General features: G+C 43.3%; 1 protein-coding gene across 1 annotated transcript; it reads right to left on the minus strand.

Moving 5' to 3' along the window:
• Positions 1-17,646: 17,646 nt before the first annotated feature.
• On the minus strand, positions 17,647-110,136 carry LOC115134337 (zinc finger protein ZFPM1-like). The gene is made up of 9 exons (XM_029668177.2): positions 109,727-110,136; positions 66,691-66,828; positions 60,215-60,340; positions 43,833-43,966; positions 32,340-32,442; positions 31,849-32,073; positions 30,595-30,825; positions 27,885-28,127; positions 17,647-24,620 (listed from the first exon to the last, which is right to left on the minus strand). The coding sequence occupies exons 1-9, from the start codon at positions 109,764-109,766 to the stop codon at positions 22,231-22,233; spliced, it is 3,630 nt and encodes a 1,209-aa protein (XP_029524037.2). The 5' UTR covers positions 109,767-110,136; the 3' UTR covers positions 17,647-22,230.
• Between the last annotated feature and the right edge of the window lie 34,043 nt (positions 110,137-144,179).

The following is a 144,179-nucleotide window of genomic DNA, read 5'->3' on the forward strand; positions in this document are numbered from 1 at the left end:
TGTGTAACTCTGTGTTGTTGTTTTTGTCGCACTGCTATGCCTTCTTGGCCAGGTCGCAGTTGTAAATGAGAACTTGTTCTCAACTGGCCTACCTGGTTAAATAAAGGTTAAATAAATCAATACAAATAAATTCAACTTGGCTGCTTAAAAGCTGCTTGTTGAACGGTTAAACTGTCCCATTTTCCTTCCACCACTTAAAAAATACCACCATGGCCACACCCGTGTCCCCACTCCCCATGCGCCAACTGTAGCGTGCAAAACATGTCTCTGTATCAGAACAGTGGGCTTTATGGCAACTATACCACCATATGTTCAAGCAAACCACCAAACTACCATTTCTTTTACAGCAGTGTTAGTCAGTGCTGAGTTAGACAGAAACTGGCCGTTTGACTTTTAGATTACCTCTTCTCTTACAAACTGTCCAGCCTCAGCACCACTTGTCAGTTTCCAAGAAATTGGCAGTATTTCTTTAACTGCTGGGGTAAATTGAATGGAAGAGTGCATTCAGCTGCCAATATGACAGTGATTCAGAACAACGAGCTAGCTTGGTCCTCATACAGTATGTATCCACTCTTCTGGGATGTGCTTTATACTGCACATCTTGTCTCGAAATGACTCCTCTCATTGACTCACAGATTCAACATGTAGGCCACCCACTTCATTTTCTTAACTGTTTCATTCAATTTATATATCATTTTCTGAACAAACACAGGAGAGACATTTATTACACCTACATAAGAAATCTATAGTCAATACAGAAATGAGAAAAAAAATATCAAGGAAATGGGGTGTTACGAGATGTCACCAAGCCAATGGATGGCGCTGCTGTTATGTGTATCTGAGTGTGATACTATATAATACTAGCGAGCCAATTTAGGCATTACTTACCATGCTGTATGCATGCTACCGAGTGATGCTTAAGTAATGACTTTCTAATCAACATTATCTTGGTCTTGTATAGAACAAACAGCACACAAAACATGGGGGAACATCTCTCCATCTCCACTTAGAGAAGGATCAGTAGGCTACAGGTAGTTTCGGGTAGCCTCCCACAATAAGTTGGGTGGATTTTGTCCCATTCCTCCTGACAGAGCTGGTGTAACTGAGTCAGGTTTGTAGGCCTCCTTGCTCGCACACGCTTTTCAGCTCTACCCACACATTTTCTATAGGGTTGAGGTCAGGGCTTTGTGATGGCCACTCCAAAACCTTGACTTTGTTGTCCTTTTTGCCACAACTTTGAAAGTATACTTGGGGTCAATGTCCATTTGGAAGACCCATTTGCGACCAAGCTTTAACTTCCTGACTGATGTTGCTTCAATCTAACTGTCACGTTCTGACCTTTATTTTCTTTGTTTTGTCATTATTTAGTATGGTCAGGGCGTGAGTTGGGGTGGGCAGTCTGTTTGTTTTTCTATGATTTGGCTATTTCTATGTTTCGGCCTAGTATGGTTCTCAATCAGAGGCAGGTGTCATTAGTTGTCTCTGATTGAGAATCATACTTACAGTGCCTTGCGAAAGTATTCGGCCCCCTTGAACTTTGCGACCTTTTGCCACATTTCAGGCTTCAAACATAAAGATATAAAACTGTATTTTTTTGTGAAGAATCAACAACAAGTGGGACACAATCATGAAGTGGAACGACATTTATTGGATATTTCAAACGTTTTTAACAAATCAAAAACTGAAAAATTGGGCGTGCAAAATTATTCAGCCCCCTTAAGTTAATACTTTGTAGCGCCACCTTTTGCTGCGATTACAGCTGTAAGTCGCTTGGGGTATGTCTCTATCAGTTTTGCACATCGAGAGACTGACATTTTTTCCCATTCCTCCTTGCAAAACAGCTCGAGCTCAGTGAGGTTGGCTGGAGAGCATTTGTGAACAGCAGTTTTCAGTTCTTTCCACAGATTCTCGATTGGATTCAGGTCTGGACTTTGACTTGGCCATTCTAACACCTGGATATGTTTATTTTTGAACCATTCCATTGTAGATTTTGCTTTATGAATTGGATCATTTTCTTGTTGGAAGACAAATCTCCGTCCCAGTCTCAGGTCTTTTGCAGACTCCATCAGGTTTTCTTCCAGAATGGTCCTGTATTTGGCTCCATCCAGCTTCCCATCAATTTTAACCATCTTCCCTGTCCCTGCTGAAGAAAAGCAGGCCCAAACCATGATGCTGCCACCACCATGTTTGACAGTGGGGATGATGTATTCAGGGTGATGAGCTGTGTTGCTTTTACGCCAAACATAACGTTTTGCATTGTTGCCAAAAAGTTCAATTTTGGTTTCATCTGACCAGAGCACCTTCTTCCACATGTTTGGTGTGTCTCCCAGGTGGCTTGTGGCAAACTTTAAACGACACTTTTTATGGATATCTTTAAGAAATGGCTTTCTTCTTGCCACTCTTCCATAAAGGCCAGATTTGTGCAATACACGACTGATTGTTGTCCTATGGACAGAGTCTCCCACCTCATCTGTAGATCTCTGCAGTTCATCCAGAGTGATCATGGGCCTCTTGGCTGCATCTCTGATCAGTCTTCTCCTTGTATTAGCTGAAAGTTTAGAGGGATGGCCAGGTCTTGGTAGATTTGCAGTGGTCTGATACTCCTTCCATTTCAATATTATCGCTTGCACAGTGCTCCTTGGGATGTTTAAAGCTTGGGAAATCTTTTTGTATCCAAATCCGGCTTTAAACTTCTTCACAACAGTATCTCGGACCTGCCTGGTGTGTTCCTTGTTCTTCATGATGCTCTCTGCGCTTTTAACGGACCTCTGAGACTATCACAGTGCAGGTGCATTTATACGGAGACTTGATTACACACAGGTGGATTGTATTTATCATCATTAGTCATTTAGGTCAACATTGGATCATTCAGAGATCCTCACTGAACTTCTGGAGAGAGTTTGCTGCACTGAAAGTAAAGGGGCTGAATAATTTTGCACGCCCAATTTTTCAGTTTTTGATTTGTTAAAAAAGTTTGAAATATCCAATAAATGTCGTTCCACTTCATGATTGTGTCCCACTTGTTGTTGATTCTTGTTGTTGAAACTTTATGTTTGAAGCCTGAAATGTGGCAAAAGGTCGCAAAGTTCAAGGGGGCCGAATACTTTCGCAAGGCACTGTAGGTAGCCTGTGTTTCACTGTGTGTTTGTGGGTGATTGTTCCTGTCTCTGTGTTTTGCACCAGATAGGGCTGTTTTGGGTTTTCACGTTTCTTGTTTTTGTTAGTTTGTTCATGTGAAGTGATTTATTAAAACATGAATCAAAACAACCACGCTGCGCTTTGGTCCGCCTCTCCGTCAATGGAAGAAATCCCTTACACTAACCACATAATATTCCTATCTTATGATACCATCTATTTTGTGAAGTGCACCAGTCCCTCCTGCAGCAAAGCCCCCACAACATGATGCTGCCAACCTCCGTGTTTCAGGGTTGGGATGGTGTTCTTCGGCTTGCAAGCCTCCCCCTTTTTCCTACAAACATAACGATGGTCATTATGGCCAAACAGTTCTATTTTTGTTTCATCAGACCAGAGGACATTTCTCCAAAAAGTAAGATCCCCATGTGCAGTTGCTAACCGTAGTCTGGCTTTTTTTATGGCGGTTTTGGAGCAGTGGCTTCTTCCTTGCTGAGTGGCCTTTCAGGTTATGTCAATATAGGACTCATTTTACTGTGGATATAGATACTTTTGTACCTGTTTCCTCCAGCATTTTCACAAGGTCCTTTGCTGTTGTTCTGGGATTGATTTGCACTTTTCCCACCAAAGTATGTTCATCTCTAGGAGACAGAACGTGTCTCCTTCCTGAGCGATATGACGTCCTCATGGTCCCGTGGTGTTTATACTTGCGTACTATTGTTTGTACAGATGAACATGGTACCTTCAGGAGTTTGGAAATTGCTCCCAAGGATGAACCAGACTTGTCGAGGTCTACAATTATTCTTCTGAGGTCTTGGCTGATTTCTTTTGATTCTCCCAGTATGTCAAGCAAAGAGGCACTGAGTTTGAAGGTAGGCCTTGTAATACATCCACAGGTACACCTCCAATTGACTCAAATGATGTCAATTAGCCAATCAGAAGCTTTTCCAAACTGTTTAAGCTGTTTATTTTCCAAGCTGTTTAAAGGCACAGTCAACTTAGTGTATGTTAACTTCTGACCCACTGGAATTGTGATACAGTGAATTATAATCTGCCTGTAAACAATTGTTGGGAACATTAATTGTGTCATGCACAAAGTAGATGCCCTAACCGACTTGCCAAAACTATAGTTTGTTAACAAGAAATGTGTGGAGTGGTTGAAAAACTAGTTTTAATGACTCCAACCTAAGTGGATGTAAATTTCTGACCCACTGGGAATGTGATGTGAAAAAAGTGCTGAAATAAATCACTACGATTATTCTGACATTTCACATTCATAAAAAAAAGTGTTAGTCCTAACTGATTTAAAACAGGGAATTTTTACTGGGACTAAATGTCAGGAATAGTGAACTGACTTTAAACGTATTTTGCTAAGGTGTGTGTAAACTTCCGACTTCAACTGTACATATGAGATGAGTAATGACAGCTATGTAAACATTATTAAAGTGACTAGTGTTCCATTCCTTAAAGTGGCCAGTGATTTTTACTGTATGCCTATAGGCAGCAGCCTCTAATGTGCCACTGATGGCCTTGATATAGAAGCTGTTTTTCAGTCTCTCGGTCCCAGCTTTGATGCATCTGTACTGACCTTGCCTTCTGGGTGATAGCAGGGTGAACAGGCAGTGGCTCGGGTGCTTGATGTCCTTGATGATCTTTTTGTCCTTCCTGTGAAATCAGGTGCTGTAGGTATCCTGGAGGGCGGGTAGTTTGACCCCGGTAATGCGTTGGGCAGACAGCACCACCCTCTGGAGAGCCTTGTGGTTGTGGGCAACTTGATTGCGGGCGGTACAGTTGCCGTACCAGGCGATGATACAGCCCGACAGGATGCACCACCCTCTGGAGAGCCTTGCGGCTGTGGGCGGTACAGTTTCCGTACCAGGCGATGATACAGCTCAACAGGATGCACCACCCTCTGGAGAGCCTTGTGGTTGTGGGCAACTTGATTGCGGGCGGTACAGTTGCCGTACCAGGCGATGATACAGCCCGACAGGATGCACCACCCTCTGGAGAGCCTTGTGGTTGTGGGCAACTTGATTGCGGGCGGTACAGTTGCCGTACCAGGCGATGATACAGCTCAACAGGATGCACCACCCTCTGGAGAGCCTTGTGGTTGTGGGCAACTTGATTGCGGGCGGTACAGTTGCCGTACCAGGCGATGATACAGCCCGACAGGATGCACCACCCTCTGGAGAGCCTTGTGGTTGTGGGCAACTTGATTGCGGGCGGTACAGTTGCCGTACCAGGCGATGATACAGCTCAACAGGATGCACCACCCTCTGGAGAGCCTTGTGGTTGTGGGCAACTTGATTGCGGGCGGTACAGTTGCCGTACCAGGCGATGATACAGCCCGACAGGATGCACCACCCTCTGGAGAGCCTTGCGGCTGTGGGCGGTACAGTTGCTATACCAGGCGATGATACAGCCCGACAGGATGCACCACACTCTGGAGAGCCTTGCGGTTGGAGGCGGTACAGTTGCCGTACCAGGCGATGATACAGCCCGACAGGATGCACCACACTCTGGAGAGCCTTGCGGTTGTGGGCGGTACAGTTGCCGTACCAGGCGATGATACAGCCCGACAGGATGCACCACCCTCTGGAGAGCCTTGTGGTTGTGGGCAACTTGATTGCGGGCGGTACAGTTGCTGTACCAGGCGATGATACAGCCCGTCAGGATGCTTTCAATTGTGATTCTATAAAAGTTTGTAAAGGTTATAGGTGACAAGCCAAATTTCTTTGGCCTCCTGAGGTTGAAGAGGCTCTGTTGAGGTTGAAGAGGCTCTGTTGAGCCTTCTTCACCACACTGTCTGTGTGGGCGGTTCATTTCAGTTTGTCAGTGATGTGTACACCAAGTAACTTGAAGCTTTCCACCTTCTCCACTGTAGTCCCGTCGATGGAGATAGGGAGGTGGACCCTCTGCTGTTTCCTGAAGTCCACAATTAGTTAGCCATTCTCTGGCGACGACCCATTTTTAATTACCCCATCATTTGAGAGGCGCATCCATGGAGCATAGTGAGGTCTTGCTTAACGAGGCCTTGCCAAATGAGCCATTGACTTTATTCCCCCGCCCTGTGATTGTTGTCTGATCTCTGGGTGGGTAGGGTAGGTACACTGTTTCACTGATTCCCTGAGCTCACCTCCCTTCTCTGCTCCAGACTCAGCAATCCACAGGATTCACTGCTATTACTCTGCTTACTTCACAACTATACTCTGCTGTGAATGCCAATTGCTAACACAAACCCGCGATAAGAATACGCCTTGTTTTCAATGTGCCACTCAAATATGCATGCTCACTCCCTCCCACAAACACAGGCACACACAGATGAAAAGACAGACTCCTATTCCCTAGTTGGGTGTATTTTATTCTAAGGAGCTACATACTCCCTAAAGAGCTTTCATAATACACACACACACTCCACTACCAACACATTTTACCTTCATAAAAGCTCACAAGACACAATGTAAGTACTCGGTCATCCCCTCCCCTGTTGGTCTGGGCTAGAGCTATATCAGTCTGCAATTCTGTTTCATTATGCATGCATGTTCCCTCAGCATTCCACCAGCACTCTTTCATTACATGTGTGGAGAACCTCTCGGATACCATGCTATTAGGAGTGTGTCACATGTCACATGGGCCAAGAGGGCCATAGCATGTCCAGACATGCCCCTCCTCTCTGTCTGCCTGGAGGGGGGGTCAAAGATCAGTGAACACAGGTAGAAGAGCACATTATTTTTTCAGGAGACACTCTTTATTCCTCTTCCCTGTGATCTTGCTGATTTCTCTCACTCCTCATCTCTCTCTCATTCGCTAGCTCTAATGACTTTCTGTTCAGGGCCAAAAGTACAGTATGACGATGCGCAGGGCTACACAAACAAGGAAGACCATGAATCACAGCTGCCTGGAGGGGTAGTCAAAGGTCAGTGAACACAGGTAGAAGAGCACATTTATTTGGCAGAAAACCCTCTCGCTCCTCATCACTCTCTCTCTCTCGTGCTGATTTCTCTCTCCTCATCTCTCTCTCACTCACTAGCTCTAGTGACTTTCTGTTCAGGGCCAAAACGACAGAATGACACAAACAAGGAAGACTATGAATCACAGCTGTACACACATGCAAATGGACAAACTCCACCTGCACAAAGTAAAATGTTTTTACAATATATAGAAATCTATCTTATTCTTGTCCTTGGAGACTATTGAAGATGTCTAGCACTGTCGAGACAGTGAAAATTATTCAAACCGTAAATGCGTCACAGTGGATTACTCACACAAGGGGGCGATGAGTTCTGTGAAGGTTACAGATATATGTAAATGTATTCTATGTGCATTTCATTATTTACATTTACATTTAAGTCATTTAGCAGACGCTCTTATCCAGAGCGACTTACAAATTATGTTATCCAACTCTTATTGTTTCAGGGCTGAAACTACTGAATTAACCTAAACTCAGCAAAAAAAGAAACATCCCTTTTTCTGGACCCTGTCTTTCAAAGATAATTAATAAAAATCCAAATAACTTCACAGAACTTCATTGTAAAGGGTTTTAACACTGTTTGCCATGCTTGTTCAATGAACCATAAACAATTAATGAACATGGACCTGTGGAACACTAACAGCTTACAGGCAATTACGGTCACAGTTATGAAAACTTAGGACACGAAAGAGGCTTTTCTACTGACTCTGAAAAACACCAAAATAAAGATGCCCAGGGCCCCTGCTCATCTGTGTGAATGCTGCAAGGAGGCTCGAGGACTGCAAATGTGGCCATACTGTGAGACGCCTAAGACAGCGCTACAAGGAGACAGGACGGACAGCTGATCGTCCTCACAGTGGCAGACCACGTGTAACAACACCTGCACAGTATCAGTACATCTGAACATCACACCAGGGGGACAGGTACAGGATGGCAACAACAACTACCAGAGTTACACCAGGAATGCACAATCCCTCCATCAGTGCTCAGACTGTCCGTAATAGGCTGAGAGAGGTTGGACAGAGGGCTTGTAGGTCTGTTGTAAGGCAGGTCCTCACCAGATATCACCGGCAACATTGTTGCCTATGGGCACAAACCCACCGTCGCTGGACCAGACCGGACTGGCAAAAACTGTTCTTCACTGACGAGTCACGGTTTTGTCTCACCTCGGGTGATGGTCAGATTCACGTTTATCGTCGAAGGAATGAGCGTTACACCAAGGCATGTGCTCTGGAGCGGGATCGATTTTGAGGTGGAGGGTCCGTCATGGCCTGGGGCGTTGTGTCACAGCATCATCGGACTAAGCTTGTTGTCATTGCAGGCAATCTCAACGCTGTGCGTTACAGGGAAGACATCCTCCTCCCTCATGTGGTACCCTTCCTGCAGGCTCACTCTGACATGACCCTGCAGCAGGATAATGCCACCAGCCATACTGCTCGTTCTGTGCGTGATTTCCTGCAAGACAGGGATGTCAGTGTTATGCCATGGACAGCGAAGAGTCCAGATCTCAATCCCATTGAGTACGCCTGGGACCTGTTGGATCAGAGGTTGAGGGCTAGGGTTATTCCCGCCAGAAATGTCCGGGAACTTGCAGCTGCCTTGGTGGAAGAGTGGGGTAGCATCTCACAGCAAGAACTGGCAATTCCGGTGCAGTCCATGAGGAGGAGATGCACTGCAGTACTTGATGCAGCTGGTGGCCACATCAGATACTGATTGTTACTTTAGATTTTGACCCCCCTCCCATTGTTCAGGGACATATTATTCAATGTATGTTAGTCACATGCCTGTGGAACGTGTTCAGTTTATGTCTCAATTGTTGAATGTTCTTATGTTCCTACAAATATTTACACATGTTAAGTTTGCTGAAAATAAACGCAGTTGACAGTGAGAGGACATTTCTTTTTTTGCTAAGTATAGTTACTATTCACTTCAGTTCTAAAAAGGGCTCTACCCATCAGCTTCACTAAGCCACACAGGAGGAGCACTTACAGGAGTGCAAAGCATCATCATTATAAATAACATCGGTCCGATTCTGACGCAAGCTTGTGTAAATGAATTGCAATTCCCCTTTACTGATCTTTTCTTTCTATGTATCTGACCTTGAACTTAGGCATGAGAATAGCATGCTATTCACCCACTATTTGTTTGAGATGGAGCTCGGGGAAAAAATGAAGGTGTGGCAGGTGTGTGTCTACAGATACGCCGTATTATGACCTTGACTTCATTTTCTCACACTTCCTTCACCAGCGAGGAAACCATGAATAAGGTCAAGCAAACCTTCCCGTTCCAAGTGGAAACAGCATCTACTTCATTTTTTCCTGATAGACAGCAGCATTCTAATTGCACTGTAATTTTATAAATTGATAAGATCTATTGAGCTAGGTAAATGAGTAATCCATTTGGAGAAGGGGATTGTAAATACAGATAGCAAATGTTTAAAATTATTTTCCCTTTTGACCCCTGGAGAGGAACGTGAAACCAACCATATGGAAGCAAACTGAAATCATATCAACATTACAGATATTGTGGCCCCTTATCCACAGTGAAATGGGATATAAATAGCTGTGCCATTATTCAGAATGCCAATTGTGTGCCATCACAATTTGCATGAACGAAATTTGGAGACCCAAGCTATAGGCTTCTGTCGGGCTGAACCTGCCGAGTTGATGTATACGTTTTAAAATGTTTTGATTATATGCCCAGGCTTTTTTTCTGTTTTATTTTACAATTTGTATCGTATTAAATATGAACAACTATCAGGAGTAGTGGAGGCTCCTCACAGGAGGAAGGGGAGGACCATCCTCCTCAGTGAATTTCTTTTATAATAATAATTGCGAAACATTAAAAAAGTTATACTTTTTAGATAAAACTATACTAAATATATTGTCACCCAAAAACGTATTGAAACACACTGTTTTGCAATGAAGGTCTACAGTAGCCTCAATAGCACTCGGTAGGGTAGAAACATTGTGCAGCTGGAGGACAGCTAGTTCCCTTCCTCCTCTGGGTACATTGACTTCAATCCAAAACCTAGGAGGCTCATAGTAATTATGACAACTTCCGCAGGACATCCTCCAACCTATCAGAACTCTTGCAGCATGAACTGACATTTTGTCCACCTAAGCTACAGCTAGCTAGCACTGCAGTGCATAAAATGTGGTGAGTAGTTGACTCAAATAGAGAGAAAGATCAGTTGAACAGTTTGTAACAAATACATTTCTTCAAAAATGAAAGAGGAGAGAGAGAGGTAGCTATATTTCATATTTTTTCCACTTTCACCTACTTAGCTAGGGAATGCAGCTAGCTAGTTTAGCCTACTCAAACACCCAGCTCAAATAGAGGGGTACTATGTTACCTAGCTGGCTATTCAACACTGGAACACTTCAACACTGGAACTCTTCCAAGTCAAGGTAAGCTTTTGTTTTTATTAATTTATTACCACTCGGGCCGGCGGGTGTGTCTGCTAAACTGCCTTCTAACTGTACACTGTACTGCTAAGTTTACTAATGCGTTAGTTCTTGTAGATTGTAACGGCTTTCCTCCTCCTCTTCTGAGTAGCAAGGATCGGACCAACCGTTTTTTCACCTGGTCACAGACAGCTAATGTGTTGTGCACTGAAGTCCAGAAGCAAAAGGAAAAAGTGAGAGGAGTGTGTGTAGATGCGAGAAGGAATTATACAGTGGTCAAAGCGATCATGCTGTTCGTTTGTGGCTGCTATGAAAGTGAACTGTGTTTATTTGTGATTAGGGGTGTATTCATTCTGCTGATTCTATTGAAAAAGTTTCTTAAACAGAAGAAAAAATTACGAAACGGGGATAAACATACCTGAATTTGTAGAATAGAAACAATTTTTTGCAACTGTTGGACTAATGATTAATCCCTAGATCAGCTAGATGCAGATAAGATTGTGCAAGGCGGTATTAAAATGTGTCAATGTCTGTCACCTTGATTACTCAAATTTCTCTCGACCTATTACCTGTTTACATTGTAAACTTTCAATCACAGGCTAGGTTGTAGCAACCTCATGATGGGTATGGGGGACATTTTTATCATGTAGTAGCCTAAACCTATTGATGTTACACTGAGCTGGGTGAATGAAATATGAATAACAGTCGTCCAATATGATGTAATAGAAATAAGGCCATGCTCATAATAAAAATAATCAACCTCCATCTTAAATGGCATAGATCGCCAATGATCAGGAGCCACCGTCAGTAATACCCACATACATTTATTTTTGCATCATTCCATTCCGTTTACCTTTCTTTCCTCTGTCACGTTCATGTAAGTTGTTCCTGAGGGTATCTACCATTATTGGATCATATTAGGCACATTTTGTGCAAAAGTTTGGGACAAATACCCAATTTGAATCATTATGGAACTCGGACCACGCATAGCAGCTTAAACCTGGAGCCAGACGCATGGTTCACGACCACTAGAAGGTTGTCATACAGTTCCATGATTAGTGAGAATTAGGGTAGATTTATAGCATTATCGTTCAACCCCTATTGTAAACTTTTTTCCACCTTCCAATATTTTATCGATATAACTTGAATATGACAACTTTCAGGATGAATCAAAGCACTATTTTCTATTCATGAATAGATTTTCTGCATAAAGGCTGTCCAAACCGTTCTTTATATTTCATACATACTTTACAAGATCATAGTAAATCTACCAGTTGGTGCTGAAACAGAGACAAAGATGAATAGATACTGAAGCATTCTTTAATTGGTTCATATAATCTGAACCCATTCCCTTGATGTGTTCTGTTGAGTCTGTCAACAAAATTATAAGTAGACCGTATTTAAAGTGAAGGCTGAAGATAAATGTACTGAAAACTATATTGGCCGGCAGGTAGAATGGTTTTCAACTGTTGACTGACATTTATTCAGTGCGTGCAAGGTAGCCACACCTGCAGAGCGAATTACGTGATTGAAAAGGGTAAGTCTAAATACCAAATACTGAGAAGTGGATAGGAAAGGCTTGTGTAACAATAGCATACATTCCAAAATCAAGACCGGGCCCATAGTGAGAAGGCATATTGAATAATGCAAGTTTCAACCCCTTCAGCCTCCTCCTCTCCTCTGCATCCCCACCTCTTCACCCTAACAGCAGCAGTCATGATTTTAAATTATTAGAGTTTTCTTCTCAGTGAACCTTACGACTCCATATGTGAACCAAATGATCTCTCCATGGCTTTTAATGTAACGCCCCACTGCTCTCATGTCTCCGTCTCTCATTCTCTCCCCACTGGGCACACACTGGTTGAAACAACGTTGTCTCCATGTCATTTTGATGAAATTACATTGAACCAACGTGGAACAGATGTTGAATTGACGTCTGTTACCAGTGGGCACGCGCTGCCCCCTCCAGCAGCGAGGAACACGCTGTAATCTAGTCTGGTCATTACTGGGAATGCTCAGAGGTGGCACCAGAGGGTTGCTGAGTTTTTACTTTCACTCAGATTGGATTGCAAGACGCTCAGTTATATAACGAGTTGTTCAATGGCCATTACAACCTTGACCTCAGAAAGGTTTTCTTTACATCCTGACTTCAGAAATATATACACAGAACATTGTGTCCACTGTTTGTCACATGGGAGAGAACAGGAGCCAAACATATCAACGAGAGAAAGGACTTTGTACAGGCAATGTGAAAATCCTCCCATCAGACACAGGTTCATCATTTTCCTCTAGAGCTCAGTCTTTCCACTGGGCTTTCATTCGCCCTCCATTATTTCCTGGGACTGAAAGCACAGTGGGAACATCCTTAGGAAATGATAGAGTCCAGATACAGCCCATCTCTACATGTTTAATGATGAACTATAGCTTCAGGCTGAATGATGAAAAACCTCAGTTACAGCAAGAGCCAAAAGCAGAGGTAGCTAGTAGGTACATTCCTCACGAGTCATGACACCATTTCTCCACATTAACACAACATTCTGTCATGAAATGTCAAACAGATTTAGCATGATTGAGCTTGTGGGTCTATCAAACATGCAAAAGCAGATATTGACCAAATCATTTCACCTGGACTCCACTTTGACGCCTACATAACTTTGTCCCTGGGCTCAATTGCTACTGCGTATAGACAGAGAGAGGGGTCCGACAGAGAGAAAGCTGGCTAGAGACGAGAACTATCCATCGACAGAAACCTCCACAATGGGTGTCTAATAACTGTCATCTATCCCCAGAAGGGGGCAGTATAGAACTTATGAGTCACATACCAGACCCAACCAAGCAGTTCTTCTTTTATGTGTCCTATCTTGATGTGGAGCTAGTCAGACAGTGAGGTGAGGATGTAGAACAGGGCTGTGGGGAGGTGACATGTAAACACTGGTTGAAACACTGGCTGAGGGGCATTGAGGTGTGTACTGTGGGGTGATCTGGGAAATAGAGGTCAGTAACCCCATCACCAAACCACTCACCCAGGATGATAAAAGCCATAGGGGGAGGAAAAGAGGGCAACTGTTCTCCATTGAGTTCCAAAACACAGACACACACACAATCACCTTCCACAAACAACAACAGGCACACAGTAACGGACAGGTATTCCACACAAACACATGCATAGACACACAAAACATTTGTTCCTGATAATGAACAATGTCATCTATCACCCAAAAAAGGGGGTAGCCATTTTTTAAAATGTATAACACACAGTGCATTCGAAAAGTATTCAGAGCCCTACACTTTTCCCACATTCTGTTACGTTACAGCTTTATTCTAAAATTGATTCAATTTAAACATTTCCTCATCAATGTACACACAATTTCCTATAATGACAAAGCAAAAACAGGTTTTCAGAAATGCTTGCTAATTTATAAAAAACAGAAATACCTTATGCAAGTATTCAGACCCTTTGCTATGAAACTCGAAATTGAGCTCAAGTGCATCCTGTTTCCATTGATCATCCTTGAGATGTTTCTACAACTTGGAGTCCACCAGTGGTAAATTCAATTGATTGGACATGATTTAGAAATGCACACACCTGTCTGTATAAAGGTACCACATTTGACAGTGCATGTCAGAGCAAGAACCAAGTCAAGAGGTTGAGGGAATTGTCTGTAGACCCCCTGAGAAAGGATTGCGTCACGCCACAGATCTGAGGAAGGGTAATAAAACATGTCTGCAGCATTGAAGGTCCCCAAGAACATAGTGGCCTCAATCATTCTTAAATGGAAGAAGTTTGGAACCACCAAGACTCTTCCTAGAGCTGGCCGCCCGGCCAAACTCAGCATTTGGGGGAGAAGGGCCTTGGTCAGGGAGGTGACCAAGAACCCAATGGTCACTCAGACAGAGCTCCAGAGTTCCTATGTGGAGATGGGGAAACCTTCCAGAAGGACAACCATCTCTGCAGTGCTCCACCAATCAGGCATTTAAGGTTCAGGGGCCAGACAGAAGCCAAAAAAGGCACATGACGGTCCGCTTGGAGTTTGCCAAAAGGCACCTAAAGGACTCTCAGACCATAAGAAACAAGATTCTCTGGTTTGATGAAATCAAGATTGAACTCTTTGGCCTGAATGCCAAGCGCCACGTCTGGAGGAAACCTGGCACCATCCCTACGGTGAAGCGTGGTGGTGGTAGCATCATGCTGTGGGGATGTTTTTCAGCGGCAGGGACTGGGAGACTGGTCAGGATAGAGGGAAAGAGGGAAAGATGAAAGAGCAAAGTACAGAGAGATCCTTGATGAGAACCTTCACCTTCCAACAGGACAACGACACTAAGCACACAGCCAAGACAACGCAGGAGTGGCTTCGGGACAAGTCTCTGAATGTCCTTGAGAGGCCCAGCCAGAGCTGGACTTGAACACAATCGAACATGTCTGGAGAGACCTGAAAATAGCTGTGCAGCGACGCTCCCCATCCAACCTGACAGAGCTCGAGAGGATCTGCAGTGCAGAATGGGAGAAACTCCCCAAATACAGGTGTGTCAAACTTGTTGCGTCATACCCAAGAAGAGTCGAGGCTGTAATTGCTGCCAAAGGTGCTTCAACAAATTATAATAAAGGGTCTGAATACTTATGTAAATCTGATATACATATTTTATTTATTTATTTGCACAAAAAAATCTATAAACCTGTTTTTGCTTTGTCATTATTGCTTTGTCTAAGAGCTTGATTATAGACCAGGGCCGATATTGTGTGTAGATGGATTAAATTATATATTTTTTTCATCAATTGTAGAATAAGGCTGTAACGTAATTACTTTCCAAAGGCACTGTATACACACACACACACACACACACACACACACACAATATTTAGAACAATGTAGAATAATAGTGATGACATCAAAACTATGAAATAACACATTTGGAATCATGTAGTAAACAAATTAACAGGTGTGCCTTGTTAAAAATGAATTTGTGGAATTCTTCCCTTCTTAATGCTTTTGAGCCAATCAATTGTGTTGTGACAAGGTAGGGGTGGTATACAGAAGATAGCCCTATTTGGTAAAAGACCAAATCCATATTATGGCAAAAGCAGCTCAAATAAGCAAAGAGAAAAGACAGTCCATCATTACTTTAAGACATGAAGATCAGTCAATACAGAAAATGTCAAGAACTTTTAAAGTTTCTTCAAGCGCAGTCGCAAAAACCATCAAGCGCTATGATGAAACTGTCTCTCATGAGGACCGCCACAGGAAAGTAAGACCCAGAGTTACCTCTGCTGCAGAGGATAAATTCATTAGAGTTAACTGCACCTCAGATTACAGCCCAAATAAATGCTTCAAAGAGTTTAGGTAACAGACACATCTCAACATCAACTTTTCAGAAGAAACTGTATGAATCAGGCCTTCATGGTCAAATTGCTGCAAAGAAACCACTACTAAAGGACACCAATAATAAGAAGAGACTTGCTTGAGCCAAGAAATACAAGCAATGGACATTAGACCGGTGGAAATCTGTCCTTTGGTCTAATGAGTCCAAACTTGAGATTTTTGGTTCCAACGACTGTGTCTTTGTGAGACGCAGAGTAGGTGAACGGATCATCTCTGCATGTGTGGTTCCCACCATGATGCATGGAGGAGGAGGCGTGATGGTGTCGGGGTGCTTTGCTGGTGACACTGTTAGTGATTTATTTAATATTCAAGGCACACTTAACCAGCATGGCCACTACATTATTCTTCAGCGATATGCATTCCCATCTGGTTTGCATCTGGTTGGACTATCATGTTTTTCAACAGAACAATGACCCAACACACCCCCAGGCTGTGTAAGGGCTATTTGACCAAGAAGGAGAGTGATGGAGTGCTGCATTAGATGACCTGGCCTCCAAAATCACCCGACCTCAACCCAATTGAGATGGTTTGGGATGAGATGGACTGCAAAGTGAAGGAGAAGCAGCCAACAAGTGCTCAGCATATGTGGGAACTGCTTCAAGACTGTTGGAAAAGCATTCCAGGTGAAGCTGGTTGAGAGAACGCCAAGAGTGAGCAAAGCTGTCATCAAGGCAAAGGGTGGCTACTTTGAAGTATCTAAAATCTTATTCTACAATGTAGAAAATAGTTTTAAAAAATAAAGAAAAACCCTGTAATAAGCAGTTGTGTCCAAACTTTTGACTGGTACTACTGTATATGTTCCGGCCCCCGACCATCCGCTCAAGAACAAAATCAGCCGCAAGCTGAATCTAGTTGGGGACCCTAGTTATAGACCATTTCAGAGAAATAGAACCACTTGATGCTCTGCTTGATAGCAATACAATTGCTTAGAATCAGTCAACAATATGATGTGCTGTGATAAAAGTACTTTTCTTCACTCCATGCTATTGGGAACCGTCAAACAAGAGTTTTCCATGATAATACAGGCACTGAATGTAGAATTTGGCTTTAAAAAGTCATTAAGACAGCATTGAATTTACACAAAGAGTACCACTCATCTAATAACAATGGTTAACTCATGCTGCTAACAATTGAATTGCATAATCTATACATCTGATTTGACTATGTTTAGAAAAAAATAGTCCATCTTGATGCTTTGGAGCTTGTTGATTGGCTATAAACACTGACTGTAATACTCCCGAGTCCTGACCAATCGACAAGCTGGGTCTCTGAAAAATTATGCCGCTCAGGATGTTAATATAATTCTTTCCCTAATTAGCTATGCTAAGCAGTGGTCAACACAATTCAAACTTGCTGTATAATGGAATATGATGAGGTAACTAAAATGAAAGAATTCAGTATGTTCACAACATCCATCATATTGGTTATAAAATAAGAAGTGTAGGACTGACTGTACTGTTAGTACTAAATCAGCATAGGCTTGAGACTTGGGTGTTAATGCTTTTCTTTAACAGGAAATATTTTTTAAAGCATGTCGGCACTGTGGAGATGACTCTTTCAGTTCTCTTACGTATGGAGGCTCACACATTCACCGAAATAAGTTATATGAAAAGAGAAATGATGTGTGGCCTGAAATCTATTGAAGCAGGAATCATAAAAGCCATGAGAGATACAATTAGGAGAAGAGGTAAAACGGCAGGTCTAGTGTGTGGGTGGACCAGTTCAATCAAATGTGAAAGAAGACAGACGTTTGACACTCTTTAATGTCTCTCAGGACGTTTATTTCCCATGCATAGTTTGGACAAGTGTGTAGTGGAATTTGAGATTGAAATTTAAAAAAGAAAAGATCTGACATTCATTATTACTTTTCCATTAGGAATCATTCACAAAATGTTTTCAATTAATGTGAAAAGGTTGAAATTGATCAGCAACTCTTTCAAGGGATGAGTTTGGACGAGGAAAAGTGCTGTAAAAACATAAATACATGACAAAAAGCCTCTAAAACTAAAACATTCAGCACATTGGTACAACACAGTGCAATATAAAGGGGAAATTCGAAATGGTTCTCAGCACTGAGCTCCTCGATTTGTCACTTGTTGAAATTGCTAATCTCTTTTAGAAATGAGAACGCAATGCAATTGTAAACATTATTGAGTAAGATATGACTGATACAGCACTGTTCAAAACCACAACTGAGCAAAAATTCTCAACTTTTCACTGCCATTTTGTTTTCCAGTTTTTAGTGCAGAGAAACATCTGCCTGTGTAACACAGAAAAGAGAACAGCACAAGTAACAAACCGATCCATGTAGATCATCGTGAGAGGTAAGGATAGTGGAGCACAGGACCAGCTAACTCAACTCTACGGTAAGGCTGTGCCAGTATAGCCAGTTCTGACTGAGGAAAGATTGCATTTCGCAGGTCTATTCAACAACACTCCAGGGATGTACAGTTGAAGTGGGAAGTTTACATACACCTTTGCCAAATACATTTAAACTCCCTGTCATAGGTCAGTCAGGATCACCACTTTATTTTAAGAATGTGAAATGTCAGAATAATAGTAAAGAGAATTATTTATTTCAGCTTTTATTTCTTTCATCACATTCACAGTGGGTCAGAAGTTTACATACACTCAATTAGTATTTGGTATCATTGCCTTTAAATTGTTTAAGTTGGGTCAAACGTTTTGGGGAGCCTTCCACAAGCTTCCCACAATAAGTTGGGTGAATTCTGGCCCATTCCTCCTGACAGAGCTGCTGTAACTGAGTCAGGTTTCTAGGCCTCCTTGCTCGCACACACTTTTTCAGTTCTGCCCACAAATGTTCGATAGGATTGAGGTCAGGGCTTTGTGATGGCCACTCCAATACCTTGACTTTGTTGTCCTTTTTTCCACAACTTTGGAAGTATGCTTGGAGTCATTGTCCATTTGGAAGACCCATTTGCGACCAAGCCTTAACTTCCTGACTGATGTTTTGAGATGTTGCTTCAATATATATCTACCGTAATTGCTGGACTATTAAGCGAACCTGAATATAAACCGCACACACTGAATTATTAAAAAATATGTATTTTGTACATAAATAAGCCGCACATGTCTATAAGCCGCAGGTGCCTACCGGTACATTGAAACAAATGAACTTTACACAGCCTTTAAACGAAACACCGCTTGTAACAAAAATTAAACAGTGGCCTATCAAGAAAGTCATTGGTCACTATCTTCCTCCTCCTGTGCACTGAAACCACTGAAGCCATCTCCTTCCGTGTCGGAGTTGAATAGCCTCAGAATTGCTTCATCCGATGTTGGATCGTTTTCATTGTCGCTGTCGTCACTTTCATCCGGAGGCAAATACCCCGCTCAGCTCATGCTGCCCCTTCAACACGCAGCAGTCCAGCCTTTCGAAACCCGTTGATGATAGTGGATTTTTTGACAATGCTCCACGCTGTCAGGACCCACTGGCAGACTTGACCATAAGTTGCTCTTCGCATGCGGCCCGTTTTAGTGAAGGATTTCTCCCCACTTGTCATCCAAGCCTCCCATTGAACAAGGAGCGCCACCTTAAATGCACGATTTACACTGATGTCGAGTGGCTGCAAATACTTTGGGCCATCTGCTTTTCTTCCCTCTGAAAGCTGTTGTTGTCTTTTTGCACTGAGTCAGTTCCTCACGCTGCTTTCCAACGTCTTATCATCGACTCATTAAGGCCAAGCTCCCGTGCAGCAGCTCTATTTCCTTTTCCAACAGCCAGATCGATCGCCTTCAACTTGAAAGTGTCTTTGCCATGATGAGGGTGACAAAATTACTACCGTAATCAGAATGATGGGAAGTTTGAGCACGCTTTACGTCACATTATGTGACGGTGCTCAGTTTTTGGCGGCATGAATCTTGTGAAAGCGGGAAAAATCCATAAATTAGCCGCGTCATTGTATAAACCGCAAGGTTCAAAGCGTGGGAATAAAGTAGCGGCTTATAGTCCGGAAATTATGGTACATAGTTTTCCTGCCTCATGATGCCATCTATATTGTGAAGTGCACAAGTCCTTCCTGCAGCAAAGCACCCCCACAAGATGATGCTGCCACCCCCGTGCTTCACGGTTGGGATGGTGTTCTTCAGTTACTGCTCCAAAATGTAGGATATTTGTCCCCATGTGCAGTTGCAAACCGTAGTGCGGCGGTTTTGGAGCAGCGGCTTCTTCCTTGCTGAGACGCCTTTCAGGTTATGTCGATATAGGACTCGTTTTACTGTGGATATAGATACTTTTGTACCTGTTTCCTCCAGCATCTTCACAAGGTCCTTTGCTGTTGTTCTGGGATTGATTTGCACTTCTCGCAGCAAAGTACGTTCATCTCTAGGAGACAGAACGCATCTTCTTCCTGAGCAGTATGATGGCTGCGGGGTCCCATGGTGTTTATACTTGCGTATTATTGTTTGTACAAATGAACGTGGTACCGTTCATCAGGCATTTGGAAATTGCTCCCAAGGATGAACCAGACATGTGGAGGTCCGAGGTCTTGACTGATTTCTTTTGATTTTCCCAGTATGTCAAGCAAAGACGCACTGAGTTTGAAGTTAGGCTTTGAAATACATCCACAGGTACACCTTCAATTGACTCAAATTATGTCAATTAGCCTATCAGAAGCTTCTAAAGCCATGACATCATTTTCTGGAATTTTCCAAGCTGTTTAAAGGCACAGTCAACTTAGTGTATGCTAACTTCTGACCCACTGGAATTGTGATACATTGAATTATACATTAAATAATCTGTCTGTAAACAATTGTTGGAAAAATTACTTGTGTCATGCACAAATTAGATGTCCTAACCGACTTGCCAAAACTATAGTATGTTAACAAGAAATTTGTGGAGTGGTTGAAAAACAAGTTTTAATGACTCCAACCTAAGTGGATGTAAACGTACAACTTCAACTGTATGTGTGTTTGTGTTTTAGACATGACAGTTTTAGGAGCTACAGTATCTACCGTGTGTCTCTCTACAATCTCTGAAATACATCTGCTGTCCTTGCCTGTCTCTTACACCTTCTCACATTTTTTCTTCTATTTTACTTCATTACCGGAAAAACACAATAGAACAAGCACACACTAACAGGTGTCAATTAATCAACATAGATTTAAATGGATCCCATGTCTAATTCAAGCATCACATAGCAAGATGGTGGTGTATCAGCAGCTGCAGATTGGCGGGTGTAATATGTTGGTACAGTAGGAGGTTTGTGGGTTAAAGGTCAGGTTTAATTTGGGAGATGGGCGGTGTTGTGAAGGGCATTATAGGAACAGGAAGTGAAGTGTCTTCATCCTGATACTCAGGTCCAGTCATCTTCGTTCTACCCAAATTTAAAACACCAGCATTAAAGAAAAATGCTGACAATAATGAAAATAAGATTCAGTGTCATCCCAGTGATTACTGTGAAAGATATTATATATCTACACTTACAAAAACACCTTTACACACCAAGATTGAAACAGTTCCTTCGAAAAGTATGAAAACAATACAAATAAAAAATAGAAATATTTTCAGACGCTAGGTAGTTTTCTGTTGACATGAAATCAGAGATAAATATTTCCCATGCTTTCCCTTGCGTTAAGAGAAATTACAATTGTGGTTTTGGAAAAACGAAAATCTATCCATTTGCAAATATTTCATCTGTAATTGATAACCTTGTGACACCCATTCCTGTAATTCAGCTAAAATGCTTTCTAGTTAACAAAAGAGCCAGTGTTCAAACAAAAGCATATAATTATTTTAAAGCATCATACACTATGCACAGGTAGGTAGAAATAAAAAGGTGGAGATGGTCAGCTCCACAAGAGGGCCCTGAGGGACAACAGTTGTCCCCAATCAATGACAGGTCATGAGCATCAATGGCTCAGGAAAAGCAAGTTTCGTCATGAGCAAGAAATGCTTCAAACAATCACAATCAAATCAAGATAACTGTGATATAAACAGTTAAATTAAGCTTGCTCAGGAGATTAAATGTTGGATCTAAAAGTCCCATTATCAACATTCTGTGAACCTTGGGAGGTGAGAGGGGAGGTAGAGGGCTAGGGGACTGGTATTGAGGTGGTGGGGAAGGGAAGGTGGGCACAAATGTGTGTGCAGGTAGCGTATCTCCGCTCTTAGTGTAATACGAACTTTGACCCATAAGAAGAAATAAGTTACCATAGTAACAATACCGGGAGCGTCAGCGTCCGAGCAGCTAACCAGTGCCTGGCGAGTAACAGTCACATTTACTTCAGACTGTCCAGACGTGGTGCTATGCCATGGTGGCACTGACACAGGTGAAAAGCTGGGGCTAGGCTGTGAGGGGACACTGTGCAGAGACAGTCATGTTCACTTGACGTGCTCAGCGCTGTGGGAGGAACAGTAGTACTTTTTGTGGGCTATGAACGTGGACAGGCTGCTGAACTTGATATTGCACAGCCGGCAGAAGCGGATGTTACCGTTCTGCAAAGGGGAGACCAGGAGGGTCTTGGGTGTGGTAGGTGCCGGGACAGCAACAGGGAGTGGGAGACCCAGGGTGAGGGCTGCCCTGTCTGGAAGCATAGCAACAGCAGCCTGCTGGTTCATAACCCCAACCTCCCTCAGGACCTCAGGCACAGGGGACACAGTCAGGGGGAGGGACCTGGTGGGAGACACAGCAGGAGGAGCTGCTTTGGGGGAGCTGCCACCCCCAGCATGGGGACCCAGGGGGCTAATGTTCACCAGGGGAGAGGAGGGGGATACAGTGTCCATTCTGACCCGAATGTTGATGCTGTCCCTGCGGGTCTGGAGGCCCTGTTTGGGCGGGGTAACTGGAGTCTCATCCCTGGGGCTCAGGCTGGGGCTGATGACAGCTGGCTGGCCCTCCAGGTTCAAGACCAGGCCATGCATGGATCTGAAGTGCTCCACCAGGTCACAGGTCACCACCCTATTGGGAGGGCAGTAGGGGCAGACCACAGGAGGAGAGCCTGGGCCTTTGGCTGCAGGGCCGCTGTGAAGGGATGTAGCCTCAGAGCCAGGCAAAGCCGAGGAGTGAGGGCTGGGCGAGGCCCCCTGAGGAGCCTTCTCTGTGGGGAGCCCATTGGCCTCTGGGGAAGTGGAGGCTGGTCTCTTCAGCCTGTGGAGCGTCTTCAGGGTGTTGGCCTGCAAGGTGGTGGCTGGGCAGTAGTAGGTCTTGTGGGCCAAGTAGTTTTCAATGCTGTTGAAGCTGATGCTGCAGGCGGTGCACTTATGGTAGTCAGTGAGGGGCAGAGCAGAGATGCTGCTGCTGCCCCGTGGGGTGTCCCTCAGACGGGGCCTCTTACTCAGGTCGATTGGACCGTCTCCATCAGGGCTGGTGCTACTGGAAGTGGCTGGACACAGGCCCAAGGCCATGACTGGAACAGGGGCCTCCAGGACCTTCCCCAATGAGGCAGCAGCCTCCTGCTTCACAGCCGGGCCCAGCCCTGGAGCAGAGGGAAAGGCAATAGCAGCAGCGTTGGCTAGGGCCTCAGTCCGAGCCATGTGGATCTCATACATCTTCTTCCTCTTGCGCGTACGGATGGGCTGAGGCAGGAAGGTGGCTTTGCCAGCGCTTGACCGCTGGTTGGACGGATCGTGGCGCGAGGCACAATAGAAGCGCTTGTGGACCGTGTAGTTCTCATGGCGACTGAAGTGAATGTTGCAGGCCTGACAGAAGGTCCTGGTGGGGTCTTCTTCCTGGTCCTCTGCTGAGCCGCTGGGGCTCTGGCTGCCCTCACTGGCCAGGTCTCGTCCTCCTCCACCACCTTCCCCCTCAGAGGAAGAGGAGGACACAGCCTCCTTCACTCCAGGGTTCTCACTTTTCACCTCCACCAGCTTGCCCTCTGTGCCGGTGCTGCCTGGAACAGGGTCTGAGTCACTGTGGGAGGCTGTGGCAGCCTGAGGGGATGAACCGTGTCCGACAGAGGGGACAGTGACCCCTGAGGCCCCCTCCTTCACTGGGCCAGCCACGTCTCCCTGTTGATGCCTGCTGGAGCAGTAGAGTTTCTTGTGAACGTAAAAGTTGTTGATGTTGTTGAAGGTGATGTCACACTCTAAGCAGGTGGCCCCCTTGTGGACCGTGGCGGTAGTGCCTGCGGGATAGAAGGCTGGTGCTGCCCCAGGGGACACCTGGCCCTGCTTGAGCCGGCTGTGGACCATCTCAGACATCTTGGCCAGGATCTCTGAGGCCTGGGGCAGGATGGCTGCCTCTGGGCTGAACATGTACTGTGGCAGGAATACAGCTCCTCCAGGCAGCACTGAGCCAGCTCCTCCCAGGTGGGCAGGGCTGGAGCCAGGGGTGGGGCTGGTTGGCTCTGCCTTCACGGCCACAGCAAAGGGACTCCTGGGGGAGGTGGAGGTCTGAGAGCACCCTACCCCTGTGTGTCCATGGCTCTTCCCATCCCGGTCCTCCTCCTCCTGCCCCTCATTCTCAGAGTCAGAGCACAGTTCCTCTTTGATCCTCATGTCTGTGGGGAGGTGGTCAGGTGGGCTGCAGCCTCGCGGGGTGGCTGAGCTCCCATTGGCCCCAGGGCTGGAGGAGTCAGGGTGGGGTACGCAGGCAGGGGGCTCAGGGTGGTCAGCTGAGGAGGGGGTGCTCTGGCGGGGTGAGGGGCTCCTCTCTGCCGGGACTCTCACCTCCAGGTGTGTGCGAACATGCTGCTGGAGCTGGCCGGGAGAGTCTGTGACGTGGCCACATATCTGACATTTTAACACAACACCAGAGTCTCCTGGACTTAGACCTGCCACAGAGAGACAGAGACACACACTATTAGAAATTGGTTTCTTACTATTAAACATAACATTAGATCACTGGTGATTATGCTTCATAGCCTATAGGACCAAATCATCATCAATATACCCATAATCTCTCATGGAGAGACCCTCCAAAAAACACACGTTATATTGTCACATACCCTGAATAGGTGCAGTGAAATGTGTTGCTTTACAGTTTCAGCCATATTAAAACAGCACCCCTGGAGCAAAGTAGGGTTAAGTGTCTTGCTCAAGGGCACATTGACAGATTTTTCAACTTGTCGGCTCTTCGAACCAGCGAGCTTTCGGTTACTGGACCAACGCTCTAACCGCAAGGCTACCTGCCGCCCTTACACTATGCAAACATAAAGGGTACTGTAGAATCTGTCAAGGCTACCTGCCACCCTTACACTATGTAAACATAAAGGGTACTGTAGAATCTGTCAAGGCTACCTGCCGCCCTTACACTATGTAAACATAAAGGGTACTGTAGAATCTGTCAAGGCTACCTGCCGCCCTTACACTATGTAAACATAAAGGGTACTGTAGAATCTGTCAAGGCTACCTGCCGCCCTTACACTATGTAAACATAAAGGGTACTGTAGAATCTGTCAAGGCTACCTGCCGCCCTTACACTATGTAAACATAAAGGGTACTGTAGAATCTGTCAAGGCTACCTGCCGCCCTTACACTATGTAAACATAAAGGGTACTGTAGAATCTGTCAAGGCTACCTGCCGCCCTTACACTATGTAAACATAAAGGGTACTGTAGAATCTGTCAAGGCTACCTGCCGCCCTTACACTATGTAAACATAAAGGGTACTGTAGAATCTGTCAAGGCTACCTGCCGCCCTTACACTATGTAAACATAAAGGGTACTGTAGAATCTGTCAAGGCTACCTGCCGCCCTTACACTATGTAAACATAAAGGGGACTGTAGAATCTGTCAAGGCTACCTGCCGCCCTTACACTATGTAAACATAAAGGGTACTGTAGAATCTGGCAAGGCTACTTGCCGCCCTTACACTATGTAAACATAAAGGGTACTGTAGAATCTGTCAAGGCTACCTGCCGCCCTTACACTATGTAAACATAAAGGGTACTGTAGAATCTGTCAAGGCTACCTGCCGCCCTTACACTATGTAAACATAAAGGGTACTGTAGAATCTGTCAAGGCTACCTGCCGCCCTTACACTATGTAAACATAAAGGGTACTGTAGAATCTGTCAAGGCTACCTGCCGCCCTTACACTATGTAAACATAAAGGGTACTGTAGAATCTGTCAGGCTACCTGCCGCCCTTACACTATGTAAACATAAAGGGTACTGTAATCTGTACTATGTAAACATAAAGGGTAATCTGTCAAGGCTACCTGCCATAAAGCCCTTACACTATGTAAACATAAAGGGTACTGTAGAATCTGTCAAGGCTACCTGCCGCCCTTACACTATGTAAACATAAAGGGTACTGTAGAATCTGTCAAGGCTACCTGCCGCCCTTACACTATGTAAACATAAAGGGTACTGTAGAATCTGTCAAGGCTACCTGCCGCCCTTACACTATGTAAACATAAAGGGTACTGTAGAATCTGTCAAGGCTACCTGCCGCCCTTACACTATGTAAACATAAAGGGTACTGTAGAATCTGTCAAGGCTACCTCTGCAAGGCGCCCTTACACTATGTAAACATAAAGGGTACTGTAGAATCTGTCAAGGCTACCTGCCGCCCTTACACTATGTAAACATAAAGGGTACTGTAGAATCTGTCAAGGCTACCTGCCGCCCTTACACTATGTAAACATAAAGGGTACTGTAGAATCTGTCAAGGCTACCTGCCGCCCTTACACTATGTAAACATAAAGGGTACTGTAGAATCTGTCAAGGCTACCTGCCGCCCTTACACTATGTAAACATAAAGGGTACTGTAGAATCTGTCAAGGCTACCTGCCGCCCTTACACTATGTAAACATAAAGGGTACTGTAGAATCTGTCAAGGCTACCTGCCGCCCTTACACTATGTAAACATAAAGGGTACTGTAGAATCTGTCAAGGCTACCTGCCGCCCTTACACTATGTAAACATAAAGGGTACTGTAGAATCTGTCAAGGCTACCTGCCGCCCTTACACTATGTAAACATAAAGGGTACTGTCAGAATCTGTCAAGGCTACTGTCAAGGCTACCTGCCGCCCTACACTATGTAAACATAAAGGGTACTGTAGAATCTGTCAAGGCTACCTGCCGCCCTTACACTATGTAAACATAAAGGGTACTGTAGAATCTGTCAAGGCTACCTGCCGCCCTTACACTATGTAAACATAAAGGGTACTGTAGAATCTGTCAAGGCTACCTGCCGCCCTTACACTATGTAAACATAAAGGGTACTGTAGAATCTGTCAAGGCTACCTGCCGCCCTTACACTATGTAAACATAAAGGGTACTGTAGAATATGTCAAGGCTACCTGCCGCCCTTACACTATGTAAACATAAAGGCTACTGTAGAATCTGTCAAGGCTACCTGCCGCCCTTACACTATGTAAACATAAAGGGTACTGTAGAATCTGTCAAGGCTACCTGCCGCCCTTACACTATGTAAACATAAAGGCTACTGTAGAATCTGTCTAGAGACAATGGGAAGCATCGGATAGCAGCAGCAGTAGTTCCGGGGCTTGAGTTTTCCATATTTGGGTGTACCAGGGCGAGGGAGGTGCTTAAACTTGGGGCGGGGATACGCTGCGAGGTTATTCCTCCGATTGCAGACTACGAGAACCTGGCCATGCTTGATATATCACATTTTTGCCGTAGCCAGTTGGCAAGTATACAAAAACGTCTCTTTTCCCTGTTAGCATTTTTAAGCACAACTGTTGCAGTGGCTTAAAACGAAGTGATGAAATGGACACTGTTAATTCAAAATAGTGTTGAAAACAGCCTCACATATCCATGGTGAGTCTTACACTGCTTTCGTGTGTCAACATGGATGATAAATGCGAAAGGGGGGCTTTGGCTGAGAGTTTCTGTTTGCGAGGGTGGAGACTTTACAAATCACATTATCGCAATTTCTATCACGTCTCCGCCAAAACTTAATCAAGCATCTGACCAAATTTCACAATATTTTATTTCTGGGTTAACCTATATTAATATACCCATAGAAAACATGGTATCTCTGCATAGTTGCTGTTCTGAAGTAGAGGCAGTGCTGTTATCCTCTCACTGCAATTGTAAACAAAAACATGTAGTCTGTTCATGTATTTACCTGTGGACAGAGGCAGTTTGGGCAGGCCAGGACCTGGGGAGTACACTTCACTGTGCGAGCCGGGCTGACAAACCATGTGACTGGTAACCAGGTGGCTATAGAGGATGTCCCTCGTGGTGGAGATGAAGCCACAGCCGTGACACACTCCGTTTTGCGTGTCCGTGTGCACCTTCAGGTGACGCTCACAGTTGGCTTTAGTGGTGAAGGCCGACAGGCAGATCAGACACACAAAGGGACGCTCACCTACAGACACACAGGATACAACACACACAGCTCAACAAAAGTGTCTAACGCTAACATACACTGAGTGTACAAAACATTAGGAACACCTTCCTAATATGGAGTTGCACCCCCTTTGCCCTCAGAACAGCCTCAATTTGTCAGGGCATGCTCTACAAGTTGTCGAAAGCGTTCCACAGGGATGCTGGCCCATGTTGACTCGAATACTTCCCACAGTTGTGTCAAGTCGGCTGGATGTCCTTTGGGTGGTGGACCATTCTTGATACACACGGGAAACTGTTAGGCGTGAAAAACCCAGCAGCGTTGCAGTTCTTGACATAGTCAAACCTGTGTGGCTGGCACCTACTACCATACTACGGTCACAAGACGCAGGCCTCCTAATTGTCCCTAGAATTTCTAAGCAAACAGCTGGAGGCAGGGCTTTCTCCTATAGAGCTAAATTTTTATGGAACGGTCTGCCTACCATGTGAGAGACGCAAACTCGGTCTCAACCTTTAAGTCTTTCCTGAAGACTCATCTCTTCAGTGGGTCATATGATTGAGTGTAGTCTGGCCCAGGAGTGTGAAGGTGAACGGAAAGGCTCTGGAGCAACAAACCGCCCTTGCTGTCTCTGCCTGGCCGGTTCCCCTCTTTCCACTGGGATTCTCTGCCTCTAACCCTATTACAGGGGCTGAGTCACTGGCTTACTAGGGCTCTTTCATACCGTCCCTAGGAGGGGTGCGTCACTAGAGTGGGTTGAGTCACTGATGTGATCTTCCTGTCTGGGTTGGCGCCCCCCCTTGGGTTGTGCCATGGCGGAGATCTTTGTGGGCTATACTCAGCCTTGTCTCAGGATGATAAGTTGTTGTTCTTTGGCAGAGTGGGTGGTGTTATATCCTTCCTGTTTGGCCCTGTCCGGGGGTGTCATCGGATGGGGCCACAGTGTCTCCTGACCCCTCCTGTCTCAGCCTCCAGTATTTATGCTGCAGTAGTTTATGTGTCGGGGGGCTAGGGTCAGTTTGTTATATCTGGAGTACTTCTCCTGTCCTATTCGGTGTCCTGTGTGAATTTAAGTATGCTCTCTCTAATTCTCTCTTTCTTTCTCTCTCTCAGAGGACTTGAGCCCTAGGACCATGCCTCAGGACTACCTGACATGATGACTCCTTGCTGTCCCCAGTCCACCTGGCCGTGCTGCTGCTCCAGTTTCAACTGTTCTGCCTGTAATTATTATTATTTGACCATGCTGGTCATTTATGAACATTTGAACATCTTGGCCATGTTCTGTTATAATCTCCACCCGGCACAGCCAGAAGAGGACTGGCCACCCCACATAGCCTGGTTCCTCTCTAGGTTTCTTCCTAGATTTTGGCCTTTCTAGGGAGTTTTTCCTAGCCACCGTGCTTCTACACCTACATTGCTTGCTGTTTGGGGTTTTAGGCTGGGTTTCTGTACAGCACTTTGAGATATCAGCTGATGTACGAAGGGCTATATAAATACATTTGATTTGATTTGATACCCATTTCAAAGGCACTTAAATATTTTGTCTTGCCCATTCACCCTCTGAATGGCACACATACACAATCCATGTCTCAATTGTCTCAAGGCTTAAAAATCCTTCTTTAACTTGTCTCCCCCCCTTCATCTACACTGACTGAAATGGATTTAACAAGTGACATCAATAAAGCAAGTAACATTTTGTCACGTACACATGTTAATGCAAGTGTAGCGAAATGCTTGTGCTTCTATTTCCGATAGTGCAGTAATATCTAACAAGTAATCTTACAATTCCCCAACAACTACCATATAAACACAAATCTAAAGGGGTGAATGAGAATATGTAGATGTACATTTTTATTTATTTTATTTCACCTGTATTTAACCAGGTAGGCTAGTTGAGAACAAGTTCTCATTTGCAACTGCGACCTGGCCAAGATAAAGCGTATGGATGAGCAATGGCCGAGCAGCATAGGCAAGGTGCAATAGATGGTATAAAATACAGTATATACATGATATGATATGATATACACATGATATGAGTAATGTAAGATATGTAAACATTATTAAAGTAGCATTATTTAAAGTGGCATTGTATAAAGTGACTAGTGATCCATTTATTAAAGCGGCCTGTGGTTGGGTCTCAATGGAGGCAGCAGCCTCTCTGAGTTAGTGATTGGGTCTCAATGTAGGCAGCAGCCTCTCTAAGTTAGTGATGGCTGTTTAGCAGTCTGATGGGATCATAGCTTTCACCTGGATTCACCTGATCAGTCTATGCCATGGAAAGAGCATGTTTTGAACATTCAGTGTAGGTCTTTTAACACACAATGACCACCAGTAGTCTTGCTTAACCTAATAATACAAAAAGAGAGAAAAGGTCCTACTGTTATAACTGGCTATTAAAAGTGCAATACTTACACAAATATTCACACTTAGGGAATCTGCTTTGAGAGAGAGAGCTAAAGTAATGTTTTGTTAGAGAGAATACAGTTCTCACCACTGTGTGTCCGCATGTGGATCTCCAGGGAGCTGGCGCTGGGGCAGCTCTTGTTACATTGTGGGAAGGGGCAGACACGCTCATTGGGGTAGGAGTCCTTGGGCTTGTCCTGTGGAGGGGAGCAGGAGGACTGCTGCTTCTGCCGGCTGGCACAGTAGTACATGAGGTGGGCCTGGAGGTTCCTCTCACTGCGGTACCAGATCCCACAGTCCTTACACGGAAAGATGTCCTCTGGACCAAGCAAACAAACAATTGTTATCACTTATCAAATGAGTAGTACATAAACAATGCACGAGAGCAGTGCATGTTCATTCCTTAATAAAAAATGTTTTAATGATTCCATGTGATCTGCTTACACATTAAAACGTTACATAGACACTTTCATGTAAACATCATGTTCATTGATGTGTACACACATCACCACACACGCATTCAGCTGCGTCACATGATCGATTCAATTGCGGAGCGAGAAAAAACACTTGATATTGCTCCGGGGTCTCCAAGGCAACAAGAGCACAGAGGTTGTGGGAGCGAGCGCCCGCCCGCACGGGGTAATCGTACTGATCTGGTGTCAGGGCTCATGTTAAACAGGCTATTTTTGATAACGTCCGTAATTACCCACAGTCCTCAGCACAGAGCTTCTACAGCAGGAACCGGGATACGGCTGATCATGTTTTACCCTTTAGCTTGATTTGTGGTGATTAATCATGCACTCATCACAGCATGTCCATGCCTGCTCCCGCTGCTGACTACACTGCCAATAGGGGACTTTATGAAAAAGCGTGAAGGCAATTACAAAGCAGTCTACCTCTGAGACCAGGCGGAACAGAGGAGTTACATTGCCACCTTGTGGTGTACTAGGTGAATGAGAAAATGTGGCACGGTGAACCTTTGCACTTGCATTTATCTAGGTCCCAACATTGAGTCCCTCAATGTTGTTCACATTGACAGTATATACACAGTACAGTAACTGCCAATGCTTTGTGCTATGCATGTGCTCACCATAGACATTAAAACCAGTAGATGGTGTTATCGCTGACATTCCTATGGAAACTCCTGATGGAGCATGAAGTATTTTCATTTTTAGCGCCATGTTGCTGAATGGGGCTGAATAGCACCAGAAAATAGCTAAAGATCATAGTGAAAGTGGCCGTAACTAGGGGGCTTGGGTGCTTACACAGACACATGTACGAAAGCACACAAGACACACTTATAAAAATAACACATTATTATCCTGAGCAATCTGAAACTCACTGTTGACAACTGCTGTGGCCAAGATGGCTGCCATCCCAGCCTGCTGGGGGAGGAGCTGTATCTCAGAGTGGAGGGATGCTGGGTAGACACCTGTAGGCTCCTCCTTCACCGCTACACCCTGGGTCTTAGAGGGGGACCGCTGCTCCATAGAGGGTGTAGACAGCGTAGCCAGCAGACCGTCCCCTGTGGAGATGTCCTGGGTTACCTTACAATACAGCTCCTCACCTAGGGAGAAGAGATAGAGTCACACACCCAACAACACACGTCACACCAGGGGCATGTAGTGAAACATAGATGCTATTGTACAGTATGTTATCTATGGAATGTATAGTAATCTATAGTAGGTCAAAAGATCTCCGTTCTGGTCTCACTCTAATAAGAGACCTCTGATTGTAAACCAGGATAAGAGCACCAGAACTAAAAATGTAACAATGAAAATGGTGCATTATCTGCATGAGTGCTGTGTTTATTGTTTGGGCAGTTTGTAGAACCTTGGCTGTAGATGGTACAGTTGGTATCTGTTGCATCAGAGGTTAACAGGACTCTACGGAGCCAGCAGTCTGTGTCCTCACACACCAGGCTCAACCTGGAGATCTGTAGACACACAAATAAACAAACAGAGACCGTCAGACTTGCTCTGGAAACACAGGGTCACGTTTTTAATAGAGAATGAGGTGCGGCAAATAATTATCATAAGCCAGTGTCTGATTCTCACACACTTTTCCAAGTCTTTTCAGACAAACCGATTTTGATACAGAACATTATACAGACAAAGACCTACTGAAAAGTGAGGTTTAACAATGAATTAATCCTGACAATGTCCTCTGAATAAACTGTTCAATAATTAAAGCACATCGAATATACACTACAATAAAGGGACTAATCTTTTCCAGCAGTAAGGGGCAGGCCTGTAACATGGGAAATCAGAAGCATAGAGGGAGAGGAAGGGGGCACAGGCTGAACAAAGACTCACTGAATAGAGCTATAGACAGGGCATGGAGAGAGGGAAGGAACAGAGAGACCCCAGGAGAGAGGAGAAGGAAAGGTAAGAAAGGAGATCCGATGACGTCGTAGTGCTCCTATTCACCCGGACGCCCTCTCAGGAGCTTCTCTCAATACACGATGGGACAAAAGGTGTGTGAGTGGAGGGGAGTCATAATCTAGCTGTGTGTGTTGAAGAATGTGTGTCAGTGTCTGCACATGTGTGAGTGCTGCTGAAGCCAGGGCAGGGCAGACCAGAGAGAAACACACACCTGTGCCGTCCTCAGCACAATCTTGTCTTTGTTCAGTGGAGGCTCACAGAGCATTCCACCTGACAATCACTCCCACAGGCTTATCGTGTGTCTGCATGAGACACACACTCATCTACGTACCTCTGTGTGTTACGGAACAGTTAAGCAGAGTGCGTTCGTAACCAAATATCTTATAGCAGTCCCAGTAAAATGTTGTCTTCTTTGTGAGGTTCAATGATACATTCATGAGAGTGTGTAGTAAAACCATAAACACAGTCACATTAGGTGGAGCTCCACAACTACCGTATAGTATAGTTGCACAAGGCCTATAGCAGTGCTACACCTGTATGGAGGCCTGAGGACATATAGATTCTAGAACATTGTCTCCACTAGGTGGCAGCAGTCATTCAGCAGCAACAGCCCTGACAGACACACCGCTTCAGGGGAACCACAGTTCACTCAGTCTGCTTGCTACAGGGGATACCTTGGTACACATATTCCAACATGGCACCACATGGACTGAAACTTTTTGAGAGAATATTATGTATGAGTTTAAACTGACGTGTAAAGGACTGGGGGTATATGGGGTGAGTTGGGAAGCAAGGACAGTGGAAGGATTTATTTCTGAATCGGTCTGTTCTAGCCTGAAGACGCTGCGTATTGTATTTCATGGAGAACTTGCGCTGATGTGGAGATATGGCTTCTTTTGTTTTAGCTTGTAACCCAATGCTGGAGCCGTCTGTGCTATAAGTGCTGCTAATTTGTTTCAGACTAATTTATCAGAAATCTATCACAATGCTTTGGTATTCACTGAAGAAAAGGCCAGTGTGGTCCGACTTGAGAAGATTTCACAGGAACATTTCACACAAGACTACTGTATATAGGACAGAAAAATAAAACCTTACAACAGAATCAGTTGGGAGTTTTGGACAGTTTGAACAAATGCAAAATGCTCTCTGAGAGACTCTCTGAGACTAGCAGAGAGAAGATGAGGTGGATATGGTGGTTTAGCTGGCTCTGATCTGGCTTTGGGCCCTGACTGCACTAGGGCTTGAAAGACGGCTGGAACCAACACATGGTGAGATAATATGAACTAAAAGACATGGGGCAAGATTGCAGTTTGATAAGATGTGTAATTAACAAAGCCAACAGAGGCTGTGGCCGCCAAAGATTGTTAAGTTAAGAGGAGCAGAGAAGCCTCTAGTATCACATCTCCCTAGCCTGGAGGACATAATCAACAATCACAGTATCAAATTAAACATATAATCAAATGGCAAGTCCCTGCCTGTGAACACACACACACACACACACACACACACACACACACACACACACACACACACACACACACACACCAGCTAACACGCACACTCCACCACTAGTGATGTAAACTATCCCACAATGCAGTGTCCAACATCCCTAACTGAAACACTTTCTAATGAGGAGGGAGAGAACAAGGAAGGGGGAGCCAGAGGAGGACTAAAAGACTAAGAGGAGAAGTGAATGTTGCTTAGCGCTGCCTGTGTTCACCCTGGTGGTCTCCCTAGGATCCAGGAACTTTGAGAGCGCTTCAAGTCCCTCAGTGAGGGAGTCTTTGAGGTGCAGTCTAAGCCCCCTCTTCTGGACCCTCGTCTCTCATGAATATTAATCAGCTCAGCCGGGCTTTAATCTGCCTGATCCCCGCACTGCTGCCGCCGTGACGATAGCAAATCTAATTATTTGGTATTCTGATATTAACCACCACTAGCCCCCTCCCTACACCATACAGCCTTACCATAGCCACCTTCAACTCCCAAACACGCACAGACACAGCCTCAGTGCGCACGCACCTCACCGCAGCCCACGACGCCCTCTCCTTATCACTCCCAAAAACGCCCTCTTCTCACACCGATAAAACTTGAATGCAAATGATGCTCGGCTGATTTCATTTCTGTATTCGTTCATTCTGTAGCCCTGTCGTTGCGGTGTATAAAAAGGAATATAGAATTCTCCCCAGATGCTCTTGTCTGGGGGTTGGAAATGAAGGGAGAAACCTTTCCCTGAACTAACTCCAAGTCTAACCTCGACTCAGATCAATTCAGCTTAATATACGGTTCAATTAAAGCAGAGGAAATAAGACAACGCCTCCCCCATCCTCCAGTAGATTAGAAGATTAAGCCTTCATACCACTGTCAACTCTCCACATATATTTGAATTTGCATACACATCATTGCTACCATAATTTGCTGAATATTCCCTGGTGATTAAAGCAATTATAGAATCCTGTTCTCTGTGGAACCATGAGAAACACAATGAAATGATTGGTCAATAATGAACTTCTTTTTCAATGTGTGCATCCTGGATAATGATATCATCCAAGTGTGTTTGAATGTACTCTATGAAGCGGACACAGCTGGACAGACAGAGAAGAAAAGAACAGGAAGGTAGAATAGTCTCTCCTTTCCTGGCCAGTGCAGCTGACTTCCACTGAATTCCACCATAGACCTCCTGACTATTGGGGCTGGCCTGGTCTTTATTCATACTCGTTTTCCCTCTCACTCTCTCTTTCATCCCCTCCTACCATTTACCTCTTCCCCTTCGCTTAATCTTCCCATCCTACCCGCTCTACAGTACTGTATGGCTAATCATGCCCTCTCTCATCCCTCTCTCTTTCCCATTCCTCAACCTCCCTCTCTCATTCCTACCCCTCTGTCTGCCCTTCTATCTCTATCTCTCCCCTTCAGGAAATGGTTTCTTTCCCAAAAGGGGAATGAAGGGGGTACTCACTGTCCCAAACAAAGAGGTCACTGTGTGAATCCTCCAAAAATACAGAGAAGAAAAGGAAGGAAGATAAACATCAGAAACCTACTCAACATCCGCCTCTCACACACACATTCTCTCTCAACACACACACACACACACACACACACACACACACACACATTTCTTTAACACAAATAAATACGCACATTAATACACTAATACATGTGCTTACTGTACAAACACACTGAAACCCATTCCCTTATACTGGTCTGCTCATGCACAGCCACACATCTGCTTATACACTATATATACAAAAGTATGTAGACACTCCTTCAAAATAGTGGATTTTGCTACTTCAGCCCCGTTGCTGACAGGTGTATACAATCGAGCACACAGCCATGCAATCTCCATAGACAAACATGGCAGCAGAATGGCCTTACTGAAGAGCTCAGTAACTTTCAACGTGGCACCGTCATAGGACGCCACCTTTCCAACAAGTCAGTTCATCAAATTTCTGCCCTGCTAGAGCTGCCCCAGTCAACTGTGAGTGCTGTTATTGTGAAGTGGAAACGTCTAGGATCAGATGTGAAGTGGTAGGCCACACACGCTCACAGAACGGGACTGCCGAGTACTGAAGCTCGTAAAAATCGCCTGTCTCCAGTTGCAACACTCACTACCGAGTTCCAAACTTCCTCTGGAAGCAACGTCAACACAATAACTGTTTCCATGGCCAAGCAGCAGCACACAAGCCTAAGATCACCATGCGCAATGCCAAGCGTCGGCTGGAGTGGTGTAAAGCTCGCCGCCATTGGACTCTGGATCAGTGGAAATGTGGTCTCTGGAGTGATGAATTACTCTTCACCAACGGACAAATCTGGGTTTGGTGGATGTTAGGAGAACGCTACCTGCGGAATGCATAGTGCCAACTGCAAAGTTTGGTAGAGGAGGAATAATGGTGTGGGACTGTTTTTCATGGTTCGGGCCCCTTAGTTCCAGTGAAGGGAAATTATAATGCTACAGCATACAGCGCATTCGGGAAGTATTCAGACCCCTTGCCCTTTTCCACATTTTGTTACGTTACAGCCTTATTCTAAAATTGATTGAATAAATAAAAATCCTCAATCTACACAATACCCCATAACAACAAAGCAAAGCATTTTTTGGCACATTTACTGAAAATAAAAACAGAAATAACTAATTTAGATAAGTATTCAGACCCTTTGCGATGAGATTTGCAATTGAGCTCAGGTGCATCCTGTTTCGATTGATCATCTTTAAGATGTTTCTACAACTTGACTGAAGTCCACCTGTGGTAAATTCAATTGATTGGACATGATTTGGAAAGGCACACACCTGTCTATACAAGGTCCCACAATTGACAATGCATGTCAGAGCAAAAACCAAGCCATGAGGTCGAAGGAATTGTCCGTACAGCTCCAAGACAGGATTGTGTCGAGGCACAGATCTGGGGAAGGGTAACAAAAAATGTCTGCAGCGTTGAAGGTCCCCAAGAACACAGTGGCCTCCATCATTCTTAAATGGAAGAAGTTTGGAACCACCAAGACTCGGCCCGGCCAAACTGAGCAATCGGGGAAATGGGCCTTTGTCAGGGAGGTGACCAAGAACCCGATGGTCACTCTGACAGAGCTCCAGAGTTCCTCTGTGGAAATGGTAGAACCTTCCAAAAGGACAACCATCTCCACAGCACTCCACCAATCAGGCCAGATGCAAGCCACCCCTCAGTAAAAGGCACATGACAGCCCACTTGGAGTTTGACAAAAGTCACCTAGACACTCAGACCATGAGAAACATGATTCTCTGGTCTGATGAAACCAAGATTGAACTCTTTGGCCTAAATGCCAAGTGTCACGTCTGGAGGAAACCTGGCACCATCCCTACGGTGAAGCATGGTGGTGGCAGCATCATGCTGTGGGGATATTTTTCAGTGGCAGGGACTGGGAGACTGGTCAGGATCGAGGGAAATATGAACTGAGCAAAGTACAGAGAGATCCTTGATGAAAACCTGCTCCAGAGCACTCATTACCTCAGATTGGGGAAAAGGTTCACCTTCCAACAAGTCAATAACTCTAAGCACACAGCCAAGACAACACAGGAGTGGCTTTGGGTCAAGTCTCTGAATGTCCTTGAGTGGCCCAGCAAGAGCCCAGACTTGAACTCGATCAAACATATCTGGAGAGACCTGAAAAAGAGCTTGAGAGGATCTGCAGAAAGGAATGTGAGAAACTCCCCAAATACAGCTGTGCCAAGTTTGTAGTGTCATATCCAAGAAGATTCGAGGCTGTAATCTATGCCAAAGGTGCTTCAACAAAGTACTGAGTAAATGGTCTGAATACTTATGTAAATGTTATAGTTCAGTACATGTTTTATAAATGTGCAAACATTTCTAAAAACCTGTTTGCTTTGTCATTATGGGGTATTGTGTGTAGATTGATGTGGGAAAAAATGTGGAAAAGGTAAAGGGGTCTGAATATTTTCAGAATGCACTGTACAAATGACATTCTAAACGATTATGTGCCTCCAACTGTCTGCCACAATTTCGGGAAGGCCCTTTTCTTGTTTCAGCATGACAATGCCCCCGTGCACAAACCGAGGTTCAGACAGAAATGGTTTGTCGAGATCAGTGTGGAAGATCTTGACTGGCCTGCACAGAGCCCTGACCTCAAGCCTCGAACACCTTTGGGATTAATTATAATGCCGACTGTGAGCTAGGTCATCAGCGCCTGACCTCACTAATGCTCGTGGCTGAATAGAAGCAAGTCCCCGCAGCAATGTTCCAACATCTAGTGGAAAGCCTTCCCAGAAGAGTAGAGGCTGTTATAGCAGCAAAGGGGGACCTACTCCATATTAATGAAATGAGATGTTCAATGAGCAGGTGTCCACATACTTTTGGTCATGTAGTGTGCCTCCAAGAAAAAATAATCCAGGTTTGATGAGCTGCATGCAAATGACATGTAAAAATATAAAACTGCGATACTTAAAACAGGCAAGATAAGAGATTTGAAAATGAGGCACTCTTGGAAAGCGGGCTCCAGAACTGCCGGAGATGAGCCTCGGAGATAGGTTTTCCCTCTCTCCTTTACTCTCCGCCCCGCAGAAGCAGGCGCAGATGACAGCGAGCTGCAGATACCAGCCCAGTCACAGGGACTGAGTGATGAGAATAAGCACCCCCTCCCCATCAACTCCATCTCTCCAACCCCACCTCTTTCCATTCCATCTCCCTTCCTCTCTGGCACTGCCTTCATCCTTTTGCTGGCTTTTGCCATTGCACTTTCCTATCATTTCTTTTTTTCTCCCTTTTGCCCCTCTACTTGCCCCTACCATAGTCCACCTATTTGGGCCATTCCCTTTCGCTAGTCAACATCTTCTCAGTGTCTGGCAGGGGCAGAAAGAGGGAGAGATGCCATTGTGGAAGTGTCTGAGGAAGAATTTAGGTCTCTGGTCCTCTTGTGAGCTCTAAGCTCTGTAGCACAACCTCAGGTCCGTGTTGCCAATGAACGTATACATGGACGTGCTCTCAACATATCTGCCATCAAGATTAAGCTAGTTTAGTGCACTTTATTATTATAGACATTCAGGAGTGATCAAGAGGGTGACAAGTGCTAAATTACAGATTTGGGGTCTTCTGGAGCGACTGTTTTAATTAAGATCTCATTTGAGAGGGCAGGGTGCAGAAGGCTGCCAAAGACAGTCTCTGTTGATAATTTCAGATCAACTGGAGAGATTTACCAGGAGGTAAACAAACACTGCTAGATAGAGAATGAGAGAGAGTGAGAAGGTTCTCACCTTCACTCGTCCTTCGTAGGGAACGACAGAGCAGTGAGGGGGGAGAGACTCCCCAAAAGTGTGTTTGCAAGCCGTGGGTGGCGGACCTTATCATTTGAGTTCTCCTGGAGAGATTATTGGGGGATTAGTGCTAACGCTTGTTTCTAAAACATGATGAAAAGACGTTCCGCACGTGATAAGGCTTTGAACTCCACACTCCGCTCCTTCTAGGATCATGACTCTAGGCTTCGTTTCCGCAAAAGACAGGAGGGTGAAGAGAGGGAACAAAAGTGATGCGTAAATTGAGTTGCTTCTGCAGTGGTGTGTGCTCGGCAGAAGATGGTTTGGAGGAGTATCACTCAAACTACGGTGAAACTATAAGGCATGGTGCTCTTTTCCTTGTTGAAGCATTGCCATTATGAAGTTATACTAACTTGGTTGATACCACCAAATCATCACTACATATCAGGTGTAACCTACTAATCTTAAGACTCTTTTGACCGAGATTTGATCAATTTGTGATGTAATCAAAATGAGGGGAACTATATCAGATGAGTCTGATCCAATCAGAAAATACACACCTCAGTTGCCATGAGACGAGGACATGTTCACTGAACGACAAACTCCCAGCAATCTAAGGAAACCTGGTCAGCTCATCAGTAAACATTATTACACTGTGTACCAAAGTCCAACATCCATATCAGACAGAATAGATTTAAATATATTTTAATGCCTCTTTCTCAAGAGATGCAAATGACAGGATTTCCATATGACACACACACAGCCCAGTGACATTGATAATCTAATGAGTGAGATCTCTTTAAGAGAGACCTGTCATGGATATCTACTCACTATCCACCCCGTTTCCTTATAACTGACTGCCGCTCATGATCCCCACCCACACAAAGCAACAAACATATGCGCGAGCGAACACACACATTTCTTGTCGAAAAATGGTGTCAATCCCTCCAATAGAGTTCCAGACACGTGTAGGTTCTATGCCAAGGTGCATTGAATCTGTTCTGACCTGTGGGGGCCTAACACCCTATTAAGACACTTTATGTTGGTGTTTCCTTTATTTTGGCAGTTACCTGTATATCAGATCAAAAAAGAACAGGTCTTATATTAGCTAGGATCTATGCTTGTTGTGTGAGAGTGCACTAGTGTGTAGTGTGTGTGGGTGTTCAAAGTGAACGCTTGTCTTGTTGTGTTACAGGGTAGGCCCGTATTAAACTGATAGCTTATCTGGCAAGATCAAATAAGAAGCACATTTGCTCAGAGAAGGCAGAGCACAGCAGGCAGGTTTGGCATGGATCTGCAGGTCTGCCAGGCGAGGCGGGTGGTGCCAAGTCACCATGTGATGTGATGAGGGGCAGAACCCCAGGGCTCCAGACGCCACTGCAGGCTGCATGACACCACCACTGGGACAGGTCTGAGGTGGAAAGGGACAGGGAGGAGGTCACACTAACAGGACAGCATATGGCATACTGCCATGAAATCAACACTGAATGTCTCTTTTCTGTTACAAAAACATAATCTTGTAGCTGAATCAGGTAACCCTTTGTCCAATCCCCTACACATAATATTCCCTACTGAGGCCAATCAAGCAGAAAGGTTGGTAAGGTTGGTAGTGTAACTCAATCACAGCAAAATAAACAAAAGTTAGCTGTGTAAATTGGGTATTTGGAATTGTTTAGACTGTCAATGTTGAATCTTGACAAAGTACACGATGGCAACAATCATGCAAAGCCAAATGAATTGCACATCCATTGTAAGCACCAGTAGTTTATTAATAATAATTGGTCTCTTTATAGTGGGAGAGAACGCAGCAGAAAGCAATCTTAGCTAAGCAGAGATAGAGATGAAGGGCTGCGTAGCGGTGGATCTACTCTATTGAGGGTAACCCTGACCCCTGCTGACCCCTGGGCTGGCGGCCTGGCGGGCGGGGAACTGTGGGAGGAGGATGCGGAGTGACAGTGGGAGACACAGGAGGAATGTGAGATTAAACCCACTATCTCCTCCTGACTGAGGGTCAGTCTTCACTCTTTCAGCCCGCAGATAGCAGAGGGAGAGAGAGAGAGGGAGAGAGAGACAGAGATGGAGAGGGTGAGGTTAGAGAGAAGGGAGAGAGAATTCAAAAGAGATGGTCAAGGCCGAAAATCTACTAAAAACTGCATTGAGACGTAGTCTTCTTGAACATGACAGAAAGGGAAGAGTGAGAAAAGGAGATGAGCAGTGGAAGGGAGGAAACGAAAGATGGGTGATGGGTGTGTGGACTCAGAAATTCTGATAATAAACTAAATCTTAGAAATGAGAGCCTATCAACCAGAAATCAATCATTGGGATTTGTTGTCCAGGAGGATGGCGCCACGCAGAGATAAAATACAGGCGGACGTCTGGGGAGCAGAGGGTAGAGGAGAGGGGTGGGCTGGTCTGGGTTTGCTGGGCTGCAGCTGGGAGAGGAAAGGCTGCAGGACCAGTGAGTCAGTCAAGCTCATGGATGCATCAGCATGAGACAAAAAGTAGATGAGCAGTCTTTCAGAGAAACATTCATGGTCATTCAAGTATAATGTCTTCATACATTTATGAACCCTTTGGGGAATACATACGGCATATACCGTCATTTAAGAACAACATCGCAAAAGGCCACTACACATTTTGGATTATAAACTGACAGGTTTGAGCCCTGAATGCTGATTGGCTGAAAGCTGTGGTAAAGTATATCAGACCGTATACCACGGGTATGACAAAAAAGTACTTTTTACTGTTCTAATTCCGTTGGCAACCAGTTTATAATAGCAATAAGGTACCTCGGGGGTTTGTGGTATATGGCCAATATACCATGGCTAATGGCTGTATCCAGGCACTCCGCGTTGTGTCGTGGTAAGAACAGCCCTTAGCCGTGGTATATTGCCTTCGGAAAGTATTCAGACCCTTTGACTTTTTCCACATTTTGTAACGCTACAGCCTTATTCTAAAATGTATTACAGATTTTTTTCCCCTCAGCAATCTACACACAATATCCCATAATGACAAAATGAAAACAGGTTTTGAGATATGTTTGAAAATGTATTAAAAATAAAAAACAGAAAAGCCTTATTTACATAAGTATTCAGACCCTTTGCTATGAGATGCGAAATTGAGCTCAGGTGCATCCTGTTTCCATTGATCATCCTTGAGATGTTTCAACAACTTGATTGGAGTCCACCTGTGGTAAATTCAATTGATTGGACATTATTTGGAAAGACATACACCTGTCTACATAAGGTCCCACGGTTGACAGTGCCTGTCAGAGCAAAGACCAAGCCATGAGGTCGAAGGAATTGTCCATAGAGCTCCGAGTATTCAGTATTGAGCATGGAGTTGAACTGATCAAACATCTCTAGAGACCTGAAAATAGCTGTGCAGCGACGCTCCCCATCCAACCTGACAGAGCTTGAGAGAATCTGCAAAGAAGAATGGGAGAAACTCCCCAAATATAGATGTGCCAAGCTTGTAGGGTCATACACAAGAAGACTCAATGCTGAAATCACTTCCAAAAGTGCTTCAACAAAGTATTGAGTAAAGGGTCTGAATACTTATGTAAATGTGTTATTTAAAAAATATGTTTTAATATAAATTAGCAAACATTTCTAAAAGCCTGTGTTTTCTTTGTCATCATGGATGTGGTATTGTGTGTAGATTGATGAGGGAAAAACCCAATTTAACAAATTTTAGAATAAGGCTGTAACATAACAAAATGTAGAAAAAGTCAAGGGGTCTGAATACTTTCCGAAGGCCATATACCACACCCCCTCAAGCCATATTGCTTAAATAGAGCATGGATTACAAATCTTTAAAAAGTATTTGATCCAGTCCAGAGAAAGTGTGTGTGTATGTGTTTTTGTGTATGAGAGTGTGCAATGTTCTGGTATCTGTATCTGGTCAGTGCCAGGAAAACTCTTCCAGCTCAGAATCACATGATTAGACGGACTTTCAGCACATGATGAATAAGAGACAACTCCAGCGAGAGGAACATCCTGTCTCTAACATTTCCCAAGGAAATGCACATAGCGATTGGCCATGGGGTAATAGGAGCGTGCGCACACGCACACAAAGACATTTCCATTTCCCACCACTGACAGATTCATGGGTGATAAGTCATTTTTTAATTATCCTGTCCCATTGACAGAACCCAACCCTCTACTTGACCTCTAACATCTCCCTCCATGCACTTTGAACCTTCACCTCTGACTCCTGGTCATCTCCCGCATCTTCTGTTTGGACGATCCCAGCGTATGGCCCCCATAGTGTGTCTGTGGTGAGGTCCCTGCAGGCCAGGACCTTGGGGTAAGCAGCATCATCACTCAGCTCCAGATCATCTACAGATAGAAAGGGAGAGAAGAGAACGGGAAGAGAGAGATAGGAGATAGAGAGAGATATTAATTCACTAAGGTCCCACAAGCAAACAAGATACACAGTCAAACAAAATTAAACCAAATCCAGGTAAAAATACGGTCTCAAAACACAACTACAATGATCTACGTCATGTAAAGGCCAGAGCCCTGGAGATAACTGAGGAACAGACATGGGAGTCAAGGCTTTTTGTAAACAACCGGTGTAGACTAACAGTGAAATGCTTACTTACAGATCCTTCAACAATGCAGAATTAAAAAAGATAAAACATCTGACAAAAATGTCATTAGTGACACGAGGAATAAATGCACCGTGAATAACGAAAAACAATAACAAGTAAAAAATATCATGGCTATATACAGGGAGTACCAGTACCGACTCGATGGGTAATGGAGGTAGCCATGTACATATACTGTGGGTAGGGGTAAAGAAACTATGCAACAGGATAGATAAAACAGTAGCAGCAGCGTATGTGATGAGTGTGAAAGTGTGTGTCGTCGGTATGCATGTGTACGCGTGTGTGGGCGTATGTACTGTGTGTGTTGGGGTTTCAGTGTAAATAAGTGTGAGTGTGTGGGTAGAGTCCAGTGTGTGTGCATGGAGTCAGTGCAAGAGAGTTAGCGCAAAAAAGGGTCAATGCAGGTAGTCCAGGTAGCCATTTGATTAGCTATTTAGCAATCTTGTTTCGAGGTCCTATGGCTTGGAGGTAGAAGCTCTTCAGGGTCTTGTTGGTTCTAGACTTAGTGCACTTGTACCGCTTGCCGTGCGATAGGAGAAAGAACATTCTATGGCTTGGGTGGCTGGAGTCTGAAAATTCTTTGGGCCTTCCTCTGACACCGCCTGGTATAGGGGTCCTGGATGGCAGGGAGTTCCGCCCCAGTGATGTACTGGGCTGTACTCACCACCCTCTATAGCGACTTACGGTCGGGTGCCTTGCGGTTGCCGAACCAAGTGGTTATGCAGGTGCCGTTGATAGGATAGTCTTGAACGGAGCTTGTACAGAGTTTGTTCTCCAGGGACTGCACTCCAATACAACAGAGGGCAACGGTGGTTCACCGACGTGGTCAGTATTCCCCCTTGCTTGCATCTCTTTTGCAGCCGCTTCCTCTTTCGAGACCTGGGTATTTAAGGCCTGGTACGGAGTAAGCAGAATGTAAAGAGCTGCCAACTCGTTGAAATAGAAATTTCCCTACAAATCGAGGTTAATGATCACTGTTAAGATGTCCAGAAGCTGTTTTTTCAGTCATAGGAAATTATGACGGAGACATTATGTGAGCTGGCGCACACACAGAAAAAAATATTTTTGTGTGGAGGTGCTGACTAACAACGAATATAAACTATAAAAATAAATAATACAGAAATTTGCACACTATTGGGTAAATCACCCAATAAATTACTGGGAGTTGATATATGGAATGTGCGACTATCTTTATGTTTTATTTTGATAGTCTATAGGAGACATTATGTACAAAAGAAGTTAAGATCAGCTTTAAAAAAGCTGGTAAGACTGCTACTATCCACTTTTCTGGAGGAGGGGGGTGGTTACTAGACTACTAGAACAGGAGGAGACTCAGGCCATTGAGGAGGAGAACGCTTCACTAACAAACTGACACCCCTTACAACAACACAGAGGATCAATCAAGTAGGATCTCAAAGGCTTCAACAAAAACAGACGTCTCTCACAAAGGGATGATTGGGAAAGACATGTAGAAATTCACTGAGTCCAGTACATACAGTAAGTCGTCATATGACACAGCCCCCATAGCAATGGTGCTCTACAGTGCAGCCCCCCCCCACCCCACATGGTTCAGCTTCACTTTCGGGGCTCGGGCTAAAGTGCCGAGGCGATAAGAGTGTTTGTCTAACACTCTCCATGTCAAAACACTCATCTATCTTCTCTGTATCTATCCCCACCAGAGAACAACAGACAGACGCTGATAAAATGGCTTTCCCACAAGCCTAGAGTGGGAGAGAGAGGGATGGAGAAAGGGGGGGTGGCAGGGAGAGAGAGGGATGGAGAAAGGGGGTGGCAGGGAGAGAGAGGGATGGAGAAAGGGGGTGGCAGGGAGAGAGAGGGATGGAGAAAGGGCGGGTGGCAGGGAGAGAGAGGGATGGAGAAAGGGGGGGGTGGCAGGGAGAGAGAGGGATGGAGAAAGGGGGGGTGGCAGGGAGAGAGAGGAGTGAAGGAAAGGAAGAAAAAAATTCAGACGCAGTAGTGAGAAGGAGATGGGAACGAATCAAGCTTGTGAATGTGTTTTTGAGTGTGTTACTGTGTTAATGTGACCACTGTTTGACTCCGGTTGTCATAAATGGAGCTCATACCACTATATTTGAACACATTGTAAGCTACTGTATGAAACTGCACTGGGCTAACAAACTCATAATTAAACAAACTCCATTGAAAATCTCTGAAGCTAAAATGTATTTGATTCCCATAAAATGTTGAAGACTATACAGGCAATAGGCCCATGTCTCTATTAGCTATTAGTCCGTGTTAGTCTTCTGTCCACATCAGTGAGGCTGAAGTCCAGTGTCCAGGCTTGGCCTATCTCCCATCACCCCCTGGTCAGATCACACTGTAACCCCCTAATCTCAACACTCCATCAATGTCCAATCTGCTGCCCTGTCCCTGGCTGGTCTCGGTCACATGATGCCTTATCAACGTGACCACCACTATTAACCTAATTGTGAAATTGTCTGCTGAGATGTCACCTTTGTGAGGAAATACAAAGAGAGCACACAGAGTCAGTGTTTAGAACGCCTATTCCCCCTCAGGAGACTGAAAAGATTTGGCATGGGTCGCCAGTTATTCAAAAAGTTCTACAGCTGCACCATCGAGAGCATCCTGACTGGTTGCATCACCGCCTGGTATGGCAACTGCTCAGCCTCCGGCCGCAAGGCACTACATCACTGGGGCCAAGCTTCCTGCTATCCAGGACCTCTATACCAGGTGGTGTCAGGAGAAGGCCCTAAAATTTGCCAAAGACTCCAGCCACCCTAGTCATAGACTGTTCTCTCTACTACCGCACGGCAAGAGGTACCGGAGGGCCAAGTCTAGGTCCAAAAGGCTTCTTAACAGCTTCTACCCCCAAGCCATTAGACTCCTGAACAGCTAATTAAATGGCTACCCGGACTATGTGCATTGACCCCCCCCCACCACCCCACCACACACACACACACACACACACATACACATACACACACATCTTTTACACTACTGCTACTTTCTGTTTATTATCTATGCATAGACACTTTACCTCTTCCTACATGTACATATTAATTACCCCAACTAACCTGTGCCCCCGCACATTGACGCTGTACCAGTACACCCTGTATATAACCTCGTTACTGTTATTTTATTGTTGCTCTTAATTATTTGTTACTTTTCAAAAAATATATATGTTTATGTATTTTTTTTCAACTTCAGTTTGAGTAAATACCTAACACTTATTTTTCTTAAAAGTGCATTGCTGGTGAAGGGCTTGTAAGGAAGCATTTCACTGTAAGGTCTACTACCCCTGCTGTATTCGGTGCATGTGACAAATAACATTTGATTTGATAAAGAAGCTACAAATATTTGATCCTGCTGCCCAGTCTTCTCCCTCTCTATCATCTGTAGCACAGGAAGGCGGCGTCACCTCCTGGATGGCAGGGTCCAGCTCTGAGGTGCCCACGGCCAGCCGCCCGGGCACACCATCCAACCGGCGGCTTTAAATAAGAGATCAGTTTCATCCTCCCACTGAGGCGGAGGGAGTGATCACGAGGCCCCTTTTAATCACTGCACATCTGTAATCTCTGCAGGTTAGCATGGCGCTACTCTACGCAGGGCCTCCTCCAGTCCTAATCACTGCTAATTACCACTACCACCCACCACAAAACCCCATAATGACCTGGGGCTCTTATCAATACTGCTCAATGCCCTGCCGCTCGCCTCTCGGCCTGATACTGGCCCCTCTGTAGAGGCTCTACACCCCCACAGCCCTGTTCAATGCCCTGCCACTTGCCCACTCCGCCTGATACCCTGGCCCCTCTCCTCGCCTCTACACCATATCTATACCCTCACAGCCCTCAACAATATCCCCGGCCTGGACCACAGACATCATCTACGCTGCTGCGTGACCAGTGGCCACAAAAACACAGGCCTTATCAATAGGGATCTTGCACGACAGAGTCCACGTAGACCGAGCGGCCAGCCTTATCAATATAGCTCCACTCTGGCAGTGTCCACACAAAGCCTCATCAATACGGCTGCTTCACCAGCCACTGGGGCGCCCTGTCCGTTTACAACAGCAGACAATAAAACAAACAATCACTCTATCATTAATGAAATGACTAATGCAATTACCCGATGAGTAGAAAGATGGGGATAGAGGGAGGGTAGGACGGAGAGGAAGGACAGGAGGGCGAATAATGCAACAATGAAGTCATAAATTAGTAACAAAAATACATGGGTGATATACATGTACAATATTTCAAATGCATCATTGACCTGGATGAAGCCAACAATCACATAACCACTTTTATTTTATAGAGACCTGGTATGTTTGTGACCTGTTGTGGCACGTATCCACAGACAGACTCACGCAAATTCCCTTCCTCTCTGAACCATTCAAGAGGAACAAAGGAAACATCACATCTAAGCTGAGAAAAGAAAACATACTTGTTAACAGACACCTGAAAGTAGTTTGACAAGTCTGTCAAATTGTCATGAGCTCAGTGAACATTGATGTCCTGCCGTTACATGGCCCTATGAGTAACCCAACACCACCAAATGGGTTATAAATTATATCATGTTAAAGTACTACCAATGACTGTAGTTTATGGTATAGTACTGTAGGGGGACCAGAGTTCAGACTAGATTACCCAAACAATGTTTTGAGACAGACATACAGTAGCACTTCCTGGTACAGGTCAAATACACAGCGTACATTTATCTAGTTATTCTCAACAATTCATGGGACTCTTGGACAGCAATTCATGGTCTAATGGACAAGAACTTTGAGTTATTGAGCAATGAATGACAACATCACCAGCATTACTCAACGAGTAATGTCACGTTTGCAAAACAAAATGCATGACCAATGACCAACATGACCAATGACTAAAAAAAAGCAGTTACACAACCCTAAGTAACAGGTGCTCCCCTACTCCCCAACACCATAGTCTCCTCTATCAAGGCTAATTGATTTTAAAAAACAATTGTTGATATCAAATGAGCACATCGCTGCGGAGCCATTGATTTGACACAGTACAACAGGAAATCTTTATCAGGGCCGTACTACGACCCCGCGCTAATAGGTGGGGTTTAACCTCTGCTGAATGACAAATCCCTGAGCTTTCTTCCCCACTCACTCAGCATGGGGACTCCCTCTCTGCTCTGCCCTGTAACGCCCAACTGAGGAAAGAAGATGGGCCCCTATCGGTAAATCAAAATCAAATGTTATTTGTCACATGCTTTGCAAACAACAGGTGTTGACTAACAGTGAAATGCTTACTTACGGGTCCTTTTCCAACAATGCCGAAGATTAAAATAAAAAGGTAAAATAAAAATAGATGGTGACACGAGGAATAAATACACAGTGAATAATAAATAACAATAAGGAGTAAAAATAACATGGCCATCTATATACATGGAGTACTAGTACAGAGTCGCTGAACAGGGGTACAAGGTAATTGGAGGTAGCTACTGTATAGGTAGGTATAAAGTGACAAGGCAACACGATAGATAATAGACTGAGGAATAAAGGAATGCCTAATCATTTCAGCCTCCTGAGGGGGAGGAGGCGCTGTTGTGCCGTCTTTACAACTGTATGGGTGTGTCTGAACCATGATAATTCCTTAGTGATGTGAACAAAGAGGAAGTTGAAGTTCTCGACCCGCTCCACTACAGCCCTCATAGATGTGGACGTTTCCTGTAGTCCACAAACAGTTTCTTGGTCTTACCGATGTTGAGGGAAAGGCCGTATTCCTGACACCACATTGCCAGGTCACTGACCTCCTCCTTACAGGCTGGCTCATCGTCGTCGGTGATCAATCCTATCACCGTCTGGCCGTCAGCAAACTTAAAGATGGTGTTGGAGCTGTGCGCAGCCATGAAGGGTTAAGGATAGGATGAAAATGTCAGTGAAGACACTTGCCAGCTGGTCAGCACATGCTCTGAGTAGGCCTCATGTCCTGGCCCCGTGGCCTTGTGAATGTTAACTCTTACTCATATCGGCTACGGAGAGCGAGATCACACAGGTGTCCGGAACAACTGGTGCTCTCATGCATGGTTCTATGTTTCTTATCTGGAAGTGAGCATAGAAGGCATTTATGTCATCTGCTAAGCTCGTGTCGCTGGGCAGCTCGCAGCTGGGTTTCCCTTTGTAATCCGTGGTAGTTTGCAATCCCTGCCACAACCGCTGAACATCAGAGCCGGTGTAGTAGGATTCGTACTTAGGATGCGGTCTTAGACGCTTTGCCTTTTTGATGGCTCGAAGGTCGAAGCAGGATTTCTTATAAGTGTCCAGATTAGTGTCCCACTCCTTGAAAGCGGCAGCACTAGCCTATAGCTCAGCGCAGATGTTGCCTGTAATCCATGACTGGTTGGGTTATAAACATACGGTCACTGTGGGGACGACGTCATTGATGCACTTAATTAGGCCGGTGACTGATGTGGTAAACTCCTCAATCAGATGTGTCCCGGAACATATTCCAATCTGTGCTAGTCCTGTAGTTTAGCATCCACTTCAATGGATCATTTCTGTATTGAGCGTGTCACTGGTACTTCCTGTTTGAGTTATTGCTTGTAAGCAGCAAGCAGGAGGATAGAGTTATGGTCTGATTTTGCCAAATGGAGTTCCACCTACACTCTCTAACAAGAAACATTTCCATGATCATCCAAGCAGACCCAGAGTCCCTTCGGGTCCAGTAGCGGTTCAGTTGAAAATATACACATTTCTGGGATATGCACCTCATGCTCAGGACGCAATCATTTCCATTTTACCCTCTATTGCACAGCAAAGATAAGACACCTGCATCGCCACGCTAATCAGATGAGCTTCAACAGAACTTTATCATTGACATTTACGACTGTTTACCCAACTAATTTCTTTTAACTGCACTGCTGAACTTTTATCAGCAAAATACATACCCTAGGAAAGAGCAGATGCCAAACATGCAAATTACAAATATGTGAAATAAGATAAAATAACTTAAAACAAAATGGGGAACATTACTGTAAGCCAGGGTGGCAAGACAGTGTTGACAATATGTATTCCTGGGAATACAGACAGAAATGAAGAATGCTGACATTCACATGCAAAACTTCATTTTGAGTTCAAAGCCCAGTGGTTGAATGTGTTTACTTGCAATAAGAGCCTGTGATTGAGATACATGACTAGTAACACCCTTGTCTGAGTTTATGCTTCAAGTATACTTTATCACTCTAAAAACACAGCTAGCTGGGAGTCCAAGGTTAGGTCAAAAAGAAACATACAAAAAGGACAAGCACTGAATGTCATCATTAATAGTGGCTATGTGCAATGTACTTCCTGTGTCTCCGGGAGGCTGTACCAACAGGGGGCACTGTAAAACAGAGAGCAGCCTCATTAGGGTCAGCAGTAGGACTGGAGGGTCACAGACAGGGGAGAATGGTTAGATCCGATCAAGGCACCAATACTACCCCTGATCTCCCCCCACCCACACACATACAGAGACAGTGTGTGTGTGTGTGTGCGTGCGTGCGTGCGTGCGTGTGTGTATATGTGCGTGTGAGCTCAATCTCTATTCATTCTTTGCCTCCATCTCTTACAGCCTCCCCTTCCTCCACTGCTACCCTTTTAGAAATTGAAAGTAGAGACCTTCCAGAAACTCTCCCTGATAATCACACATAAATTAATTAGAAAATGTTTCTTGACATTCTCTCCGCATAGATGGAGGGAAAAAAAGACTCGGGCAAAAAGCCACAAAATTAATTGTACGGTATGTGGCTTCGATAATTAATTCAATCATTAATTCATGTCTTCTTTAACAACTCCTTCTGGCTTCATGAAGGACATTTCAATCATAGCTGTATCAGGATGTAGACTTGGAAAGTGAGTGTAGAATGAAGCTACTGTCAACGGTCAGGGCCATGTACAAATCCACTAGCTAGAAGTTAGAAGGCCTAAGGCGCTATAATAATAGCGCACAAGGATGTGAAACAACGTGCCATAAAATATGAGTCCTTTTCTTACACTCTGGTCTGTGTCTGTACTTTAAAAGAGCAAACCGTTTTAAACATAATGCTGCTTCCTGTAATAAATCTATACAGAAATCACAGGCAGTGGTGTGGTGGAGGGTAAATGCAAGTAAACCCACCTTTTTCCCCCCCATCTCCCAACAGTTTACCCACCTTTTTCCCCCATCTCCCAACAGTTTACCCACCTTTTTCCCCCATCTCCCAACAGTTTACCCACCTTTTTCCCCCCATCTCCCAACAGTTTACCCACCTTTTTCCCCCATCTCCCAACAGTTTACCCACCTTTTTCCCCCCATCTCCCAACAGTTTACCCACCTTTTTCCCCCATCTCCCAACAGTTTACCCACCTTTTTCCCCCCCATCTCCCAACAGTTTACCCACCTTTTTTTCCCATTTCCCAACAGTTTACCCACCTCTTGCAGAAAAATGCATTAAAAGAACAGGAAGCGTTATTTTTGTCACTGCGACCGGTGAGCAGAGTTACCCACCTATTTGTTGACCACTACATTACTGATGATGGGTAAGAAAAGGGAAGTATTAATGGGCTAACAGAGGAGAGACAATTGAGTGTGCTCTTGTTCCACTTCCTAAAATGGCTACTTTTTTCCTACAGTTTTAACGGCAGATTTTGTTAGAGGAGTGTGTCAGGAAAAAGTGCCAGAAATTCTCATTTCCTGGTGTTAATTCATTGAATGGTGGTGGAGGTGGTAACTACTGTATTGACATTCAATCATTCCAGAGATACTTCCATTTGGGCACACCAAGCCAACGATGCATTTCAGAAAATGCATCACCCTCTCCAAGTTCACCACAGTACAGTACATGTGACAATGCTCTTTCCCCTGCATGAAATCTCATCACACACATCAGATCTAAACCATAAAAAAACATTCAGTATAGTGGAGCAGTGAGCTGGAGTGGGAAGTTGGTGTGAGTCTGGCAGTGGAGAGATAGAGGACAGGAGGGGGAAAGAACAAACTGAAACACAGGGTAGGAAGGACAGGATGTGGGCTAGCACTGCTGAGAAGCCAGGCATCTGATAGGGTTGTAATCACCATGGCTCTGTCCCGGCAACAGGCGCTAACACATCGGCGATGGGAGCAGCTGGGCTGATAGGGCCTGGACAGCACTGAGAAATGTTCCTTTAGATTATACCCCTCGCCTATCAATCATCACGAGGGGAACAGAGTGACACAGAGACAGGGCCAGTTGAGAGAGAGCGAGAGTGAGAGGACAGGGGTGGACAGGGGTGGGGTTCAAGAGGAACGGAGGTAGAGGGGGTTGTTAAGGCTTAACTACAGTTGCTCCTTCATTCTAGATAAAATACACCAAAGCAGGTCCATCATTAAACAGTGAGCTTATTATTTTACCACAGTGAAACAGACATGTAATGGCCACCATATTTATTCACAGGAACGGATCACATTCACATGGAAGTAAACACATTCAACCACTGGGCTTTGAACTCAAAATGAAGTTTTGCATGTGAATGTCAGCATTCTTTATTTCTGTCTCTATTCCCAGGAGTACATTTTGTCTTCGACCTTAGATTTTTATGCAACCACTTTTTCCAAAAAAGATTCAAACATGTTTGCAGGGGTGTCAGCTATGGCATGGCACCTTGAATTTGCAAAATATATATTTTGGTTATTGAACTAAGGCAAGTCAAGTTGATTTAAACATAATTATGGTAACGGAATTACAACATGGGTCCCTGATATGTACTACATAGAAATGCATAATTATGGATATGAATGTCATTCTCCTCATGTTTCACAAGTAGTTTGGACATCCCAACGCAGCATAGTAGAGCACAGTACAATGTAGCACAGCAGAGTAGGGTAGAGTAGAGTTCAGTACACTACTTTTATTTACTGTACTATACTCAGTACTTTACTCTGTGATATGCAAACTTGTGAAACATACATCTACAACAGTTTCAGATTTGGTCCAGTCCAGCCAGGCCAAGGTGGACTCAAATACTTTTCAACGTCCGGTGCTCAGTGGGTGAGGATGCTGGTTACAGTAAATGGAAAGAGAGGAGGCTCATGGGTAGGTGTCAGTAAGAGCTGGAAGAGGTCACATTAACTGGAGAGAGAGAGAGAGAGCGAGAGAGAGAGAGAGAGAGAGAGAGAGAGAGAGAGAGAGAGAGTTGTCCACTCAGACAGTTTTATAACTCTTGGTTTGACCACCCGACGACAGAAAGAAAACAGTTATGAGCTGAACATAACAGTATGTAAATTCAGCTGCACTAATTCCGTGACCGATTTCTTGGTTATTCCATTACCAATTTGGTAACGAATTACAAGTTTTAATCACTTAATAATATAGGCTCTTAGCGTTCATTTGACACCCAATTTGATATTCTCCTATGAACTTCACATGTAGGCAGTGGCGTATATTCATGGATGCCAAGGGAAGCCAGGCTTCAACAAATATTTGACCAATAAATAAGTAAATTAAATAATTTATATTTCGCCTCTCTGTGTTTTCATCATTTTCTGTAAATTTGCAAGTGGCTGAATCTCATCGGAGAAATCATCCGAGCGAGGGAAACAATGCCCCTCTGTCTCAGTATGTGTAGCCCATGTACCTGATTCTCTCTGGACCAAAAGAGTATAACATGTTGCCGACGTAGCATTTGATTGATTGACTGATGCCAGCAAGAATTTGGCCTCCCTTGATCATTTCTTTTTTTGCCAATCAGCATTGAGCTGAGCTCAACTGTGGGATGTTCCAGTGCAGCAAAACACCCCCCAAGGGAGGCCAGTTTGGATTTGGCTTCAGACCAATGAAATCACGTATCTGTTTCTGGTCTGCTTGTGTTGATGTCCTGTAGTAGCTAGCTTCTAAATAGTCCCTTTCCTAAGCCATGGATGGAGATGGGGATTTAGACTTGTGGTTATGATTATGACAGCGATTCTGATCTAACCATAAATGAATATGTTGTGCCACTGGCCTGAGACAAGTTCAATATGCAGCCTAGATGTAGCTTAGTAGGCTCACATTAACTAGAAAACTAGCAAGCTTGGCTGGTTAATTGTTGCTCATACAAGGAAGTAGCCTATGACAACAACAAAAAAGTGTACTGTATGACAGAGCCATAGACCGGTTTGCCAACATGAAAAACATGAAAAAGAGGATGCAACTAGTCTACAAGTAGGGTGAGTCAACATTTTTGTTTAAGCGCGCACGCACACACAGAAATCAGTACCATGGACAGCCACATGATATTTAGCAACATTGATTGGACTAAATCGTTTTTGTTTTCAGTATTAAACTAAGCATATACAGCCTTGTTGATTTGATGTTTAAATGTTTAAGTTGAAATGGTGATGGAATAGCAGAGGCAGTGCTCCTGTTGTCTTTGTGCTGATGTGCAGGAACTCTGTGGTTCTCAATCAGGTGTTGTTTAGTAAACTGTTGAAAACATTAACTTGCTTGACCATGCTGCAGGAGATATAACTGTCTGTATGCAACATTTGCTTTGTGGACTTCACCGGACAGATGTTGCTTTCCTTTTTTTTTTATGAAACAAACGTATTTGTAGATGAATTTATTCTGCCACTGTGTAACTGTTGTCTTTCTGTTGTCACGGCCTTATTGTGTATCACAGTGGTGTATGAACGAATGGGTTAGCGAGCAAACAACACAATTATCATGACATAGGTGGCATTTTTGACTGGCTTGGCTTGCTCAGTGATTTTACCCATGCACCGCTACTGCATGTAGGTGCTCATGGGTCCTTTTCCATGGAAATGCCCTGAATCAACATGTCCAATGGGCATAGAGTATCTAAAAGGCAAACAAACCTCCGGGAATGAGTAAGAAATAGCCTCTGAATGATAAATATAACCTGCTGTAATAGACAGGTTACAGAGAAGCCATGAGAAAAAGGGTCTAGTAATGAGTGGTTGGCTTTCTATACACCAGTCTGCTGTGTGCTCATTATAAGAACATATCAAGAGACCAATATTTCCCTTAGACACACATTCTCGGCCTCACACCAGAGGGCGAAACACACTCCCTCACCTGATCCCCGCACTCCTACTCCTCAATCCCTACCCCTCAAAAGTGATGTCAGACCACAGTCAAATGTTTATGATGTGACTGAGACAACGGTCTTCATAAATGTCAATAGACCAACTGTTTACCCCCCCCCCAGATAATCTTCACACAACCACAGTCACTGCCAACCGGATCACAAATGAGCTGCTTTACCCTAGCATTGCCATTATAGAAACATGTATCTTCTTTAGCCAAGACATGCTGTAGATATACACCCACAACCTTTGCAGAAATGCATAGAAATGAAAACTGTATCACCACAATCAGTACACTTCATCCATGAAAGAATCACTTTGATTGGTGGTCACAGCAAACAAGTGTTCTTGTCCTTAGAATCATCATCTAGGTACAAACTGGATACTTTCTGTAGAAAAGTATTCTCCTAAAAAAATAACAGATTTTGGGATTGGTATTTTTGTTGATTTCTAATACTAAGAGAAAATAGCTACACAAAATTATGCAAATGTGTTATTACTGCACTTGATACCTCCACTGCCTTCTGCCTTTCGTGACACACAAGGAATAGGCTGAAATAAAACCTCAAAAGTAAAACCGCTATATCGCAACCTGATACACACAACTAAACTTGTATAACTTCTCATTTGATGGATATCTTTACAGAGAAATAAAGCAACTTGCAAAATAATAAAAAAGCAAGCACACAAGGAACATTTTCCAGATAACATTACTGCCTTTAATATTATGCATAGTGATAGGAGATTACACAGGAGATTACGGTCTCCAAACTGCTAAATACAGTATAAGGCATGTTCAAAACCTTGCTGTTAGGTACATGAATTTTCTCTATAAATTCACATAAAACCATATATCATACGCAGATTTAGAAACAGACATCATAATAATCATAATGTTTTATAGTCATGATTAAAACTACTTGTATTTAATACTTTAATCTTGGTATACCTGTAAGGAGCCATGTCAGTTCTACCTCTGCCTTTTCCACTTTAGTTCTGCTCATCCCTCATCCCCCTGCTCGCCCTCCAATTCCCTCTACGGAGCTCTCCTATAGAGGGATATGCAGATTCAGTCACTCTCTGCTGACAGAGAGACAACCTAACCATCTATACACACCTTCATATCAGGACCACTCCCTCCCTGCCTCTCACCCACCACCACCGCTGCCCAAAATAAATTATCATAATTTATATGCCATTGATAATATGCATATTACTATGTCACTCCATGGACCTTCATAATTAAATATTATAAAAATCCACCACGCCTGGTAAATAATAATAATTATTATTATTACTACGTTGCGATAATCATTTATTATTGCGGGTAATTTGGAGGATAAGGATAGAGGAAAATGCTAGCAAGGCAGGTCTGCTGGGTTTCTCCAGGTCCGATTGCGCAGCTCAATGACACTCAGTCTGTTCTGTTCTGTTCTGTATGTGGAGGAGAGAGAGCCAGGAGTGACAGTCCGTGAGCCACGAGGGATTACTGTGATGGCTATTTGCATATCAAGAATTTTAAGCAGAGAGGAAAATATCAAACCCTCCAGCCAGCAAGGTCATTCAAGAGACACATTTTTTTCTCTTCATAATTTATTTTGCATATCATGCAGCAGGACACATCCTAGATTAAAAAGCCTCTTTACCGTATCATACAATCCCTGCCAGACACTTGGTCCCAGCCACCGCCTTCCATTCTAAAACACCACACCCTCACCAAACTCTATATTACACACACCAACTCCATTACAGAGAAATACAACCACAGACACACACCTCATCTTCCAGGTGGCCTGAAAAATATAGCAAGAATATCATTTGTTAAATAAATATTTGAGCTAGTGTAAGCCTTTTCCTACAGCATCCAACTTCTTTAGATATTGCTTATAATCAGGGCATATTTTAATGTTCATGGTTTTCACTATCAATTCATGTCACAAAGGCAATGTATTGATAGTTATTGACAGTAAATATAATTATTACATTTTTTATACTGCTTGATAACGATCGTTTATAGTCATATCACTCACTTGGATGAAAGTGTAGGCTACAACCATATGATAACCACTTATCATATGGTCCTACCAGGGAAAATAACACACTAATGACACTTCACAGGAAGATAGTATAATGCCTTTCTGATGGGAAGTGTCAATTTTTATTTTCTAATAAACAGGAAACTAATGTGGTCGACAAATTTAGGCATGGGAAGAATGAAAATCCTTATTTTGAGCAATTACAATATGAGTCTTCCTTCTGTTCGTGTGAAATGTAATGTCTGAGCAGTGGTAATGACACAGACACAATGCAATATCATTTACAGGAACGAAATAGATTAAAAAATATATAAAAATCCTTTCTATAAAGAATTGCTAACGTAATAATCATTACCATTATATTGTAAAAATGGGATTTTTGCACAGAATTGGAAATTACATGAAAAATATTTCTACACTGTAAATGAACGACAAATATTCATGATTGTGTTCATCATTGACTCATTATGGCATAGAGAGAGAGCGAGAAGACTGCGAGGGCCTGAAGACATCAGTCATGGAGACAGAATATATCAAATTTCTCACATGAAGCGTGGCTGCCATGACATGAACATCTAGAAAGCACAGAAATTGAGGGCAAGCACCAATCTCTGGCAGACAGGAGCATGACAGTCTGCATTTGTGAGGAGAAAAATAGTTAAGTTGGACAGCTTGTGAGAGCGACAGAGAGAGACGGAGAGAGGGAGAGGGAAAGAGAGAGTAAGAAGGAGGGGGAGAGGTCTGTGGTGAGGACCTGACCAGACCCTGCTCTCTAGTGTAAACCACCCCCAAATCCCTGCACCCAGACGGACTGCCAGACAGACAGGAGGTAGAGACAAAAACAGATATGCAGCTAGAAAGTTCTGTATCTTCAGCCAGATCCGAAAACAGGGGTAAACTAAGTGACAGTGAGAAATGAGCAGAACGCTAACACAAAGAAGAAAGAGATTAAAGCCTTTTCCATATGAGAAAATGTTCCTCTCCCAGAGACTTGTGAGAAATCGCTGATGGAGACTAAACGAATGTATGAACAAGACCACGTTCACCATGTCTCCATTCCTGACATTCAGAGGAAGAAATAACAAGAGGGAAGTGCATGTCTGGGTTTGGGGGGTTGTTAGTGGTGATGGGGGATTGTGGGGGGGGGCCTTGACGATAAGGGAAAAATTCAGACCGGTCAAAGTTTCCCTTTTGCCAATCGTGCTCCTGATAAAGACAGCGCCTGCTCCAGTACTGATAGAAGGGCTATCTCTCGCTCGTTCCCCCTCTCTCTTGCTCTCCCGGCAGTTAGTTTGTGAGGAAAAAAGCCTATCACACTAACATCACTGTGCTGCCATCAACCAGCAACCACACAGCAATTAATATCGCTCCAATTACTGTTAAAGGGACAGGCTGGGACATGACGATAATGAAAACATCCTCAACTAAAATAATTAAAAAACACTGACATACTCACTGATGGGCACATACACACTCACACACACAGTTTGAAAATAAATATGAAAGATAGATCCTATAGTAATCTCCTTACATTATTTAACTGAACAGAAGAAAAATAAAACAGCTATGACAAGAGGGATGGAAAAAAATATGATGGCAATTGCTTGTTAAATCCTCTGTGACATGTTTGTGTTCTCAGATGGGTTTTTGTTACAAGTTGAATAAATTCCCATTGGTCACATTAAAGGCTGCCTCTCCCAAACAACAGCCTGGGCACATCACACCATCTACATAATAACACAGCAACTTAAACACACTCACACTTAACTTTACAAAACAAATACACAGCCCTCAGTCAAGACTGCTATGACACAAAAACAAACACATTACACACGCACCATACAATAAACAAGACAAAACTAGACATGGATTCACAGTCTCTGACTAGTCGGACAGACAGACAAACTGACTCACCTGGACCCCTCCAATGTAGACAGTCTTCCTCCTCTTCCATCTCCTCCTTAGAGTGTGTTGGACCTTTCTCCTCCTCCTCCTCCTCCTCATCATCAGGTGCACAAAGGGATTCATGTGTCCTTGGCTCTGTTGAAAGAAGAGGGCATCAGAACAATGAGACATCTATTCAAACAACAGGGTTGGTGCATTATACATTATATATGTATCATATTATAATAATATGGCGTTACACCGAGACATGAAAATAAACACTATTCAGAAGAGGATCGATGGCCATCCAGTGGCTATTTATCCACTTTTGTCTTATTCAACCTGTGTGAGTGTGTGTCATAGTAACCACTGCTCTAATATCCAAAAGTTCTTTCCAGGTGTATGTAATAACACAAAAAACGTTCTGGGCTAATAACGTAAGAAATAAATAAATAAATAAAAATTGCAAAGTGGTTTAGGAGCTAGAAGCAGAGCTGCCATGTCTATCAGCGCCATCCATCCAGAGGACAGGACACTGTGTGTGTGTGTGTATGTGGTGCTCGCAATTCGTCACACTTGAGTGTGTATGTGTGTGTACAATGAGTCTACTCCACACATACTTTCCTCATCATTGGCGGTTCCTGTCTGTTGATCAAAGCCCTCAGAATAAAGCCTCCATAGCTGTGTAACACAACACCTCAGCACGGAGATGGACCCTTTGATTCTCCAAGCGACACCACAGACAGAAAACCTCATTAGAGACGATGTCTAGTGATCTCTCCCTCTCTGCCTCTGTCGCATAAAGGCAAACCACCTCCAACAAAGACACAGACGGAGTATACACTCTAATCACTGTCATCAATATCCCTGTCTGTCTTTGATGAAGGTGATTACTGAATCTCTCTCTTTGATCAGTGTTCACTGTGTAGGGAGAACTCTGAACCTCCTCTTTGACTTTGGTATCAAACACTTTACTTCCACTGTGTTCCTACATAGCAGAATGGGCTGATTATCAGCCATTAGCTTAATCAGAGGGACTCTCCCGCCCCTGCCCCACTCACCTTCTCCCCTTCCCCAAATCCCTTCCCATCAACCCACCCCGATAACACCTCGGCCTTGTGCACAAAGGGCATGTTTACCATTGCATTCTCGCTCAGATAAACAGCGATAGCGCTCGATCGATACCCAGCCATAAACGTCCGCCAGCGTGACGCCCTCAGAGAGGTGCTGTTATTAATGTAACAGTTGAAGTTTAGATCTGTATCGTCAAAAAAAAAAATCAACCATTGCCCGCCCCCTCCTCCCTAAAAATCCACCCACCCCGTCCAACTCTCCATCCCACCCCATACACACACACACACACTCAGCCTGTCCCAGCACATCAGCCCCGACACTACTAACCCTCCCTCCCTGCCTAAACAGTCCCATTATTTTCAGCTATAAATCACATTGAATGGCATATTGATTTTATCATGCAGCGCTCAGCTGGGGGAGTGGAGCTGGAACCACAGTTATTGCGTTTAATATTATCAATATTATCTCCCATATCATCTGAGCCGAGGAGGCAGGTATCAGGAGTCGATGACAGAGACTTTTCTGCCGCCCCCTCCTCCCCCCTCTCTACCTCCTCCCCTCCTTCTATGCCTCCCACCCCCCACCCCCCGACCGAGAAAGCCTCTATCAATCTGATAAGCAGAACTTCCCCTGTCACACCTGCAGGGCAAAGTCACCCAACAACCTGAACTTCTAAACCCAGACTCCTCTTTCTCATCCCCAACTCACTGTGTGTCCTCCCCCTACTGCATTGTTGACCTCTGCTCTTAACTCATGTTAACTCACTGGTGAACTCCACTGGTTCCCACAGAAACAAAAACAGGGATGCTACTTGAGCGCAAAGGCCCTGTGAAGAGAAATAGTTATTTGGACCAGCAGTGTTGGTCTCTCTCACTCGCTAGTTTTGACTAGCATATTTTTTATTATCCTAATAAGGTCTCAGACAAGGGTCCTTGTTTCAGTAAGAGTTCCTGTATTCACCTGTAGACCATAGATCTCATCAAACACTGAGAATGAAGGAACATTGAAAGGAAGCAGTCACACCACGACAGAGACAGATGAATTGAGCAGATGAGTAGCGTATGTGTGTGTGCATGTGCAAAGGTGCATTCTTTGTTCATTGCAAATTAATATATTTGTTTTCTGTCTAGAAGATGAACACAGAGTGGGTCCTGTTACTGGTAGAATGTGTTTTTCTCTCTAAGTTATCAAGAGCTTATCGCCTGTGTCTCTCCCTCTCCCAGATGGTGGATAAGGGGCCTTGCCTTTATTAGCCAGCGCTGGCCCGATAAAGACCTGGTATTGATCCCAGGTTGAAAGAGCAGGTCCGTCAAACACGGCTGATTTACAGAGAGCTGATAATGGCAGGACCGGGCAACCGAGGAACCAGAGAGAGAGCTAAATCAACAAGGTGACGTGTCGCTTTTCTCCATTCAGTTTGGGGGGGGGGGGAGACAAAGACACAAGGAAAAACACAAAAATACAAGCTTTATTTGTCTCTGAAATGTAATCGACGTTCTATTCTTCTCCATCACGAGCGAGCGAGCACACACACACACACACACACACACACACACACACACACACACACACACACACACACACACACACACTTAATTCTCTCATCCTCACCTGCAGCACACAAGCTGAAACCAACACACAACCCTGGGTAATCTTTAATCTAGTCTCAATTAACACCTGACAGAATTTCCATGGGTTTTTCAAACCAAGCCAACCAGCAGACGCTTATCACTTAACACTCCATCCCAAAATTTCACAAGAGCAGGACTTTGTCTTTTTAAAAAAGAAATACAGAACTCTGTAATAACTCAAAATAATATGATTCGAAGATAACCCTATTTGGTAAAAGACAAAGTCAATATTATGGCAAGAACAGCTCAAATAAGCAAAGAGAAACAACAGTCCATCATTACCTTAAGACATGAAGCTCAGTCAATTCGGAACATTTCAAAAGTTTCTTCAAGTGCAGTTGCAAAAACCATGATGGAACTGGCTCTCATTAGGACCACCAAAGGAAAGGAAGACCCAGCGATACCTCGGCTGTAGGGGATAAGTTTATTAAAGTTACTAGCCTCAGAAATTGCAGCCCAAATTAATGCTTCACAGAGTTCAAGTAACAGACACATCTCAACATCAACTGTTCAGAGGAGACTGTGTGAATCTGGCCTTCATGGTCGCATTTCTGCAAAGAAACCACTACTTAAGGACACCAATAAGAAGAAGAGACTTGCTTGGGCCAAGAAACACGAGCAATAGAAATTAGACCGGTGGAAATCTGTACTTTGGTCTGATGAGTCCAAATTTGAGATTTTTAGTTCTAACCGTCTTTGTGAGATGCAGAGGAGGTGAACGGATGATCTCTGCATGTGTGGTTCCCACTGTGAAGCATGGAGGAGGTGGTTTGATGGTGCTTTGCTGGTGACACTGTCTGTGATTTATTTAGAATTCAAGGCACACTTAACCAGCATGGCTACCACAACATTCTGCGCGATATGCCATCCCATCTGGTTTGCGCTTAGTGTGACTATCATTTGTTTTTCAACAGGACAATGACACAACACACCACCAGGCTGTGTAAGGGCTATTTGACCAAGAAAGAGAGTGATGGAGTGCTGCATCAGATGACCTGGCCTCCACACTCACCAAACCTCAACCCAATTGAGATGGTTTTGGATGGGTTGGACCGCAAAGTGAAGGAAAAGCAGCCAACAAGTGCTAGGCATATGTGGGAACTCCTTCAAGACTGTTGGAAAAGCATTCAAGGTGAAGCTGCTTGAGAGAATGCCAAGAGTGTGCAAAGCTGTCATCATAGCAAAGGGTGGATACTTTGAAGAATCTAAAATATATGTTGATTTGTTTAACACTTTTTTGGTTATTACATGATTCCGTATGTGTTATTTCATAGCTTGTCTTCACTATTATTCTACAATGCAGAAAATAGTAAAAGAAAGAAAAACCCTTGAATGAGTAGGTGTCCAAACTTTTGGCTGTACTGTATGCACATGTGAAATTATCTTTTCAACATTCATTGATGGTGTGCCCCTATTCTGCATAGTTTTGGTTAACAATTAACAAGTAGTGGGATATTGGGATATGATGAGTTTATGGGAATTAGTGGTTACATAGCACTGGCAGTTGATTTGAGAGAGTATAGTACTTATTATCCATGAACCACATACAGTGCCTTGCGAAAGTATTCGGCCCCCTTGAACTTTGCGACCTTTTCCCACATTTCAGGCTTCAAACATAAAGATATAAAACTGTATTTTTTTGTGAAGAATCCACAACAAGTGGGACACAATCATGAAGTGGAACGACATTTATTGGATATTTCAAACTTTTTTAACAAATCAAAAACTGAAAAATTGGGCGTGCAAAATTAATCAGCCCCCTTAAGTTAATACTTTGTAGCGCCACCTTTTGCTGCGATTACAGCTGTAAGTCGCTTGGGGTATGTCTCTATCAGTTTTGCACATCGAGAGACTGAAATTTTTTCCCATTCCTCCTTGCAAAACAGCTCGAGCTCAGTGAGGTTGGAAGGAGAGCATTTGTGAACAGCAGTTTTCAGTTCTTTCGACAGATTCTCGATTGGATTCAGGTCTGGACTTTGACTTGGCCATTCTAACACCTGGATATGTTTATTTTTGAACCATTCCATTGTAGATTTTGCTTTATGTTTTGGATCATTGTCTTGTTGGAAGACAAATCTCCGTCCCAGTCTCAGGTCTTTTGCAGACTCTATCAGGTTTTCTTCCAGAATGGTCCTGTATTTGGCTCCATCCATCTTCCCATCAATTTTAACCATCTTCCCTGTCCCTGCTGAAGAAAAGCAGGCCCAAACCATGATGCTGCCACTACCATGTTTGACAGTGGGGATGGTGTGTTGCTTTTACGCCAAACATAACGTTTTGCATTGTTGCCAAAAAGTTCCATTTTGGTTTCATCTGACCAGAGCACCTTCTTCCACATATTTGGTGTGTCTCCCAGGTGGCTTGTGGCAAACTTTAAACAACACTTTTTATGGATATCTTTAAGAAATGGCTTTCTTCTTGCCACTCTTCCATAAAGGCCAGATTTGTGCAATATACGACTGATTGTTGTCCTATGGACAGAGTGTCCCACCTCAGCTGTAGATCTCTGCAGTTCATCCAGAGTGATCATGGGCCTCTTGGCTGCATCTCTGATCACTCTTCTCCTTGTATGAGCTGAAAGTTTAGAGGGACGGCCAGGTCTTGATAGATTTGCAGTGGTCTGATACTCCTTCCATTTCAATATTATCGCTTGCACAGTGCTCCTTGGGATGTTTAAAGCTTGGGAAATCTGTTGTATCCAAATCCGGCTTTAAACTTCTTCACAACAGTATCTCGGACCTGCCTGGTGTGTTCCTTGTTCTTCATGATGCTCTCTGCGCTTTTAACGGACCTCTGAGACTATCACAGTGCAGGTGCATTTATACGGAGACTTGATTACACACAGGTGGATTGTATTTATCATCATTAGTCATTTAGGTCAACATTGGATCATTCAGAGATCCTCACTGAACTTCTGGAGAGAGTTTGCTGCACTGAAAGTAAAGGGGCTGAATAATTTTGCACGCCCAATTTTTCAGTTTTTGATTTGTTAAAAAAGTTTGAAATATCCAATAAATGTCGTTCCACTTCATGATTGTGTCCCACTTGTTGTTGATTCTTCACAAAAAAATACAGTTTTATATCTTTATGTTTGAAGCCTGAAATGTGGCAAAAGGTCGTAAAGTTCAAGGGGGCCGAATACTTTCGCAAGGCACTGTAATGTATATTTTAACTTACAATTAATAAAGAAAACATAATGAGTAGGGGGAATCAATCAAATCATCAATGCAAATATTGAATAATAGAGTCAACATAACAGCCGCAGTCATACCTATTGTAGTGAAGACAGCCGAATAGATAAATAATTACTAGAAAACATATGACTGAGACAAAAGACTGAGGACTGAGACGAAGCTATCAATAGATCTCCAAGACCCTGGTGCCATCACAGAAGACAACTGTTGTATGAATCAACTGAAATGATGAACTCACCACAGATAGTTCCACAGAATGAAACAGGGCACTTGCCAAGAATTGTTCATAACCTGGGGCAGAATTAAAAGCAATGGTTCAGTGAGAAAAACCAGGGAACTACCACTGGCAGCAGTATTTGTGTGGCATATGAGCCATTTGGCAATAGTGGCAGAGAGTCAGGTCACTCACAGCATCTCAGCAAGCTACAGCACCAGCCATGAGCTAAGACATTGTGAGAAGCAGTGGATCTGCTCAGATGCCACCAGGTACTCACTGAGTTGTGTTGCATGGTTATAAGAGGATAGCTGTATGTTTCTCAGTGCTGCCCCAGGCTGAGAGAGCTCACCTTCATTGTACAGGGGGGTGAACAGAGGTGGGAGAGCTCACCTTCATTGTACAGGGGGGTATATGGTGGTGGACTGGAGCTGTCACATTCTGCTGAGTCTGAGGCTCCGCCCTCATCGCCCGATAGGCTGACATCCTCAGGTGTGTTGTCCTCGCCACCCTCCTGGTCGCCAATAGAACCTTACAGAGGAAAAAAAGAGGGAACATTTAATTGAATTGAAAATCTTTACTCATTTATATGAAGGCATTAACCTCTAACCCACAGCACAATAACATCAGGTGAAGGAATCCATACCCCAATTCATGACTATATACTTAGCCATTTAAATACAGTGAAACTAGAATATTATGCTGTCACTCTTCAGTAGAGATTACTGAACAGAAAGCTCTGAAGTGATTACATTTTTCATTTCTAGTCCCTTGTAAAATTGATCTCATGGAATTAGGAGTGCCCCAAAAAATTAAGGATATCAAATTCTGCACAACAGATTCCGTAATGTGTGAAAAAAATAAGTGCCATTCCCTGAATGCAACATTTTTAATACATTTTATATTTGGTAGACTAAAGCGGTTTTACTAATGTCATAATAAGATAATTAACTCACACCTGATATTGTATTTCTATAATCCCTGCTGACTACCTGCTGATTTTGTTGCTGAGCTATTTTAGACCGGTGAGGATAGCCTAAATTAAAGCATAACAATATCATGCTTTAATAATAATAATAATGTTTTAAAATAATACAAATGAATTGATATGCATTCTCCTAATAATTATAATCCAGACTAAGTAAAACCAAGGATCAGAACACAAAACCTTTCCTTGTTTTCGTCAGACCCAATCCCCATCATCACGGTCGCATTCTATTGGTGCAGGTCGGGAACAGCTCTCTCCTCACATGCTTTCACTCTACTGTCACACACAGAAAAGGTTCTACATGAGACCACTCTAATTATGAAAGCCCACCAGTATTTCAAATCGGATTGGATGCCACAATTCTCTGTAGACATAACGTTACAGCCTATTCCCAGGAGAGCACATAGATTATTAATTCATCTCCGGCCCTATTCCATAAAGACGATTAGGAACCGTCAAATCGGTGTAAATGGTTATTCTACTGATTACCATGGGAGAAAATAAACAACAAATGCAAACAAAGGCATTGCAATTAAGTCTTGGGGCACAACACAATTTTAAACAAGTACATTTGTGTCAAATTAATACTGGATATTAAAATGGGATTTTACCCCATAGTTTGTAAATGAATTCCCATGAGGTTGTGATGAGCGAAGTGGGATTGTTCCAAGCTAAAGCCGTGACTGGGGGGCGTATATATTTACACTCCTAGAACAAAAAGGCCTATAATCTATACAAAGCACACAACAATACCCGTGAATAAAGAGTCTTGTAGAAAAAGAGAAAGGCAATTTTTCTAATTCTGTTAATTTCACTTCCAAGCAATTAAAACGAGGCAGAGATAATGCTTGGAAACAATCGCTGCCTGACAAAGTGTTTCGGTCTTTGTAAATGAAACATCTTTAGGCTAATTTTGACTTCCACGCCTGCATGGTTCACTGTTTCAGATAAAATTAACAGTTAGATTTGGACCTTAATACTAAATAAAAAAAGATGAAAGAAAAAAGATCGATCCCGAACACAATATTTTAGAATTATGTGGCTTGAGCTTTGGTAGATCAAATTTACAGTATATCTGTGAGGACATTTTCATACAATTAATTTTCCTTTAATCATAATTGTACAAAGGGACTTCTCTGTATAAAATTCCAATTATATTTCTTGTTAAAAATGTAAGTTTGAATGATCATTTCTTTCCTCATTACTGTTCTGGTTTAATGAATCAATCGCCGCACCACTGCTTTCAGACATCAAATTGTGGGGAATAAGTTGAAACTTTTGCCTCATTTATCCACAAAAAAATATATAATATTTTTCCCTCTTCAGGATAGTTGGAAGAAAGGATAGTACGGGTTACTTGATAAGCATTGTACCATCCTACATCATCTGAACTTTTCAAAAGTTATAACCACAAATTGTTTAAAACTCACTGAATAAATTGACGGTTAAACAATTCAGAATTAGACTTAATAAAAAAATAATGAATTTGTTAACCAATCATATTAGGTATATTAAGTAACTGAAAACAACACAGAAATATGCCACACAATGGAGATGTCGCCGAGTATAATTTGAGGAGCAAATGTCTGGACTGTCAATCAAGTATTGAAACATGTAGTATATAACCTGAACTGATACCATTAGCCAAATTCTGAAATAAGTCTCAAGTCATTCATGTGCGTGCACTCACACAGACACACACACACACACACACTAACCTGCATGCATTTGTGACACAGAATTTTCATCATAAAGACAGTGAAAAAGAAAGAGAGCGGGTTGGGGGGGAACTCAGAGCAGCCTCCAACTCCATCTGCCACTCTAATACAGCACAGATCAAAGTGTAAAGCTGATGAAGGCAGAGGAGATACTGCTTTATTAACTCGCCGTCCACATCAAACCTGTGTGCTCAGCAGCGGTGATTAAACACAGAGACAACACATCAAACCTGTGTGCTCAGCAGCGGTGATTAAACACAGAGACAACACATCAAACCTGTGTGCTCAGCAGCGGTGATTAAACACAGAGACAACACATCAAACCTGCATGCTCAACAAGACTGATTAAACAGTCGCCGCGCCTCGCCAGCTCTTACACTAATACTCATCTTACAAAACAGCAGAACAAGAAGAGAAGCGCTACTTGTATCAGACAATCAGACACTTGTGAGAAAGAAGAAAATCTTAAAGGAGGATATTTAGAGAGAGTGAGAGAGGCCCCTTCGTATGTACTCTTGAAGAGGGAACTGGGTTACCTGACATAGAGTCATATGCTGAAGAGGAGCCTCTTATTGTTCAGACTTAAAGGAATGACGAAGGATTGAGTAAATATTATTTTAACTTCAGTTCTATCAGGTCTTTCAAGCTTGAACCCCCAAGAGGGTTTAAAGCCCACTTCAATTATCAGAATTAAGCTTTTGTTATACTTTGCAAAAAATGTAGTCCATGCGATCGGAATGATTTCTCTAATTTGATATCTAGGTGAAATAAAACATATATTTCCTTTGATCCGAGGAAAGTAATGATGAATGACTTCATTGATTACGCTGTAAATTAAACAAATCTAGCAAAATGTATAGATTTGAATTTTAATAGATTTTGTTTTGTTTGTCTCTTTCCATTATTTGTAACTTTTTTTTAAACTTATTTTGTACATGATGTTGCTGCTACCGTCTCTTATGACCGAAAATAACTTCTGGACATCAGAACAGCGATTACTCACCACGAACTGGCAGAAAACTACACTGCTCAAAAAAAATAAAAGGAACACTAAAATAACACATCCTAGATCTGAATGAATGAAATATTCTTATGAAATACTTTTTTCTTTACATAGTTGAATGTGCTGACAACAAAATCACACAAAAATTATTAATGGAAATCAAATTTATCAACCCATGAAGGTCTGGATTTGGAGTCACACTCAAAATTAAAGTGGAAAACCACACTACAGGCGGATCCAACTTTGATGTAATGTCCTTAAAACAAGTCAAAATGAGGCTCAGCAGTGTGTGTGGCCTCCGTATGACCTCCCTACAATGCCTGAGCATGCTCCTGATGAGGTGGCGGATGGTCTCCTGAGGGATCTCTTCCCAGACCTGGACTAAAGCATCCGCCAACTCCTGGACAGTCTGTGGTGCAACGTGGCGTTGGTGGATGGAGCGAGACATGATGTCCCAGATGTGCTCAATTGGATTCAGGTCTGGGGAACGGGCGGGCCAGTCCATAGCATCAATGCTCTCTCTCCTCTTGTAGGAACTGCTGACACACTCCAGCCACATGAGGTCTAGCATTGTCTTGCATTAGGAGGAACCCAGGGCCAACCGCACCAGCATATGGTCTCACAAGGGGTCTGAGGATCTCATCTTGGTACCTAATGGCAGTCAGGCTACCTCTGGCGAGCACATGGAGGGCTGTGTGGCCCCCCAAAGAAATGCCACCCCACACCATGACTGGCCCACTGCCAAACCGGTCATGCTGGAGGATGTTGCAGGCAGCAGAACGTTCTCCATGGCGTCTCCAGACTCTGTCATGTCTGTCACGTGCTCAGTGTGAACCTGCTTTCATCTGTGAAGAGCACAGGGCGCCAGTGGCGAATTTGCCAATCTTGGTGTTCTCTGGCAAATGCCAAACGTCCTGCATGGTGTTGGGCTGTAAGCCCAACCCCCACCTGTGGACGTCGGGCCCTCATACCACCCTCATGGAGTCTGTTTCTGACCGTTTGAGCAGACACATGCACATTTGTGGCCTGCTGGAGGTCATTTTGCAGGGCTCTGGCAGTGCTCCTCCTGCTCTTCCTTGAACAAAGGCGGAGGTAGCGGTCCTGCTGCTGGGTTGCTGCCCTCCTACGGCCTCCTCCACGTCTCCTGATGTACTGGCCTGTCTCCTGGCAGCGCCTCCATGCTCTGGACACTACGCTGACAGACACAGAAAACCTTCTTGCCACAGCTCGCATTGATGTGCCATCCTGGATGAGCTGCACTACCTGAGCCACTTGTGTGGGTTGTAGACTCCGTCTCATGCTACCACTAGAGTGAAAGCACCGCCAGCATTCAAAAGTGACCAAAACATCAGCCAGGAAGCATAGGAACTGAGAAGTGGTCTGTGGTCACCACCTGCACAATCACTCCTTTATTGGGGGCTCTTGCTAATTGCCTATAATTTCCACCTGTTGTCTATTCCATTTGCACAACAGCATGTGAAATTTATTGTCAATCAGTGTTGCTTCCTAAGTGGACAGTTTGATTTCACAGAAGTGTGATTGACTTGGAGTTACATTGTGTTGTTTAAGTGTTCCATTTATTTTTTTGAGCAGTGTATTTTTCTTTTAACGAGTCTGACGAGTCCGACGTGAATGACATACTGCTTTCCCGGGAACAGGCCAAAATCCCCGTCATTTGCGTGAAGAGAAGGCAGAGAAAAAGGGTCCGGAGGGCGGGCTGCCTTCTGAGAATTCGTAGGCGATCGACTGCCTTCCGTTCTGCTTGCAAACGTACAATCTTTGGAAAATAAAATCGATGACCTACGCGGGAGACTAAACTACAAACGGGACATTAAAAACTGTAAAATCTTATGCTTCACGGAGTCGTGGCTGAACAACGACAGCTGGCTGGTTATACACTGTATCGGTGGGATAGAACAGCGGCATCTGGTAAGACAAGGGGTGGCGAACTATGTATTTTTGTAAATAACAGCTGGTGCACAATATCTAAGGAAGTCTCAAGGTTTTGCTTGCCTGAGGTAGAGTATCTCATGATAAGCTGTAGACCACACTGCATACCTAGAGAGTTTATCTGTATTTTTCATAGCAGTCTACATACCACCACAGACAAATGCTTGCACTCAATGAGCTGTATTCCGCCATAAGCAAACAGGAAAACGCTCAGCCAGAGGCAGCGCTCCTAGTGGCCGGGGACTTTATTACAGGGAAATTTAAATCTGTCTAACTAAATTTCCATCAGCATATTAAACACCTCCCTCTGCAACCAGAGAGAAAAAAAAACTGTGGACCACATTTACTCCAAACACAGAGACGCATACAAAACTCTCCCTCGCCCTCCATTTGGCAAATCTGACCATAATTCTATCCTCCTGACTCTTGCTTACAAGCAAAAATTAAAGCAGGAAGCAGGTGCCTCCTGCTTTAAGTGAGTCGGTCAATAAAAAAAGTGGTCAGATGAAGCAGATGCTAAGCTACAGGACTGTTTTGCTAGCACAGACTGGAATATGTTCCAGGATTCTTCCAATGGCATTGAGGAGTACACCACAGTCATTGGTTCATCAATAAGTGCATCGATGACATCGTCCCCACAGCGACCGAACGTACATTCCCAAACCAGAAGCCATGGTCTACAGACAACATCCTCACTGAGCTAAATGCTAGAGCTGCTGCTTTCAGGGAGCAGGACTCTAACCTCGAACAGGCACAGCATCAATACAGGACTAAGATCAAATCGCACTACACTGGCTCTGACGCTAGTCGGATGTGGCAAGGTTTGCAAACCATTACAAACTAAAGGGAAGCACAGCCACAAGCTGCTCACTGACACAAGCCTACCAGATGAGCTAAACTACTTCTATGCTCGCTTCGAGGCAAATAACACTGAAACATGCATGAGAGCACCAGCTGTTCTGGAAGACTGTGTGATCATGCTTTCTGCAGCCCATGTGAGTAAGACCTTTAAACAGGTCAAAATTCACAAGGCCGCAGGGCCAGACGGATTACCAGGATGTGTACTGCGGGAAGGCGCTGACCAACTGGCAAGTGTCTTCACCAACATTTTCAACCTCTCCCTGTCCGAGTCTGTAATACCAACATGTTTTAAACAGACCACCACAGTGCCTGTGCCCAAGAACACTAAAGTAACCTGCCTAAATGACTACCGACCCGTAGCACTCATGTCTGTAACCATGAAGTACTTTCAAAGGCTGGTCAAGGCTCACATCAACACCATTATCCCAGAAACCCAAGATCAACCCCAATTTGCATACCGCCCTGACAGATCCACAGATGATGCAATCTCTATTGCAGTCCACACTGCCCTTTCCCCCCTGGACAAAAGGAACACCTTTGTGAGAATGCTATTCATTGACTACAGCTCAGCGTTCAACACCATAATTCCCTCAAAGCTCATCACTAAGCTAAGGACCCTGGGACTAAGCACCTCCCTCTGCAACTGGAACCTGGACTTCCTGATGGGCCGCCCCCAGGTGGTAAGAGTAGGTAACAACACATCCGCCACGCTGATCCTCAACACAGGGGCCCCTCAGGGATGCATGCTCAGTCCCCTCCTGTACTCCCTGTTCACTCATGACTGCACGGTCAGGCACGACTACAACACAATCATTAAGTTTGCCGATGACACAACAGTGGTAGGCCTGATTACTAACAATGACGAGACAGCCTAGAGGGAGGAGGTCAGAGACCTGGCCATGTGGTACCAGGACAACAACCTCTCCCTCAACGTGATCAATACAAAGGAAAAAGAGGACCAAGCATGCCCCCATTCTCATCGACAGGGCTGTAGTGGAGCAAGTTGAGAGTTTCAAGTTCCTTGCTGTCCACATCACCAACAAACTAACATGGTCCAAGCACACCAAGACAGTCATGAAGAGGGCATGACAAAACCTATTCCCCCTCAGGAGACTGAAAAGATTTGGCATGGGTCCTCAGATCCTCAAAACGTTCTACAGCTGCACCATGGTATGGCAACTGCTTCCTGGTATGGCAACTGCTCGGCCTCTGACCGCAAGGCACTACAGAGGGTAGTGCGTACGGCCCAGTACATCACTGGGGCCAAGCTTCATGCCATCCTTTTATACCAGGCGGTGTCAGAGGAAGGCCCTAAAAATGTATCAAAGACTCCAGCCATCCTAGTCATAGATTGTTCTCTCTGCTACTGCACGGCAAGCAGTACCGGAGCACCAAGTCTAGGTCCAGGAGGCTTCTAAACAGCTTCTACCCCCAAGCCATAAGACTCCTGAACATGTAATGGCTACCCAGACTATTTGCATTGCCCCGCCCCGCTCCACCCTTCTTTTACACTGCTACTCTTCTCTGTTGTTATCATCTATGCAAAAAAAATTAGGGTCACTTAGAAATGTCCTTGTTTTTGAAAGAAAAGCACATTTTTTGGCTACTAAAATAACATCAAATTGATCAGAAAAACAGTGTAGACATTGTTAATGTTGTAACTGACTATTGTAGCTGGAAACATCTGACTTTTAATGGAATATCTACATAGGCGTATAGAGGCCCATCATCAGCAACCATCACTCCTGTGTTCCAATGGCACTTTGTGTTAGCTAATCCAAGTTTATCATTTTAAAAGGGTAATTGATCATTAGAAAACCCTTTTGCAATGATGTTAGCACAGCTGAAAACTGTTTTTCTGATTAAAGAAGCAATAAAACTGGCCTTCTTTTGACTAGTTGAGTATCTGAAGCATCAGCATTTGTGGGTTCGACTACAGGCTCAAAATGTCCAGAAACAAAGAACTTCCTTCTGAAACTCATCAGTCTATTCTTGTTCTCAGAAATTAAGGCTATTCCATGCGAGAAATATCAAGCAACTGAAGATCTGGTACAACGCTCTGTACTACTCCCTTCACAGAACAGCGCAAACTGGCCCTAACCAGAAGACAAAGAGGAGTGGGAGGCCCCGGTGCAGAACTGAGCAAGAGGACAAGTACATTAGAGTGTCTAGTTTGACAAACAGACGCCTCACAAGTCCTCAACTGGCAGATTCATTAAATAGTACCCGCAAAACACCAGTCTCAACGTCAACAGTGAACAGGCGACTCCGGGGTGCAGAGTTCCTCTGTCCAGTGACTGTATTCTTTTGCCCATCTTAAACTTTTATTTTTATTGGCCAGTCTGAGATATGGCTTTTTCTTTGCCCCTCTGCCTAGAAGGCCTGCAACACAAAGACGCCTCTTCACTGTTGCCGTTGAGACTGGTGTTTTGCGATAATGGGCCTCTGTACGCCTATGTAGATTTTTTTTTTTAATTAAACAGCCGTTTCTAGCTACAATAGTCATTTACAACATTAACAATGTTTACACTGTATTTCTGATAAATTTGATGTTATTTTAATGGACAAAAAAAATGTAATTTTCTTTCAAAAAACAAGGAAATGCCTAAGTGACCCCGAACTTTTGAAAGGAAGTGTACATGTACATATTACCTCAATTACCGACTAACCAGTGCCCCCACACATTGACTCTATACCGGTAACCCCCTGTATAGTCTCGCTATTGTTATTTTACTGCAGCTCTTTAATTACTTGTTACTTTTGATTTCTTATTTTTTAAATTGCATTGTTGGTTAAGAGCTTGTAAGTAAGTATTTCACTGTAAGGCTGTTGTATTCGGCGCATGTGACTAAAAACATTTGATTTGATATGAAATCCTGGTGACATTGATCGCTCTGAAGACCTCCAAATCTCCTGCGATGATGGTTGAGTACTCAGCAGACAGATGAAGGACCAGAGTGCAGTAGGGTGATGGGCGCCACAGGTGACCACAATCCCTGACATCGCAGATAAGCCCGAGGGCCTCTGGGCTACACTGCTCTGCGCTCTTACTGCCCTGACAGCAGACGAGTGGCAGGGACTCACTCTGGACCGACTGCAGACAGACAGGTGTAGAGTCAGGGAGATGGCGGCTCTGAAACAGGCTGGGGCCCATCACACCACTCTACCTGGGTTTAGAATTACCATACCACTCCCTAGCTGCCTCACCAGCCCTCAGTGAAGACCCAGGCCCACATAGAGGCTATAGAGAGGGCAGTCACACACTCTATAATGCCTGTATATGGGGATGAAAGGGAAATTAGTATGGTTGGTACACTACATACTTTTCTTCCCATAAAACACAGGTTGTATGTAGAATGTTGGGGTTGTGGAAGAGAAAATAAGTCTTCCATATTTTAGTGGCTGCATCTCATGTCATTCCATCACTTTATATATAAGTAGCATTCCTGTGAGCAGAACTGTCTGTCAAACCGCAGCCAGACTAAACACAGTCAGAAAAGATGTGAGAGCTATAGCCTGTAACTGAATAGAAAAATATATCTGCATAAAATGTCTGTCAACGCCATCAGTGAAATCATACGAATGACTGATTATAATACTTATGATAATGAGTGTGATTATAATATGATGATAATGTGTGGCAATGATATTCATGTGCACAGGGCATTGGAGCACTTCAAACAGGGCCCGCCTGATCCCAAATGTGGACCACGTGACAGCAGGACGTCAAACATCAAACAGTTAAATCCCCGGACAGAGCACTGAGGTACAGAAGCTTTGACAACCCCCCCCCCCCTTCCTTTACATCTCCCCAAATTAAATCTCTCTTTTCCCTTTACTACATCCCTCACTCCATCCTGCAGTATATAATCACCCCCCCATTTCTCCCCTTTCCACCCTGCCATCTCTCTTTTATATTCTTGCTCTCCTGCTTTCTTCCTCTCTACCCCCCCACCACCCCTCCCTCGCGCTCAGAAAAAAACACTGTGACTGGGAGCGTCACTCTGTGCGGATAGCTGGGAGCCGTTCTCGGTTATCGGCTCCTGCAGACTCTCTCTGCTGGTCTGATCTGTCTCCTCTTCATTAAGCAAATACGCCGACGTGGAAATGAAAACATAATAGCTATTTGATTTCCAGCGAGATATTTTGCATATTGGTTCGGAGCTGATAGTGGAATTTCATCAAGTCGTTCTATTTTTTTTTCTTCATTGCTTTAAAAACTGAATTACTGAGCTGGGCGGCTTCAGCATGATTTCTTTACATTGCTGGGAAGAGAGAGGAAAAAAAGCATAGTTCCCCAGGAAGACTACTTAAACGATTAAATATCCCCCATTTCCCCTTTTTCTCCTTTTGATAACACGAAATACATTTAAAGAATTCACAGTGCTTTAGGTTCACTATACAAATCAGAGATAGGAAGGAGAAAATTAACTCCTTAATGAGCAGGAGCTCTTCTCCCTGATAATGGTCCAGGGGAGACGACGGGGTGAATGAACCCACAGAAAGAGAACGGGACTAGGGAAGGAAAACAGGAAGGAGTTAGTAACATGGAGGGAAACCAGCTTCCTTCTGCCTGGATATCACTCTGTGGGCCCTGAGAGGGCAGGTGTGATGGTAGATAGCACCAAGGTTACCCACTGCCCAGCATCGCCAGTGATGGATTGTCCAGTACAGGGGTATACTTCATGCCCCAATGAGAGAAAAACTACCCCTGCAAGGGGAGATCAACAAACCTCTTCACACCAATCTATCAGATAGCACCACCTCTCAAGAGGACATTTCTGCTGGGCTAAAATAAATCTTCCTCTTGTTTTCCATGTTGGAACATGGTGTTTTTAGCCCTGATAGGGTCCAAGCGTCTTTGAGCCTCATACACACTAACAGCATTACATTCACAATGGCATTCTTACTTTTTCATCTAGCTCCACTAGCTACAGTACCTACGAACACAGAATTTTCAGATGAGTCCAGATTCTGTGACACTTCATGGGCAGCAGGGTGGGAAAGCAGGTTGTTTAAGACACTCGTTATACCAACCACACCTTATACCTTGAGATACAGTATATTCCCCACATCAATGGCATCAAAACAGCATTGTGTGCACCAAGGTACATGGTGAATGGTGCGGTATAAAACAATATCTGTAATTGCAAGGACATTTTACAAGATTTCATCACCTTTGTTTGGGTGCAGAATACAGATTATTATCAGCGAATTTGCATTTGTCAATACATTTCACACGGCTTAAAAATCAACAGGCTTCTGGTATGGAACATTCAAGAGCACAGCAACATCTAGCTGTGTGACCTAGCTATGACCTGGTGACCTCTCAACCATTTTAGTTATTTGACTATAAACGTCACTGTCCTTGTTAATCTCTTGTAATTACAGCAACTGTTAAAGCATTAACAGTTAGCAAAATAGTAACATCTAACAGTAATGTTCAACAGGTTTAAAATGTGTATATATATATATGACACTTCATAATCATAATGAGGTTCTTATATGACCAGTGTGGTATATGTTCCCTCTCTAGGATACAGTATGTGGAATGATGTCCCCTCCCTCCCTAGACACACATCACAACGGTTCCTACTTGGCACCTCATCAAACACTCTCCCGGTGAAAGATGGTCATTATTATCAAGACCATGATACTATCCCACAGAGGTTATATAGGAGGGCAGGACCTACGATCCACTCATTATAGGATGTACTGTACGTAAGAATGTGTGTGTTGTGTTGTCTAAAGGGAAAATTGTGTACTGTATGTGCACCCGTTTTCTTGTGTTTAAAATGTAATTTCATTTTAAGAGAAGGTTTTGCATCACGCTGCCTGTACGTAGGAGGGTTATTATGAATACATTTCTCACTCACACACAGACACAACCTCCAAAAACAAGACAAACACAGACACAAAAACAACCACCATGAAAAACATTGACAACAATTTTCCCTAAATAAGAAAAAACGACACTGTCCTACTCGATCCCATCTCCATGGTCATATTTGCTCTTGGGCAGAGAGTACAGCCAGAGCAGAGCACGAGGGGAGAACCAGGGGGAGTTGAGTTGCCAGGCGGCTTGAGCCGAGACCCTGGACTATTGAAGCCAGGCATGCAGACAAGAGCCAGGCGATAAGCGCCCTGATAAAAGATTGAAAATAGCAGCAGATTTTAACTTTCCCACCGTTCCCAAGATCCATGGGGAGGGGGGCGGGGGGTAGGGGGGGGGGGGTTGAATCAACTACTTATTGCACTGCTCCCTATCTATCCTGAACAACCAGCAAGGCCACTGAGTGGGTATACTGACGCACTCAGACACACACCCCTCCAATTCAAATTTTTGACTAGTGTGTGCGTGTCTGTGTATGGAAACTGGATAGAGGGACCTTTTGCAATAACATCTTCCTCCATCTTTTGATCCTAATACATACCCATTTCACATAAATCTAATGCTCTGGACTTCCAACATAAACAAATAAGGTACAAGAGGTTTGAAAATGTATCCTTCTCCTTAGTATAGGAGCCATAAATAGGTAGTGATTCTGGGGACTATAGCGTCCAGCTGTGGGTCTGTTCACTGAAACCAAGTAAATAGCTTGCTGAGCAAATTGAAAAGAGATGCACCTATTAGAATCAAAATGGGCATTATTATAGGCATCACTAGGGGATCGTAAAGGGGTCACTATACCCCCCCTCCCTCACACACACACAAGGTCAGTAGATCTTAAGTTTGACTGTTATTTTCCCAAACAGAAACCACAGTAGAACAATCTCTCCACACTCTAGTCTGGAAGGATAAATAACAGTGATATTGTTGCATATTCTTTATCAGACTCTCACATGCTATATAGGAAGTGTCCTTGAGCACCGATGAGAATTTCCACACACATTCTCATAGAATTTAGGTAATTTTGTGTCAAGTGTGTGTAAGATCTTAGGGCCAAACTCATAACTTGGCTTGGATCCTAACATGGCCTTTTACGCCAATTACACGCACGCTTAAGTAAATCTACACAGGTCTGAGTAGTTCATATCCTAACTTTTAGTTTGGTGCCAGTTTTTCTCTGTGCCATCCATTTTCAGAGCAACACCACTACAAGAATGGAACTGGACGTGCAAACAAAGAAAGACATCTGAGTGAGTCAAGTTAGAATCTTGGTAATTACTTATGTGGGAGGGAATATGTAAGAGATCTCATAAGAGGAGGATGATTGCAATCCCTCCACCGCTCTCCTCCTTGATCTTAACCCTGAATGAAGATGGGAGGGGGAATGATTATGATGGTATGCAGAGGAGAGAAGAAGAAGAGAGAAGCCTCAACCCACTGCCATTTCTCCTCCACTAACGCTCTCAAAGCGCTGACAGAAACCAGCAGGAGATCTAAGCACCTCCTCCTCCTGAGCCTTGTTCTATCTCCTCCTCTCTTTTTGTCTGAAGTGCCGCGGCCTTCGGTTGGCCGTCTTATCTGAGTGTTGACCCTGAGGCCTTAGCTTAACTCTCCAACCAGAGGGGCCTACAACCGTTGCCACTGCTCCAACAGACAAACACTTACACAGGTGTTTCTGCTAGCGCGAGAGACTAAACACATCCCAGAGCCAGAGAAGAATAAAAAACTGCCCAGATTTGGATCAACAAAACAGTGCTCAAAGTGCAGAGGCTGCTGGGAAGCTGGAGCGAAAGTGACCCCCAGTGAACGTGTTGGGGGTTAGGGTTTAGACTAGACTGATATAGCCCTGATAGGAGACGATTAGAGGCCTCGACTCATGGCCTAGCTGCTTTTATCCACTTAACGCTGCTTTATGCAAGCTATTGGATCACTGTGATCTCTCTATGCTTTGATATCCAAATTGTTCTGGCTTGTATCTACAGTGTATGAGTACCTTTAAAATGGTGTTAACTACACAATGCATTTGCTTACTAAGAACGGCAGTATCATAGCCTACTGTTCTCTTAGTACTGCTTAGTGAGTACGCACCTGCTCTTTAACCCACTCAGTATACCGGCTGCCCTGTGGAAGTCACAACTGTGTATTTCTAAGATGTGTAATATCTGCACATAACCTGTTAAACCACAATACTCTTTTATGGCTCTCCGGTAATTGTTATGACTTAATTATACATCCTAAAAGAACATAAAAATACTCAACACAGTGGTTACTGCTACTACCCCCTGAAGAGAAACCCTGGAAAAGGAGGAGCTGCATAGAGCCAGGATATACAATAACACTAGTCTTCCACATCACTACATCCAACTGTAACTTACCGAGGCATTGCATGATCATATGACCATAGGACCATGTCAGTTTATATCGGTCTAACAACAAATTTCAGATTTAGAGATCAAGAAAAATAAATTGAAAGGCCAAAAAAAAGAAAAGGGGCAGAGAGCGGATAAAAAGGGACACGGAGAGTAAAAAAAAAAAAAGGGGGCAGAGGAGCGGATGGCAGTTGAAATGTTATCTGTCCCTCCTGTCACATGGCTTAAAAAAATAAAAATAAAGATCCTGGGAGTGTGAGTGTGATAACTCTGTGGAGCATGTAGAGGGGATGTAGAGGAGATAGCATGGGGTTAGCTTGTTAAATATAACCCACTGCATGGCTGGCAGCAGCAAAGAAAGGGGGTATTTTCAAGAGGCAGGGCATCACTGTAGCCCTCACTGCTCTGATAACATCCAGAAGGGGGAGAGGGAACGCAGCCCAGAAAAGATGCACTCACATCTATGCATCTTCCCTGGTTGCAAAAGGAAGTATCAGCACCCCTCGAACGCAAAAAGTCACAACGGGATTTCTGATGGGAAAAATGTGTTCTTCTCAGATGATGGGACGATACGGGGGAGTACAGCCAAATGTCAAAGATGATAACTGTAAGAGTGTAGAGAAACAAGTGAACATACACAGTACACACACAAGTGAACATACACAGTACACACACACACACACACACACACACAATTGAATGCACATACATACATAAACACAGAAACACATACCATTTGAATATATGGTATATGATTTACTAAAATAACCACAATGGATAACTAGTTGTAAAAAGTAGCTGTATAATAGGCTCAAACCTTGTAGTTCCCACACACGTTTATTAAAACAAAAACGTCTTGATTACAAACATAGTTATTACTAGTACAAAATGCAATAAAGCTAAATGCTGGGTATTTCCATTGAAAACAAAAAGAAAAGAGCACCAACATGTGAGCATATCAAATTGGGTGTCAAATGAAAACTAAGAACCTATATTTTGGGGAAATTAAGGCCTAGATACCATTTTTCAACCCTATTCCATCTTAAAAATGAGGCATGGCTTTGATTTCTGGATAAACAGATGGAAAAGGTCTTAGAAAACATCTACCAGAAACTCTTAAAGGTATCAGAAATACATCAGAACACAATAAATGTTAACGTACATTTCATTTTGGTGAAATTGTTTACCTTCTGTAAGTTTAAGAAATATTGCCTTGTAATTCGGTTACAAACAAATCACGTATTTTGTAATCTCTCCCTCTAAGTAATGGTAGACCTACCAATTAGCTATCGTGATTTCACTGATATCAATTTTGTTTATGAATTATTAATTGATTAAAACTCATAATTGGTAACGACATTACCAATAAAATAAATGACTGCAAATGAATGGGCTACAATGACAACTCATAATAATCACAAACCACAGTTGGGTCACCTGCACTGTCCTCCCTTCCACTGGCATACTACAACGTTCAGCTCCTAACTCTTTCCTTTCTGTCGTCTGGTGGTCAAACCACAGACTATTAAAAAAGTCAATCTGGACAACCCCTCCCTCGCTCTATCCCTCTCTGCCTTTCTCTCCCGCTCTCCAGTTAATGTCAATCTCTTACTGACACCTACCCATGAGCCCCCTCTCTTTCCATTTACTTTAACCAGAATCCTCACCCACTGAGCGCCGAACGACACCGGATGTTCATGCACTGTGCTCTACTGTGCTGCGCTGTGATGTCCAAAGCCTGTGAAACATGAGGAGAATGACATTCACATCCATAATGATGCATTTCTATGTAGTACATATCAGGGACCCATGATGTAATTCCGTTACCGCAATTTTGTTTGCGGGTGTAAATCCACTTAAATTTACTGTAGTTCAATAACCAAGAGATGTTTATAACCTCAAGGTGCCATAGCTGACTCCATTCTTTCTGCAGACATAATCCAACCTTCATTCGGAACAGTTATTTTACAGTTTTTGGAAAACATGGTCGCAAACTATGTTACCACAGTTTGCATCTGCACAGTTCTTCAACAAAAAATGTTTTGGTTAAATTTTCAGCGGAAATTGTTCAAAGTAGTTCCTGTGCATAGAGTTGTATTGTGTGTTAAACTTTGAAATCAATGTTTTTGTTTGGCATACATTTTGAAATGAAAAAACTGAGTCAAAACGTAATTCAGTTACCGTGGAATTGCCCCACATATTTTAAAATAATACGACAGGTTAGGTATTAGTTTATAGCTTTAACAGAAATATTATTACAGTGTTATGTTGTCTATATAAATCACTTCCTAATAAAGCCGTATGATTGGTGATATTTCACGAAAGCTAGGTCTCATCATTAACTATGAGCCCTATGGTTCCTCTATAGTTGCAATTAGTCATAAATATACTTATACATTTTAGTAGGATATACATCACCCTTAGCTGAGGGAATAACCTAGATAAAAGCCACAATTCATCAGTCACTAGCTGAGCTGAGTACATACCACAGCTCTCATTAAAACAGGGTTGTTTCATTAGTTTGGAGTATTAGTTAGCTCTGATAAAGTCTGGTCCTGTCTTGTCTGGTCTGCCGTGGTGTGCAGTGCCAGGGCGAGGTGTGTCTGTGTGGATGACTGTAGATAATTTTAATATCAGGCCGGTGTGGATTGCTGATAGTGTTTTAAGGCAGGGCCCAGTGGACTGAAAGCTGGTAGTACCTATCTGTAATTAGTAACCATTCTCTATCACTGATAAGATAAACTCACCCTGACCTTTTCAATTTTGGTCGCCATGGCAACAGGCACTCTACCCCCTATATTATTTTAGTGATTAAACAGCCAATAGCAGGGAGATGTGAGAAACTGATAGGGATGATTAATAACAGTGTTGGTTGAAGTGTGTGTGTGTGTGTGTGTGTGTGTGAGTGTGTAGGAGGGCCGTCAGTGTCACAGAGCCATATGAATAGGCTCGGGTAGGCTTTTTGTGGTGAATAATGGAAATTTAAGATGAGCTGAAAGGGAAATAAAAGCAGGGGGATGAGAGCGATAGATGTCTCCTTTTTGAGAGGCACTCTCAGAGGAAAGGGAATATTAACGTTACCTCCCCCTTCCCCCTCTCAGCCTAGCCCATTGCCCACCACTCTTGAGGTTCAGCACTGGAAGTGTTATCTTTAGATTAATAATAAATGCTGGATTCCAGTATTACACTCACTTAAACCGTGTGGTTTTAGAGTGCGGAAAAATACCTTACTCAGAGAAGCTGCTGGAAATTCAGATGGTGAAGCTTGCTTATAAATGTAACCATTCATACTGCTATTACACTGTTTCAACCAGGATACAGCCCCAAGAGTATAGTCATGGAGAGTCTTCTTATACATGGACCTTCCTGCATGTGCCATATAGTCGAGAAGGATTTCATCTAAACAGGACTGAAGGTTAAAAGTAACCCAAAGATGTAATATAATGACCCCTCCACAGCCAGCCCAGTACATCTGAACTATTAACCAGTCCCATCCTCTAATATCACTAACCAGACCAAACTCCCATAATCTTCACCTGGGCCCCAAAATCTCCCTTTATTAATACCAGTGAGGCCCAAAATCCCACTCCCTGGAACAGATCAGTCTGCATTTGCATAAAAAGGAAATAGCAGGAATAAATGCAAAGTCTGACCAGTTGACTGAAAGGTCACAGTGGCTTTGTACAGCATGAGGACAAACAAGCCTGGGCCATGACAGTGTTAATCGGTTAGATCGCTGCGCTGATACAAGGAGAGAATCTTTCCCTAAACTAAGGGGAGATCTCCATGCATCTCTACTGGGGTTTTATATTGCGGGTGCAATATAGGTAAGGAATGTAGGTAAGGCACAACTAAAGAGCAGTAAGCTTGGTGCTGTAACCTTGGTCCACACCACAGTGTACTTTGATATACAGTAGTGTTTGAGAATATGCACATTTCGTGTAGTCTCCATTTTGCAGCTATTGGGAATTTGGGAAGGAGGGTCAGTGGAATGTGGTGCCATGAAGGATTTAGCCAATCAGATAAACGTCAGCCATTCTGAGATATTTCTGAGATAAACCATTCCACAATATCTCTAGAACCATTCCAGGCCTTTCAGTGGAAGAGATAATGAATCCCATAGTGCTGAGTGATGTGCACACAGAGGGGATCAGACACACACCTACTGAACAGTCTACACACACCATTTTCAAAACCATTTTTCGGATAACACAGTGCTGGGATAAGCACTTAGAGTAGCACTTACAAGGCCAAGGGGCTGTTGGACACACACACGCATACACACACACACACACAGGGCATGTCCGCACGATTGCTTGAGTAAGCGAATTAACCACAGTGATGGCTGAGGAGACCCTCACAAATGATTTCTTATAGTCTGTATCACTTCCCTGACAGTTGATGTTCCACTTTCTTTTTCATTATTTATTTATCTATTTTTGCTTTGTGTGAATTCAGCAAAAATACTTCTAAAGCACTTAATGGTGCTATCGAGAGCCCAGATCTGCTGCCACACGCTGCCTGGCGGTTTCATTTGAGATATTCACGGGCCGGCCCCAAAGAACCGCCGCATTATCAAACGTCTAACGAGACTGACACGGCCAATTATTGACAAATGATTCCTTTAGAGCGCACCCGGCTCCCTTGATGGGCACAGAGTTCCTTGATGAGCACATAGTCCCCCCTTCGTCCTCTGGGCCCGAGGACTCGTGTCTATCAGATTCTATTAAACGCTCAACACTTTGGCGAACAAAGCTGCCTGCGCCTTGCATTGCATTAACTGCTATTATACACTCATGAACTTTGTCAAAATCATAATGGTTCCCTCTTTTATGCTCTTAACAACTCCAACCACTTCTCTTTTTGTGCCACTTGTTATAGGCAGATGAAGGTAAAAAGATGTCTTCGAACCATCAGAGAACAATATGTCAGAAGACTGAGGGGACACCAATTGTGCTGGTTCCACACATATCCTTATCAAACATCACAGCTCTTGGAATTCAAAGTTAAAGAATAGGAACCATTTGAATACCCAGAAGCTAATATCTATAAAGGAACTAATGCTTTATCGGAAATTTGTACTGTGCACTTTTGAGTCTCCAGCCTCCTTATCAATTGCATCGTAATCGGGGGACTTTGATGCATGACGCGATGGCTCAGGTGATAGATAGAAGCTTCTGATGAGCTCAGGTGGACAGAGAGGACAAAGGGATCAGGGGATAGAGGGTAAAAACAAGTCTGAGACACATGAGATGAGAACTTTGATACAGATGCAACAGAATAAGAACACTAGGCAACAGGCCCAAAGGTCAAAGGAGAGATTTAAGGAGGGAGGGAGGGGAAAGTGAACCCTGTGTAAAAAAAAAACAGTTAGTAAATGAGGTAGAGGGTCAGGACAGAGAGTGTGTCTGTAAAAACAAGGGCTTGACCCACGACCCGTGGCTGGTGCCGAGGCTTTTTGTTTTTCAGCCCAGGCCCTTTACTCCCTCTGCCAAGTCCACATCCTCTCTAACGAGGGCGTAGTTTCTTAACATTCATCATCGCTGAACTCTGAAACTTTATCAGCTCCGTAGCCCGGCGCCACGGACACGGCCCGGCTTTCTCAGCTCTCAGATAGGCCTGATAACACACTGATAGATTACAGCTGATTGTTTTACTTCAGGGGACACTGCTGCTGCTAATACTAATAATTTGACAAGACTCACTGGTGAGGGGAGGAGGGGCAAGAGCACAAAGAGGAAAGGGAAAAGACACTAAATGAGTTGGAGAAAGGGAAAGTGTGTGTCTGTCCGTCCGTGTCTGTGTGACGTTCTTTGTATTGATGATGGAGAAAGAAAGAAAAAGGCAAGGAATAAGGAAGTGTATCTTACCCTGAACGAATAGGTACAAGAGATAAAAGACGAGAAAGGATGAGGGGAAAGTAGAGAGCGGATGGTTGACTAGAGGACATTAGCTAGATCTCATTGCTGGGATGGCGACAACCATCCATCCACTGTTACCTTGTTCTCCTGGTCCATTGCAGCTAATCTCTAGCATGCATCAGGAGCCAGGGACAGAGGGCACCTCCACCCCACCTCCTGCCTCCCCGACTAGGCCTGAAACAGAGCCCCTCTACCCCAGGACTCACACTGATGCACAGATGCGCACACACACAGCCACACACGGACCAGAGGCACAAAGAGCAGCGGAAACCTTACCCTGCAGGGGATGGCGCGTCAGGTGACCTACGGTTTAAAACAGGGTCAAGTGTGATGCACAAGGACACCACACAAAGAGTAGTTTCTCGCTACAGTAGCAATCTATAACAAACCAGAGAGAACAGATTGAGATAAGCCAAGATAGAGACAGCTCTTCCATTTCGTTATCTGTTGAAATTCATTTGACATTTTTCTACACTGAACAAAAATCTAAAACACAACATGCAATACTACCGAGTTAGAGTTCATGTAAGGAAATCAGTCAATTGAAATAAATTCATTTGGCCCTAATCTATGGATTTCACATGACAGATATGCATTGGTCGGTCACAGATACCTTTAAAAAAATAAAGTATAGGCGTGGGTCAGAAAACCAGTCAGTGTCTGGTGTGACCACCATTTGCCTCAGGCAGCGCGACACATCTGCTTCGCATAGAGTTGATCAGGCTGCTGATTGTGGCCTCTGGAATGGTGTCCCACTCCTCTTTGGCTGTGCGAAGTTGCTGGATATTGGCAGGGACTGGAACATACAGTAATACACGCTGATCCAGAGCATCCCAAACATGCTCAATTGGTGGCATGTCTGGTAAGTATGCAGGCCATGGAAGAACTGGGACATTTTCAGCTTCCAGGAGTTGTGTAGAGATCCTTGTGACATGGGGCCGTGCATTATTATGCTGAAACATGAGGTGACGGCGACAGATTAATGGTAAGACAATGAGCCTCAGGATCTCGTCATGGTATCTTCAGCAAATCGCTTGCCCACACAACACCATACATGCTGTCTGCCATCCACCCCGTACAGTTGAAACTGGGAATCCGTGAAGAGCAAACTTCTCCAGCGTGCCAGTGCCCATAGAAGGTGAGCATTTGCCTACTGAAATCAGTTACGACGCCAAACTGCAGTCAGGTCAAGAACCTGGTGAGGACGACAAGCAAGTTTCCTTGGGACCGTTTCTGACAGATTGGGCAGAAATTCGGTTGTGCAAACCCACAGTTTCATCAGCTGTCCGGGAGGCTGGTCTCAGACGAGCCCGCAGGTGAAGAAGCTGGATGTGGAGGTCACGGGCCGCCGTCATTACACATGGTCTGCGGTTGTGAGGCCAGTTGGACATAATACCAAATTCTCTAAAACGACATTGGAGGTGGCTTATGGTAGAGAAATTAACATTCAATTCTTTGGCAACAGCTCTGGTGGACATTCCTGCAGTCAGCATGTCAATTGCATGCTCCCTTAAAATTGTGTTGTGTGACAAAACGTTACATTTCAGAGAGGCCATTTATTGTCCCCAGCACAAGGTGCACCTGTGCAATGATCCTGCTGTTTAATCAGCTTCTTGATGTGCCACACCTGTCAGGTGGATGGATTATCTCAGCAAAGGATAAACGCTCACTAACAGGGATGCAAACAAATTTGTGCACAACATTTGAGAAAAATAAGCTTTTCGTGCCTATCGAATATTTCTAGGATCTTTTATGCAGCTCATGAAACATGGAACCAACACTTTAAATGTTGTGTTTATATTTTTGTGCAGTATATTTATTTATTCCCCTTCTGGATGGATCTTACCAGATTTTTCAGGTCAGTATTACATGGTGCCATTTTGAGACCAGAAGGGAAACCAGCGTAGACTAGTTAAATACCAGAGAATCAGTACTGAGAATTAAAGCTATTGTATTAGAACAGGTGCAATTAATGATTAGGATGTAAAGCAGGGTCAAAGGGACGGCCTTTGCCCCTCTTCGTTGTGAGGGGAGAGCTCCTCAGCAGAAACCTAACAATAACCAGACCTGCTGTCATCTACGACAACACAGGCCTGTCCACTGTGTTCCTGCCTCTCTATTAGTGTCAGATTGAGGTCTGCCTTATCTAAGCCAAGCAGCGCTCTATGTGTCTGTGTGGATCATGAGGACGGGGGCTTTGGTCTGAGCAGAAAGACGTAGCGGGGGAAAAGGGTTAAACAAGGTCCAATCTCCTAACACAAAAACAACCACACAACAATAACCCTTTATTTTAAAACGTTAAAATAAAAAAATTATAACTGAGAGGAAGAAAAACATATATTCTTAATTTTTGCGTCAACATTTTATCAGCCTCCCCATGAATAATCCATGCGGTAATTTCTTTCTTTCTCCCTTTTTGTTCCTGGCATTTTGGTGGAGCGAGATAAGGGGTAAAAAAACAACAGAAGGGCTAGGAGAGTGAAAAAGAGAGATAGATAACATTGATATCAACTCCTACACAACACAGTCATTCCCTTATCTAGGCTTTTTATCACATCCCCCCCCCCCCACCCTGCTTCCACTCTCTATTCTTTATGGCCTAAAAGAAGGACTATTACCCTTAAAAATGAAGTCAGGTTTTAGTATCAAATTAACCTTATGTACACATTTTAACAGGCCTGTTAATGTGTATAATTCAGCAGCAGGGATAGCTGTGGTGAAATGGTCACAGGGGAGTATGGGGAAAAAGTCAAAGACAGTTCATTTGAACCAGTGGGAGAGTAGCACACACTTGGAAGCAGACACAGACTCACCCTATCCTAAAGTCATGTTTCAAAGAAGAGTAAAAAAATATTTCAGACAAGACTGAAAAAAACATCTGTAGTCTATCAAGGTCAGTTACTGTGCCCCGAACAAACAGCACGTTGTTACAGGCCGCTGTTCTCACAATGGCTACAGGTCTGTCTCTGTCAGGAGGGGGCCTTTTGGGGAGGTGTTCCTCTGCACCTCTAAAGGGGACAACCACCCACTTCCTGTTCCGAGGCTCTAACAGGGCCCAAGCTTGTGGGGACAGATTCCACTGTGACAGAGAGAGGGGTGGGACATTTTACTACTGGGATAGGCCAGTGAGTTGTTGCCATGAGCAATCAGCTCTTGTCTAGCTTGTGTCTATGTGTGCTACAGGCTACGTGAACAGCTCATCTGACTCAAAGCTATGACATACAACAAAGAGACAGTAGACAGGAAGAGTGACATCATATTACAATATGGGAAGAGGAGGCATGGTGGAATTCCACTCCTAATGGAACACTATTAATGAGAGGGAAAGAGAGCAGAGGAGAGGAGAGAGGGGTGAGTGGAGGAGAGACGACAGGAGTAACGATGGAAAGAGAGTAAGGGGAGAGAGAAGAATAAGAGGAAAGATAGGGAATGTGGATAAAAAGCAAATGGGTTACAGAATTTGGATGCTGGAGTCTATCCATCACTGATCATCCTGGTATCTCACTGGTGCAATCAGTGATAAAAAGTCAACCTGGAAAAGCCTGTAACTCCGATGGGAGTTCATTGGGCTGTAGATAGGGCTGCTGCCCACGCTCTGTACTGTTTCCTCTGGCCTCGCTGCTAATAGATGGCACAGACAACCAAAACAGCACGACCCTATTATGTATACATATGCAACCTAGATGTATAATAGACCTCCACACTACACTACCCTCAAACTTTCCCAATAATTCTACCATCATACACTCTATCCCTATACCTCCCCTCTCCCTACGACCCTGCTCCCTCTCAAAAAGGCCTACAAAGAAAGAGAAATTAAAAAGAGAGGTTTTTCACCCTGACGCACCCCATCCTTTCTAGATAGAGGGAGAAAGAGAGAGAGAGAGAGAGAGTGATAGGGAGGAAGAGAAAGAGGAAAAAAATCATAATTTATCTGTGTATTATCAAGAAAGGCAGACACTTTAATCAGTCAGCTATGAAGTCAGTATTTCCATTCTTATCTGTCGCAGGAGTGGAAATGGAGAGCAGATAGCGCTCTGGGAGCCCATCGGTGGGCAGGAATGATAATGGGGGAGAGAGGGCTGGCTATTGGACCGCTGTGTCAGCCCTATCTGCACCCATTATCAACAGCCTTATCGGCACTGCCATCAGCCAAGCTGTAATGGGGCCAGTTCAACTTTCCACATTATCATACCGCCAAGACCTGGTTCAGTGAGGCTAGAGGTCTGACTAGAGAGAGAGAGAGAGACTTCTGCAAGAGAATGAAGGATAAAGATAGAGTGAATAAAAAAGTAGGACTGGTAGATAGAGAAGAAAAAGAGAGCAATGAGGAGAATAAAGGGTTTTGGAAAACAGATAGATCATTTTTATTTAACTAGGCAAGCCTGGAATCGAATCAGGGTCTGTAGTGACTGAGATGCAATGCCTTAGACCGCTGTACCACTCGGGAGCCCAAGGTCACACTAACTACAGGAATTATAATAATTATCATAAATTTACAGTAACAACCAAGTATTTACTTAGTATTTTACATGGTAATTCCACAACAATAATCTATTAATAATTAAGTGTGTTTTGTTTATTTGGGTATCAATAAAACAAAGAACCACTAGGCACCTTTTCCAATTGTTTTAAATTATTTTAGAACGTACCCACTGGCATCACAAAATGTCCTTGTATATACCAGGAAAAACAAGTAGAAACATAACCATGAGATAAAGTGCACATTCCTAATCCCCTATCTTATCAATATAGTCTACACAGGTTGCACTGGCTACGAACAGACACTGTAGGTGGGTTCACGTACTAAAAGGATGAAAATTATGTTCGACATCTGATTGCCAACGGAAGTCGTTAAACCAACCGATTGCTCTTCCTCTTCCCCATTTTTACTCTCTTGTTGTTCATTGATGGTCAAGAAGGCAACTTCTTCATTTACACACTATATAAAGGAAATGAGTTTCAGCTGTGGTCATACTGTCTGACTCAATCTGCCATGTTATTCCGGCATCTCGTCTGAGCACAATAAGGTATTTCATTACGTGCAAAGGGAAAGGGAAAATATAAGATATAGTTTGGCATGGCATTGGAAGAAAACAAAGGGAGTGGTTAGTAACATGATGTCTGGACTACATCATCTCTCCTCACAACAGACAGACTTCTAAATGTGAAGGGGTGAAGAGTCACTGGACTTGGAGAGGGCTAGTAGTAAGTGGGGTGGACAAAGACACCACCTAACCCATATATGGGTCTGATTGGATCCCTATTCCCCTATGGTTTTACTGAGTACTCCAGAGCATATCTTAGCTCACTTAACCATCCCCATTTCATACTGTACACTGAAAAGTACTCCTTAATGACGTGTGATATACTACCTGTGGCCCCGCAACTATCTAAATCCCCTCCGCCGAGAGAACTGTCTTTGACTGACAGGTTACTTATCAGCCACAGAGCAAGAACACACATGGTTTACACGAGAGCAAAGCAAACCAGGCTAAGACCACTCACAAATAACAGGGTTGGCCTGAATGAGTCATACTGTACACATGAGAGAGAGAAGAGTTACTGATCCCTGGTTCCTGCCTCAGTTCAACTGGACAGGGAGAGTTACTGGCCAGGGAGTGTGGTGTATCTGCATCCCACACAGCATCCATTTCCCTACATAATGCACTACTTTTGACCACTAGAGCACTATACAGGGAAAGGGTGCCATATGGGACACATCCTATCTGGCCATAGTGTAGTGTATGAGAGCAGACAGTGAGAGGAGCCGCTGGTCTAGACCACCTCTGTTAAGGTGGGTCCCTGGGGCAGTCTAGCATCTCCTCTTTCTGGGCCTTTGTCCCTGACGCCCTGCAGTTCTTATCGTCTATTTTCCTCCTCATACACACACTGTGTGTGTGTGTGTGTGTGTGTGTGTGTGTGTGTGTGTGTGTGTGTGTGTGTGTGTGTGTGTGTGTGTGTGTGTGTGTGTGTGTGTGTGTAATATAGATCGTTATGGGTGATCTGAGTGGGGGTGCAGAGTCATAAGTCCATGCAACATACTGTACATATATCATATTCTACAGGTCAAGAAGACACACTTCTGTGTACAACCCGTATCACAGTAGCGGTTGGGGGCAGGACCGTAGTGTTCCCGTTGTACTCCGATCCCTCCACCTGCCTGCCAGCTATAAAAAGCAGGTCAGGCTGGATTGTTTGCCCAAGCATTTTTATACCCCGGAACCGAACAGAGCGCTGAACACAGTAGGAGTAAATGGCCTCTCTTATCGTCTTCGCTAGGGGGAACTTGTCATAACAGCGTCACACACTAACCCCCAGCCAGCGGCCTGCCTGCCTGCCGACTCAGCCTGAGTATGGCCATGTGGCCAACGGCTACCCAGGACACACATAGAAACACCATCTCTATCCAGACCTCTGCATCAAGACAATATATCAATGTAAAGATCTAACATACAACACCCACACAACCTTACTCCATCAATCATATCCTGAATAAAAAGTGTCATCGCATCAAACCATACCCCACATAAATATCACTCATCAACTGAATAACGGACACAAAACTAAAGAATTGTTGGTCTCATTTTGCAGTGTCCCTAACGCCTATGTATTAATTTGGTTGTTACATAGGCAGGTACAGTGTAATTACAGTTTAGGTACACATTATTAAAAAGTCCTTACAACAGACAGCAGCACCAGCAGTGTTTAGAATGGAAGGTGGGACACAGCTGTTATGTACTTGAGGAAAGGGCTCTTTGCTTTAATGTTGTGGAGGTAAAAGTCCACCTGTACTACAGGAAGGCATATGACCACCCCGAAGACAAAACACAGCAGCAGTTACTGCAAAAGTAAATAGTTTGACAAAGATTAGGCTACTGTAAGTACAGGTAACTGCCAAAATAATGGAAACACTTGGGTAAATGAGGGATATAAAGTATATTGAAAGCAGGTGCTTCCACACAGGTGTGGTTCTGTGTGGTTCCTGAGTTAATTAAGCAATTAACATTATATTATGATTAGGGTCATGTATAAAAATGCTGCGCAGGCCTTTATTTTGGCTACACCTCCTGGCAATGCCCCAATCCACAGGGCACGAGTGGTCACTGAATGCTTTGATCCGAGCGTGAAAACGATAAACCATATGCCATAGCAGTCTCAGTCACCAGATCTCAACCCAATTGAACAATTATGGGAGCAGTGTCTGAGACAGCATTTCCCACCACCTTCAACAAAACACCAAATTATGGAATTTCTCTTAGAAGAATGGTGTTGCATCCCTCCAATAGAGTTCCAGACCCTTGAAGAATCTATGCCTAGATACATTGAAGCTGTTCTTGCTCATGGTGGCCTAACACCCTATTAAGACACTATGTTTTAGCAGAGAAGTTTGGAACTCTTTCTTATTGGTCTATTAACTAATTTACCGCTTAGTGATGTCACCAGGCAGGCCAAAACTCCATCCCAATGAAAAAGGATAACATTTCAGCTCGTATTTTCAAACAGCATTACCATCACTTTCACAATTTCATAGTATTATTCCAACCTCATAGTGTGGTAATCAGTGGTGGTCGGTGCCGTTTAGGTTTATGGCATGGCTTTATTTCCATTACAGCATATTGGATGACTGTCATTCATATTCCATTCACTCAGCTCAATGTAACATAAATAGGTTTAGGCTACTACATGATACACATATTTGCTCTATACCCATCATGAGGTTGCTAATTGGTGTAATCAAGGTGACAGACAGTAGCTAGGTTTCCATTTAATTTGCAACAGATTTTCATGTGAATATTCTAAAATCTGAATAAAACATTATGCACATTTTCCCACCAGAGATGTGTTTACATCAAACTGACATTTTGCAGATAAAAGGCTGTGCGTGATGACGTAGTGCACATAAAAAATATATTTTGCCACTGAATTCCCATGTACAGAATAAAAAACACAGGTTAAATAGGTTTCCATTGCATTTTCAACCCTACTGATGGTTTTGTCACAAAAACTGTTGCGGTATACAACAAATGTGCCCACTCTGACCTAGGCATTGGCAATCTAGCCAAGAGCTCACAGATACAGTGCGGGTAGGCTACCTACATGAAACGATTATGGATATAATTGGAAATAGTGGCGCCGGAGAGGATGGCCGCCATTTTACGACCTCCTGACCAATTGTGCTATATTGTGTGGTTTTTTTGTGCTCTGATCCAAAACCAATGCTGTAGATAATGTTTTGGCCATCGTTTCATATGACCGAAAAGAGCTTCTGGACATCAAAACAGCGATTACTGACCTTGAGTTGGATGAGGACTTCTACTTTAACAAATTGAAGGCTAAGGACATAATGCTCATCCCAGACCAGGCCCAAATCCCTGTCACTCGGAGGAGGCGGAGCTATAGAAGTCGGCATGAGAGATATGTAACGAGACTGCGACGGCGAGTACATAAGTGGCCATTACTCTCCGTTGTATTGAGAAACATGCAAGCACTTGAAAATAAACTGGATGAGCTCCGTTCAAGACTATCCTATCAACGTGATCAGAAGAACTGCAATATATTCTGTTTCACTGAGTTGTGGCTGAACAATGACATGGAAAATACAATATATTTTCTATAAATTGTCAGGACAGAACAGCTGCGTCCGATAAGCTGAGGAGAGGTGGTGTGTCACTTGGTCGACAACAATTGGTGCACAATCTGTAATATTAATGTCACGCCCTGACCTTAGTTATCTTTGTTTTCTTTATTATTTTGGTTAGGTCAGGGTGTGACAAGGGGTGGTTTGTTGTGTTTTTGTCCTGTCTGGGGTGGGGTGGTTTGTTGTGTTTTTGTCCTGTCTAGGGTTTTTGTACGTTTATGGGGTTGTTACTAGTCTAGGTGTTTTGTATGTCTATGGTTGCCTGGATTGGTTTTCAATTAGAGGCAGCTGTTTATCGTTGTCTCTGATTGGGAACCATATTTAGGCAGCCATATTCCTTGGGTAATTTCTGGGTGATTGTCTATGTGATGTTGCATGTTTGCACTCAGTGTTGATAGTGGTCACATTTGTTTTGTTATTTTGTTTGTTTGTTTGTTTAGTGTACTTCATGTTCATTCATCTTACAATAAAAGTATGTATTCACATCACGCTGTGCTTTGGTCTCCTCACTACGATGTTCATGAATATTAAGGAAGCCTCAAGGATCTGCACACCGAAAATAGAATGGCCTGGTGTAGACCACACTATCTACCAAGAGACTTTCCATCAACATTTTTTGTAGCCGTCTATTTACCACCACAAACTGATGCTCGCACTAAGACCACACTCAACAAGCTGTAAAAGGCCATAAGCATACAAGAAAATGCTCAACTAGATGCAGCGCTCCTAATGGCTGAGGGTTTTAACGCAGGGAAACCTAATTTCTACCAACATGTCTCCTGTGCAAATAGAGGCAAAAAATAATAAAACTCTAGATCACCTCTACACACAGAGACGCATACAACGCTCGCCATCTATTTAGCAAATCTGACCATAATTCCATCCTCTTAATTCCTGCTTACAAGAAAAACTCCAACAGGACGTACGGTTGCGATGAAGCGGATGCTAAGCGGACCTCAGAATGGGGCGAAGGTTCACCTTCCAACAGGACAATTGACCCTAAACACACAGCCAAGACAACGCAAGAGTGTCTTCGGAAAAAGTCCCTGAATGTCCTTGAGTGGACCAGCCAGAGCCCGGACTTGAACCCAATCGAACATCTCTGGAGGCCTGAAAATAGCTGTGCAGCGACGCGCCCCATCCAACCTGACAGAGCTTCAGAGGATCTGCAGAGAATGGAAGAAACCCCCCAATACAGGTGTGCCAAGCTTGTAGCGTCATACCAATGCAGACTTGAGGCTGTAACCACTGCCAATGGTGCTTCAACAAAGTACAGGGTCTGAATACTTAAATAAATGTGATATTTCAACAAAAAAACATTTTTTATAAATTAGCAAAAATTTCTAGAAACTTATGGGGAATTGTGTGTAGATTGATGAGAGATATATATTTTTAATACATTTTAGAATAAGGCTGTAACAAAATGTGAAAAAAGTCAAGGGCTTCGAATACTTTCCGAATGCCCTTTATGTTCCGGCATTCATCCGATGGCATTGAGGAGTTTACCACTTCAGTCAATGGCTTCATTAATAAGAGCATTGACGACGTAGTCCCCACAGTGACAGTTGAAGTCGTAAGTTTACATACACATTAGCCAAATACATTTAAAGTCCGTTTTTCACAGTTGACGAATGCACGAATGCTGCCATCAATCCATGGTTTCTGGTTAGGGAAGGTTTTAAGTCACAGTGGGTACAACATTTCCTACACGCTTCCTTACAAACTCGCTCTCCGAGTCTGCATATACAGTTGAAGTCGGAAGTGTACATACACCTTAGCCAAATACATTTAAAAACTCAGTTTTTCACAATTACTGACATTTAATCCAAGTGAAAATCCACTGTCTTTGGTCAGTTAGGATCACCACTTTATTTTAAGAATGTGAAATGTCAGAATAATAGGAGAGAATGATTTATTTCAGCTTTTATTACTTTCATCACATTCCCAGTGGGTCAGAAGTTTACATACACTCAATTAGTATTTGGTAGCATTGCCTTTCAATTGTTTAACTTCAGTCAAACGTTTTGGGTAAATTCACCCACAATAAGTTGGGTGAAGTTTGGCCCATTCCTCCTGACAGGGCTGGTGTAACTGAGTCAGGTTTGTAGGCCTCCTTGCTCACACACGCTTTTCAGTTCTGCCCACAAATAGGATGAGGTTAGGGCTTTGTGATGGCCACTCAAATACATTGACTTTGGTGTCCTTAAGCCATTTTACCACAACTTTGGAAGTATGCTTGGGGTCATTGTCCATTTGAAAGGCCCATTTGCGACCAAGATTTAACTTCCTGACTGATGTCTTGAGTTGTAATTTCAATTACACATAATTTTCCTCCCTCATGATGCCATCTATTTTGTGAAGTACACCAGTCCATCTTGCAGCAAACCACCCCCACAACATGATGCAGCCACCGCCGTGCTCCACGATTGAGATGGTTTTCTTCGGCTTGCAAGCCTCCCCCTTTTTTCTCCAAACATAACGATTCTATTTTGTTTCATCAGACCAGATGACATTTCTCCAAAACGTACGATCTTTGTCCCCATGTGCAGTTGCAAACCGTAGTCTGGCTTTTTTTATGGCAGTTTTGGAGCAGTGGCTTCTTCCTTGCTGGGAGGCCTTTCAGGTTATGTCGATATAGGACTCGTTTTACTGTGGATATACAGTTGAAGTCGGAAGTTTACATACACTTAGGTTGGAGTCATTAAAACTCCTTTTTCAACCACTCCACAAATTTCTTGTTTACAAACTATTGGTTTGGCAAGTCGGTTACATCTACTTTGTGCATGACACAAGTAATTTGTCCAACAACTGTTTACAGACAGATTACTTATAATTCACTGTATCACAATTCCAGTGGGTCAGAAGTTTACATACACTAAGTTGACTGTGCCTTTAAACATCTTGGAAAATTCCAGAAAAGGGATGTCATGGCTTTAGAAGCTTCTGATAGGCTAATTGACATAATTTGAGTCAATTGGAGGTGTACCTGTGGATGTATTTCAAGGCTCACCTTCAAACTCAGTGCCTCTTTGCTTGACATCATGGGAAAAATCTAAAGAAATCAGCCAAGACCTCAGCCAGACAAAAATTGTCTGGTTCATCCTTGGGAGCCATTTCCAAATGCCTGAAGGTATCACGTTCATCTATACAAACAACAGTACACAAGTATAAACACCATGGGACCATGCAGCTGTCATACCGGTCAGGAAGGAGACGTGTTCTATTTCCTAGAGATTAACGTACTTTGGTGCGAAAAGTGCAAATCAATCCCAGAACAACAGCAAAGTACCTTGTGAAGATGCTGGATGGGACATCGATCCCGAAGAAGTTGACCAACAACACAGTGTTTTAAAATGTAAGTAAGAAATGTGCTAAATAAACTAAAGAAAAACAGTAACACAATAAAATGTAAATAAAGAGGCTATATACAAGGGGTACAGAGTCAATGTGCCGGGGTACAGGTTAGTCGAGGTAATTTAGGTATTATTAACATGCAGGTAGAGGTAAAGTGACTATGCATAGATAAACAGAGTAGCAGCAGCTTATGTGAAGAGTGTGAAGGAATGTAAATGTATGCGTGTGTAACGTTTTAAGAAATACCGCTACACCCTCCAACGAACCATCAAACAGGCAAAGTGTCAAGACAGGACCAAAATTGAATGCTACTATACCGGCACTGACGGTCGTCAAATGTTGCAGAACTTGCAAACTATCACGGAATACAAAGGAAAACCCAGCCGAGCTGTCCAGTGGCGCGAGCCTACCAGACAAGCTACATAACACCTTCTATGCTCGCTTCGAGGCTAGCAACACCGAAGTATGCATGAGAGCACCAGCTGTACCGGACGACGGTGTGATCACGCTCTCGGTAGCTGATGCGAGTAAGAACTTTAAACAGGGCAACATTCACAAGGCTGCAGGGCCAGACGAAATACCAGGATGCGTACTCGGAGCATGCGCTTACCAGTTAGCAAGTGTCTTCACTGACATTAACCTCTTCCTGACCCTGTCTGTAATACCCAAGTTTCAAGCAGAACACCCTGTGCCCAAGAACGACAAGGTAACCTTTCTAAATGACTATTTTATCACTCACATCTGTAGCCATGAAATGCTTTGAAAGGCTCACAATGGCTCACATCAACACCATCATTCCGACACCCTGGACCAACTCCAACAGATCACGCAATCTTTATTGCGCACCACATTGCCCTTTCCCACCTGGACAAAAGGAACACCTGCGTGAGAATGCTGTTGACTACAGCTCAGCGTTCAACACCATACTGCCCTCCAAGCTCATCACTAAGTTAAGGACCCTGGGATTAAACATCTCCCTCTGCAATTGTATACTGGACTTTGATGGGACGCCCCCAGGTTGTGAGGGTAGACAACAACACGTCTGCCACGCTGACCCTCAACACAGGGGCCCCTCAGGGGTCTGTGCTTAGCCCCCTCCTGTACTGCCTGTTCCTCCACGACTGTGTTGCTGCACACGACTCCAACAACATCATTAAGTTAGCTCACAACACAATGGTGGAAGGCCTGATCACCGACGACGACGAGACAGCCTACAGCGAGGAGGTCAGAGACCTGGCAGTGCGTTGCCAGGACAACCTCTCCCTCAAAGTAGGCAAGACAAAGGAGCTGATTGTGGCGCACGCCCCCATTCATATCGAGGGGGCTTTTGTGGAGATGGTCGGGAGGTTCAAGTTCCTCAGTGTCCAATCACTAAGGACCTATCATGGTCCAAACACACCAACACAGTCGTGAAGAGGGCTCAACAACGATTTGGCATGGGCCCTCAGATCCTCAAAAAGTTATACAGTTGCACCATTGAGAACATCTTGCATACGGCTCAGTACATCACTGGGGCCAAGCTCCCTGCCATTCAGGACCTCTATACCAGGCCATGTCAGAGGAAGGCCCTAAAAATTGTCAGACTCCAACCACCCAAGTCAGTCTATTGTCTCTGCTACCACATGACAAGCAGTACCGGACCACCAAGTCTGAGACCAGCTTCTACCCCAAAGCCATAAGACTTCTTAACAGTTAATTAAACAGCTACCTGGACTTTCTGCTTTTCACCTCTTAACTTACATTTACATTTACATTTAAGTCATTTAGCATTTCATGTACATAGTACTTCAATCAATCACCTAACCATTTGTCACATAATTCATTTTACCGACATAAAAAGATCCCACAATGTTGAACCAACAAATTGTCTGCTGGCATTTCATGTTTCCATCAACCCGGTCTTGACTTTTTTCATGCAAGAGGTAATTCATCCGCATGAAATGGTTGGATGGAAACATGAGGATAGCGACACATTCAATAATGCATTTGATGTTTTATTTTTCCCTTATTTTACCAGGTAAATTGACTGAGAACACATTCTCATTTACAGCAACGACCTGGGGAATAGTTACAGGAGACAGGAGGGGGGGATGATTAGGTGGAGATGATTAGGTGGCCATGACGGTATGAAGTCCAGATTGGGAATTTAGCCAGGACAACGGGGTTAACACCCCTACTCTTACGATAAGTGCCATGGGATCTTTAGTGACCACAGAGAGTCAGGACACCCGATTAACGTCCCATCTGAAAGACGGCACCCTAGAGGGCAACGTCTCCAATCTCTGCCCTGAAGCATTGGGATATATTTTTTGAGGAAAGGGTGCCTCTTACTGTCTCTCCAACACCACTTCCAGCAGCATCTGTTCTCCCATCTAGAGACTGACCAGGACCAACCCTTCTTAGCTTCAGAAGTAAGCCAGCAGTGGGATGCAGCGTGGTATGCTGCTTGCTTGCACACTCTTGCTGCATCAAGGTGATCTCGGGTGTAGTTATTAGTCCAAACAGTTGCAAAATGGAGCAAAAACTACAGTTTCTATAGGACAAATTCAGGTAAGTCCATCCCCGTTTCATTCCGTTTAAAAAAAAGTTTTGCAACAGAATCGGCGGAATTAATACACCCCTGATAACCTCTCCAAGCCAAACCTTCATACCATAACTGCAAACATTAACCACTACACAGCCTACATCATTGAAACCATATTAGCCAATGCCATAGTCAAGATAGCTACTAGAATTAAAGGGAGTAAGTAAACCGACAATCCATGTGTATAATCACACAGTACAGTGTACAGCAACAAGTTTAGCATTTACAACGGTGAGCACCGGTGGCAATAATTTAATAAAACCGAAAGCTTACTTTTACTTGGAAGAGCTGCAGTGTAACATAAATAGCATTCATCTCTAAGGTTGTCTCTCTCAAATGTGTAAGAAATGTAATTGTTCAAAACTTTAACTCATATATATATATATATATACAGTTGGGCAAAAAAGTATTTAGTCAGCCACCAATTGTTCAAGTTCTCCCACTTAAGATGAGAGAGGCCTGTAATTTTCATCATAGGTACACTTCAACTATGACAGACAAAATGAGGGGAAAAAATCCAGCAAATCACATTGTAGGATTTTTAATGAATTTATTTGCAAATTATGGTGGAAAATAAGTATTTGGTCAATAACAAAAGTTTATCTCAATACTTTGTTATATACCCTTTGTTGGCAATGACAGAGGTCAAACGTTTTCTGTAAGTCTTCACAAGGTTTTCACACACTGTTGCTGGTATTTTGGCCCATTCCGTCATGCAGATCTCCTCTAGAGCAGTGATGTTTTGGGGCTGTTGCTGGGCAACACGGACTTTCAACTCCATCCAAAGATTTTCTATGGGGTTGAGATCTGGAGATTGGCTAGGCCACTCCAGGACCTTGAAATGCTTCTTACGAAGCCACTCCTTCGTTGCCCGGCGGTGTGTTTGGGATCATTGTCATGCTGAAAGACCCAGCCACGTTTCATCTTCAATGCCCTTGCTGATGGAAGGTTTTCACTCAAAATCTCACGATACATGGCCCCATTCATTCTTTCCTTTACACGGATCAGTCGTCCTGGTCCCTTTGCAGAAAAACAGCCCCAAAGCATGATGTTTCCACCCCCATGCTTCACAGTAGGTATGGTGTTCTTTGGATACAACTCAGCATTCTTTGTCCTCCAAACACGACGAGTTGAGTTTTTACCAAAAAGTTATATTTTGGTTTCATCTGACCATATGACATTCTCCCAAACTTCTTCTGGAGCATCCAAATGCTATCTAGCAAACTTCAGACGGGCCTGGACATGTACTGGCTTAAGCAGGGGGACACGTCTGGCACTGCAGGATTTGAGTCCCTGGCGGCGTAGTGTGTTACTGATGGTAGGCTTTGTTACTTTGGTCCCAGCATTCACTAGGTCCCCCCGCGTGGTTCTGGGATTTTTGCTCACTCGATATGTATGCTATGATGCTGGTAAAGTTGTCTCGCGCACCTACAGTGCTGGTCATAAAAAAAGCTAGCTAGCGAGCTCATGGATGCAAACAATGTTCTTCCCCAAAAACATAGCAAAACGACATAATCTGTTTCAGTAGCTCTAGTTAGCTGGCCAACTATATAGTTAGGTGTCATCGTCTAAAATAACCTTAATTTATAAGACAGTTCTTATTTAATTAATGGTGGTCGGACCCATCTATGTGAAGCTAGCCATAATAAGGATTAGCCATAATAGTGGGCTTTGCGGTTAGCCTTCAAAATAAAAGTATGGCATAATTCTACTATTTGTATTCATTTGCATCACTGTCAATTACATACTTTTATTTTGAAGGCAAACTGCAAATTCCACAATTGTGCCTAATCCTTATTGTTGCTAGCTTCACAACATATAACCCGGTCCGGTCGAGCTGTTTATAACGTTAGCTTTGGGAAACAGGGTTAAGTAGCTGGATAGCTATTTATTTTCATGAACTGACGTTTAATTTCAATTGGTGAACAACAAGTGGCAACCTAGCTAATACTTACTCACAAGGATTCCTAAATCATTGCGAGGATTAATGAAAATTACTGCAGTTTCTACTGTTTTCAGGCTGGTTGTATTGGTGCTAGCTAGGTACGAAGCTAAAGCTAGCTACCCCAGAAGTTGCGGTCGAACAAATGATGCTTTATTACCAATGCGGTATTATAAACACATCATTCGTGGCCGGTGTTTGCAGACTTTTTGTACAGCTTTGACAGTGCTACTGTAAAAAATTTTTAAACGCAAAGACCCAAACGGCGTTCTATAGTATGCATGTCGTGAAGCTAATAGCAGTAACTCTGGTAGGGCAACATCTGAAAAACAGCGAAGTTGGTAGTCTGTACCGGTGCTTGACCAGTCGGCGAAAGCCAACATCACCCACGACAGAAAACAGTTGATTGTCAAGGGCAATGAATTCTAATTATCTTGGCTTTAATGGATTTTGCCTTTGAATTGTCTCACTGAAATGTTCTTACTCTTTCAAATGACTGCTCACTGCTCGATCCACACAGAAGATATTGTGGGCTAGGTTAGGAATGCTGTGGTGCACGTGTAGCGCAAAATTTTATGTGGCGTCATTACGTCATGTATCTACATTATATAGGTATGCACGTCAGCTTTGACATCAGTTTTGCACATCGGCATTAAACTAGACATCGGGCCGATACCGATGTTGGCATTTTAGCAAATAATAATTTGATTCCCATATGTTCACCGATATATCGTGCATCCCTAATCACAACCACAGCATTCTTCAGCGATACGCCATCCCATTTGGTTTGCGCTTAGCGGGACTATCTTTTGTTTTTCAACAGGACAATGACACAACACACCTCCAGGCTGTGTAAGGGCTATTTGAACAAGAAGGAGAGTGATGGAGTGCTGCATCAGATGACCTGGACGAGCTCAACCCAATTGAGATGGTTTGGGATGAGGTTTCCTGATTGCCTGATCTTAATGTCTTAAAGTAATGAAGGACTGTCGCTTCTCTTTGCTTTTTTGAGCTGTTCTAGCCATAATATGGACTTGGTCTTTTACCAGATAAGGCTATCTTCTGTATACCACCCCTACTTTGTCACAACACAATTGATTGGCTCAATCGCATTATGGAGGAAAGAAATTCCACAAATTAACTTTTTAAGAAAGCTGTTAATTAAAATGCATTCCAGATGACTACCTCATGAAGCTGGTTGAAAGAATGCCAAGAGTGTGCAAAGCTATCATCAAGGCAAATGGTGGGTACCTTAAAGAATCTAAAATATATTTTGATTAATTTAACACTTTTTTGGTTACTACATGATTCCATATGTGTTATTTCATAGTTTTGATGTCTTTACTATTATTTTACAATGTAGAAAATAGTAAAAATAAAGAAAAACCCTTGAATGAGTAGGTGTGTCCAAACCTTTGACTGGTACTGTATGTAATATATATATATATATTATATATATATATTATATAAAAACACAGAAAAATCTAGTTTTTGACTGCACTGGGCCTTTAAGTAAGTATTCTCTCTTTATAGGTGGTTCTTGCCTCAGAGGTCAGAGGTGAAACCGTTTACAATGGCTCCAGGGGGACCAAAGAGCAGAGCATCACAATTCACGCTACACGGTCCCCAGAGTAAATAGCAGGAAGGTGTAATAACTCATCCACACACCAAACAGGCAACATTTCCTCTGTAACCCTGCCAACTTCCCTCCACTAACAGGCCACTCACCCATTCCAATAACACTGTTCACAGTCATCAGCTCTATAGACCATAACGTAAGTGCAAAATAAACTGATACACACAACACTCCACCAACAAAATGAGCAAATCCCTAAATATAATGTTCTCAAACTGAACAGATTATTTAAAACCATCTCAATTCCAACTTAATCTGTCATCTAATATGTAGAAAAATCAACCACTTTAAGCATTATGCTGATGCTGTACTTTTCTCTCACCCCCTCTTTTAGCAGTATCAAGTTATGCTCTTCATTTTTCGCCCCCCTAAAAAAACGCATTCAAGATAATCATCGATGAACACAAATTTCCCTGCATCTCAATGGTATCTTACATGGAATCTACACTGAGTAATATGTGGTATTAGTTTTAATTAAATTAATCAACTACAATGCTTGTTAGGAAAAAAAGGGGGCGGGGAAAAAGATGAGGCTGAAAGAGGGAGGGAGAGAAATGCATTCACACCTATCATCTAATTATACAACAACATTAATCACATTAATGGTGGAACTGATTGCCAGGGTCCAGGCCTTGCTGCTCCTATGTGTCGCTTTGCTATTGCAGTGGAGTCTTAGCTCCTGCCTGCTCTGTGCTGATAACAACTCTAATCATACTTGGCAATCTCTATCTGCACCGGAGATCGGCCCCCAGGGCTTATCAAAAGTTCACATCGAGCTAAAAGCAGAACAAATAAGGAAAAACACACAAGAGAAAGCCACCAAGGCGCTGTGTAGGTGCATATGGGCATATGGGTTTATGAGTGTGTGTGTTTGTCTGACACAGTGGTTTTCTTTGGTACTGGCTTGGGAAGATTGGATCAATGTTTCAATTGTATAACTATGAAACTGTCATGTGAACCAGAAAATTAAAAGTATATGTCAGATAATATAGAAAAGGGTTACAATCATCCATACAAATGTTACAAATATAAAATCTAAATTACAAAGTTGATGCATAAATAAACTTCCATGGTCTGAAGAGATAAGGTCAATGGGTAATTCAGAGGTGGCTGAACCTATAGACATGACATCATGGTTTCTATAGGAGGCCATGCATTATTCATGGTGACCTCTGAGCTTTATCCGTGATGTCATGAGGGCAGAGCTGCAGAAAGAGTTGCAGCTGTATCTGTGGATCTGCCTGAGCTTATCTACCAGTGATCAGCAGGCGGCCTTATCAGCCCTGCACATCTCAGAGGGGAAGCTGCCTGCTTTTAAACCTACAATACATCCATCTACCATGTCTGTATTCCAGGCTCTTTTTGTTGTTGCCTTATCAGACCTGCCATCCCTGTTTCTGGTCTTATCCTCTTCTCCCACTTTTTAAAGTATCTAGAGATACACCCAGCTAGTCCCAAACAACAACACAAACACAACAAAGATGAGAATGCAGCAGCCGAATGTAATTATAATGCAAGCTCCATCCCAATCGCCTTCATCTGTCTCATGCTCATAATATCGGAGAGCGATCGCCGCCCTGCTTATCCTGTCTCCCATCTCAACCGCCAAAATAAAACCCCTGGGATCCGGATGCAGTGGGTTGCATGCATATCTTTCCATCAAGGAGGGATGGATAATCAGTTTGAGAGATTTTCACCGTTGGGAAAATGACACACAAAAGAAGCAGACAAATATCTAACCTGAATTTAGGCTTTCAGCTTCCGTAATGCTGGACACAACATTTGTTGTTGGACCATCATTCCAAATGCTGTTAGCATCATTCCAGCAAATGTGCTATAACCATATCATAAAATACAGGCTGGTACGAAGAAGCAAGCTTGTGATGCTTATGGAACAATATTGTGGACGTAATCCAACCCCAAGTCTTTATCACCACTCCTCCTCCATTAAAATGTCTGCCAAGGCACAAGAGAATCATGGGACTTGTTTCTCTGTGCACCATCAAGAGGCCGGGGAAGCATGATGGTGTAAGAACTGATAAAGACAAAGGCTATGACAACCCTGAGACGCATACATCCTTTCCAGGGTCTGGACTATATCCACATTCCACGCGAGACTGATGTGTGATCAGTTGATAGAACACTATTGATAGACCACTTTGAAAAGGAAATAACAAATTGTTTTTTTTTGTATTTAAATTACAACTAGCTAGCCTACAGAACATCAACAACATAACATGAAGAGGATTTGACTTATAGTCAAAGACTTTAAAACCTCTCACTATCATGTAGCCTTTTCCAATGGCTGCTTTGATGATGGCATGTTGCAGATCCTATTTGGAGTAGATTTGGGCCATTGGCATGAACGCCCAATGGTGTGCCTTTTACTAGAAGCTTTTTATGAGCACTTTAAACACAGTGCCTAACATATACTAATGTTACCTTATGTGATTTCTCTTTCCTTTTCAAGAGTCGCTTTCTGCTTTATTTTTGAGCAGCCCTTCCAAAATCAACCTCCAAGATATTGCTACTGTGTTTATCAGACCAAGGCATCTCTTCTGGATGAAGAACTGAAACAGCGCATGGCAACAGAGCAAAACAACTTCTCAGCAGTAGTCAGTAAGTGAGGGTGTGTGTGAGAGAGAGAGTAAATATTATTCATATTTTCATTAACTGCATAATCATGCAAACCTTCACACAATTTGTAAACAGGAATAACTTGTCAAGCAAGGAGACCAAGCACCAGACCAAAATAAAAACAATTTTAAATGGAAGCCTATGCATTATGGAGTTAAAAGGATAGATGAAAAAATATCCTATTGTAACCCACTATCAATAGGCAAGATCAGCTAGGCGCGCTATCTGGTGTCCCATCTCTGGTAAAAGAACAGTAAAGCCTGGGGAAAATGCAACGTCAGCCTCAGTGCAGCCTCAGACAGAAAACAAATAAAAAAAGATCCAATTTTAATCTTTATCTCGTCTGAGATCGAATCGCTGTATATCTGTGTTCACATCGCCTTTTTCAGAGAACAGTGACGTTTCCACAACAGAATTAAACAGGAAACCACTGTTTCAGTTCAGTTGCCAATGGACAAAACGTTTTTAAAAGAGCAAATTCAACTTTTTATTAAGCCTACAGCAACTGTAAATAAAATAAAGAGACTGCAAGTTAGGCTAAATGGCCCTAACTAATTAGGTAACACAACGTTTAAACCTCCTGCGATAGACCTCATTAACCATTTTTCAAATGTAACCTAGCCTAGATCTAAATGAATAATAGCTTTCACTCTATGATGTTTCACATTGTTTAATAATTTATTGCACACTCACTGTGGAGAGTTGAGCTGGAGAGCCTGCAGATGTTGCTTGCCACTGAGTGAGATGTGCTTTACATCACATTTAAAATAAAACATGACATTATTTTGAAATTATTTTGAATATATATGCTATAGTAGGGCCTATTTAGCATTTATAATAGTAGGCTAGCCTACGAGCTCAATGTTATGCTAGCTGACTATATTTTAAATTGGTTTGTGTCAGTAGTAAAACTGTTGGCTACCCTACACAAAATGAAAAAACTATGCACATTTTCACAAAATCCTTAAAAAATATATTGTTACATAATAACATTTTTAAATTAGGTTTGCAGGTAAATGCTAGAAATATTATTTTGGTCATTGCTGAATTTCACAAACCTGTCAACACCTGTCAAAGTGTATATTTCACACTCACAACTGCACAATGACACTTAAAGGGGAAATCTGCAGTAGCTACATACATTTTGTTGACTTAAAAATCAATATTTACCCATTGATTCTTGAAGAATATAACTTATTCTTATATATAAATATAACTTAATATAACTTAACATGCCTCATGAGATTAGTTCAACTCTTGTACCCCATCACTGTACATACCATCACTGTACATACCCTACATTACTCATCTCATATGTATATACTGTACTCTATACCATCTACTGCATCTTGCCATCTTTATGTAATACATGTATCACTAGCCACTTTTATATGTTTACATACCCTACATTACTCATCTCATATGTATATACTGTACTCGATACCATCTACTGCATCTTGCCTATGCCGTTCTGTACCATCATTCATTCATATATCGTTATGTACATATTCTTCATCCCTTTACACTTGTGTGTATAAGGTAGTTGTTGTGAAATTGTTATGTTAGATCACTCGTTGGTTATTACATCATTGTCGGAACTAGAAACACAAGCATTTCGCCACACTGGCATTAAACAGCTGCTAACCATGTGTATGTGACAAATAAAATTTGATTTGATCAGAACCCAAAATATAAGATGGTTTTGAGATATTCCAATGTTTGTAAACAAAGTACTTGTAAACAAATGCTGTATAGCCTCAAAACATGGTTAGAACTCTAATGATCCCTCCTTGCATCCATAGCTCTTTGAGAGTGGTTACATTTATCCAGCCCCATCCCTGTTGTTTAGCGAAACAGTAGCGGGGATCTCGCTTTGTTATTGTTTCAACAGCTGATTCCCGCTTTAAAGATAAATGTGAACTTATTTGTTCTTACGTTTGATCTGCCGGGGTTTGCTCTGCTTTCTTCGGGACATGGCTTTATCCTGTTCTTGTTCAGCTGAAAAGAAGTGATCTTCTTCCCAAGAAGAACTCTACTAGCAATGAAACACAGCTCGATCTCCACCCGGAGATATCCGCATGACCTGCACTTTGATATTCTTTGACGCGCGATAACTACCTGTGGTCAAGTAAGCTTTAGTCACTTTTACATGTCTTCCCAGATGTGCGGTCTTCTCCTAGCTCTTCCTCCTCTTCCTTGTGATGTCTTGACTGTCACCGAAGGGATGCCAGTGCCTGCAGTTGTGTCGCTATCATTATTGTATTAAATGTTGCCGCTTGATTGTTTTCGTTTTTCCTTTATGTTTTTCCCTAGTCCGCTCCACGCTCTAGTACAGGCAGCCAGTATCAATGGAGCGCGAGCATGACACTAAACAGTACAGCTGATATGGAGACATGACACGCCCCTCTAACGCCACCTGCGTCTGACGTAGATATAGCGTCTCGATGATGGGCGTCAACAGTTGGCCCCCAAATCCTTGATTGTATACCTACTTAGATTTTATCCATTTATTACGTTTATTTTGACTATTTATCTTAACTTATCTAGGTTTATCTGGAAGGTTTATCAAAAACTGAAATTATTCTGGCATTTATAATTGCATAATCTGGCAATAGTAGCCTATGATTCACTGCAAATCTGTAGCCTATCTTTATAATGTACAAACTATAAGGCTAATTGTCCATCCCTTGTAATTTGCCTACAAGATAAAAGACAGTTATGATAATATTGAAGTTGATGAGAAATGAAGACATGGGAAACCTTGCATAAGGAAAGTATTTTAGGCCTACCTGAGTAAGACATTTAAACGTGTTGACCCTCGCAAGGCTGCTGGCCCAGACGGCGTCCCTAGTTTCGTACTCAGAACATGAGCAGACCCGCTGGTTGGTGTGTTTACGAGCATATTCAATCTCTACCTATCCCAATCTGCTGTCCCCACGTGCTTCCACCATTGTTCCTGTACCCAAGAAGGCAAAGATAACTGAACTAAATGACTATCACCCCGTAAAGCTCACTTCTGTCATCATAAAGTTCTTTGAGAGACTAGTCAAGGATTGTATCACCTCCACCTCCACTACCTGCCACCTTAGACCCACTTCAGTTTGCATACCACCCCAACATGTACACAGACGATGCAATCGCCATCACACTGCACACTGCCCTATCCCATCTGGACAAGAGGAATACCTATGTAAGAATGCTGTTCATTGACTACAGCTCAGCATTCAACACCATAGTACCCTTCAAGCTCATCATTAAGCTTGAGGCCCTGGGTTTCAACCCCGCCCTGTGCATTTGGGTCAAGGACTTTCTGATCGGGCCGCCTCCAGGTGGTGAAGATAGGAAACAACATTTCCACTTCGCTGATGCTCAACACTGATGTTCACCCTGTTAACATCCAGAAGGCGAGGTCAGTACATTTTATACCATCTATTGCATCTTGCCTATGCTGCTCAGTCATCACTCATCCATATATTTATGTGTACATTATTTTTCACGCCTCAAGACTTGTGTGTATTAGGTAGTTGTTGTGAAATTGTTAGATTACTTGTTAGATATTACAGCACTGTCGGAACTAGAAGCACAAGCATTTTGCTAGGCTCGCATTAACATCTGCTAACCATGTGTATGTGACCAATAAAATTGTATTTGATTTGCATTTATGTGACCCTCTTTAGTGCAATGTAAATGCAATGTCATAGGTGATGTGGAACACCGCATTTTTACTACAAACTTAAGCAATTCAAGACAAATTAATAGATTTTTTTTAGGTAACTGATGGGTGCCAAGTATGCTGTAGTTTTCATGTAATTTTTTTAAAAAGTGCTTTACATGGAAATATCTGAATAAAGCCACTGTATAATTTCAAATAAGGAATTATTAGCTACAAATAATGTATGTGGCTCGATCCTGAAAAACCATTCATTGAGAACTGCAGACGTATCAAATATATCAAGTACTATTTGTATGTGAAAATGTCATGGGATGCATTTTCTCCATTGTTTACATTTTTGTTGCATACTCTTTGAGGGTTTGCACATGTTAAGGAGTGTGGCTTTAATAGTCCCATTGCTTTTTATGCTACCAAAGTAAAAACCAAGTGATATATTGTTAGCAACATAAAGTCTCAAGTGTGCAATATGTATTCTCAATACTTAAAAAGGCAGTTTGTATGGATTTTATCTGTTTATCTGTTTTTCTAAATCAAATCCAATCAAATCAAATCAAATTTTATTTGTCACATACTCATGGTTAGCAGATGTTAATGCGAGTGTAGCGAAATGCTTGTGCTTCTAGTTCCGACAATGCAGTAATAACCAACAAGTAATCTAGCTAACAATTCCAAAACTACTACCTTATAGACACAAGTGTAAGGGGATAAAGAATATGTACATAAAGATATATGAATGAGTGATGGTACAGAGCGGCATGGGCAAGATACAGTAGATGGTATTGAGTGCAGTATATACATATGAGATGAGTATGTAAACAAAGTGCCATAGTTAAAGTGGCTAGTGATACATGTATTACATAAAAATACAGTAGATGATATAGAGTACAGTATATACGTATACATATGAGATGAATAATGTAGGGTATGTAAACATTATATTAGGTAGCATTGTTTAAAGTGGCTAGTGATATATTTTACATCATTTCCCATCAATTCCCATTATTAAAGTGGCTGGAGTTGAGTCAGTGTGTTGGCAGCAGCCACTCAATGTTCGTGGTGGCTGTTTAACAGTCTGATGGCCTTGAGATAGAAGCTGTTTTTCAGTCTCTCGGTCCCAGCTTTGATGCACCTGTACTGACCTCGCCTTCTGGATGATAGCGGGGTGAACAGGCAGTGGCTCGGGTGGTTGTTGTCCTTGATGATCTTTATGGCCTTCCTGTGACATCGGGTGGTGTAGGTGTCCTGGAGGGCAGGTAGTTTGCCCCCGGTGATGCGTTGTCGTACCAGGCGGTGATACAGCCCGACAGGATGCTCTCGATTGTGCATCTGTAGAAGTTTGTGAGTGCTTTTGGTGACAAGCCGAATTTCTTCAGCCTCCTGAGGTTGAAGAGGCGCTGCTGCGCCTTCTTCACGATGCTGTCTGTGTGGGTGGACCAATTCAGTTTGTCTGTGATGTGTACGCCGAAGAACTTAAAACTTACTACCCTCTCCACTACTGTTCCATCGATGTGGATAGGGGGGTGTTCCCTCCGCTGTTTCCTGAAGTCCACAATCATCTCCTTAGTTTTGTTGACGTTGAGTGTGAGGTTATTTTCCTGACACCACACTCCGAGTTTTACATTTGACAAACCATTCAGGAATATGTAACAAAATACTTATTCAGAAGGCATAAATTGAGGGTACAAATCAACAACCAAAACAATAGCTTACAAGACAAGTTTTTAAGCCGTATTCACTGCTGCCATCTAGTGACAATGTGAAAATCTTGTCAAGTAGAAAAAGGCTGGTGTCTAACAGCAGGATAGCTGTTATGTTGTATCAACATGTGAGTTTGTCTTGATGATGTACAGAAATTGAGACTAGTGTTACATCAGATAATCTGATACTCACTAATCATGCTAATCTTTAAAGATCTTGTCATTGTTTTTCACAGATACAGAACACACAAGATCAAACATTACCTTTTGGATTTACCACAGTCATGAGAATCTGTTGATTCCTTATGATACTGGCAAGACCGGTCGGTAACACTTCACATTACATTGCTCTTCTACTTGTGTAGTAATGCTGTTATTGAAACAATGTTATCTTGTCATATCATATGTTAATTACTGTGTAATAACGTTACTCCTATTTTGTGTGTTTGTGTGTGTGTATGCGTGTGTGTGTTTGTTTGTGTGTGTGTGTGTGTGTGAGTATGATAGAAATACACAGGTGGGTGTGGCATCAGCTTTGCTAATGATAGTATGTGTTTTGTACTTATAAGGATTAAACACTTTTAAGGAGTCTATTGACGCACACATGCGTAAGTAACATAATAACAAAATCCCCGTCAATATCCGTCAGTTTAAACTAGAGATATCTTTTTTTTTGCATGGGCTGAGTCTTAATCCACCGCATTCGCCTACATCGGCCTTCCACATCTGCACCAGGAGGCATCTGGAAAGAAAACCGTTCTCACGAAAATGTCTGTACCCCGAACGGTGTGGCCTAAAAGATATGACTACTCTATGGAAAGGGGGGACTCTCACGAACACAATGGTCTTCTCCGTTTGATGGTGGACTTATGTGAAATTGGAAACGCTGATGAGCAAACTTTTGTCTGTAGCGTCGAAACCAATTGGGTTACATGGTATGACCATCTTATTTTGGTTGTTACCGATAGTAGCCTAGTAGCCTAATTTCTCTTTCGCTCTGGAAACAAAGCGGAATATGCTGTGCTCTAAAGATAGCATGGTATTGCCACACAAATATATTAGAAAATAATTGTCAATCTGATCAGAAAAACTGTGCTCACAACCTTTATCTCCTAAATGATGTCGCTGGTGTATTTTGTTAGAATTTTGTAATATAGTGTGCAATATGCAATATCCATCCAGGCTTGAGTCCCGTGAGTGAAACAACACAATAACGAGCTGAGAAATGTAGCCTATACTGAAGCAAAGATTCACCCACATTTTAGATAAAAAAATATCTGCCTACTTTTCTGTCATGCCAACCATCCATGATCCAGCCAAATCAAATAATTCCATGTGTCTGCCTTCTGTCTTCGTAACCTTTCACATAGCCTATTCTATGGTATGGGGTAATCCAATCAGCAACACTGCAGCTGTTGATTGCAGTGATCAGCATTCATCATGTACTGTATGCTATATATAATCAATACACACATTTCAATGAGCAGGGTATTTCATGCAAACACAGGTTATAAGAAAACTTTCCCATCTTATAGCAACACAGTTAACACAATCACTTCAAACTGAACATGGAAATACTGAAACTAGCTGCACTTTGTTTCATTTGACCTGTTTTCTATTGATATTTCCATAACCATTATGTGGATTCATGATTTTGACTTGCTGAGAAAAGCTTCTTGCCTGTCTGTCTCATCCCGACTCTCAATATGGGTGGCCTAGTGGTTAGAGCATTGGACTAATAACCGAAAGGTTGCAAGTTCAAATCCCCGAGCTGACAAGGTACAAAATCTGTCATTCTGCCCCTGAACAGGCAGTTAACCCACTGTTCCTAGGCCGTCATTGAAAATAAGAATTTGTTCTTAACTGACTTGCCTAGTAAAATAAAAATATATAAAAAATAAAAAAAAATGTTATAGCTGGAGATCGAATTTGAATATTGAAACAATGTTGGAAATGTCGGAGAGACAGACAGCAAGGTTTATTCAAATCTCCGCTGTTGAAAACTAAATGTTAGTCTAAAAGAAATGTGAGATAATGTATAAATGTTTTTATAGTGGAAATCAAATTTATATAAATTGCCAGGCTGGGCTGATGAGACAGTGGATTGGCAGTCAGATGGAACAAGGTACATAGGCATTTTTTATAATTATTAAATGTTTTATTTAATTTTACCCCCTTTTCGTGGTATCCAATTGTTAGTACTATCTTGTCTCATCGCTACAACGTACGGGCTCGGGAGAGACGAAGGTCGAAAGCCATGTGTCCTCCAAAACACAACCCAACCAAGCCGCACTGCTTCTTAACACAGTGCGCTTCCAATCCGGAAGCCAGCCGCACCAGTGTGTCGGAGGAAACACCGTGCTGAGACAAGGATATCCCTACCGGCCAAACCCTCCCTAACCTGGACGACGATAAATAGCCGACCAATCAGCCGGTTACCAACTCTGCGTAAACTTTTGGAAAAAATTGTGTTTGACCAGATACAATGCTATTTTACTATAAACAAATTGACACCAGACTTTCAGCACGCTTATAGGGAAGGACATTCAACAAGCACAGCACTTACACAAATAACTGATGATTAACTGAGAGAAATTGATGATAAAAAGATTGTGGGAGCTGTTTTGTTAGACTTCATCACAGCTTTTGACCTTATCGATCATAGTCTGCTGATGGAAAAACATATGTGTTATGGCTTTACACCCCCTGCTATATTCTGGATATAGAGTTACCTGTCTAACAGAACACATAGTGTGTTCTTTAATGGAAGCATCTCCAACATAATCCAGGTAGAATTCGGAATTCCCCAGGGCAGTTGTCTAGGCCCCTTACTTTTTTCAATCTTTACTAATGACACGCCACTGGCCTTGAGTAAAGCCAGTGTGTCTATGTATCCAGATGACTCAACACTACACATAAGCTACTACAGAAAGTTAAATCACTGCAACACTTATGAAAGAGCTGCAGTTAGTTTCAGAATGGGTGGCAAGGAATACGTTTCAAAAACGAAACACATTGTATTTGGGACAAATCATTCACTAAACCCTAAACCTCATCTACAGTGCCTTGCGAAAGTATTCGGCCCCCTTGAACTTTGCGACCTTTTGCCACATTTCAGGCTTCAAACATAAAGATATAAAACTGTATTTTTTTGTGAAGAATCAACAACAAGTGGGACACAATCATGAAGTGGAATGACATTTATTGGATATTTCAAACTTTTTTAACAAATCAAAAACTGAAAAATTGGGCGTGCAAAATTATTCAGCCCCTTTACTTTCAGTGCAGCAAACTCTCTCCAGAAGTTCAGTGAGGATCTCTGAATGATCCAATGTTGACCTAAATGACTAATGATGATAAATACAATCCACCTGTGTGTAATCAAGTCTCCGTATAAATGCACCTGCACTGTGATAGTCTCAGAGGTCCGTTAAAAGCGCAGAGAGCATCATGAAGAACAAGGAACACACCAGGCAGGTCCGAGATACTGTTGTGAAGAAGTTTAAAGCCGGATTTGGATACAACAGATTTCCCAAGCTTTAAACATCCCAAGGAGCACTGTGCAAGCGATAATATTGAAATGGAAGGAGTATCAGACCACTGCAAATCTATCAAGACCTGGCCGTCCCTCTAAACTTTCAGCTCATACAAGGAGAAGAGTGATCAGAGATGCAGCCAAGAGGCCCATGATCACTCTGGATGAACTGCAGAGATCTACAGCTGAGGTGGGACACTCTGTCCATAGGACAACAATCAGTCGTATATTGCACAAATCTGGCCTTTATGGAAGAGTGGCAAGAAGAAAGCCATTTCTTAAAGATATCCATAAAAAGTGTTGTTTAAAGTTTGCAACAAGCCACCTGGGAGACACACCAAACATGTGGAAGAAGGTGCTCTGGTTAGATGAAACCAAAATTGAACTTTTTGGCAACAATGCAAAACGTTATGTTTGGCGTAAAAGCAACACAGCTCATCACCCTGAACACACCATCCCCACTGTCAAACATGGTGGTGGCAGCATCATGGTTTGGGCCAGCTTTTCTTCAGCAGGGACATGGAAGATGGTTCAAATTGATGGGAAAATGGATGGAGCCAAATACAGGACCATTCTGGAAGAAAACCTGATGGAGTCTGCAAAAGACCTGAGACTGGGTCGGAGATTTGTCTTCCAACAAGACAATGATCCAAAACATAAAGCAAAATCTACAATGGAATGGTTCAAAAATAAACATATCCAGGTGTTAGAATGGCCAAGTCAAAGTCCAGACCTGAATCCAATCGAGAATCTGTGGAAAGAACTGAAAACTGCTGTTCATGTTTGAAGCCTGAAATGTGGCAAAAGGTCGCAAAGTTCAAGGGGGCCGAATACTTTCGCAAGGCACTGTAAATCTTGTAATGAATCATGTGGAAATTGAGCAAGTTGAGGTGACTAAACTGCTTGGAGTAACCCTGGATTGTAAACTGTCGTGGTCAAAACATGTTGATACAACAGTAGCTAAGATGGGGAGAAGTCTGTCCATAATAAAGCATTGCTCTGACTTTTTAACAACACTATCAACAAGGCAGTTCCTACAGGCTCTAGTTTAGTCACACCTAGATTCAGTTGTGTGGTCAGGTGCCACAAAGAGGGACCTTGAAAAATGACAATTGGCTCAGAACATGGCAGCACGGCTGGCCCTTAAATGTACATGGAGAGCTAACATGAATAATATGCATAATATGTATGTAAATCTCTCATGGCTCAAAGTGGAGGACTTTGTTTTTGTAAGTGTTGACATGCTGAATGAACCCAGGTGTCTATTTAAACTGCTAGCACACAGCTCGGACAACCATGCATAGCCCCCAAATGCCAGGTCTCTTCACAATCGCCCGGCCCGCAACAAAGATTCGCTAGAGTGCGATGGGACAAGGACATCCCAGCAGGCCAAACCCTCCCCTAACCCGGACAACACTGGGCCAATTATAGAAACAAATCAAATTTGATGTTATTTGTCACATGCGCTAAATACATCATGTATAGACCTTAATGTGAAATGCTTACTTTACAAGCCCTTAACCAACAATGCAGATCAAGAAATAGAGTTAAGAAAATATTTACCAAATAAACTAATGTTAAACAAAACAAAACTCGAAAAGTAACACAAGAAAATTACATGACAATAATGAGGCTATATGCATGGGGTACCGGTCCTGAGTAAATGTGCAGGGTACATGTTAGCCGAGGTCATTTGTAAAGTGAATGCATAGATAATAATCAGCGAGTAGCATCAGTGTAAAAACAAAAGGGGGGAGAGTCAATGTAAATAGACCAGGTGGCCATTTGATAAATTTTTCCACAGTCTTATGGCTTGGGGGTAGAAGCTATTAAGGGGCCTTTTGGTCCTAGACTTGCCACTCTGGTATTGCTTGCCGTGCGGTATCAGAGAGAACAGTGTATGACTTGGGTGACTCGAGTCTTTTACAATTTTTGATGTACTAGCTCATGGGTATACTGGTTGCAACACAGACTGGGATTGAACCCAGGTCTGTAGTGATGCCACTAGTCATGCGATGCAGTGCCTTAGACCGCTGCGCCACTCAGGAGGCCCACAACCTCCAAGTTTACAAGCCTGATATGTGGTCATGGCTAGAAGGGATCACATTTTTGTCAAATTAAAGTCAAAAGTCATATATATTTTTGCGTTTTAGCTAATCCTAACCCTTTTCCTAACCTTAACCTAATTTTCCTATCCTGTTACATTAATTCTCCTAACCTGCTGCGTTCAATACAACTGGGAACTCGGAAATCTCTAGCTTCTGACTTCAATGCGTTCAAATCAAGTGGGAACTCTGACTGAGAAAAATCGATTTGAACGGTCATCCAACTCGCAATTCCAACTCGGGAATTCAGGCCGACCTAAAGATCAACCTAAAGATCACTGACGTCATGATTTGACCTCATATTTTTCCCGAGTTCCCAGTTGTTTTGAACTGCACTAGGGTTAGCTAAAATGAAGAAAAATAATCCACTTTTTATGTTCATTTGAGAAAAGCTGGACTGGCCCATGGCCAGAGATACCAGACCAGTGAGTCACAATTAGAGAGGAAGAAGGAAATTCGTTTTTGTATGGAGGTCAATGAGTACAGTTACATGCACAGATTAATGCGATTATTGTGAATAGTCATATTAATATAATAGTTTGATTTCCAAGATGGCGCAGCAGTAAGACGTAATTGTTTTGGTCCCATGTAAATATTCAGTCTTTTTTGTTGTTTTTTGTATACATTTCATTATATTTCAATCTCTTTTTTCCATTTTCGAATTAAATACACCTTCCTGCAACTTGCCTCACCCAATGTGGTATGGATCTGCTATTTTTTAGACCTTAAAACAAGAACCTCCATCAGAAGCTAGCCAGCAAACTAGCTACTAGCTATTTAGTCATTGTTAGCCACTACTAGCGATCTTTTCCTTGAGCACGGACACCAGTCACTTTAGCCCAGATATGCCGGATAATACCTGCCAGTCTGCACAGCGCGATATCAGCCCTGTGCATGTTGGACTGCTTTTTTTCCCACTGCCGCAAAATCTGGACCATTAGACCGATTCTTCACAGCTAGCTAGCTGCTACCGAGTGGCTATTGTGGCTAATGCCCTTGTCCAGAAGCATGCACCAGTTAGCCTCAAGCTAGCCTTGAGCTAGGCCCATCTCCCGGCTAGCAAACGAAGTACACCAACTACAATACCTCTCTTGCCAATTTGGCCTGTACCCTTTGTCGACACTGCTGATCTGCTGACATAATTCGGCTGATGTGCTCTCAACTGGCCTCTGCTTCGTGGATGTGCTGAAGATCCATCTCCTAGCCCCAGTCCACTAGCTTCCTGAACACTATCTCTCTCTCGCCTAGCATAGTAATTGATTACCGAATGCTCCCTGTTTCATCTATTGTTGCTCATTGGACCCTATGATCACTCGGCCACACAGCTGATGCCTGCTGGACTGTTCATTAACACGGTACTTCATTTTGTTTATCTGTCGACCCCAGCCTCGAACTCAGGCCCTGTGTGTAGCTAACGGACCCACTCTGCCCATTTATCGCCATTTACTCGTTGTTGTTGTCTTAGTTGTTTACCCGTTGTTGTCTCACCCGTTGTTGTCTTAGCTCTTCCAATCAACACCTGTGATTGCTTTATGCCTCTCTAATGTCAATTGGCCTTGTATACTGTTGTTGAGGGCACCTCGACAACAGTAGTTGTCGAGGGTGCAACAGGTCAGCACCTCAGGAGTAAATGTCAGTTGGCTTTTCATAGCCGATCATTGAGAGTATGTGTACCGCTCCTGCTGTCTCTAGAGAGTTGAAAACAGCAGGTCTGGTACAGGTAGCACATCCGGTGAACAGGTCAGGGTTCCATAGCCGCAGGCAGAACAGTTGAAACTGGAGCAGCAGCACGGCAAGGTGGACTGGGGACAGCAAGAAGTCACCATGCCAGGTAGTCCTGAGGCATGGTCCTAGGGCTCAGGTCCCCCGAGAGAGAGAAAGAAAGACAGAGAGAATTAGAGAGAGCATACTTAAATTCACATAAGACACTGGAGAAATACTCCAGATACAACAGACTGACCCTAGCCCCCCGACACATAAACTACTGCAGCATAAATACTGAAGCCTGAGACAGGAGGGGTCAGGAGACACTGTGGCCTCATCCGATGATACTTCCAGACAGGGCCAAACAGGAAGGATATAACCCCACCCACTTTGCCAAAGCACAGCCCCCACACCACTAGAGGGATATCTTCAACCACCAACTTACTATCCTGAGACAAGGCCGAGTATAGCCCACAAACATCTCCGCCATGGCACAACCCAAGGGGGGTGCCAACCCAGACAGGAAGAGCACGTCAGTGACTCAACCCACTCAAGTGACGCACCCCTCCTAGGGACGGCATGGAAGAGCACCAGTAAGCCAGTGACTCAGCCCCTGTAATAGGGTTAGAGGCAGAGAATCCCAGCGGAGAGAGGGGAACCAGCTAGGCAGAGACAGCAAGGGTGGTTCGTTGCTCCAGTGCCTTTCCGTTCACCTTCACACTGCTGGGCCAGACTACACTCAATCATATGACCCACTGAAGAGATGAGTCTTCAATAAAGACTTAAAGGTTGAGACCGAGTCTGCATCTCTCACATTGGTAGACAGACCATTCCATAAAAATGGAGCTCTAAAGGAGAAAGCCCTGCCTCCAGCTGTTTGCTTAGAAATTCTAGGGACAATTAGGAGGCCTGCGTCTTGTGACCGTAGCGTACGTGTAGGTATGTACGGCAGGACCAAATCAGAAAGATAGGTGCAAGCCCATTTAATGCCTAGTAGGTTAGCAGTAAAACCTTGAAATCAGCCCTTGCCTTAACAGGAAGCCAGTGTAGGGAGGCTAGCACTGGAGTAATATGATTTGGTTCTAGTCAGGATTCTAGCAGCCGTATTTAGCACTAACTGAAGTTTATTTAGTGCTTTATCCGGGTAGCCGGAAAGTAGAGCATTGCAGTAGTCTAACCTAGAAGTAACAAAAGCATGGATACATTTTTCTGCATCAATTTTGGACAGAAAATGTCTGATCTTTGCAATGTTACACAGATGGAAAAAAGCTGTCCTTGAAACAATCTTGATATGTTCGTCAAAAGAGAGATCAGGGTCTAGAGTAACGCCAGTTTTATTTGAGACGACTGTACAAGATTAATTGTCAGATTCAACAGAAGATCTCTTTGTTTCTTGGGACCTAGGACAAGCATCTCTGTTTTGTCTGAGTTTAAAAGTATAATGTTTGCAGCCATCCACTTCCTTATGTCTGAAACACAGGCTTCCAACGAGGGCAATTTTGGGGCTTCCCCACGTTTCATTGAAATGTACAGCTCTGTGTCTTCCGCATAGCAGTGAAAGTTAACATTATGTTTTCGAATGACATCCCCAAGAGGTAAAATATATAGTGAAAACAATAGTGGTCCTAAAACGGAACCTTGACGAACACCGAAATTTACAGTGCACTATGCCCTGAGACTATCCTACCACGCCTAGGAATCTGCACCTTTAATTCTCTGTTCCCAAACCAGTTCTTATAGCCTTTAGCCGAACCCTTATCCTACTCCTCCTCTGTTCCTCTGGTGATGTAGAGGTTATCCCAGGCCCTGTGTGTCCACAGGCACTCTCATTTGCTGACTTCTGCAACCGTAAAAGCCTTGGGTTCAGGATTGTTAACATCAGAAGCCTCATCCCTAAGTTTGCTTTATTCACTGCTTTAGCACACTCCGCCAACCCTGATGTCCTAGCCGTGTCTGAATCCTGGCTTAGGAATACCACCAAAAATTCTGAAATTTCCATCCCCAATTACAACATTTTCCGTCAAGACTGGACTGCTAATGGGGGCGGAAATGCAATCTACTATAGAGTTAACCTGCAGAGTTCTGTCATACTATCCAGGTCTATGCCCAAACAATTCAAGCTTCTACTCTTAAAGATCCATTTCTCCAGAAATAAGTCCCTCACTGTTGTCGCTTGTTATAGACCCCCTCAGCTCCCAGCTGTGCCCTGGATATCATATGTGAATTGATTGCCCCACATCTATCGTCAGAGTTCGTACTGCTAGGTGACCTAAATTGGGATATGCTTAACACCCTGGCTGTCCTACAATCCAAGCTAGATGCCCTCAATCACACATAAATGATCAAAGTACCTAACAGGTATAACCCCAAATCTGTAAACATGGCACCTTCAAAGATATCATCCTGACCAACTTGCCCTCTAAATACACCTCTGCTGTTTTCAACCAGGATCTCAGCGATCACTGCCTTATTGCCTGCATCTGTTATGAGTCCGCGGTCAAACAACCACCCCTCATTACTGTCAAATGCTCCCTAAAACACTTCTGCGAGCAGGCCTTTCTAATCGACCTGGTCCGGGTATCCTGGAAGGGTATTGACCTCATCCTGTCAGTAGAGGATGCCTGGTTATTTATTTGAAATGCCTTCCTCACCAACTTAAATAAGTATGCCCCTTTCAAAAATGTTGAACTAAGAACAGATATAGCCCTTGGTTCATTCCAGACTTGACTGCCCTTGACCAGCACTGTTACAGACCTATATCTATCCTGCCCTGCTTTCTAAAGTCTTCGGAAGCCAAGTGAACAAACAGATCACAGACCATTTCCAATCCCTCTGTACCTTCTCCGCTATGCAATCTGGTTTCCGAGCTGGTCGCGGGTGCACCTCAGCCATGCTCAAGGTCCTAAATGATATCATAACTGCTATCGGTCTTCATCGACCAGCCGTCTTCATCGACCTGGCCAAGGCTTTTGACTCTGTCAATCACTGTGTTCTTATCTGCAGACTCAACAGCCTTGGTTTCTCTAATGACTGCCTCGCCTGGTTCACTAACTACTTCTCAGATAGAGTTAAGTGTGTCAAATCGGAGGGCCTGTTGTTTGGACCTCTGGCAGTCTCTATGGGGGTGCCACAGGGTTAAATTCTTGGGCTGACTCTTTTCTCTGTATATATCAATGATGTCATTCTTGCTGCGGGTGATTCTTTTATGCACCTCTATGCAGATGACACCATTCTGTGTACAACTGGCCCTTCTTTGGACACTGTGTTAACAAACCTCCAAACGAGCTTCAACACCATACAACACTCCTTCCATGGCCTCCAGCTGCTCTTAAATGCAAGTAAAACTAAATGCATGCTCTTCAACCGATCGCTGCCCGCACCCGCCCGCCCGACTAGCATCACTACTCTGGAAGGTTCTGAATTAGAATATGTGGACAACTTCAAATACCTAGGTGTCTGGCTAGACTGTAAACTCTCCTTCCAGACTCACATTAAGCATCTCCAATCCAAAGTTAAATCTCGAATCGGCTTCCTATTTCACAACAAAGCAACCTTCACTCATGCTGCCAAACTTACCCTCGTAAAACTGACTATCCTACCGATCCTTGACTTCGGCGATGTCATTCACAAAATAGCCTCCAACACTCTACTCAGCAAATTGGATGCAGTCTATCACAGTGCCATCTGTTTTGTCACCAAAGCCCCATATACTACCCACCACTGCGACCTGTATGCTCTCGTTGGCTGGTCCTCGCTACATATTCGTCGCCAAACCCACTGGCTCCAGGTCATCTATAAGTCTTTGCTAGGTATAGCTCCGCCTTATCTCAGCTCACTGGTCACCATAGCAAAACCCATCCGTAGCACGCGCTCTAGCAGTTATATTTCACTGGTCATCCCCAAAGCCAACACCTACTTTGGCTGCCTTTCCTTCCAGTTCTCTGCTGCCAATGACTGGAACAAATGGCAAAAATCACTGAAGTTGGAGACTTATATGTCCCTCACTAACTTTAAGCGCAGCTGTCAGAGCAGCTTACTGATCGCTGCAGCTGTACACAGCCCATCTGTAAATAGCCCATCCAACCAACTACCTACCTCATCCCTATATTTGTTTTTGTTTTTCTGCTCTTTTGCACACTAGTATTTGTACTTGCGCATCCTCATCTGCACATATATCACTCCAGTGTAAATTGCTAAATTGTCATTTCTTCGCCACAATTGGCCGATTTATTGCCTTACCTCCTTACTTCATTTGCACACACTGTATACAGATTTTTCCATTGCGTTATTGACTGTACGTTTGTTTATCCCATGTGTAACTCTGTGTCATTGTGTTTATCGCACTGCTTTGCTTCATCTTGGCCAGGTCGCAGTTATAAATGAGAACTTGTTCTCAACTGGCCTACCTGGTTAAATAAAGGTGAAATACATTTTATTTATTTAAATGCGTACATGCTTTGTAAGAAGAACAGGTTCCCTAATAATTCTGTTTACATGGACACATCTGAAATCAGGCTACCTGATGGCACATTGATAAATACAGAATATCGTCAATAAATGTTCTATTTTAGCAACCATGTTATTTTTGGGAAGTATATTTGATTTGAGTTCGGACATATAAAGTTTGTACGTGAAAACTATAAGACGCATACATTCCGTTGTTCCGAACTCACTTCATATGCACAAAAGAGGGAGGCTTGCCAGTACTGGCACATGCACAGATCAAATACACACACCTATTAAGCTGTTTACATGTCCTAATCATTCGAAAGATTACTAGGAAACCCAGGTGTTTTAATCGGCATATACTTACTTAGATTTTGACCTTATGTAACAGTATAACTTTAGACCGTCCCCTCGCCCATACCCGGGCGCGAACCAGGGACCCTCTGCATACATCAACAACAGTCACCCACGAAGCATCGTTACCCATCGCTCCACAAAAGCCACGGCTCTTGCAGAGCAAGGGGAACTACTACTTCAAGGTCTCAGAGCAAGTGACGTCACCGATTGAAACGCTATTTAGTGCGCACCACCGCTAACTAAGCTAGCTGTTTCACATCCGTTACACTTACACTGATTAAGATAAGCAGAGTAAGGTGTTTACATGACTATTGTATAATCTGCCTACTGCCATAATCAGTTTAATATAGAATTATTCCTGTGCATGTAAACTACTCAGTGAGAGAGTGTTGAATTTGGTCAACTAAAAAAGTATGGCTTATTTGCAACATTTGATTGAATATAAGTTGTTAAGAGAGTACTGATATAATTAGGATGTGATATCCAGGCAAAATTGAGAAAAAATACTTTATATCAGAGTTGTCTCGAGATGGCTATGCATATTCATGCCATCAAGTTAGTAGCATAGCATCACTCTCCATGGAATACAGGCGGTTGATGTCAACAAACTTCATCAAATATTTTTAGAAGTATTACAAAGAAAGGATAGGCGGGAGCTAGACAGCCGGCCGTGCCGCTTTGTGGTCAACAACTCCAATTGTTTGGGCGGAGAGACATGTATGTAACTTGTCAGTATATCCATAATGTTTGGTCACAGCTAGCTGTGTAGTCACGTCATGTGGGGAGGTGTGTGTTTCTTTGTTAACATCTGGTGCATAATCTCTAATATTAAGGAAGTTTCAAGGTTCTACTCGCCTGAGTTAGAATACCTCATGATAACTTGTAGACCATACTATTTACCAAGAGAGTTTTCATCTAGTTTTTTGTAGCTGTTTATTTACCACCACAAGCCGATGCTGGCACTAAGACCGCACTCAACAAGCTGTTTAGGGCCATAAGAAAACAAGAAAATGCACATCCAGAGGCAGCACTCCTGGTGGCCAGTGATTTTAATGCAGGAAAACTGAAATCCATCTTACCTCATTTCTACCAGCATGTCATCTGTGCAACTAGAGGTGAAAAAACTAGATCACCTTTACTCCACCCACAGAAATGCATACAAAGCTCCCCCTCGCCATAAACTCTCTAACCATAACTCTATTCTCCTAATTCCTGTTTACAAGCAAAACTAAAACAGAAAGTACCTATGTCACGAATCCCGTTTCCTGAGTCTGTTTTTTGCCTGTGTTCTGTCCTGGAGTGTTTTTTCCGGCGTCCTGGAACGCACCCTGTCTGGTTGCCGGGCAATGTAGCCAGTTGGGAGTTCTGATTACCCGCACCTGTATCCCATCAGCTATCTGCACACCTGGCCCTGATCATCATCTCTCCTCTTCATAAGCCCGGACCTGACATCCATTCCCTGCCGGATCGTTAGCCATGAACAGTATGTTGTGCCATAGTATCAGCCTCAAGTTGGATAGAATTTGTTGATGTTTTTTACGTATTGCTTGCCTTAAACTTACCTCCGTTTGTTCTGTCTTCAGTTACTCACCCGGATCATTTACCCCATTCCCGCCTGGTCGTAGGAGGATTCCGCTACCTCATTGGATCCACCTATTTACTCCCATCAACTCACCACCGCTGCCCGCTACGCCACCTGGATATATCTACCCATTCACATTCACTTGTAAATAAATACTCACCTTCTTCCTACTCTCCTTGTCCTGGTCTGCTTCTGGGTTCGATTTTGAAAGAACGTGACAACTCATACGCCAAGCAACAGAGCTATTTTGCTAGCACTGACTGGAATAGGTTCTGGGATTTGTATATGTATTGCTTATGGATCCCCATTAGCTGCTGCCAAGGCAGCATGTGGTCTTCCTGGGTTCCAGAAACATTAAGGCAGTTATACAATTTTAATAACATTATAATACATTCACAACAGATTTCACAACACATTATGTGTGTGCCCTCAGGTCACTAATCTACTACCACGTATCTACAACACACAATCCATGTGTACATGTGTGTGCATGTGCCTGTGTTTGTGTCTCTTCACATTCCCCGCTGTTCCATGAGGTGCATTTTTAAAATCTAATTCCAATGCTTGCATGAGTTACTTAATGTGGAATAGAGTTCCATGCAGTCATGGCTCTATGTAGTACTGTGAGCCTCCCATAGTGCATTCAACATGTCAATACCTCTCACCAATGCAAGCAGTGATGAAGTCAATCTCTCCTCCACTTTGAGCCAGGAGAGATTGACATGCATATTATTAATGTTAGCTCTCTGTGTACATCCAAGGGCCAGCCATCCCTAAGTCTTTCTTTGTGGCACCTGACCACATGACTGAACAGTAGTCAAGGTGGGACAAAACTAAGGCCTGTAGGACCTGCCTTGTTGATAGTGCTGTTAAGAAGGAAGAGCAGCACTTTATTATGGACAGACTTCACCCCATCTTTGCTACTGTTGTATTGATGCATTTTGACCATGACAGTTTACAATCCAGTGTTACTCCAAGCAGTTTATTCACCAGAACCTGCTCAATTACCACATTATTCGTTACAATATGTATTTGAGGTTTAGGGTTTCGTGAATGATTTGTCCCCAAATTGCTTTTAGTTTTTGAAATATTTAGGACTAACTTATTCCTTGCCTCACACTCTGAATCTAACTTCAGCTCTTTGTTAAGTGTTGCAGTCATTTCACTCGCTGTAGTAGCTGATGTGTATAGTGTTGAGTCATACGCATACAAAGACACACTGGTTTTACTTAAAGCCAGTGGCATGTCGTTAGTAAAGATTGAAAAAAGTAAGGGCTGCCCTGGGGAATTCCTGATTCTACCTGGATTATGTTGGAGAGGTTTCCATTAAATAACACCCTTTAACACCTAACACCCTTTCTGCTGGGTTCCACAAAAATAAATGACCTAAAAAAAACTAATGCTTTCCCCCAGTCTTCCTCTTTCAGAACACAGGCTCCAAAAGGTGTTCCCAAGCTATGTCATTTTCACTTCGCTCCCCATCTTCCTCCGTAGCCACCCGGTATACCCGTGCGTTGGCCTTAGTCAACTTTACCTCAACATCAATGCCCTCAGAAGATGATATCCCAACAATGCTGCCAAAGTAACCCCTGCTACTACTAACACTGCCCATGATGCATACCTCAAAATCTTGAATTTGCTCCATAGTCCAATTCCATGCTGTTACTATAGTATCCTTCAGCTACGGCCGTGAGAATAACTGGGGCGGCAGCATAGACTAGTGGTTAGAGTGTTGGACTAGTAACCGGAAGGTTGCGAGTTCAAACCCCTGAGCTGACAAGGTACAAATCTGTCGTTCTGCCCCTGACCAGGCAGTTAACCCACTGTTCCTAGGCTGTCATTGAAAATAAGAATGTGTTCTTAACTGACTTGCCTGGTTAAATAAAGGTAAAAAAAATTAAAACTACTGCATGGAATCTGCCTCCTGCTCTTCTATTGTTTTTGTGGTTCACTGATAGATCTAGGACTGACCCTTTCAGATACTCCCTACCTGTCTCCCAACTCATACCCGATCCCCTAGCCATCAACATCTCCAATGACCCCCTGTGTTCTTTTACAGTCGGTGCTCAATTTGTGTACACATCGCTCATCCCAAGGCCGATCTACCTCCCACCCCTTTGTGAACACCCTCATTATACTGTAAACTTTGTGTCCCAACAGTTGATAAGAGGCCACCTTCTGACACTTTCCGTGTACCGTCACTCGGTCCCAATCTTCTGGGACATATGTCAAGTGTTTGCTAGCTGTTAGAAATGGGGAAGAGATTAGCGCCGTCGGAAGAGAATCCAATCTAGCAAAACTCTGAGTCACATGTTTCTTCATCACACTCTGCAGGAGATGTGATGCTATTATTACAGCGAACTTCCCTTCAGGTGATGTGGCCTCATGTATACAGGGATCTGTGGCTCTTCTTTCAAGTGTTATACCTTCTTTGACAAACCCATCACTGTATCATCCAGCAATCCATATGTATTGATATGCTTTAACATTAGGATTATGATGACATGGTAACACAAAGCCCCTTCGTGGTTGACCCAAGCTGTCATATAGTGGGCTCTCCTTCTTGGAGAACACTAAAAGATAAGGTTTCTAGGGAGAAAAACCCTCCCTAGACCGAGTAAATTCGAGCAGCGCACCGTCCCCTCAAATTGAGCTCTCCTCACAGCTGGGTGTAGCGTTCTCTCTTATCTCCTTTCCGGATCAGAATTAAAACATTTGATCAATTATCCAACCTACATTTAGAATGACAGTTCTTAGTGCTTTACGTTGAGTCCATCACTCAAATTAAAGCCCCTCAACCTCACACACATCATCACTGTTACAAACATTTACAAACGGGACCACATATTACCGGAATTAACTTTTGTCATTCAAAATCAAATCAAATCAAATTTTATTTGTCACATACACATGGTTAGCAGATGTTAATGCGAGTGTAGCGAAATGCTTGTGCTTCTAGTTCCGACAATGCAGTGATAACCGACAAGTAATCTAACTAACAATTCCAAAACTACTGTCTTATACACAGTGTAAGGGGATAAAGAATATGTACATAAGGATATATGAATGTCGCTGTTCCACTGTCGTGAGTGGCATGGTAAATACAGATTGGTATCTCAATGCATTCTTAGTCTAAATTACTATAAATTTCACAGTGTGCAGACCTCCACAATCAACCTGATTGTCACGTTCTGACCTTAGTTCCTTTGTTTTGTCTTTTGTTTTAGTATGGTCAGGGCGTGAGTTGGGTGGGTTGTCTATGTTAGTTTGTCTATGATTTTCTATTTCTGTGTTTGGCCTGGTATGGTTCTCAATCAGAGGCAGCTGTCAATCGTTGTCCCTGATTGAGAACCATATTTAGGTAGCCTGTTTTCCATTGTGTTTTGTGGGTGGTTATTTTCTGTTTAGTGTTGTGTTGCACCTTACAGGACTGTTCGTTTATTGTTTGGTTTTCAGTGTTCATTAAAATATGAACACCTACCACGCTGCACCTTGGTCCTCCTCGCCTTCCCCAGACGACAAGTGTTACACTGATACCCCTACTAAACAATTACAGGCACGGTTGACCACCACCCCTTTCTCCGGGCACTCGTCTTGTGGGTATCTTCATTGGTTCTTCTTCAGATAGCGTTACAGTTCATCTTCCCAAAGGCACATATGTAACTCATGCCTGTCACAGTTGATGGACCATAATAATGTCCCGATTTCAATATCTGAGGAAATTAATCTGTTTTTCTCCAAGTACACAAGTCTTTCACCTGAGCCTTCACCACCGTTCTGTACTGTCCATTCTGTCTGGTCCTTTTTCCCACCAGCAATATGAAAGGAGTTTGAATGTGATCTCAATCCATGCTCACTCCACATGCGTGGTCTCAGGACTCATGCTGCACCCCTGCCGCTCTTTTACAAGTTGATGGCTTGGACTCAGGTCACAGATAGTCATAGTGAACGCCTTTGTCGCTATTCTTCGGCTGGTTAGGTGGGTTTTGAGATGTACACACTGTTCTCGGTCAAATGATCCCTTCCATACATCAAGACACCATCTGTGGTCACCTTCGCCATAACTCGAGAGGACAGAGCAAAACAACAGTTTAAGACATTTCTGATTCTGGAAATACAGACCATCTATCATTATATGAGAAATTATTACATTCCCAATTTTATTAATATCAAAATCTCTAAGACAAATGTCAAAGAGCACAACAGCACACTGTTGAAACCATTTTTGGCTTATACTCCCTTATGCTGGCAACCTCACCGTAGAGTTACCAGGTCAGGGAGTTAAGCGCTAACCCTTAGGGGGGAATCCAGACAATACAGCAGATCCAATCTGGTGAGATTTATATGAAAACAAAGACAAAACAAGATAAAAACAACAGCAAAACACATATCAGAATCCATTTGGAGTAACTGGCAATCATTATTAACATATATTTATCATTTTATATGCAGACTGAACAAAAACATTTGCATATTTACCAAAGGGCCAGGGCCCCAGGGAACTGGTATTTTCCCCTTTGAACACATGACTCACATCGTGATTCAAAAACAAATAACAACACTCAATAAAATATTACTAAATTAGAATTACAACTCTTGATAACTCCATCAGGAAATAATTGTATCCCATAATGTAAAGATAAAGTAGACTAGAGACAGCTGTCCCTCATTCATATTATACTTAAATCTCACCTAATGTCTTGATAATTTCTAGTGAGGTTGATCAGGCCTCACCAGAAAGTCAAGACACCGGTCATTCAACACCATTAACAAATATTCATAACCAGTGAGTTGTGTGTGAGTGCTGGTGTATGTGGTAAACCGTAGTACAAAAACACAAATATGGCCAGGCCTTACTTATCTGGGAGCTCCCTTTACGGCCGAATCCGGATACCTTAATACTTACAAAACTGCAGAATTTCACTAACTGCTCTCCCGAGACAACAGTCTCGGGAAACATTTCAAATAGAGATAATGACACCCCATCCTCTCCTGGAAGAGAAAGTGTACATTGTATTAGCATTCACTATGCTACATCTTAATCCACATTTTAAAAGTTTACTTTAGGTTTGGTAACCCAAGCTCTAATTTCTCGTGACCCCTCCTCCCTTTCGTCCATTCTATAAATCTGTTAAAACGACCATAAAACGACATAAAATGTCTCACAAGATTAAAACCCCCTAAGGTTTTCTGAGTTTGCAAGGAGTGTTTGGCCTGATAATTATGTTACCTTTTTTAGACTCCATTGTCTTTCATTCTCGCAAGGATTATCCAACCCCAAAATTGGCTCCACTTCCTCCCATGTAAAAATGATCTGGGTCTTGTTACTGGTTCTATGGTTAAAGACGGGTAGTAATCGTATCGCTTTTGATGCTGCCCCTAGTACCTTGCTAAATGTAAAAATTTTCCCTGTCGTAAATTTAGCATGTTTCTCATCATAAGGAATCAGCGATATTTGATCCCAGGCATCTATTAGAAAGTTGTGTGAGACGTAGCCTCCCACATCTAAAACAGAGATCTATCAACCTACGCTTTGATGTTTTTTCGCTACGTTTCCCTCCCTGTTTCTTTGTCTTACCTTGGTCATTGAAACCACTGTTATGACTATTTCTGTGGCTGTATTAACCCCTTGAACGACTGCGAAGTAAGCGGAGTTAGATTCCACTCTCAAAGCATCCTGCTCTATTTCATCCATATTAGAGCCGATTTGGTAGAATGCTCGTGCGCCTCTTTCAGCGCCTCTATGGCTTTATTCAACTTTTCTTCCTCCTCTTCTTCCTCCCGCTTTATAGTGAGAATCGGGGCTGCTGGTCGTCGTTTCAATAGTTATTATTCTGAAGCCTCTCCCAATGGTGTCCAGAGTATTTAGATTTCCTCTCTTCCGACTCTAATGCACACCTTCTATTAACTATTTTCCAAGGTTGCGATACCCACATCCCGGGAGAGAAGTTAAGTTATTTGTGCCTATTAATTGGTCACGGCACTTGATACTTTGTATTAGATCCAATACTAAAGCGTCTGCAAATGTATTACTGGAGAATACGGGTATATATCAATTTTGTATATCAATTTTGTTGACAACACACACAACCAAAATGATTCACTGTTGTCTTCCTATTTACACATAACCTGTCACAGTTCCCTGCACCAATAGGGCATTAATCAACCTCTCCCCTTATTCCTACTGCTAATTCACTTGAATCGTGTTCAAACAGCGTTTGAATATCTTTTTTTATTTTCTAACCATGGATGAGGCTCTCCTCCAGAACTTATAGGCAACCTTTTATCACTATCCACAGACACTCACTGCCACCGTGGCAGATCTTGCAGGGGAATACCCCCACTATGGACCTATCCTATACAGAACCTACTCTACACTGTAATGTCACACATGGATCTTGGGACCTATCCTTATTGAACCTACCCTACACCATATATGTGACCCGATTTAGGAAACTAGGCATATGTCGCAAGTCAAGACATCACAGGAGAGCTGTTTGAACATAAAAACATGCCTTCTCGAATATGTGAACTTTCCTGTGCCTTAATAACAAACTTTTATGCAGTCTGTAATATTACAAGCCTAGTTGGTTTAACCAAAGAAAAGGTCAGGAACCTTTCCGCTAGCCATGATTGGCTGAGATAATGAGTGGGCTGGACATGCCGAGAGATGAGTTTCAGATTGGTGTAGCATCTTCTGTCTATAAAATGAGCTGCTCGTTATGCGTAGATAATCCTTTCTACTGCAGTTTTTTCGAAAGATATAACGTTAGCCATGGAGAACTGCAAATATGTTGCTACTGCTCTCAATAACATTGCTGCCCTGAATTTATCAGGCATTATCAACAAAGGTCAGCGGGGGGAAAAATACTATTTTCTGGAGGACGATCGTGCCATGCTGACTCTGAAAATGAATCAGACGAACAAGCTGTGCAAACTAAACGGAACAGGACGTCATATTTAATTAAAGGGGTTTCAGTCTGTGGTGACACTTTCATCCATGTATACAGGTAAGAATCTAGCTACAGTTTCAGATATTATATGTTGTTAATTTTGTAAGAAGGACTGTTTGGTTTATGAACTCTCGCCTGTCCCTGACCTGACTTTTGCCTGCCCCTTTTGTTATAATAAATATCAGATCTCAACCATCTGCCTCCTGTGTCTGCATTTGGTACCATCTGGTACCATCTGGAGGAAGTCCAGAATGGTCATGCTCTACAGCGTGACTACCAATCCAAGCAACCGGAGCACTGTACTCACAGGAGTAAAGACGATAAGTTTCAGACCTTGCCTCCCTCATGTGTCCCTCAGTCTTCTCCTCTTGGCCATTTGGTAATATTGCGCCTCTTGGCCAACAACAACAGGGCTTGGCTTCTCCTCTTGGCCTTTCGGCCCCAATCTCTCCACAGGATGAAGCCAACCCTCTCCGCCCGTTTGGCGCGGAATACCTTGACAAACTCGTCAAGAATTTCCCCACCCTTGACCCCGTTCCAGGTCAGCCAAAAGATACTGGGATGTTCCTAGCTGACATAGAGGACGCGTTGGACAGCTACCCGAACGCTACAGGTTCTGACAGGGTTTACCTGTTGAAGCGAACGTCGAATAGACACGTGGCAAGGTTCATTAGTCTACAACAGCAACACGTGCTAAATGACTACGCTAAACTTGCCACAGCTTTGAAATTAGAATTCAGTGGTTCTGCGACTCGCAAACACGATAGCTCGGACAAGCTGACAAGCTCTGAACACCCGCCACTAGAGGGGATACTATCATAGGCTTCGTTCAGCTTACTTTGGCCTACTCACTGAAACAGTCATGGAAGACCTGTTACCATTTAAACAAATGTTCCTGTCGAACATGTATCCCACCTTCATTACCTACTTGTGCCCTGCCGCCCACGTTGGCTTGCCTATCTTACAACTCAGAGAGCTTGCACAGCTTTTGAAGCATCAAAAGTTCACAACGCTAAGAGCCCTGAGCACTCGGTTTTGAAGTTTGACCAGGAGCACTCATTCCAGTTACAGGGTGCATTATCAGGTATTGGAGCGTTGAGAGATTACGCACATCAACAGTTTCTACCACGAAACCATGATTCCAATAACCTCCGCGGTCTAAATAACTGTAAAGTATGTCGCCATCAACATGACTACCGCTACAATCGACCTGTTTGCTACGTTCCTGCACCCAACCCACAAAATGTGTCAGAGGACAAGGGTAACAAAGGGTTGAAGGACGATCAAAATGTAGACCGATGTTCTCCAGAAGTTCCACTACGGGAAGAACTAAAGCAAGAACAATTTGAGAAAAGGGCAAAAGATAAGTCACAAAGACTAGACTGTGAATTACAGTACACCAGGTCCGCAGGAATTAACACCCATAGCAAGAACGTTAAAGTTCAAATTTCTCCGCTCTCATTCAAGACCCTATCCAGGGCCCGCTTGATCAAGAAACAAGCCCCCGGGCTTTGTCTATAGACTCTGATACAAAGGCTGCGAAGAAGAAGGTAAAACGTTAAAGCCAAGCCCACTCAAAATCTGAAAAGTCACCTTGTTTCCACCTTGAACAGAAATGGCACATCACGTCGTTACTAACGACCACTCCACTTTGTGGGGAATATGTCCACTAACCACAAATCTAAACGGCCATACCTGGAAACAGTCCTGGAGGACTGCTTCACTTGTCATGCGCTAAATGATTCGGGTGCGAAAATATGATTCAAACATTGTTTGATGATCTCAAAAGGGATTTGAAGCCAACTAAACGTTGGTTAAAAGTGGAACGATGTGACACTAAACTTCGAGGGGTCACTCAAACTACCTCACCTCTCACATTGAGAGTCATGCTGAAACTACACTTCCAGGACGTATCACTAGTTCACCCTGTGTATGTTACCAGCCTCGAAACTGTACCCCTGCTACTTGGAGCAGACTTGATGGATCGGTTACTCCCATTGATGGATTGGAAAACCAACCCGGTATGGTCACAGGCCACAGTGCCTTCTCCACCGACCACACTGTCTTCCCCTAACGCTAGCTGCAACGCAATCAGTGACGAGGGTATCTGTCGAAAGCACCCCTTGGGAAAAAGACGTTTAGAAACCTCTTGGTGCAGAATCCGATCCAAGGAGATATTATGATATCGCAACACATTCCATCAGCCAACCTGAATGACCATTATTTTCATGATTTCGAGCCAGCTTTCTCTGTTAATAAGCAACTTCCCTCCTCCTTGTAGTCGTGCAATACGGTAGTTGAGATTATCTTCCGCAAGCACTGCAGCCATCTCAGCAAGAAAAACATCAATGCGCAGAGTACACACTGCTTCCGATGATACACCTTCCGCTTTGTGGGGGACTGTCAACCCTTACAATGACACTAATGACGTCAGTCCAGCAACTGACCCGATGACTCCCACTGGTGAAACACTTTGCGATATCACAGACCGATATCCTCGTCTCAGTTTGCAGGTACTGAAGAGGTTGCCACACGCAGACGAGGTGGTGACTGACAGACCTCGACAGCCACTGAGGGTGTTGAAGCACAAACACCAGGATATTTGGTTGAAAGGTAACAGCCATTCTCATAATAATGTGGCCACTGACAATTCGTACATAGGGTCCGAACTTTTCGTTTGCGCCTTGGATACCAACACCACCAGCTGGTGGGGGGTTCCCGAGACACAAAGGGGGGGAATAGTAGCCCAGACCCATGATGAGCCTTATCAAGGCCGGTGGGGGGGTCGAGACTACAGACAACACCGTACGAGGCCGCCGGAGCATAAATCAAATCTACTTGTAAACACCCCTTTGAGAACAGTGAGGAGCAGACAGGCCCCTAAACGGGGATTATCTTAGAACACATCTAAGTTAGTTTTGAGGTGTACCACACTGGTCGTAAAGGAAGTCCAGTGGACTTGTCCACCTCCAAAACAAATGGCAACAATAATCGTTCCTTGCCATGTGTAGGTTCAACTACAATACAACTAGTAAAATGCTCCAATCATGTGTTCTGGTAGTATAATATTTCAAAATATTACCAATACCAGCAACAGTCAGTCCAGCTACAGTCAGTAAGAAGGTTAGAGACCTAACCAATCAAATTACCCTTGACAACAGCGACATAGGAGTCACTCAGAGTTCAACAGGTGGAAGGGAATCTCCAGTGCACTCTTCCAATGGTTAACACACATGTCACTAATAAATAGAATCCTCCATTCAGGAGGAAAATGATTAAAAGTAATGAACCATGATCACACCACGTACGACTGGTCCAATACTTAAAGAGTACTTCTGTCGTGAGGTTAGCTCCTCCGTGGATAACATAGCTATGAAATAGACTTCATACCTATCACCACTTCAATAGTGGAAGACACAGTGACCTGTAGTAAAAATTACTACAGACTCCCTAGACACCAATTCTGACTGACTTACAGGCATTGACCTGAAAATTACCTGACTACGTCAGACTCAGTCTGAACAAGTTGTAATCTGCCAGGATACTTGGTTTTCTTCCCTTTACATGCACGCTTGTGTAAGCATAAACGCACATGCACAACGGAACATCCAAGTAGGATTTATGCTAGGATCACATAAGGGTCCAAGCAAAAACCAGCCTTAGTAAAGTTCAACATTTACTTCTAGGCCTTTGACTCTACAGCACTCACCAGTTTTCTTCCCAGAGGTCCATAGGTCAGCCCTGTAGACTGCCCAAAACTAGTGCCTTACAGCTGTAGACTTATCATACAGTTATCAACTTAGGAAAGTGCCTAAGCAACACACCAAGTAGGATAACCCTAGATATGGCATTAGAGACAATGCCATGATAGTCATTTTGCCAGAACATTGGACATATATAGAAAACAGTCCAATTAAATGATTTCTGTGTGAGAACTATATTTTGTATATCTTTTGTTTATGCTTTCATTCCATTTCGGTTCAGTTCCTTTGACACTTAGGAAGTGAAAGAGCCATAAACAAAGTCCCCATACAACCATCACTTAGTGCCACAACGACGCTCATTGGGGAATGAATGTAATTATATATATTTCATGAGTGTGTGTGCGTTGTTAACATCTGCCTAAGTTACTGCCCAGATCTTCCAGTCTGGACGACGACCAGACAATGGGTCCGGAACGGCGACCCGAAATCCGGACACCCACGGCCCATCCTTGTGGCGGCATGCCCTGCTGTCAGAGAGCCTACCAAGGTAAACCACCAGAGGGGGGACTGCAACGGCTATCACAAACCAGGACATCGCTCTTCCTGGGGTACTTTGCAGCTTCCAGGGAACCTACCAAGGTAAACCGCTAGAGGGGATCGCAACGGCGATCACCAACCGGACATCACGTGGTCATGATTTTATGTTGATTTGTGACTTGTAGGACAAACAAGATCCAAACTACCAGGGGGGGAATGTCATGACGTTGCCCTCTTTGGGTACAGCGAGCACCCCTCCCTCTGCACCAGCCCTTTTCTATGCACCATCCCCCTACCCCCCTGTGTCCTATACCCAGGCTGCTGTGGTCAGAGAGGTCGTAAATTCCTGGAGGAGATTATCTCCTCATGGCCACAGTATAGAGAGAGAGTAAAGTTTCATAGAGAGAACAAAGGAATTTCTTCCACCTCACAGAACTGGAGAACCAAACAACATTTATGTTCTGGAGTAGGTATAAAAGATCGGTGAAGAATCAAGCTACGAACTGGTCCGTTTGGTACAATTTTGTCAAATTCATAGGAGACAATACGGCCACATTACCATAACGCTGTATATTTAAGTCATTTATATACAATAGCCTCAGATATGAGGCTTACATCTAATTGTTGTACAGGATGAATGATTAAACTATTTGTGAAATTATGGGATGCTATGTAATGACTTAATGTGAGAGAATTGTATTTCTGTGTAAAGTTTCACTTAAGTCACTGGCACGCCCCCATGAACACAGCCAGGACTTGGCGTCATGAGAGAGCCTTTTTCTGCTCTTCCGAATAAAAACCCCACCTTGAGAATTTCTCAACAGACCATGTTTCTCTCAATCACGAGAGGACAAAGGTTGCAGACCAGCTTACCTCGATAACGAGAGGGCCAAGGTTTGAGACCAGACTGCTGAATCTTTTAACCATCCCACATGGTTAAACTCTTAGACTATCGATACTGACACAATAAGAACAAGTCTTTGATATTAATTACTAGTCTGCAGCTAGGAATTCGGTATCATTGAACGTGAAGACCGAAAACCGCCGAAACATCTATCTATAACGACATGAATGAATGTCACTCTGAACTATCCATTCTAACCAAGAGAGAGAGAGGACAGACTCTCCAACAGAAGCTTTTCTTCAACAGAGATCCCGACGACACACTGAGCGTAAAAATATATATATTGATTGCAATTATTTCCGAATGAGTGAGCGTTCATGTGCAAAGGATTAGCATTTCAAATGTAATAATTATCAAATTTGTAGTGTCTCATCTCAGTTGACCCCCACTTCCCTTTTTGTCCACCAAGCCGCGATGCCGGTTTATCCCACTAGGGAAACTCTGTTATCATTTCCTTGTAACTATCTACTGTTTGTTTATGCATTTCTGTGAATTACTTAGTTAGTAAATAAATGATTTAAGACAATTGATGTATGGATGACTCATAGTGAAGACTGGGTTTGTGCAGATAACCAACAATTTGCGACGTTTGGAATGAGACTAACGTGAGGTAACGAATAATTCATTAATCAGAAGATTATTGATCAGATATGAAAATATCTGAAAAGTTATATTAGGAAAATTATAACTTTGTAATCTGAATATTTTCCTTGTTGCCCCGACTTCCTAGTTAATTACAGTTACATGATTGATCAGTTTAATCGCGTAAAAAATAATTACAGAGAGTCATTTGATAAAGATTAATCTTCAGTTTAATGATGCCAAAGACAAGACACCTCCACTCGGGACCTATTCTTAATTTAAGAACCTACCATACTGGTACGCAAGCATAACAATTGAACCATACACACACACACACACACACACACTCTACGGCCTTACGACCAGCGCGTCTGGGACTTTCACCCCCCATTTACGAGTCTAGTAGGGAACCAACCCCTCTCGGGATTTACCCCCTAAGACTTACCCTCTGTACGTACTAGCCTGCTCTGGCTTACTTTCCGGGACTTGCCATATACCATGAAGCTACGACCAGTCATAATACAATGGGACTACTGAATAAGCTCAGGCTTTCTAGGTCCGTATTCTATAATTGGTTGAGCCAACGACTCTCATCTCCCCAAGATGTCAGAATGAGTGATAATAGGTGTAGGAAATGTGCCTACCTTGTTTTTGGTTCCTGCTCCTGTTTCACTGATTCGGAATCCCTAGTTTGACTGTAAATCATGGTGATCCCTGCTCGCAGCGCGAACTGTTAGGTTCTTAATAAATAAAAAACTCACTGACGATTAGTAAAGGTCAAACCAAGTTTATTCACCCAAAGGGTCCGACAGCTGAACAGACAAAGACATATTCACACAAGCACTAGTATTTAACCCTTCCTCATATATTGAGTCTCCTCCTTACCCCTCTGAACAGCCAATACACCTCTGTAGCTAGACAGAACTTTAGTGATGTTCTTGATGTTCTTCCTCACTTCATCTGACCTCGGCAAAGTGTCACGAATCCCGTTTCCTGAGTCTGTTTTTTGCCTGTGTTCTGTCCTGGAGTGTTTTTTCCGGCGTCCTGGAACGCACCCTGTCTGGTTGCCGGGCAATGTAGCCAGTTGGGAGTTCTGATTACCCGCACCTGTATCCCATCAGCTATCTGCACACCTGGTCCTGATCATCATCTCTCCTCTTCATAAGCCCGGACCTGACATCCATTCCCTGCCGGATCGTTAGCCATGAACAGTATGTTGTGCCATAGTATCAGCCTCAAGTTGGATAGAATTTGTTTTGTTGTTTTTTTTACGTATTGCTTGCCTTAAACTTACCTCCGTTTGTTCTGTCTTCAGTTACTCACCTGGATCATTTACCCCATTCCCGCCTGGTTGTCGGAGGATTCCGCTACCCCATTGGATCCACCTATTTACTCCCATCAACTCACCACCGCTGCCCGCTACGCCACCTGGATATATCTACCCATTCACATTCACTTGTAAATAAATACTCACCTTCTTCCTACTCTCCTTGTCCTGGTCTGCTTCTGGGTTCGATTTTGAAAGAACGTGACACAAAGAACATTTATCATCAATTTCTCTCAGCCAATCATCAGTTATTTGTGTAAGTGCTGTGCTTGTAGAATGTCCTTCCCTATAAGTGTGCTTAAAGTGCTTCTACACCTGCATTGCTTGCTGTTTGGGGTTTTAGGCTGGGTTTCTGTACAGCACTTTGTGACATCAGCTGATGTAAGAAGGGCTTTATAAATACATTTGATTGATTAATTGATTGAAAGTATGTTGTCAATTTGTTTACTGTAAAATAGCATTGTATGGTCAATTGTCAAACACAATTTTCAAAAAGTTTACTAAGGATTGGTAACAGGCTGATTGGTCAGCTATTTGAGCCAGTAAAGGGGACTGTAATATTCTTAGGTAGTGGAATGACTTTGCCTGAGGGCACACACTTTTTAGTAGGCTTAAATTGAAGATATGGCAAATATGAGTGGCAACATCGTTATTATACTCAGTCATTTTCCATCCAAGTTGTCAGACCCAGGTGGCTTGTCATTGTTGATAGACAACAATATTTTAACTTATTCCACACTCACTTTACAGGATTCAAAATTACAATGCTTGTCTTTAATACTTTTTTCAGATTGTTGCTGGCATGTCATGCCTAAATTTGCTACTCTTGCCAATAAAAAAAATCATTAAAATACAGTGTAGTAGGCAATATCAGTAGGTTTTGTGATGAATGAGCCATCTGATTCAATGAATGATGGAGCTGAGTTTGCCTTTTTGCCCAAAATTTTATTTAAGGTCCTCCAAAGATTTTTACTATCATTCAATATATAATTGATCTTTGTTTCATAGCATAGTTTCTTCTTTTTATTCAGTTTAGTCACATGATTTCTCAATTTACAGTACGTTTGCCAATTTGTTGAGCTGCCAGACCTAATTGTTCTCCGAGTTGGGCATCTCCGGCGCGGCCCATGCTTGGATTGCGTCCTACCTGACAGGTCGCTCCTACCAGGTGGCGTGGCGAGAATCTGTCTCCTCACCACGCGCTCTCACCACTGGCGTCCCCCAGGGCTCTGTTCTAGGCCCTCTCCTATTCTCGCTATACACCAAGTCACTTGGCTCTGTCATAACCTCACATGGTCTCTCCTATCATTGCTATGCAGACGACACACAATTAATCTTCTCCTTTCCCCCTTCTGATGACCAGGTGGCGAATCGCATCTCTGCATGTCTGGCAGACATATCAGTGTGGATGACGGATCACCACCTCAAGCTGAACCTCGGCAAGACGGAGCTGCTCTTCCTCCCGGGGAAGGACTGCCCGTTCCATGATCTCGCCATCACGGTTGACAACTCCATTGTGTCCTCCTCCCAGAGCGCTAAGAACCTTGGCGTGATCCTGGACAACACCCTGTCGTTCTCAACTAACATCAAGGCGGTGGCCCGTTCTTGTAGGTTCATGCTCTACAACATCCGCAGAGTACGACCCTGCCTCACACAGGAAGCAGCGCAGGTCCTAATCCAGGCACTTGTCATCTCCCGTCTGGATTACTGCAACTCGCTGTTGGCTGGGCTCCCTGCCTGTGCCATTAAACCCTACAACTCATCCAGAACGCCGCAGCCCGTCTGGTGTTCAACCTTCCCAAGTTCTCTCACGTCACCCCGCTCCTCCGCTCTCTCCACTGGCTTCCAGTTGAAGCTCGCATCCGCTACAAGACCATGGTGCTTGCCTACGGAGCTGTGAGGGGAACGGCACCTCAGTACCTCCAGGCTCTGATCAGGCCCTACACCCAAACAAGGGCACTGCGTTCATCCACCTCTGGCCTGCTCGCCTCCCTACCACTGAGGAAGTACAGTTCCCGCGCAGCCCAGTCAAAACTGTTCGCTGCTCTGGCCCCCCAATGGTGGAACAAACTCCCTCACGACGCCAGGACAGCGGAGTCAATCACCACCTTCCGGAGACACCTGAAACCCCACCTCTTTCAGGAATACCTAGGATAGGATAAAGTAATCCTTCTCACCCCCCTTAAAAGATTTAGATGCACTATTGTAAAGTGGCTGTTCCACTGGATGTCTTAAGGTGAACGCACCAATTTGTAAGTCGCTCTGGATAAGAGCGTCTGCTAAATGACTTAAATGTAAAAATGTAAAATTGTTATACCTTTTTCCTTATCCCTCTCCAATACACTTTTTCAATTACTCATCAATCGAAGGGGATTTAACAGTTTATACAGTTATTTTCTTAATGGGTGGATGCTTATAAGTAACTGGATAAGCAATGTCATGTGTCAAGTGCAGAGTCTGGTTGCTCCTCATTACAACCACAGACCAGAAAATATTATTTACATCATCAACCTAAGAATCACTACAAAACTTATTGTATGACCTCTTATACACTATATTATGCCCAGCCTTTGGAACTTTGGTTTTCCTAGATATGGCTAATATATTGTGATCACTCCAGCAAATTACTGCAACATTACTAAAGATGTGATCAATACATGTTGATGATTTCATTCCTGTGCTGGTTGTTATCTACCCTGGTAGGTTGACTGAAGTTTGAAGTTGCAAATACTGGTAAAAGTTTGAAGCTTTTTCGTGAGTGGTGCTTAATGAAAGCCAGTCAATATTGAAATCACCCAGAAAATATGTCTCTGTTGATATCACATACATTATCAAGCATTTAACACATGTCATCCAGTTACTGACTGTTAGCACTTTGTGGTCTGTAGCAGCTTACCACAAGAATGGGCTTTGGGTGAGGCAGATGAAACTGTAGCCATATGTCTTCAACAGTATTTAACATAAGATGGTCTCTAAGCTTTACATGGATGTGGTTCTTAATATATACCGCAAAACCTCCACCATTGGCATTTATGTATTTTCTTTAGATGTTATAACCACGTATTACTACCACTGTATCATCAAATGTAATATCTAAGTGAGTTTCAGAGATAGTCAGAATATCAATGCCATCTGTTACTAGCAAGTTATTGACTTAATTAACATTGTATCTTAGGCTACATACAGTGGGGCAAAAAAGTATTTAGTCAGCCACCAATTGTGCAAGTTCTCCCACTTAAAAAGATGAGAGAGGCCTGTAATTTTCATCATTGGTAAATTCAA

This window comes from Oncorhynchus nerka, linkage group LG9a, assembly GCF_034236695.1.
Source record: "Oncorhynchus nerka isolate Pitt River linkage group LG9a, Oner_Uvic_2.0, whole genome shotgun sequence".
Classification (NCBI taxonomy): domain Eukaryota; kingdom Metazoa; phylum Chordata; class Actinopteri; order Salmoniformes; family Salmonidae; genus Oncorhynchus; species Oncorhynchus nerka.

Coding starts and splice junctions, on each gene's coding strand:
- LOC115134337 (XM_029668177.2), bottom strand. CDS start 109,766: ATGTCCCGAAGAAAGCAGAGCAAACCCCGGCAGATCAAAC. Junction 43,967..60,214: donor TCTACATTGGAGGGGTCCAG/GTGAGTCAGTTT, acceptor TTCTATCTGTAG/ATGATCTGGAGCTGAGTGAT. Junction 28,128..30,594: donor CCACATGCGGACACACAGTG/GTGAGAACTGTA, acceptor GTGTGTCTGTAG/GTGAGCGTCCCTTTGTGTGT.